The sequence below is a fragment of the Labrus bergylta genome, chromosome 11 (assembly GCF_963930695.1).
Source record: "Labrus bergylta chromosome 11, fLabBer1.1, whole genome shotgun sequence".
In the NCBI taxonomy this organism is placed as follows: Eukaryota; Metazoa; Chordata; class Actinopteri; order Labriformes; family Labridae; genus Labrus; species Labrus bergylta.
In genome coordinates, this window is record NC_089205.1 from 4,199,681 (window position 1) to 4,343,859 (window position 144,179).

The window sequence follows — 144,179 nt, forward strand, 5'->3', positions numbered from 1 at the left end:
TAGAAAGTTGTTGAAATTAAGATGAAACGAGTGACAGCACAATAAACCAAAGCTGTTCGGGATCGGCCCCTCACATTGTAAATACTATGTTTAGGTTTAGACGCTACCACAGGAATGAAGAGCACTGCCAGACTCTGATGTATATATATATATATCGTAGGAAATTGTGGAGTTAAAGTTAGTGTGAGGCCTCTTTACGATTGACATACTACTTGCCAGTACGTTCTTTTACACTCTTTCCTTAAATATTTATTTGGAGTCTTTTTGCCTTTATTGGAAAAGACAGTGGAAACAGTAGGAAATCAGGGAGAGAGAAAGAGTGGGATGAATGATCTGCAGGAAAGTAGCCACAGGTCATGCTTGAACAAGGGACACCCACTTGGATGACTATAGCCCTCATATATGGGGAGCAACATAAATGCTGCCATCTGTGCCCCCAACTCCTTCATTAAACTGTAAATACTTCCAATTACACGTTGCATTGATGCAAAGACAAAAACTGTCAATAAAGCATCGGAAGCTGTTTCACCATCTGCCAGGCGCGTCTCACCCGTGGGTGTTGTGGGTGATGCGACACCCACACTTTCACTGAAACGTAATTTCATCCCCCACACTTTTTACCAGTGGAGTCATCGATGAAAACCTATTGGTCAAGTAAGTGACAATTAAGCCAATCATAGCTGTTTGGTTACAGTTGAAGCACGTTAAAGTTACGTGCATTTAATCCTCCTGTCACTCATCACGGGCTGAGTCAGAGCTAACAAATATATACATCCACAACATGTAGCATCTTTCTGAAAGAGAGTTAGTCACCCAAACAGATGTTTTTAAGATAAATCCACCTCATTAACAACGGAAGTGTAACATTTTCTCCTCTTGGTTGTTCTTTTAGCTGTATTTATTTACTTCCGTAACTTCACGATGTAGCGAAAGTCCCCTTTGCAGTTTTTCAAAATAAAAGCACATTTTGTATGAAGACCGGAAATAAAGAGACTGAGGACTCAGGCAATAAGAAAAGCTAAATAAAAGCGTCACAAAGAGCAGTTTTGAATCTGGTTTTTAGAGCTAACTGGGTTTCTCACAGATGTTCATAAAGTTAGTGTCTAATTATCTTTTGTAACTTTGTCTTGTTGTATGATGTGTCAGCTAACATTAGTTATTGGACATTAAATGAAACAGAATGTGTTGATTTGCTAGAGGGTGGTAATATACAAGCATTAGAACACCCGCACTTTTAAAATCGCTGCTCCACCCCTGCCATCTACCATTCCACATTGACCTTTCTATGTCACATCTTGCCTCCTGAGACCCTCCTCCCAGTCCAAGCGTGTAAGTCAGTCCCTCCAGGGAATTGCAATGTCACCAATTCAACTTTAAATGCAAATTAAATCAAACCTCACGACTTATTTGACTGATCATCTTAGCCCCTTCTCCCTCCCAGCCCCCGCACATCAACATGTACATCAGAGAATTACAGCTTAAGTTCCTGCAGGTCAATTTCCTGTTTTACACAAAAACATTTTTTCACCATGTGCATATCGTAGTGCATCATGAACGACGGTCAGTTCTTACATGCACTTTTCTACTGTAACACACATCTGGCTGATGAGTGAGTGTTTTGTGTGTGAAAGCGAGTATGAGCTGATATAAGAATACAATCATGATATTATTAAGCCTTTTTTTTGTTTAAGGCTCCTTGCAACACTAAAAAACAGTTTTCAACTAATTTTCCAAATTCAATCGCTCCTGCAATGTCTTTAAAAAAAAAGCCTCAAAACCGTGCAACTTTTTCTGCAACTTATTTTTTTAAAGTTGCAACAAAATCAGACATTTTTGGTTGCCACAGTCCAAAGAAACAGACCACGGCAGGCATGTCTGGAAGATTTCAGATACTTTCTGTCCCAACAACTTCTAGATAAAACGTAAGCTTTCAAATACGACATGCTCGGCATATGTTAAAAATGAATAAACCACACACTTTATGTGGAGGAGGTTTAAGCCCCTTGGTTGTGTGAGGGGGTTTCTTGTTGTGAGCAGATAAAGTGTGTGTGCAGGGTGTTGTCAGAATGTGGTTTAATGCATGCATGTTGTGTTTAAACCGTTCTGCCTCCTCTCTCTGTCATAAATCCACTCTCAGCTTTGAGCTTCATGTGTGTTCCTTTCAGCAGACTTGATTAAATTTATGACGTGGGTTTTCATGAGTCTGAACTATCTTGTCATTGTTGTTAAGTTCTCATCTGTGACATCAACTCACTCAGCCACTTATCTCCTCGACTCGTATATACTGCTGCGATGGAGCCGATTCAAAATCTTCTTGTTTCACCATTAGCAGCATCATTTTAGACTATTTACCTTTTTATGATTCGCAAATTTATGTAAAGAGAATATTTTCAGCACGCTGTCTCGCCTGAGAAAGTGAATCCACCCTTCTTCCTACACACATTTTCAGCATTTTTGTGGTTTGCATCTAAAAACAGAATGTGTTATTTGGCTCTGGCTGCATTCATTACGGAAAAACAAAGTGCAAAAGAAACAGAGGAAAACTGTGAGGTGTGAGGTGGAAATTTAAAACATAGCTAAGAGTAACTATATTAATTTTCCTTCTGACAGGAGAGCTCTTCTTAGTCCACAGGTTTACTGTACTCGCATTTTAGCTGCTCTAAACTTTGTTTACCATATCTTCATAAGATTGCATACTGAGATTTGATGACCAGGTTAGATTAACGTCATGCTTAAAACCACAATTAGCAGAACTACAAAGATGCTCTATCAACACTGACAAAACAGAACAAGCTTTGTAATAGTCAAAGTGCTTTACATACATCACAAACATGTAGCTGTGTTTCAAGATGACGGGGCCAACACTTTCCATCGGGCTTATATCGTGTAGTCTGACCTTGGTGTGAAATTGATAACCTTATTAAAAGACAGATACTACATTTAGGCACCCTTTCCTTCCTTCTTAATTCTCTCTTTTTATTGGATAAATATTCTTGTTTTTTTTGTCTGGAATCTCTGTTAGACTTAAAGTCACATTCTCCCATTTTATTACTTGTTTTTCTTGTTCTTGAGAGCAGAGAATTGGAGGTTACCTTTCTCCTATTCTATATCACCACATGTTGGAGAAAGACTTCATGTTTTATCTGCTTTACAACAACTCAGCCATGTATTTCTGCTTTTTTGTGTATGGTTTGGTGTGTAAAGGAAACCCTTATGTCAAGAAGATTAAAGACTGTCAGAGGCCCAGGCAATGGAGGATTTATAAAAAAGGACTAAAGAAGAAGTAAGACGGACAGAGAGAGAGAAATGTGGACCGATGGTTAGTAACAAAAAAAAAAAAGATGTCGCTGCAGACGGAGGATTACCCATCAGGCTTCTTTATCTGACCTCAGGAGACCGAGCAGAGCTGTGAGGAGGCAGCTGGCCCCAAGAGATACAACCAAGACGAAGAGTATCAGCTCCTCTTCCATCAGTTTGTCCTCATATTCCTCCAACATCATCCTCATATCTCGTTCTGCTCTTTCTTTTCTGTCAACCGCCTTCAGCTGTCGTATTTTAAAATGGACAGAAATCTTTTGGGCATCCCTCGGCTTTTGGAGCGTGTCTCAAGTGGACACTTAAGGAACTGCAGCTCTTTGAACTTCTGCATTAGCTTCATCTTTCTCATCTTTCATGATGAATCTGCACGAAAAGTCTTTCTGATATCACATTAGAGCAGGTCTTCAGATCAGAGAGTGAACCGATCACTGAGTGCTGTATTACTGCTCCATACTTTCTATGTACAATCTGTAAATAGAAATAAGTAAGTTGATAAAGAAACATTTCACCACACTTGTTGCTTTATTTTTCTGGGGAATGAACTTCAGGTTAAATACCCCAGCGAACATAAAACTAGGCTTCAGGTTGGATTTTGTTTTGTTTCAGGCTGCAGAGCTCAGTGATTATGAACAGAGTTTCTTACCGGATAGCGATCAGACTGATATTTGATGTTTCAGGTACTTTCAGGTTTTTACTCGCCCTGTTGTGTGCTTTAACATTATTTGCACACAGACTCTTGTCCGGTGGAGCTCCATAAAGCAGCCAGGTGTGTTTGCAAGGAGCTTTATGACACACCTGAAAGCCCTCAATGCATCCTTCCTTTTTTATGCTTCATTATAACTGTATTCTGATTTTTTCTTTTCTGCAGGATTCATAAAGCTTTTTGAACTGTTTATGATCATTTTGCAGCTTTAGCTTGAAAGGTCATGTTGTTTAAAGTATTTGATGGATTTGAGATAAGAAATCAGCACCAATAAGGGACAGCTGCAACCTGCAGACCTCGTTTAAATATCATGTTAAGGATCCTAATATCAAACACTTCCTAAGATATCTATTAAGTGAAACCACAGTGTAAATTATATATAAGATAACCTAGGCCAAGACTGTTGACTCATATAAAGATAGACACCACGTCCTGGCCTCCACTTCCTCCAGCTGTACCGAAGCAAAGAGGTTGTGTTTGACCTTCTCGCTGTCTGTCATTTAAACGGAGAGGGTCCTGCATAGTCCATCATATCGTGTTGTATCCGATCATTTTCATTGTAATTTCTTTAATGATAACAAAGCATGACCTATTTAATGACGTTTAACTTTTAAAACAATTATGCATCTGTTAGAGCACGGAGAGAAATACACCGACCCTACAGCACTTTTCTTGTCATTTTTTCCCGCAGTTACAGAAGCGCACTCTAAAACATTATAATCAAACAAGTAAATATGAACGATGCATTTTTACAGAATCATTCAGGTTGAATATAAATGACATATACTGCAACCAGTCAGCAGGAGGAGCTCCAAATGTTTTGGCCTTTTTTTAACAATTTAAACGTTTTACAAAAGTGGAAGCTATGCATGGCAGTATCAGACAGTCATATCAGACTTCAGCAAAGGGAATGTGGAGGCACCTCTTTGCCCATGAGTTGGACATGACTCATCTGTTGTCTCTGTTTTCACATTCCTGATTCTCTCCACATTCTCTGAGATGTCTCCTGGCCGGTTTAAATGACCAGGTCATTTCTCCCAGAGCAGAAACACACACAGATGTCTAACGCTTTGGTGTAGAGCAACACATGTGTACAGCCTTTGGACTGCATTGACCTGCAGAGTTTCTTATATAAACCTACTGTTTGTCATCAACAAATCTTGAAATGCATGATCATTTATATATATTTTTTGAATATCTCTTATCTTTTTCTTAAACCACCATCCATCAAATTTGTTTCCTACAAACTTTACAAAAACCTGTAAATGGCCAAAAACATTACTTATTGTTAGTTTGTTTTTAAAATATATATTTTAAGTCAATTTTTGCTTTTTTTAGATACTACAGCTGAAGAGAGACAGGACATGTTGAGTGGAGAGAGTGGAGGATAACATGCAGCAAAGGGCAGAGGTCAGGTTCAAACTCCCAGCTGCTGTGATGCCTCTGTGCATAGGGCATGCAATTACCCGCCATAGGCTATGCGGCGCCCCAATTCTAGCCATTTTTTTTTAACTAGAAATGAATACTTGTTTCCCTTTACCTTTTTGAGTTTTAGACATGTCCACTTTAGTCCCACAGCTTCTTGCACTGTCACATTCTTTTTCTCTTCTTAGCTTCATCCTTCATCTTTTTCTTCCATCTCTTAGCCTCAGACATTGTATCAAACAGTACAGAGACGGGCTGACTTTTTAGCTTTTTAGCTGAAGGCTGATGTGTGATCTAGTACCGTTTATCCACACACACTTCTTGCGAGAGAACATCGGGCCGCTGCTGAAGTTACATAGTGGTTAAAAACCTCCCTGTTTATAGTTATTGTACTATTAGATCCACATTTATTTTAAGATGGAAACGTTGCCTATTGTTGCTTTAACATGAACACCTTTGAACAACAAACAACCTGTACTTTCTTACACCTTTCTTCCTCTATTTCTATCTCCTCTTTTTGTTTTATATCCACATTTTTATGCACCATCTAGTTGGCAGGCTGTCCACATTTCTGCATTCCAGCTAAATAGGGTCGCCTCCCTCCCTCCCTCCTTTCATAACCCCATCAAAAAAACAAAAAAAAAACAGATTCCCTCATGTGTGAGGAGCTAGCCATGCCCGCTCTGCAGGAAACAATGCCAGCCTTTCTGCCCTGGCATGAGAGGAAGAGAGGGAGGGGAGGAGGGAGAGAAACGAAGAGATTGAGAGCTCTTTGTGTGTCAAAAAAAACAACTTTCTGGTTCTGAGAGAAAGAACGTTTACTGATGTCCTGAAAGAAGGAGCTTTGATGTTGTGGGAACGAGCCATAGACTGTATAAAACATGAACGTAGTCTCAGTCATGTCACATATTGGTTTCTGAAGAGGTGTCTGAGAAGCCCAACGACGGAGGTTTGCATATTGGAAATGCTGACTCCAAATAACTTGTGATCAATCTAGAAACAGACTAAGAGGTGGAGCTGAGGCGGGCCTTAAACCTCCTGGCAAACAGCTTCAACCATCCACCTGTCAGAATAATCAGTTCTCTTATTAATCAATAAAGAAATTATACAATCTGTCTTCCTGTGTTTATCTGAAGTCGGGTTGTGGTGGCAGCAAGTGCATTAAGTCAACCCAGACTTCCTTCTCCCCAGCAAGGTTTTCCAGCTCCTCCTGGAGGAATCCAAGGCGCTCCCAGGCCAGACGAGATACATAATCCCTCCAGTGGACTCTGAGTCTGCCCTGGGGGTCTTCTTCAAGTACAGCGTGCCCAGAAAAACCTCCAAAGGAAGGCGCTCAGGACACATCCTAATCAGATGCCCGAACCACCTCAACTGACTCCTTTCGATGTGATTCCTCTACTGAGGAAACTCATTTCAGCTGCTTGTATCTGAGATCTTATTATTTCAGTCACTTTCCACAGCTCATGTCCACAGGTGAGGGTCGGGACGTAGATCGACCGGTAAATCGAGAGCTTTGCCTTCAGGCTCAGCTCCCTCTTCACCACAATGGTCCAGCACAACGCCTACTTTACTGCTGACACCGAGCCAATCCGTCTGTCTAGCTCACGCTCCATCCTACCCTCACTCGTGAACAAGACCCCGAGATACTTAAACTCCTTCACTTGGGGCAAGGACTCCATCGATACCGGGAGAGAGCAATCCACTGTTTTCTGGCAGAGAATCATGACCTCAGACTTGGCGGTGCTAACCCTCATCCCAGCCGCTTCGCACTAAATTCCTCTTTCTATCAATGCAATCCTTAAAGGCTTTATATGTGATTTTTTGATCCAGCAGATGTCGCCCTTGAGCAACAGCATGAAACCAAAACAACTCGTGCTGCATTGTTGTGTTAGCATGCTAATGCTAGTGATCTTTATTATGCTCGTATCTTCACACTGCATGTAAATTTACCTGTAATGAGCGTGATCTAGAAACACAGTTAAGTAGTGAGTACAGTATGTTATTCTTCTTTTCTCTAGTCCCTCAATTAAACAACTTTTATACACGAGGGGAGGAGTCAGCTGGCCGTCCTGGCGATGTAAACAAACTGAAGATAGGACTCTGAAAACTCTGAAAACATCACAGACAGTGGGACTCGGGTGTTACACCCATTGTAGACAGTCATGACTCACAGAGTTATTTTCAGAGGAGATACTTGATTTCTATTATATTTAAGTGTGAAAAATCACATATAAAGCCTTTAACTGCTGTAAAGCGTCAATTTTTGAATTAGTTCAGATATTTGTAAGTTTGTCTTACACAATGAAAATGTCGATGTTAATTTAAACCCTGGAGGAACATCAAGTAAAACATTTCAGCCGTGAAGAATTAAGTTTTGGTCTGGGGGTATTTGGGTGAAAAACAATATTTAAAAGGTTATTAAAAAGTGTGATTGCAGAGTTATCATATGTTAATAATTTATTGATTCAACTTGTTGTTCAGTCTATCAAATCGTGCGTTAACAAGCTTCCTCTTCTTCACTTTATTTCTGACCTCTATGTGAACAAACCAGCTCAGTCATCACTTTTTCTTTCTCCCTTCCTCTTTTTTCTCCTTCTCTCTTTTGATCACAGCTTAGACACACACACACACACACATGTCTCTCTGTTATCTGGGACTTTTGGGGCAGCCTGCCAGTCAGGAATGTAGGTCTCAGTTTAGCGAAGCAAGCAGCAACAGGTCCAGATCCTGAGTGCCGGCTTGTAGAGGAAACTGCAGCGGTGAGTGTGTGGACAAAAGGAGCGAGATCAGGACAAAGAGAGACAATCTGTGTTTCATGGAGAGAGGCAGCGTCCAAGAAAGCAGACAATCAGATTCACACTGATAGGAGTGAGTGAGCAGCAGAGAGCATTATTATTATTTTTTTTTACCATGGAGGCTGTGCATTTGCTGGACAACTGGAGAAAGGTAATTGTGATATTTAGAGACACATGAACGCAAACAATTAAAACTACAGGAAAGCCTGTAGTTATCTGTCTTTGAAAGAGCTTCTAAATGGCACAAAATCATTTTCCAACATTTGTTTTTATTTTCAGTTTGAGGGTACCTCAAAGGTCAACTCTGCCTCTCAGCAGAGTTTCATTCTCCTGAAGGCAGGGTGCGCTTTTTTTGATTTTCTGTGATTGCGATAATGATGTGTTTGCTTACTTTCCCCTGGGTTTTACACACAACCACAAGCTTCTCACGTCTCCTTTAATGACTGCTTAAGTGTTTTCTCACCTCCACTACTGAACGCGTGCACTATCATAGACGGGGAATATATTTATAGCTGTTTGTTTCAGTGCTGAGTTGATGGAAATATACCCAAAAATAACTGAGTAAGAAGGGAGGAATTTAGTGTTTTGATAGACTCTGAGAGACAACAGTGCAGCCGAGGTGGCTGACTTCCAGCGAATGCGTCAACTACCAAGAGATTTAATGTGAGCGTGTGTGTGTGTGTGTGTGTGTGTGTGTGTGTGTGTGTGTGTGTGTGTATGTGTGTGTTGCTTAATGCTGTCTACCATCTGTTCTGTGTTGTTTGTGTGCTGACAGCATGAATCACACCTTTGCACATTAGTGCGTAAGATGACTGGAGAGGGGGAATCCCACTATATAGGATGCCGTTTTGTTTGTGATTCTGAGACATTTTTTATTCTCCTGCGCTTTTATATGAGATCATAAAGGGGGGGGGGGGGTGTAAATGTTCCCTTCAGAGAGGTCTAATATGTTTTTATGTCACAAGAAACAACTCCTACATCGCACTCTTCATTGCCACCAGACTTCAGTGATATTTGGTGTTGATATTCTAACGCAGCCTTGATCAGTTTCTTTGTGTGTGATGTTGATCTTTAGAGAGTTAGCAAAGGTCTAGACACTATTTTTAAAACACACAACAACACAACTGAAGTAAGAGCAGACCGGTTATTCTGTATGTAAAATATCCATTTTTGTCAGTGGAGTCTGGTGAAACAGCAAAGTAAAAACTGTTACAGGGATGTTTCTGTGGCTGGTATGTTTTGCACTGACAGCATGAATCTAATCCTAACTCCAAAGCACATGATGACTTATTTCGCAAAGATATTTGCAAAAAAAACTGTCAATTTGAGTATTTTGTAAAGCTCTTACACTTGATCTAAATGTTAGATCAGCACTTTTTTTTTATGAATCCAAAGGTAAACAAACAGCTGTTACATCACTCTCTTTAACCAAACTCCACATTGACAAAAAGTGATTCTACCTACAAGAACACAGGACTTGTTGGTCATCTGCTGCCTTAATTGTTCCGTTTGTTTCCGTTACTGTGTGAATTTGTTGGTTTAGCTGGTTAGTTTAAACCAAACATTATTTTTGCAACACACAATGACAACACCAGACTAACCAATCAGCTCGGCAGAAGACCAGCAAATCCTGCGTTCTTGGAGGAAAAAGCGTGTTTTTTTTCCATGGAGTCTGGTGGATAAGGAGACAGTGATGTAACAGCTCATTTTATTTTAATTAAAAAGTGTTTTTGGAGTGCTGTCCTAATTGTTTTCTTGTTTGAACATTTTTCGAGATTGAGCACCCAGTTGTATTACGTTGAAAGGGAGTTGAGCGTGTTTTCTCTGTCGTTAATTAAAAAGTCTTACCTTAACAATAAAGGTCTATCGCTGTGGCAATCTTATATCCGTAGTGGATATGGTGGATATTTTCATATTAGACCATGATTTGGTTATGTAAAGGTTTGTTCAAGTTAAGAGATACAGATACAGCTGTTATATTGCTCTCTTTAAAGCCACAAAACTCATTGACAACAAAAAGATTTGACCTCAGAGAACACAGGAGTTGCTGGTCTGCCGCTGCCTTCATTTGTTAGTGTGTTTTTATTATTGTGTGACTTTGTTGGTTAAGCTGGTTAGTTGTGAGCCAAACATTATTTTTGCAACACAAAATGACACAAAACAGACTACTCCTGTGTTCTTCCTGGTAAAATGAGTGTTTTCGTCGCTGGAGTCTGGTGGCTTACAGTGATGTAATGGTTTTTATGGGGAACAAAAGTTTGAATTCTATGGCAATCTTTTTTTGTTTGCGATGATGTTATGAATCACCTCTTAACACATTAGAGTGCAGACAGATTGTTGAGGGAGAATCCCGCTGAATATGATGACACTTTATCAGAAACTGTTGTGTAAATGTGTGGTTGTGAGACATTTTTAAAACTTATGTATCCATATTAGAACATGAAAAGACAACACACTGAGATGAAGTCACCAATGACGACTTTTGTTACTCATTTTGTGGCTGATAGCGATGTCCTCACTTCCTCCCTCAGGATCTTCATGTGTCTCAGGCAGCTGTGGACGACTTAGTGGACATGGACCGCCTGAACCGGAACATCATGCCAGAGTTTGGACGGCAAACGCACCAGGTGTTAACGGTGAGTGTGTGTGTCTGTGTGTGTTTAGGTGAGGTTCTGGCGGGGGGAGGGAGAGTAGACGGAGACGGAGAAAAAGAATGAGTCACAAAAGCCAAACCCTCATTGTGGGGGCTTTTCTTTGGAGGGTTTTCCATCGCAGGGACCGGAGTTTAGATGAAGTTCAAGGAGATTATTTTGCAGCCAAGGAACATGTAGGACAGGCACATTGACAACAGCATAAACATTAAATTTAAATGTATATACACACAAGATTACATCAAGTAATAACAAGGCACTAAGACTATGTAAAACCTTCTTTAAGACTATCATATTGGCAATTCCCGCCCCAAAAACGGTGGAAAAAACGTGTGTATGATCAACATTATGAAAAAAAAAGTCACCCTTCTGTGCTTTTCAACTTTTGTCCGACTGCTGGTAAAATATAATGAACTGAAATATCACAATATGCCTTTAAAAATAGTTTTTATTGTGGGATGCAGGTGTGCATGGATAAAATAATTCCTCTTGGACTGTATTTTTAGGTTGTGTTTGATGTCACAGAGAAACATTGTTGGAAAAATTCAATTAGCTTTCTTGCACTTTTGGACTTTTGAAGCAACATAATGGAGGAATTTGGTTTGGTGAGCTTTGGCGCCCAACGAAGGTCTGTAAGTGCAACTGCACACATAATGTGTTGACATAGTCAGCTCAGCGTCAGACTTGCAGCCTACTGTTTCCTGAAGCTAATGTGTAAAAGTCTGTCCAATATTTCCTCTAGTTTGGCTTCTTGCTCGGTCGCTCTCCTTTTCTTTTCTCAACTTCATCCGCCTTCTTCTGTCTCTTAGCCTCAGCCATTACTTTACTATTAGATCGACTTTTTTAAGGTGGAGAAGTTAAATATTGTTGCTTTGAAGGCGAGGTGTCACAGAGGTGTAAATATTGCTTTAAGTAGGAGCTTGCTTGCAATTTTTGGATAGAAAAAACAAGAAATTTGCCGAGGCGCCTAGGACTTCTACTTTTGCTGTCATGGTATGAAAACACAAAGTGACGTTATTAGATTTTTACTAATATCATATTGAACTTTGAAATATCGTTACAACCCTGCGAGAGAGAGAGTCAGTAGCTTCATTGTTCTAGACTTGGCACCCATCACAGAAAAACAGAGTCATCAGCTGTGTGTGTGTCAGTTTGGTTACATGTTTCCAGCGTGAATACTTTCAAAACACAGTGAGCGCTCTCTTCTCCTGATAACTGTATCCATCAACTGATGTTAAATGTCACCATGCACAGCGGATGCTCTGGCACATTTTTGGCTCTGAAATTCTCCCCAGATGATGGATAGGAAGGTTTTGAGGCTGAACCGGTCAGGTCAGGCTACACAGCTGGGACGCCTCCTGACAGCATATGTTAGAATGTTGTGAAGCAGGAATCTTCACCCGAGTCAGTAATTAGACAGAGCCGGAGATTGGATGTCTGTGATTCCCACCTGCTGGCTCTGAAAATCCTCTCAGGCATTAAAGGGGAAGGCTTTGTGTGTGTGTGTGTGTGTGTGTGTGTGTGTGTGTGTGTGTATGTGTGTGTGTGTGTGTGTGTGTGTGTGTGTGTGTGTGTGTGTGTATGTGTGTGTGTGTGTGTGTGTGTGTATGTGTGTGTTTTCTTTTTCCTCGTGCATGTACGGGAAACGGGAAAAGGAGGCCAAACACGATGACATTAAACTTTAATGGTTCCCGTAGGGAAACTGGGATAATGCTGCAGATAAGAAACAGGAGTATGAATAAAGACCAAGTGGAGGTTTTAAATGTAATATGAGCTGATTTTCAAATCATTAATTATCTTGTTTATATCCGAAAGGGTTTGTATAATTATCGATGAAAGTTTCTAGAGATTTTTTATTCCAAAAACAGTCTCTTTGTCCTGCATGCACTCTCACCAATCTAGTAAATTGTGCCTCTAGTCGAAGGTATTTAGATCGCAAAATATTATAACCAAGACCCCCCAAAAAGACATGAATTCAACTTTAAGAGAGAAAGTAAGCTGGAAAATGTTCGACTTTTGTCAATCACAAGGATGCATTAAATTTAATAAATGTTTATTTGATAGGTGATGCAATCTAAGATGATACACATTTTACCTTTATTACATTTTTGTTAATCTATAATTTCATTTCCAATTGTGGAGACGGGTTGTCGATGAAAGACTCTGATTATATTTTGGAAAAAGAGAAAAAATCAGTAAAGATCTGATATGATGCTAAGCAATATGCTTATTGCAGAAAAGGAAAAGCAAGTGCAATACAACTAACAAAACAAAGACTTAGACTCTGTGCAGCACTGTATTTAAAAATAACAACATATAAAGCAGATGAATACCTGTGCATTACATTACATTGCAGACACCACATGAGAGCAGCAGCACACAGCAGAGTGAGCGAGTCAGCCGCATGAATCCTGCAGTGTTTCCTCCCATGGCCCCTCCCCTCTCCTCCCAACACTCCCAGTTAACCTCCCAGCCGGTCTCTGTCTCTGCAATCCTCTTAAGGCCTGACCCCACTCCACTGACGGCACCGCCACAATCACATAATCCTATTAGCACACACACGGATAGCTAACCATTCAAGAGGCTGAGTCCATGAACACGTACGGGTTGTAAATAAGAAATGTTAGCGCCCGTACGTGGGACGGGTGAGATGCGGAGTTGCAGTGGATGTTAAAATGCAAATAAGTGACTCTAAACCAATCTGAGTCATTGTGTGTTTCATCCTGTAACAAGCATCAGCAGGAAATAACTTTGAATTAGTCAAAAATATTCATACTTATTATACTCAGTGTCCAGTGATTCTTCTTGTGTTAAATCAAAGTATGTCAAGTTTCTCAATCTTTGAGTTGTTTCCCCTCATATATAAACAAATATCTTGCATCTATTTAACATCAACACACGGGGTGTCATCTCCCCCCTCTGACCCCCCCTGTGATGCTACATGTTGATATTTAATGTGTCATGCTGGACCACTTAGTTCAGCTATACTGAACAGGAAATGAGAGCTGATTAGGTCCTATTGGTTTAGTCCCGACATAGCCGTGCAAACACAGACAGAGGGTGTGACCTCTTTACAGTCAGACGTGTAGATTACATTAAGTTTGCTGCATCGTCTGCAAAGCTGCGACTGACTAGTGGAGGATTTCAATGCAATCACTGAAAGTATAGTTCACAGTAAGAACTAGGGGTGGAAATCACAGGGTTACTCCAGAGACAATATGATACAATACAATATGATACAGTATGGTACAATACAATAAGATACGATACAATAGGATGTAATTTGATACGGTACACTACCATTATACACTGTTTGATAGACTACGATAGGGTATGATACGATGTGATATGATACTATACGATATGAAACAATATGATACAATACAAACAATAGGATATGATACTGTGCTATACAGCAGTGATGCGAAACGGACTAAACCAAATGATAATATACAGTACAAGACAGTATGATACAGATACGGTACGATACGGTATGACATGGTATGACAGGATACCAAATGGTACAATAAAGTACAATATGATATGAAACGACCCGATACAGTACGACAGTACACAACACGGTATGTCCCATGATGTTGCCCACGGTAATGATAGCATCATGATACTGCAATTTTGCAATAATTGATATATTGCAAGACAATCATACAATGACTCAGCACAATATTTAAATAACAGAAGAACGTCCCTTAAAAGTGAATTATATGTAATGTGTTTATTCCTCCTGTCACACTTCATCTTCTGTAGAAAAAGACCAATTAGAACGCAACTTTTTCCACAGAACTGTGGTTAAACATGCTCATTCATCCAGACCAAAATGTACAATTAAGTGGCATCTTTGACCTCCTTCTTTAGAGCACACCATTGGACCTGATTGAGACCGGAAAGGGGCTGAAGTTCCAGGCAGAGCGCCCTCACTTGGTCAGCCTCGGAAGTGGACGACTGAGTACAGCCATCACCTTGCTGCCACTTCCAGAAGGTGAGACACACACACACGCACACACACACACACACACACACACACACACACACACACACACACACACACACACAGGTAGTTTTTGGTAAACATGTTTTCAGACTTTATTCACACACACACACACACACACACACACACACACACACACACACACACACACACACACACACACACACACACACACACACACACAGGTAGTTTTTGGTAAACATGTTTTCAGACTCTTTTATAGTTTAGTAAAATGGATTTATTACATTTATAACCTTTTACAAGCAGCCACACACATTATATGGCTGTTGACCTGACCCTCTCCTCCATGTTCATGTTTCGTCCTTGTCTGTGTCTCTGTGCGAGCTGCGGGCAGTTCATGTCGTGTTTCTGTCTGGTGACCTTTGTTCTGTCTGTCTGTCTGTCTGTCTGTCTGTCTGTCTGTCTGTCTGCTGCTGCCTTCCTGTCTCTGCCTGCGCCTCTGCACACTGGTATGCAGGGGGATTCCTCTATCAGAGGTTTTGGCAAGTCAAGGGAATTGTGTGTGAGTCAGTGTGTGTAAATGTGTGTTGGTTAGAATTTGTCAAGGCCCTGGTCAGTATAACCCACACTCTTCTTCTCACTTTTGGGTTGGGGGTACATGTTCAGCTTGTTTTTTCCGGTTTATATTCTCTTCTAAAGTTTTCAACTTTTTTTTCATCTAAGAGCTACTTAAGAAATATTTACAGAGGCCTACATTGTCTATTCACAGCTATTCAATTTGGTCAGTATGTATCAAAACAAAATTATCCAGCTGGATTAAGCAACCTCTCATTCACATGTCAAATGTAAACACTCAAACTTCTATGGTCCCTGAGTAACGTCTCCACCACTGCAGTCATCTCTTCCTTCACCATACCGCCGCCTGTGAATGTCTTCTTGCCCTCTTTAGGATGAACGTCATTTTAAATGATGCCTCTGTAACTGTGTTGGCCTTCTTCATTGGTTGGGTGAATAGAGAACGTTGTTTTTTTAAGTGTTCAACTCGTTCACCTTCTCAGTTTGCATCATGCAGGGACGTCCAATGAAAAGTTACCCCGTTGCGTCTTCTGCTGACTGAAACTCTGGTCCTGCAGACGAGGCACACACACATGTTGCAAGAGAAGCGGAAGTCAGAGCCCTGCTATTACCTGCTACATTCATACTTCAGTCTGAAAATGTAACCAGGGGACTGGCAGGAAACAATCCTAGTAAAGTCAGAGTGAAAAATGTGGTTTTATGCATTCACACATGCAGCTCACCCTGAAAACTTCCTGACATTTTCACGTTGAGCTGCATGTGTGGGATTAACACCATAATCATGATCACATCCACACTATGTGCTCCATGTTATCAATCAGAGAACACATTATTTTTACATTATAAAAGGTGAACCACACTTAATGCACCCCTTTTAGATATCATTCTAAATCCTCTTCCCTCCCTTCAGGTCCGACCACACTGGGTCATGGTTCAATGGACATCAGCATCCAGGGCCCTGGGGTCGCTGCCCAGCACTGTTACATAGAGAACAGGTCTGGGATCATCACCCTGCACCCCTGTGGGAACCTCTGCTCAGTCGATGGGCTCCAAGTCACAAAGCCAGTTCGCCTGTCACAAGGTAGGAATGAGCTCAAAAATCATGTCCCATAATGCACTCTGCTGCAATGCAGGGTTTCTGTCCCTGCATTTTTAGTAACAACATTGCTCGTCCTTTGTATGGATCTCAATTGTCTCTGCCATAGAGCAAACCTTACTGGAAACCAATAACAAGACATGAAAGGATGTGTGGTTTCTGTTTTACATTTTACTTGTCGACTCCGGTATATTACCTCAGTTTCTGTAGAATTTGGTCCATATTTGGCTTTCTGGTCAATAAAAAAAAGCAGCACAGAAGCCAGCAGGTATATTCAATAAAATGCAGTCTTTAAATAGCCATCGATTGAGGAACAGCCTGAGGTTTCTGGGTTGATGAGTTAACGAGTTTGGCTGTGCTCAGGCATGCAGGTATTGAAGAAACCGGAGAGGGAGAGAGGAATTGATTTTCAAGCTGATGTTGCCTGGGTGGTTCTTAGATTGAATACCGTGGAGTGGTTTAATTAAATTATCCCCTGGGATTGTTGTTTTGAAGGACTAGAATTACTTTCAGAGAGGGAAAGAGGCAAAGATTAACTAGACCCCCTATCAGTCAACAACACAAAGGAGGAAGTAACAAAATCAAGGATGAATTTGTAAATTATCGTCACCGCATTATATATCTGATTTCTTCTGGTTTCCGGTTGTACTACGAGTAGTTTTTGTCCACTTTCATGAGTTGGTTTTGAATGTATTCAGGAATACAAGTCAAACCCTAAACCATGAGATGTTTCAGTTCAGTCATGGAATTTCAGAGAAATTTACATCAGAGCACCAGAGGGAGCACAGTGACGCCACTCATCATTACTCACAGTGCTCACTTCCCTCCTCACTGCTGCGTAAACACACACTCTGCACTTACACATTCTCAGATGCATGTTCACACACTTTAATGAACTGTACACTCTCTACATGGACTTAAATCTTTCATTTCTAGATCCTCTCTTCAGTCACAATCCGATGTCCTGCTCGACTTTGTGTCAGCATATCCCTCTGTCTTTTTTCGGTATTTCAACCTGGGTAACCTGAGCGGGGGACACAAGGCTATATTTATGCTGCCCCCCTTTGCCCCAGACAGATCTGACTTTAGCCCCAGAGAGGGTCTCAGGTTGAAGAATGAGTGTGAGGGTAAAACCAGAAATCACTGTCAGGGTCCTGAGGAGCTGTTCTAAACAGTGAGAGAAGCTGAAGTGGCTTTCTTCGATGTTAACGGCTGCTGATACAGATCTAAATTTACAGCAGGAAATGGATCAGACACGGTCGATTACACAACATTTACTCACCACTCCCTGCAGTTATGTACATTAAATGAGTAATACACCTCAAGTAAATGTTTCCTACAAGATGACTATTGTAGTGTCCGGAGAATGCATCACACAGCAGTGAAGCTAAGACCAGAGGCTAGAGTGTTTTTACTCTGCAGAGAAATGCAGTAATGGAAAAGCAAGCAGCAACAAGTCAGCATTGTCACAAATTGCAAAAGTGCTCAACAAGCGGTTTTGAAGTGATCCTCCTGGATTTTAAATCAGAACAGTCAGTAGAGGGAAATCCAGACAATCAAAAGGGCATGTAGAAACTAAGCCAGTTTTGTTCAGCTCCTGTTATAGAGGGATAAAGGTTTGTCTGCTTGATTCAGCCAATCAGAGGGAACACAAGGGGAAAAGGGGGCATGGATATTAATCTCTGCGTTAACTGAGGAAGACACTAAGAAGAGTCTGTTTCTGGATAAACTTCTAAAGTACTTTACACTGTGAGTGGAGAAATCACTGATGACAGGATGTGTAGATAGAGTGTAAGGTATATTTTCTACACACAGCATTGATGAGGGTAACTCCACTTGTGTCATTTTGAACAACACAATGTGTTTTCTTAATTTTACCAAGTAGGTGTTGTGCTTCAGGGGCGTGTTCAGACTTTTTTCGACTAGGGTGGCATGAAGTTTGTGTGCACAAGGTGAATAGCATTTCCTTTGCAAAATGTCTTGACTCAGGGGTGATACAGGCCTCCCTTGAAATCTAATGGGCTATCCTAGCTGCCACCCCGAAATCCTTTACACTGATTGGCTTTTTGCATGGTCAGAGACTGGACTTTTTAACATCGGTTAAAATCAACTACTTTGGCTGTGGTGTAACAGGCTGTTAGTTTCTATGCACTTAAATGTAGCATCATTTTATTGGTTATTACTTTAAGAAAAATGCTCTACACGTCTTTTTCACAAGACAGGTGCACATAGAGGAATGCGACCATGACAAAATGCAAGCAAAGTACTGAACAAGTACACACACAAAAATCAGCAAAACAAAAGTTCATTGGCATTATTCTGTACTAAAATTTGTATTTATTTTTTTGACAGCCAATTTTTGAAGTTGCCTACAGTATTCTTCTTTTTAAGCACCTAAAGAATAAAGCCAGGCAGACGTATATGTTGATACTCTACTGTGTCACATATTAAAGTTAAGAAATTATGAGCTAACTATTTGTATGTTTATGCTCACAAACGTTTTATACCACCCCTAGATAAGTCAGAGCCCCGGGGCCACCCCAGGTCTTGACACGCCCCTGATGTTGCTGAAACTGTCTTGACTTGATTCAGATCACAGTTTCACATTGACATAATCAATAACTCCAATGTTATTTATCAGTTAAATTCCTCTACTAGGGTCTTTCTCTCTCCCTCTCTCTCTTGCTCTGACTGAGGATCTCCCAGTCTTGTCCACCCCCTCTTCTTCCTCCTCCTCCTCCTCCTCCTCTCCCACTCCTTGTCAGCCCTCCCTCTCTCTCTCTCTCTCTCTCTCTGACTGTGTGAGCCAGCTGTTTTCCTCCAGCAGTATGAGATAGCGTCTTTCCTGCGTGGATAGCGGGGGTGTTGGTGGTGGCACGGAGAGACAACAATGGACAACAATGACTGTAAACTCCCGCACTGGTTTGAATGAACCGGGATATACCAAGCGACGCGTCGGTCCGGTGGATGAAGCCGTGTTATAGCACTAACAAGTGGACAAGCTTTCCATTGTGAACATTCAAATATCTTGCAGCTTATAGCCTATTATAGTCTCTGGGCTTTTTAAGGATTATCATAACAAAAGCGCGACGGGACAAAAACAGCCATAAACGCTCCTGTTGTTCCTCAATAACTGAGAAAGAGAGAAAACACGTGGTTTTATTTAAAGGAGCAGCAGAGGCGATGAAAACAACGGAGGAGGGGGAGAGGAGTTTCATTCATTGGATTTAAAGTAAGTTATTTTGAGCTTTTCTTTAAATAAAAAAAAAAAAATGAAGTCGCTGGTTGTAGATTGTTAAAAGTGTTGGCCGGTGGTGCTTGTCATAAAAGTTCCTACTGTTTGAAAACGAAACAGTAACACACCCAGGTGCTTCTTCTTCTGTATTATGTGACTAAAGCAACAATGGTTCGGGCAATAGTTGCTAATATGAAAAAACATACACTTGATTTGCGTTTCGTTTAACCTTTTCCAACTCATTTGGGTCAGAAAGCTCACATAAACCAAACCCCATCTGAGAATCGGAAAAATAAAACATCAAACCTTAAAATTTGTAAATTACATGTACTAGAATATTATTCTGGACCTTCCATGAATCAACATGATGTTACAGTTAATTCGGCATACATTTATTAAGCATCTCTTTGACAAGCTTTTAATAAAGTCAACTTTTGTTGCGCAACTTGACGTCCAAATAACCCTGCGCTGGAAGGCGATGCTGCCTGTGTTAAATCACTGAAGTTCTGATTTTCTTTACATGTCAGGCTGGATTTAGTTATTTTGTACGCCGAATTTTTCGCAATGCTTTTATTGATAAGGCTGTTGTTTAAGTAACATTGAGCCCCAGCGTATATTACCTATATTCAAAATGTTTGTAACTGCTTGAGTTTTGAATTGAGTTTGGTGTGTCGCTGCGCAGTTGCAACATTAACACCTGCTCTAACGCTGCTGTCTCCAGTAGCCACTCAGTCCCCTTTGCTCTAAGTCCAAACTTTGCTCTGCGTCCATGTGAGTTCTGTTTATAGACTACAAACATACAAGTCTGCCAGATCTGCAGATACCCCCTCATCCAGGACGACATGACCAGACCCCTGCTGTGTCTGTCTACTGTTACACTGCTATTCCTGGATGCCAATGTGACCTAACCGGGGCTGCTAACTGGAATAGAATAGAGCTCATGCTTATTTACAGGCCTCCATAGCCTGTACAAAAAAATATCCACCATAGCGGGCATTGCAAAACCAAGACCCTCTTCTTTTTATTTCAAAGCAAATTACTTCACAAGTGTGGTCATTTTTTTTTCTTTCCTCCTCCCATCACCTCTATCTGTCATCTTTGACACATTGAGTTGACCTCTTTGTAAAGAGAGGATGTGTGCAGCCCCCCTACAAACAGTCATCAGGGCTGCTGTGGATGTGAGGTGGATTCCCAGAGGGCCCGGAGCAACAGGTCAGACATGTGAGGGGCGACGGGGGGGAAGTGTCAGCTCAGGGACGGAGGAAAGAAGCTGGCAGCAGCTTGTGTGTGTGTGTGTGTGTGTGTGTGTGTGTGTGTGTGTGTGTGTGTGTGTGTGTGTGTGTGTGTGTGTGTGTGTGTGTGTGTGTGTGTGTGTGTGTGTGTGTGTGTGTGTGTGTGTGTGTGTGTGTGTGTGTGTGTGTGTGTGTCTTTTCTCAACGTTGTTGTTGACACAGTCTTTGACCGAACATCCTCTGACTGCACCGAGGTCAAGGCAGGGCGTTCAGATGAGATGGTGGTTAAATAATACAGATCGGGATTGTGTTCACTTCCACAGACTTTGTTCTGTGTCTGATTTCTGTTTGTTTGTTTTTTTTGGTGGTTTTTGGGCTTGATTCCTTCTTTCTGATAATCCTAATCAAAGTCCCAGTTTTTGTAATGGTTCTAAAGCTCATCTGGCCAGTGGGGTTAAGAGTGATAAGATCTTCTCAGAAGGACATCGGGGCCGACCCCAATTTAAAATCTGAAATAATAAACACATTTGATATTTACTCTCTGATCTCATGTTGTAAGACAGCCGAGCGCTCACTCTGTGGATTGTGACGTTAACAAGTAATAACCAGTTGGAAAGAGCGCTAACTGAAGAGGAAAGCACGACAACATATACAGTTTTACTCACCTCCAGCTGACGCTCAAACATGTACAGCCAATGTCAGAGTTTTACTCTTTTCTCTGTGAATTTTCAGTAACAAGTATCTGAAAACTACCAGAAATTCTTCCTGCCGATCGTCTGTTTGTTTACTCTGAAGTTGATATGGACTGTGAGCATTTTTTGCAAAATGTTCAGTTTTTAGAGTCCGGACTGGTTGTTGGTGAGTTAATGGGTGGTGTGCTGTGTTGGTTATATCTTCGCTGTCTATACATTAGAGGAACAAAAATGTTACATCTTCTCATATTTGTCATCGTGTTGGCTCTCTCACATTTTCAAACTCTCTTTTTTTGTAGTGTGGGCGTCACATGCACTCTTCATTGTTTTTTATTTATCACACCTCATATCGTTATCTCAATAACAAATATTTGTCTCATAAGCACGCCTGATTTTGTCGTGTGTTACATGTCTGCTATGACCATTAAATACCACAAGAGGAACAAAATGGACCAGCACCATAATCCCACAATGCAACTCTTCTTATTCTTCTTATTCAAAATAGTTAAATTAGACTGAAATCAGCAGAATTGAATAAAAAATCAACAAGGACCCAAAGGGACTAGAAATAAACAATTCGATGTCACATGTAAAGGGCTAAAAAGAGCAACAGTTCACTTCTAATTTAATCACACAGTTTGGTTTAATATTTATTACTCCGCAGGCCTGCAGCCATCTGCCTCTGGGAGCATGTTCAACAGCAGGAGAGTGGCTTCAGTTGTTCTTACAAAAGGAGGAGGAGGGGGAGAGAGAGAGAGGGAAGGAGGGGAGGGGGGAACATCTGTTCGGACAAGCAGTGACCAGCCTCCGACACGTTGCTGTGGTGAGCGTCCAGCAGCTGACAGTGCAGGACGCTGCTCGGGGTCTGAGGGACGATGATGCTGTTTTTTTTAGGGAAACCTGAGTGTATTAAAGGGACAGTCTGCAGATTTTTTTTACACATTGTGTGTTTTTACCAATATTTGCAGTTTATGGTTTTTACCAAGCGGCAACCTCCGATGTTGAAAAATGAAGCCAGCGTGAAAGTGCAAAATCCTTAAATCCGTTGAGGGTCCGCTAGAGGCTGGATCCAAGAGCCCCGGATGCCCCCTATTTAAAAATCCCTGTTTTTACAGCAGAAAATAACATGTTTACAGCCTGGTACAAAAACTATAGTCTGAGTATAATAATAATAATATATACAGTATATCTGTTTCATTGACAAATAAGCAAACAATCTGAAACACAAGTCTCGTCAGTATAAATCACAGATCATTTTGCTGTCTTACAACATATTCAATTGTCAATTGTTGCCCCCACAAAAGTTTTTAGGATGCATATTTTTATTTTACACATTTTATCATGCTAACAGTTTGTAAAGTTGTTTCAAATGACGCCATCTTTTTTTTTTTTTTACTGGATATGTGAGCCACATTGGAATGAGATGATCTGCACATCATAATCTCTGAAGCATGAGCAAGAGAAACCTCTGTCTCCATCATATCTGCCAACGTGGCATCTCATATGATCGCTGCTTCCAAATCATTTTTTCTGACCTTTAATTTGTTCAGACTGTTTTTCCCACATGATGGGAACGCAGGGCTCGGACCTCCCCTCCTCCCCTCCTCCCCTCCTCCCCCCTAACCCCGTCCTCCTCCTCTGTGTACTCCTTAAGTCTCATATCTTCCTCTGGTATGTGCGTCAGTGTTTGACGGCACGCAGAAAGGCAGTCATTGATTAACTGGAGGGGTTTTTGACTCTCTGGCCTTTGCTGAGGCTGTAAACCATCAGGTTGCCGTAGCAGCCGTCACCCATAGTTTTAGGCATTCCTTTGTCTCCAGCTGTAGTGACGTCTCATGAGAGAGGTTTAGCAGCTATGCCTCTGTTTCTGGGACTAAATGGTTAAAAAATCGTTGATTGTGAAGTCTGTTATTTTCTAAATCGGCTTACAAGAACTTTCAAAGTCGAGGTGAACTGCCTATAGTATCATCCATGTTTGTTGTTTTTTCATATACATACAGAATGTTTTTTCCCTGAATTTTCTATCTCTGTTACTGTTCTATCTCTGTTGCTCCAATCAGCTGTGTTGTTTTGCAACCCGTCAGATGCCATGAAGGGCAACACCAAGCCTGTTGGACTTGGTTCAGGATCCAACATCACTACTTGAGGTGATCTATGCTCTCAGCTTTCTCTTTGGATGGAAATAAGAAATAGCACTCAAACTAAACGGATTCACACGGCTGCCCACAGGGTTAGGGTTATTCTCCAAATCTGCATGAAGGTCTCCTACACAGAACATTGATACAGTTCATGATTATGGTTATGAATACGTTTCAGATAGTTGATGTTGTTGGTTATAAACATGAGACATGATCAGGAGGAGAAAAAGACACCACCAACAGATAATCAAAGAAAAGATTTGAATGTTTAAACACCAGTATTCCTCCTGCTTGTTACCTAGCTACACATTTATTTCTTCTCGGGTCACGATGCCCACAGTCCTGCAAACATGCATGCAGAAGATGAAACGTGTTTTCACAGGCCGGCCGGTACAGAGGGAATAACACGAGACAGCAGCCTCGATGTGCTCCTCTACTCAGGTTATCTCCATGGCAGATTTTTTTTTGGGGCTTTTTTGCCTTTATTCGATAGGACAGATGATAAAGAAGAAATCGGGAAAATAGAAGGTGGGGAGTGACATGCAGGAAAGGGGACTTGAATCGGTGCAGCCTGCTTAGAGGACTCCAGCCTTCGTACATGCAGGCACGACCTTACTGCTAGGCCATCAGTGTCGTGATGGCAGAATTGTTACCTTTCAAAATGATACTCTAAAAAAATATATACATATCCATCGCTGTATCCACCAGATTAACAAAAGTCCTCGGCACCCAGTACTGTCTTATTGTCTATACTGTCTCAATAACAAGAACACATTAACAGCAAAAGGACTTGAGAATCATCAATGTTTGCCGACCTGTGGATTTAAATGGACCACAGCTGCTCTCTCTCTTTCACTTGTGGTTAAAAATATGACTGAAGTTCTGATTTTCTTTTGTTCTTTTTGATATATAAATATATATATATATATATATAATTTAAAACAGCAGAGATTGTATTGTTGTATCAAAGAAATCAGAGATTTATGACCTCAACCTTATCCTCTTCTTTCACCAAAATGAAGTGCAGCAGCATTTTGTCACGTCATGATTACTGTCCCAAAGTGTGTGTGTCACTCTGTAAGTATTTGAAGCTCTCTCGCTCTGACCACCTCTGCTCCGTCTGATCCAATCTTCTTGGAAATGTACTCGAGGCTAAGCCGACACACTGGAAAGATTTCATGTGGTCTGATGGGGGAAAAACACAGAGATGTTATTAGAGAAATGATGGAAGATTTCAGAGAGGTTGAGCAGACTGCTAACCACTTCTCCTCTTAATGCCACAGCACCCCTGAGGGAACGTTTGGCCTTAACGCTGTTTTGGCCTGAGTGCTCCCCGAGGAGCTCACACACCGCTTTACACTGATTATTCTTGTCTCCTTTGGTATTAGAGAGTTTTAATAGATGTCCCCTCATCCAAGCTCCCATATTTATCACATCCATATTGTCTTTGTATTGAAAATGGAACGCTGCAACCATAGGGGTAGAGAAAAATCTCTTGGTGTATTTAAAGGAAATGTTCGTATCTATTGAATGCATTGAATCACATGTAAAATAAAAGTAAAACAAGCTGCTAAATGGAGGCTTAGCTGATGTTTAAATGCTCCAAACTGAACTGGGTGGATAGTTTTAATAAGTAATTAATTCAAGAGGTTTACAAAGATAAACTCATACAGTGTTTATACCCTAGAAATCTCTATATAGTTGTAGTTTTGGATTCATCTTAGTAGTTAAACAAGCAGTCAATAAATCGATTGGTTGATTGACAACTTATTAACAACCAACAAATTGATGTTGTTCAGGAAATTCATCAAGTGGAAGCTTCTCATATGTCCTCAACTATTTACTTTTAAAATATATTTTTGTGCTTTTTACTGTCGAGACAGGACGATGGATAGAGTCAGAGATCAGAGAGAGAGAGTGGGGAATGACATGCTGAAAAAAGGAGCCACAGGTTGGCATTGAACCCGGGCCGCCCGCTTCGAGGACCACAACCTCTGTACATGGAGGGTACAAACTTAACCACTAGGCAACTGGCGCCCCTGACGTCCTAAACTCTTGGTTTCATTTTCATGCAGGGCTGAAACAGTGAAGACCTTGTGACTATCATTTCATATATCAATTGAGGATTTGTCTGAGAGAAGTTGAGGTTGGCCCTGAAGTCACATCCACACACCATGATAAATACCATATTTACAGGAGAAATAAACATTTAGCCCACATTTATACAGCCTGATACAAAAATTGGTTTGGGTCTGAAAAGTTCATGATTTAATCAGCATTCAATGTACGGGGGATTGTTTTTTTATATAACTAATCAGTTTAGATTTTATGAATGATAAGAGTTATCATTTCATAATTTCATTCATAATTAGGGGTGTGACTGATATGACTGCATCAAGTGTGTTGTGGCTGTTCTGCAGGAGGATTAAGCTCCGCCCCTTTTGCATGTTACTAGATTCGACCGAACATAAGATTGAAATAGCATTTTCATTATTTATATACTGTATTTTATTTTGCTGAAAGGCATTAACTATTTTTAGATTTTCACCTTGGCTTAATCTGTGTGTATGTCTTTGTTTGCATTAAAGTGTGCGCTCTTTAATCCACTTACTGCACTTTTATTAGAGGATGGGGTCACGCTGTCCTTGTGCAGAGGTAGTGATGCTCTTTGTGTGTCCTTAGTGTTGAGATGGTGATGTGTTTGAAAGCTGCGTGCAGATAAAAAGATGAAAAGCATGGACATATTGTAAGGCAGACCATGAGGCTGAGAATGAGCTGCTGTTAGAGAATACTTCTGGTTTAAATGTTCTGCTTTTTGGTTAAAGTGGAGCCGCTCTGGAGGCTGAGAGCTGCTGTCCTCGCTGTAATTCTGCGAGTGCACTCTGTGTGATTGGACGGCTCGTTCCTGCTGTGCTCAGGGGAAATCGTTCTCTTTCACAGCGGTCAGGGATCAATCTAACTGATTAACTGTAGGGATTTCACTTCACACACACACACACACACACACACACACACACACACACACACACACCAATGAAGCCAATCTCTCCGAACATTGCCCGTCCTTGCCTGTATGACGTCATTGTAATTATGAAAATGTTTCCTGTTGCAAAGTGAAGCAGAGCCGTTGATTGAACAGATGTCAGTTTTTTTTCAGTTTTTTTACTGTGGCTGATTATCGCTGAGCTCAGCCTCAGAGGAAACTAATCCTGAGATGCTGCTTCTTGGAAGAATCCTGAGGGTTTTTTTTTTCCTGGGTCGGAGGGTTCGGAGGGAAAAAAAAAGAGGAGAAGAAGAAGAAGAGATAGTGGTGTTTATTTAAAATAGCTTAAGCCGACATGGCTCTGCCAGATGTCGAATAGGTATATAAGTGAAACCAATGCAGTGGTCCAGAGCTCCGTTAATGATCTGTTTCTGATCGACTGAATTAGAGTAAGTAGTAGTAGAAGTAAATATCAAATTTCAGCTTGTTCCAGTTGTCAAACATCGATGTGCTGCTCTTCTATTCCCTGAAAGATCATTGAAAAGTAGGGAAGTTTTAAAATGTTGGAACACATTTTTTATTTTGATTTCAAGTCTTTAACTTCTCCATCTAGGACATATGGTTGTCGTGTTAACAGAATTATAAACTTTGTAAAAATCCAGCTGTTTTGATACACTGGCAACTGGAAAGTCATAGTCCTTGTTTTGCCATCAAATGACTGCACTGTGTAAATGGCACAAAGATATTGGCAAAGTTTCTGTAAAAAAAAAACATTCAATAAAGTGAGATTTTATGAGTGATCAGGAGCATTTTAAGATACAGTTGCAGCCATTACAGCTTATTTAACAGCGGCATGCATGAGTGATTACGAAACAACGTGGACCTGTTTCTTATTTAGACCCCGAATTGTTTTAAAAAGTTTAGTAATACTAGAATTTCCCTTTCATGCTATTTTAATTCACAATGAAGAATCTCAGAGCCCGAAAAGTCCTGAATGTGTTGAGCAACACTCAGACATGTCAGAAGGAAACACTCATCCCAAACATCATTCTCTTAAATCCCATCCCTAAATAAAAGTCTTAGTGGTTTGGGGTGTGGTTAATTTCTCTGCATGGTTAAAGGTTCAGCATCTTTCGAGGCCCATTAAACGCCCCCGCTCGGCGGCCTGACAAGGACAGCTTGTCTGCAGTTGATCTGTTTAGTGGTGGAGATAAGGTGGGAAAACCTGCAGCTGTTTTGGGTGGAGACGGGTGTTTGAGATAAAAAAGAACAAAAAACAGACACAGTTTCCATAAACCGACAACTTTGATGAGCTTCTGTCTTGTCTCTTCTCTCTGGAGCATTTTAATCTGTGATCTTGAAGCCGTAGGACAATTAAATCCAAACTGTCTTCTGGATTCCCTGATGAAGGATCAGTCAAAATAATTTCTTTCCAGAACTAACATCCTGAGCCCATATCAGTCCTACTTTTCTACAATTCACTTAGCAGACCCTTTTATCCAAAGGGACGAACATCAGAGAGTAAGAACAAAAAAAGCAAATATCTAGAGAGGAGGAAAGGACGTCAGTTAGTGCAAACAAACAGCTTTAAGTCCCATCACACACACAGGTGCACGGTGGCAGGTCACTTTAAGAAAACACGATATCATCGTCAACAACCAATCGACAGCTGTTCTTGAGAATTCTAATCAGCATCAAAACCATCTTAAATATCATCATATACAGTGCTGTTACTGCCATAACAAAGGCCATAACAATGTTGTGAATGACAACATTTCAGCTAAAGATAAAAGACAGCATTGCTTGTCACTTTTTGTTGATTTATCATCAGCATTTGATACTTCTTCTGCTGAGGCCACATAATATTGATTTTGGTAAAATTGCACATTATTGTTTCTAGAGTATATCTCTTTGAGAGACAAACAATGGAATAGTGGTTACTTAGTTTAACATTTTGTTAAAAGTAACAAAAGGTGTTCCACAAGGTTCAATCCTGGGTCTGTTTGTTTTTTGTTATGAATAAATGATGTTATCTCCTCTCTGTCAAACTGACACGCGTATCTATATGAAATCCACAATAACTTTCAAACTATGTAATTTAGGGTCACTTGCACATGATGGTGAGCATCTTGAAATTTTAGCAATTATTTTCAATCCGTTATCAAAATATTGTCATTTTAATTTCTACTGGCCATCCGGTTTGATTTGTGAGCGGTTGAATATGTAATTAATTCCTCCAACCTTCATTAGATTAGTCCAACTAAATGAGCTATTTGTTGAACCTTTGTTTTTTTTAAAGGTTTAATTTAACTTACATTTTTTAAAGTTTAAAATGTGACTCTCAACTATATCATATTATTATGTAACTATTTCAAGCCAGATTTATCTAGTTTTTAAACTGTGATTCTCCAGCAGACCTCTTGTCATACATCCAGCATACCCTCTTTATTGACTTTACACCAAGTGCGTCCATTAAATTACATTCAGTCCTGTAAATGCAAAATGAAGCACAACCGTTTTTCTTTGTCAACACTGTGTGGGTGCTCTTTAATGAACAAATAAGATTTATGAGCCTTGTCCCCTCCGCCATCACTGAATATGATTCATAGCATGTTTAGAGCATCTCCATATTACACTTGGATAAATTCTCCCCGTCTCCCAGGACCATAAATCTACACTTAGTTTGTGTAGAAGTATTGTCTGGCGCTCCCTGAAGTGTGTCTCCTCGCTGCAGGAGGATCCATCATGATAAGTAGCTGCGTGGGGTTGTACTAGCTGAATTGATGAGCGTTAATTGGCATTGAGGGACTGCCAGTAATGGACTTTAACGACAGCGTCTTGCTGAACGCTTAAACCAGATGGATTGGTTCAGCTTACAGCACGTCTATTGATGATAATGGCATCAGCTTTGCTAAATGATTGAACTGTAAATTAGATTTTTATTGAAAAAAAAAAAACTCTTTAAAAGGTCACTTCCTCTGTATGTACTGCCTGTTTTCATGAAAATGTCAAATGTGAGTTATTGTACAGTTTCAGTGAAAGGTTAAGTATTCATGAATGTAAAGTGTTGCCATAGCTTATAGATTGTATATTTTTTTTTAAAAGAAGGAGGGTAGGCTACACAAGCCAGATCTGCTCAATAATACTCAAGATTTCACTCCTTGTGAATGCATTACTGCTGGCCGGCAAAGAAGCTGCATCGATTTCTGCAGATGTGATCATGTAATGAAGCTAAGTTTCAGAAAAAACCGACAGAAAAATCAATGACAGTGTAAATGTGGGCTATATTTTCCCACCCCTAGATGAAATGAGTATAGGCTATAAATGCTGTAGTGTATGTGACACTGATGAACTTGCTCCATACTCGTCCTTATACAAATAAAGATGAACTAAAATATATAAAGGGTCACATTCTCTTCACTAACCAGTCATCGTGTAGGAGCTAATCAGCTGTCGGGGAAAGTGAACCCCGGGGTGCTGGAGGTTGAGCCCTCTGGGGATCACTTTCCCAGCAGCAGGCAGGGTGGTCTTTTTGGCATTTGGAAAATAATTTTAAAAACGTTCAGCTTTCTGTGAACCGTGGTTTCCATGAGGGACGGCAAGGAATTGCATGCTTTGGCAAAATGAAGGACAAATGTTGAAGATACCGCAGAGTTTCCACCAAGGCTTTTCTGTAGATTAAAATCTGCAGTTTAAGCTATTTCTATTCAACATTTCAAGCTGTTTTTATTCAACATTTAAATGCTGAAATTGACAATTTTGGTCTCTGAGGTAACAAATCTATGCAGATATTTCTTCTTCAGTCAGTTGGAAAGAAAATAAAGACATGGGTCTACGTCTCTTCTGAATGTCTTCACTGAATTAGAGTAGCATTTTTAAAACTTAGGCCCTATTTTAACATATTTTGGGGTCTAAATAAGTAACAGGCCCACTTTATTTTGTAACTGCTGATGAAGAGGCTGTTATAGCGATATGACCGATTAATCGGTCAGCCGATAATATCGGGAGATATTGGCAAATCCTGTGACTATTGATAACGGCCAATTTTAATACAGATATGCGCAGACATGAGGAGATTTATTCACCAGTCACATAGGGTTTCATTTGAGTTACATTGTATTACACTAGCAGTTCTCTGTCACCAGCAGAGGGTTGTTTATGGATTACAACAAGCATCATCAGAGTGTCAAGCGAGGATGCACGTGCATGCGCAGTTACTTGTTTCATATATCAAACAAATAAATCGGCAGATACATCGGTATCAGATTTTTTATCTCTCCAATATGGTCATCAGTATCGGCCCCAAAAATTAGCCGGGCCCTAGTTATAGCCACAACTTTATCTTTGAATGCTCCTGTCATTTTGGTACAGAAACTTTGCCAAAGAATTGTGCAATTAAAAAGTGTGTTTGAGTTCCTGATGGGAAGTTGGATGACTTGGACTTACCTTTTTATCTTCCTGTGGTAGTTTATAATTCTGGTATTGTAAAAAACCCTCGTGGGTACAGTTTGTTTGTTTTCTCTGTTTTGCTAACTCATCATGTGCTGCTCCTGTTGCTGACCACACACACACTTTCACTGCTGGGGTGGAGAGCCTGGCTCCCTTTGGGGGGGGGCACTGGGGACTCGGTCAGATTGAGTGTCAGCTGCCAGCAGCAGTTTGTGCTGAGAGAGCAGTGAGGAGGAGGAGGAGGAAGAGAGATGTCCTTCCTCGTCCATCAGCCTGCAGCAGCCTCTGCACCGCTGAGGCCTGTGTGTCCACACACACACACACACACACACACACACACACACACACACACACACACACACACACACACACACACACACACACACACACACACACACACACACACACACACACACACACACACACACACACACAGAAACACAACACAGAACAATGCTGTCGGTGCTGAGTGTGATTTACTCACATCACTCTCGGTGTGTTTCTCCAGTCTCTACATGAACACACCTTACACAAACAACACTGACTAAGAAGAAGTTCTCGGCCTTTAGGAAACAATTTCTGAGTGTGACAGTGTAAGCACTTCTCTGTGTTGAGAACTGATGCTGAAAGTTGAACTTAAGTAGGCATCATGTTTAGCATATTTGTTAGCATGAGTCAACACATTAGCTAGTGATTTTTTTGATCCTCATAACTGGCCGATATTTTAAACGTCTCACTAAACCACAGCTCTTTCAGTGTTCATCATTGTATTACTAAATCCTCCTGAAAAGAGTCGTTTTTTTGTGTGACAGAACCGCTGAGTCAAAGTGACGTGGTGTGCCACCGAGCCGTCACAAAAGCCCTCCAGATCTCCGGGTGAGAGATGAGTCTGTCGTGACAGAAACACAACGCTTCGAGCTATGTTCTTTTTAAGCAAGCGTTTTTATTGGAAGCGACTGAATTGATCTTCACCGGGGAGATCATGTTAGTGCAAGTCTGACTGTGTGCTGTGAGTCAGGGAGGCGGAGGGAGGAGGAGGAAACAGGAGATAGGTGAGGGAGTCGGATGACTGCTGAAGACGTGGCCGTGCAGACCGCAGTATTAACATCGTAATGAAAGCTTTCAAATATCCTATTCAGCATCTTCTAGGTTTTTTTCCCCCTTTCATGGCCAGACTGATGATTCCAGATATCTACAGGAAGCATTTCAACTGTGGAAAAAACTAACCAAAATGATGTTGAGGATGATGGTGTTGTAAGGAAACGCTGATGGAAAAAAAAAAAAAAACTGGCCCTCTAAATCCCCATGCAGATACTGACCATGAAAAAGGAATGCTAATGAAAATAAGCACAGTGCTGTATTTGGACAGCTTAAGTAGGCATGTGGCATTTATTGTACCATTATTAAGTATCAATTTAACTGGTGTTTAGCACCACCACTGGTCTAGTCAGCAGTTCTCCACAAGCTGGTGAAGTGCGCAGAATCACTACTGTGTGCACTTTGAAATAACTTTTATTCATGATAGTCTATGTGCTTCACAGATTAAATCAGACAAATATAAAACAACATACAGGGAAAAAAAAAGTTCAGGAACACATTTATACAAATCAAAAACAATTGTATAAAATACAAGCCATACAACACGCACATGATACTTTGAATACAGGTCAGACAGGACGTGGAGAATGTAAAATATGTGCATAAAAAAGAATTCAGATGTCAAGCTATGTTTTTTTTTTTTTTTCAAGACTTATTTTTGGTCTTTTTGTGCCTTTATTGGCGAGATAGGACAGTGGATAGAGTCGGAAATCAGGGAAAGAGAGTGCGGAACAACATGCGGGAAAGAGGCCACAGGTGGGATGTGAACCCGGGCTGCCCGCTTAAGACGACAGTCTCCATAAATGGGGCGCGCGCACTAACCACTGCACCACCAGCGCCTCGTCAAGCTATGTTTTTATCTCTGTTTTGTAATGTCACCTTGAGTGCTTTGAAAGGTGCCTTTAAATAAAATGTATTATTAAAAATCATAAAGGAGGCACCAAAGGCCTTTGCTTTTGTTGGATGAACTACTTCAAAGATCAGTTTTCATGATTAAATTAAAGTGAATGGTCGGCCAAACTGAGACTGGTATTCACATGAAGAATGCACTTACATTTAGTATAAGAGGTTCATTTTCCCCCTCAGTTGTCAGCACTGTTAGCTGTATAGTTACCGTCTCTGGTTAATATTTTGTTGTGTCACTCGTGGAATAGATTGACGGTGACTTTTAAATGAGTACCAAGCTATTTTAACAATTTGAACTTGATGTCAAATGGAAATTCCGTAAGTCGTCATTTTGCATGTGCAAAAGTCTTACCCTGATAAAATAAAAAATGAGGAAAATGTCTCAGTGGCCATTGGTTTGATGATGGCGATCACAACTATTGGTAGACCTAACAGGCAAAGAGGTGGAGCTGAGGCGTGCCTTTAGTCTTCTGTCACAGTTACAACACCAACCTGTGAGATCAGCCACGCCCCTTTATTATGAATAATTCTTTGCCTTAATATTATCAAAACGGATTAGTTATATAAAAGAATTCACCCTTCGTACAGTTTGTGCAAATCAAGAAATAAGCTATTCAGACAAAAAAACAATTTTTGAAACAGGCTGTTAACATGTTTATTTCTGCTTTAGAAATTGACATTTTTGAACGGTTGTGACTTCCGGGTCTTTTGCAACCAGTGGACACTCGAGGAACTGCATGTTTTTTTTTTTAACTTCTGCGTTTGGTTTATTTGTCAGCTCTTGAAGTTGCTGCTTGATTATAACATGACGCGTAATGAGGATTAGGATATTAGACCCAACTTCAAGTTGACTATCAAGGAACTGCAGTTTCTTTCACTTACCCAGGATTTTTTTTTTTTAACATTAGAGGTTGAGTCCTGTCCTCCAGAAAAGGGCAAATTCTGATTCTCCATCAACTTCTCCATTGAAAATAAATGTCAACAATGTGCCCTAGATGTATCCCTATACTTTCACCAAATGTCAGCTGGGATAGGCTTGATGATAAAGTGGTGTAGGCAATAGATGCACTTTATAAAGGTTAACACTCGATAATATCGTAGGAGCTTAAAAATAATGTATACAGCTTCATGGGCTTCATGTAACAGTCCTTGTCACACATTTTATTTTCCACGTTTTACCCCTCAGTCGTGTCTTTGCCGGCAGCTCCAGATTACATCAGACGCTTTCCTTCCACGCTGTCAGCATGTGCATCTCTAAAATAAAAGATTGCCTGGCTTCGATGCACTTCATCACAGCTTGTTGTGTAACGGAGAACTTTCCATCTTCACCTTAGTCATAGTGTCCTCGGCTGAAGACAGACAGAGGATCTTATCTCTGCTCAGGCTGGTAGACCTGCCGGTTCGTCATCACCGCAGGACAATGGCTCTATATTGAGAAAGCAATAAACATGAGATTGCTTATCTGTTATCTGGCTCGTGGCACATACAAGGGCTGAATTAGTAATGTGCGTTATGTGCTTTGACATTTCAAACGTGGATAAGTGGATGTGACTGATAGCACCATGGAGACAGAGTGTGTTAGGGTCTGAGTTATATCATGTAAGAGAATACAGGTCAGATCAGAGTGAGGATCACTTCAGGATTATTGCTGTAATAATAATCTGTCTGCTTCTCCACACTAGAGACTAGGGAAGGGTAACAATTACTCGAGTAATCGATTTCTTCTTGTGGACGTCATTGAGTATTTCTTGTCGAAAATAGAATGTGTTTATCATTGAATGAACCTAGCTTTAGCAGCGCTATCATTAGCGGTGATTTTTGATAAAACTGTAGGAAGTTACAGTATTTACAGCCGCTCCTTTGACCATGAGTCACTGCCACAGCTCGCTTCTTTTAATCACTTTGGACTTAAGACAGCAAGGCATCAGTTTAAACACACCTTCAGCAGGTAGACCCGCTGTAATGAAGATGCTAATCAGTGCTGCCCTACTCTTAAGGGACACAGAGCCAAACCATTTTAGCACATAGCCGACCATTGTAGACACTGACACCCGCTCTGACACGAGGAGGGGACAGAGCCCTGTGATCAGTGAGTGTTAAGGACCACCTGGCTCTGCTTATTGAATCAGAGTGGAACAGGAGACCACATTGTTTGTAACACTCTGTTAAGTTACTTGTATTTATTCACCGCCATGGTCGGTAGGTTGAGAAATTCAACTCATGTCATTTTCAAACTTGACACACATGCACACACTGAATCACACACGCACACACGCACACACACACACATACTCACACATACACACACACACACACACACACACACAAACTAACACACATGCACACATGCACAAATACACACACAAACACACACAAAAGCGCGGCTCTTTGTCTTTCATGGCACCAGTGTGCTGATTGAAAATTATTTGTAACAAAGACACATTTTCTTGTAGCACATTCGACATGTCTATATTTACATATAAATATATAGATTTAATATATTATATATTTTAGTTTGCATTGCACCTCAAAAGCAAAGATGAGTTATTGGCTCCGTTTACAGATTTACCCATAGCCAACGAAGACATCAAACAAACTGAAGATTAAGTCTGTTATCACTTTATTTACTGTGCAGATTAAATACTTACCAAAGCAGCGTTTTTAGATAATCTTATCTCCATAATTGGATGTGTTTCCTGTCGAGGCAGGATGTCAGGGCTGTATAAACCTCTGGGATTTCAATTAGCGGGAGAAGACAGGCTTTTTTCATGTTGAGGGCATATAACTGATTAAAATTTAATTTACAATGCAATTAACAATTCAGATGTAGCTTCCTGCTTCACAGGGAGAGAAAAAAAACTTGAGCTTGACATGCAAATGTGTTTTCGTGAAAATCATAAATATCGTACTTTTTGATACTCAGAGGTGCTTAATCTGCACGGCCCTCTTTATAGGCTGCTATTTTCATCTCATCTCAGTCTATAAACCCAAAAGTGTTGTTCTTTGTCACTTTTAAACCATGGGTGTCAGTGTTTTGTTTGTATTTTTTTGGTTTTGCTGACAGATTTGTATGCGTCAGCACAGCCTCTGTGTTTTTCTTTTCTGTTTATGACTTGGCACTACTTCCCCCTCCGATCCTTTCAGACTGTCAGAATGATAGTGACGCCACCTTAATTACCTCTCTGTTTGTTGTGATGATGCTCTTCTGTGTCTCCGAATGCTGTGAAAATGTCATCCCACTATTTTGGATGATTGTTTCATTGGTCATGAGGGGACACTGAACAGGTAGATTTATGACTGTTTTTCTGAGAGCTAAATGATTCAGTACCACTCTTAGGTCTTGACAGGCAAACTAGCTCATTTTACCCCTAACCCCTATCAGCCCCTGCAAAGCTCAAAAGACACTGGAGTATACGGATAGGTGTGGTTTGTGTTGTGGTAATACACCAATCTGCCATACATAGACTGTATAAAACATAGACATAATCTCAGTGACGTCACCCATTGGTTTCTGAAGCGCAGTTTAGAAGACCAATGATGGGGGCAACATGTTTAAAATTATGTCTCAGATTAATTTACGGCCAACCTAGTAAAAGGTAAGGGGTGGAGTTGAGGACCTTAAGCCTCCTGACAAACAGCTCCAACACTCCCGCTTGCAGTCATAACAGTCCCGCCAGAAATTAAGATGATTTAGTTATGAAAATATTCATCCCTTGTACATTGTGTGCAGATAAACACATGAGCAGTTCAGACAAAAATCATTTTTCAAACCAGGCTTCAAACATGTTTAATTTTGCTGTAAAAATTGGCACTTTAACATGGCAGTAATGGGACTTCAGGAGCTTTACAGCCAGCCTCAAGTGGACACTCGAGGAACTACAGTTTGTTTTACACTTAATTTTTCAACACTGAATGCTGCTGTTTGATTGAAGATGTAGTAACCATGGGGTTAAACTCTTTCAGTTTCAAGATAAGCACAAAAGCATTTGGATGAATCTCTCACACTTGCTTCATTCCTTTGAGGTGTTCTACTTTGTAAGTTCTTACGTGTTCTGTGAAGCAGAATTAAAACAGTTTTTTTTCCTGTGTTGTTTTCCAGGCTGTATGCTGTGTTTTGGCCAGTCGGCCTTCTTCCGCTTCAACCACCCAGAAGAAGCTTTCAGGATGAAGAGCATGATGCCCCACGGAGGAAGCGTCTCCACCGGGGACTACAGACTACGTGCAGGTATACTGAGTGATGCATTCACTGTTGTAACTGTATTTTCAGCCTGTTTTCACTTAACATCATGTCAGGACTTCTCTCTGCCACAAACATGTTCCAGTCAGTGTGAATAAAACACACTGACCTTTTGTCCCATGAATAAACCCCCCCCAAAACACTCTTTTCCTCCTGAAGTTACAGTTACAGCTCAGTCTGTGTGGATGAATGGTCTGGATTGTTTTAGCGCTGAACAGACGGGTTGGTGAGGTGGAGCCGCTGGGCAGTGTGTTTTTTACAGGTGGATGTTTGCACAGCAGTAAATCCATGCATTCTTTCTTTTTATAGTCTGGGAAGGGCGGGGGACTTAAGCAGTAGACTTCTGGGACAAGAACAGTATAATAGTGTGGTGATGCACAATACTGAAAAAAAAAGGTCTAATAATTTGATATTCTTGGCATTCTCATTAATCTTGATTTTTCATTGCTTTTTTTTCAGAACTCAGACCTTGTTTTGGTCAATACATTTACGTAATATTGCCGTTTAGTGTTGTAAACCAACCAGAAGAATGCCTTCAGTTAGTTTTAATGACTTTTCTGCTCTGACAAAGGAAACTAATTTTGCTAATTTATTAATTACTCATAGACGGAATATCATCAAAATTATGAATTATGAAAACATTAACCCCTCATCTAGATTTTTAGTTTAGTTTAACCCCAGCTACAGAGACCCAAATAATTAAGTAGCAGGCTGTAAACATCTGAATTTTTGCTTTCAAAATGGACATGTAAATTTGGGACCTAACAGGAATATCTTGGCACTCACAGCCAGCACCAAGTGGACACACAAGGAACTGCAATTTTTGCGCTTAAACATTGGCATACATTTTCAACACTGGAGGTTTCCGCTTGGTTAAAGCATCACAACTAAAAAGTTGTTTTGTACATTATCTTGCCTGTAACCAGGCAAAATAGCCAATCATAGTTCATAATTCAGGTGACACCCTTTCCAGAATGGTTATATTTCACCTTAACTGTGTAAAACCAAAGGCCTACAGTCCAGTTATTCCTGTTTACAGCTCAACAACAGACTTTTGTTGTCAGTAGCAGCCTTTAAAATGCAGCACCAGTTGAACCCTGCAGCCTGAATAGAGCCCAGCTGGGACATGGTGCTGAAGTTCGCACCATGCATGTTTTATGAGCATCTCATTCCTCTGCGTCTCCAGGCAAAGTTTTCAGCTACTTGCGTACGTGTGTGTGAGCCCATGTGTGCTCCGCTCCTGGCAACCACACAACTGTAAGTGTACCTCTCCTTGGCCGGCTCTATGACCATGAATGTGTCATAGCATCTTGTTATTTCCCTCCTCTCACTGTTGACGCTGCCTGCCCGCCTGCTGACGAGGGATAAGTTTAGCACACTGGCACTCTGGCTGCTGTGGACTTCCTGGTCCAGTAATGAATGCTTTCCGTTGTTTAGAAACGTACCATTTTCCTCAATTATGCATTCCTGGGTTGAATGCAAATGAAACCTCATTATACCACTCCCATGATAATTTGTGCATATCTGTCATATCAGCTTGGAAACACTTGAAATTACACTTGTTATCTGCACATTGATTCCTGAACTATCCTGAAGGGCAAACCCAGCAATTACCCTACTTTTTAATAAGGCTGCACATTTTGAACATTTCCGTTTAAAATAAAGCAATGATATTATTTTATTGTGTACACATATACATCATGGCTGATACCTGCTGAAATGTGGTCCATTTTAGCTATAAGGAAGTAAAACCTTAATAGATATTACCATGGCGGCCATGTGGCTTCCTGTCATACTCCAGGTTTAAGTCATGTTAACGAAAAATGAAAAAAATGAAAATCTGAGCGGCTGTTTCATTTGAATGCTTCCTGACTGATGATCTCATACAGTGAGAATGGATACTGAAAATCTGTAGCACATCGGGCCATATTATGAGTTTAAAATCATATTGAAAAACTCATTAGCTACTGCTAAGGTTAGCTTTAAGTCACTTCCTAGTTAACATTTACGTTTGAGATTCACAAATATGACAGAAAAGGGGTTTATTAATTCAAAATATCAATGCTCATCTAGAACACATTAATATAAGCCTGAGGTAAAACTTGTTGGATCTATTTCAAGCTCACACATGAGCCTGCACACTGGACACACTTACAGGACACTATTATGGTACAATTCTGCAAAATGTACTTTTCAGTTTAAATGACTTTGTTTCAGTGTGAAAGCTTATGAAATAAAGATGCAACCAATAACTGCCAGAATAAATGGCAAGTATTCTGATAATGAAGAACATGTTCAATGATTTCTCAAGCTGAAATGATAAACCCTGAGACAAATATTTAACATGTTAAGATCAGCTTTTTTTTGGTCATTTTGTAAATATAAAGTCTTGTGGTCTTGGACCTTTTGATAAAAGAATCAATTTCGATTCATCACTTTGGACCTTGGGAAATTGTTATTTCCAGTTCTCTGATATTTTATAGACTAGAAGTAAATAAAACTAGTAAAGATAATCTGTAGCTCATTCAAGAATAAGAGTAATGAATCACTGTAGAGCTGCTCTGTCTTTGTGATGCAAGTCACATTCACAGTTCTGTTCAGTTCTGGTGTTATTTTCCGGGTCAGTGTCAGTCCAATGACCAGCAGTCTGTCAGCTCTCTCCTCTTCACTGATTGGATGTTTCCTGTTCCTCTCTGTCCAGCCCGGAGACGGCTTTGTGGCTCCGAGCTGCTAACTTAAAGCAACCGCTGGCTGGAGTTACAGTATCTTTTTCAGAGACTATTTTTAAAGCTCCAGTTCCATACTGCTGTCTGCCACCTCTGCCCCCCCCCCTCTGTGGGGTTTCCCCTCATGATCCCATCCTGCACCCACCGACCCACCAACCGTCCTCTGTGTTCAATGAAAGGCCTTTATCTGCCTGTGATTTGTCTGCTCTATCCGTCACTGGCTGCTTGACAGTCTGCAAAAAGCAGTGCTGCACAGGGCTGAATGCTGGGGATGCATTTGTTATTGTGGTTGCAGCGTGGCACCACCACATGCTGCGTCTCTGATATTCAAATGTTTTTTATCATTACGTGATGAAAACAAGATTCTCTTAATAAAAGAGGGCTGGACAATCTTGGACAGAGAGTTCTGTTTGCCACTGGAGACAGTCATCACGTTCTTCTTTTCATTTTCACTCCATTTAAAAAGCCACATTTCCACGTCTGTGGAAAAACTTTCCCCCTAACATTTCAGATCAATGAGGCCTCCAGTCAGCAAGGCTCCAGACTAAATTATTTTACCACCATCCATAAACCATCATAACAAACAATGTTTTCTGAAACCAATCTGTTGTTTCATTAATTTGTAAATGTCAACTTAAGTTGTTTTTGACATAATAATAAAAACCCAATTCAAATGTTGAGGAAATGAAGGATGAGGCTTTAGTTTTACTGCATTCAAAAAACATGTTTTATACATAACAGAAAAGTTAGAACATTTAACACAGAAGTTAGGATAAGTATATATTTTTTGTTATGAAGTGGTGTCTTCTCTTGCAAAATGCTCCTGAAAGCGCTGCTTCAAAACGACTTGTTTTCTGCCAGCCTGCTGGTACATTTTGTGTGTGATGCTGATGTGAGACAGCAGCAGAAATATTCAGGAAAAATGACTGTAAACAAGCAGTGAGCTCGTATCCTGCAAACGGCGCACAACCACAGACATGATGTGTCTGACATGACACATGACATGATGTTTTGTTGATATTGTGAACCTGTTGAACTACACATTGATATAAAGGCAATTATTGTCTTCATATGTTATGCTGCCTCTTTCTTTTTACGTCATGTATTGCCACCTGAGAAAAGCCCCCTCACCCAAGATCCAACCCCCCTGTCTGACATGGATAGTCTCTTGCTGTGAGCTGCAGGTGGGAACAACCAACTCAGGGTTCAGATTTCAGGGGCTGTCTAAAATTTCTAGAAATCTTCAGATTCATGTTACACCCAGGGAGCTTTTTTATGGAACATTTTACATTTCTTTTCTTTATTTTTTACCTGAGGGATATATTATACTTTGCAGTATTGCTACTAATGATCTAAGAACTTCCTCTGCAATTCGTTTTGAAATGTATCATGATGCATGTTTTGCAGAGGTTTCATTAGGCTTCTTGCAGTGGTCAAAGATGGAAGCAGCTTCAGTTGGCTCTTAACTCACTAACTCATAAAATTTGCATCAGAGACAATGACAAACCATAAAATCTACTGCTGTGACTCTAAAACGGAGCTGTAAATCTCGCAGTAGTTCACATCACCCCAACGAGAAATAGCCATGTCAAGTTAGTCACGACGCTGGAAGTTATTTGGGATGACCTTCAAAATAAAATGATTACTTCTTTGTATTTGAAATACATACTAATGGCTGAAATGCTGAGACCCGTATTGTCTGATTATCTATCATTCCTTGAACATTTGCTTCAAACTAATCAGCTAATGTCTGACTTGGGGTAGTTGAATTATGATTAAGCTTGATTATGTTTTAAAAAAGATAAAGCTTGATTGTGTTTTTATTTTGAAAGTCATGACCGGAAACACCTCGTTCCGTTTGAAGTAACTTGACACCAGTGGTACTGTCAGCAGCAGCGGTGCCTAGCACCCCAACCCCCGGATGAAATATCATCTCGGCCGTGAATCTCCTATATCCCCTTCGGTTTATGTGGAGCCAGGCGCGGCAGGGCTCCGTCACACCCGGTCGGTAACCGGTGTTCGGAGGATGTGGGCCCTCCTGTGTGTCACATAGCAGGTGAAACTGACCGGGTCGCAGTTGTATTCCTTCATGTGAGTACTGCTTAACGCCTGAGCGTTGGGCGAGAGGAGTGATGCGAACCGGTCACACGCCAAACTCCATTAAAAATATTTCGCTTTGAAGATTATTTACATTTTTTGTAACGGTGTATTCAGCACACAACATTATTACATAGTTTAAACGATTCGTCAGATTGTAATTTCTAATTCGGCTAAAATTGTTCTAAAAACAAGTCATGATTATGTATTAATAATACATATTTTTGTTTGGGGCTCAGTTACAACTACCTGTACTAGTATGAGCAGGGAATTTCGATAATGACATATGGACCTATCTTATGCTCAGGTAACAAGAGCTTGTTGACGTCTGTATCGATGCCGTATAATAACAGTCTACACATGTAATACAATGTCTGAAGTCACATTATATCAGGCGCGCAAATTTAATGGCAGCTTGTCTAACACTAAAATGCAAGGTTTTTTTAAATGAAGTTTGGTATGTCGTGTCTGAAGCTGGGGGATAGACTGTATCCAATGACATCATTGCATGGGGCTTTCTCTCAGCAAACGGTTGCTTTTAGTTTTGTCACCCCACCCCCCCTCGATTTTGACTCTGCACATCACAATGAAGCCGGTGTGTGTGCTGTGCGAGAGACACGATGTGACATTGACTTTCATTGGGTTCTACACGGATATCATGTGCTGTTGTGACAGCCTGCAGACTTAACGTGCATGGAGATGTTTCAAGATTGAATAGTGGTCAGGCTGTCACGATGGCAGAGTCTCTACAGGGGAGCTGGCAGGAAGCTGCTCCCATCTCTCTCTAATGCATTATTTGTGAAGCCTCTCTATTTTAGTGCATTTTTTTCTGTTGTGACATCTCTCTGTGACATCATCCCACAGTCATCCTTAATGACTCCTGATGTTATTACATCACTATTGTACATGGCAGCTCTTTTCAGTATTTGCAATATTGTCTCCTCTTTGTTTCAATTAAAATAAACGCAAACTCAGTCTAAACAGATGTAACTCAGCATTAAATAACACCTGATCTGTGCTCTGATCCCTGCCTCAAGGCCATGCTGCTGACTCCCACGTGGCCCAGTGTTTCGGTTGTAATAATCTACTATGCTGCTGACATTAGAGAGAGACGGTTAGGATTAGATTACCAGGCCTGTGTCCTCTATCGCTTTCGGGCCACACAGTAATTGGGTTATGTAGGCCCATTTTCTCCTTATCCCTGTCCAAAGCACAGGCCTGTTTGTCTCTCTGTTCATCTCCTCGGTTGTGTCCTTCTTTCTTTCCTTGCCGCTAGTCCCTCCTTTGCTCTCATGCTTACTTTTCTTTCAGGGCCTCGACACTGGGATGCTAAACATGGAGTTGACGATTTTTTAACATCCCCTATAAAGCAGTGACAATGTTATAAATGGATAGTTTTGCGTAGGGAAATTTGTGAAATTCCCTTAAGGCTCAGGGATGGATGGATTTTAAACTTTTGCCAGAAAAGCAAGAGTTAGTCTGTTTGGTCTAACATGTTTAGATGTTTTCTGTGTTGAAACAAAACCTTCACAATCAAGGGAGAAAAGAAAAAACATTTTACAGAATGTACCAGTTTATAATGACATATTATATCAGATGTGTATTAAAAATACTAAAAATAGGGGGGATAACAAGAAGGAAAGGGTTTCATAAGACCTTGTTTATGTGCTGCAAAAACACAATGCTCTCTGTGACTTCTATGCTATTTTGGGAGTCACTAAAATGATTCAATTTCCCACAAGAACAGCCATCAAAAGTCAATTAAAGAAATTTGTAAAAGAAGCCAACGGCAGCGGCACAGTCTGAGGAAGTCAAAACGTTTTTATAATACAAAAACTTTCACTAAACTGATCTTATCCTTTGTTTCATCTCCTTCTTTAATACCTTGGGGAATAACAGGTGATGTAAGGTCATTCAGCAAATGAACATTTGAACTTCTAATAGATTAAAGATAATCAATGAAAATTCAGCATTCAACTCTTGGATTTAAGAGACATCGATGGTACTCGTGTACAAAGATCAGACCACTTAGAGACCACATAAAGACTTTTTTTTCTCCTTAAAAAAAAAAAAAAACAGGAGTGAAATTGTAAAAGCTCCAGAAAATCAAATACACAACAATAACCCTCTAATGCTGGCCTTATACCAAACAACATTTCAAGCAATTTCAAAGTTACAGACAATTCTTAAGATCGTCAAACTGACGTGCATTGATTGAAGTCTTCTTTGCATTCTTTGTATTTCTGCTTTTATTGGTCAAAGCTGCTATGGGATGTATGCGTTAAGTTGACTAAACGATTGAAGTTGTCTCTCTCTCTCTAGTCACCACCAGTATTACTAGTCAGTTAAACACAATACTAATGTTTCTATATATTAGCCCCCGATTCTGGGCAAATATTATTCCCAAATGCAGTTGCCCGCCTCTAGCCGGGGCTGCAGCCATAGGAGACCCTAATTGGTCCTCTATCTACTGGCTTTATCGCCCAGATGTAAACAAGCACAGAGAACAGATAGCCGAGCGCCTGGCCGTATTTTAATCTAGAAAAGGGAAATAAACTTGGATGCTGTGTCAGGTTGAACTGTTGTGTTGACTGGAGCAATGTGTAACCACATTCAGAACAAGTATGTGAATGTCAACCTTCTGGGAGGACTCAAGGCTGGAATTGCAAACACTGCTAGCCAAGTTAGGCAAATCAAATTACATTGTGTTCCTGCAGTGAACTTTAACTAAATAATGCTCAATATGGACTGTTTTCTTAGAATTTCTCTCACCTTCAGACTAGGGTAGTCTGAATTGTCTTTGAAATGAGTTGCCTAGGAACATCCCTAGTCAAAGCCTCTGACAGTTGTTTTTTTCTGTTTCCAGACAAAGAGAGCTTGGTCAATGGGAATCACCAGGCCGGTCCAGCTCCTGGAGAGAGAGTCCAGTCTGAGCACAGTGCGATCGTCAGCTCCATTGAGAAGGACCTCCAGGACATTATGGACTCTCTAGTCATGGACGACCCGCAGCCATCCTCCTCAGAGGGCATAAAGACCCCAGGAGGACAGCCCATCCCCCACTCTCCCCTGTCCCCCATGGTCAACGGAGGGGGCCGCTATCTTCTCTCGCCTCCTACCAGCCCGGGGGCCATGTCTGTGGGGTCCAGCTATGAGAACAACTCCCCTCCTTTCTCGCCCCTTTCCTCCCCGTCAGCGGCCAGCAGTGGGAGCTTCACCAGCCCCTCTCCTGGTGGAGGACCCCAGGACCAGAGTTCCTCTCTGCCGCCAGTGCCTGTTCGCTCGTCTAGCTACAACTTCACCGCCCAGCCTCCGCCCGTTCCACAGCCTCGGACCATACTGCCCAACTTCAGCAGCGGGGGGCTGAAGGTTCAGGAGAGCCCCCGGCTGCAGAGGAAGGTCCTCACGGAGGCTCCTCCCAGCCCCAAGCCGAGCCGCCGAGGACTAAGCCAAGACGGGTCGGAGAGCCCTCGACAGACCCCTCTCCTGTCCTCCAGTGAGTCCCTCAGTAGTAGAAACGTTGTGCCGAGTAGCCCTAGACTCACTCCAAAATTCCCCTCCTGTTCATCCCCGTCCCCCTCCAGTCCCAGGACCAAGACCACCACAGTGCTCCAGGAGAGACCTGCAAGCCCCTTCAGAGAGCAGCCAAGTCTCGCTGACTGCATGTTATCCACCAGCCCCTCTTGGCAGCTTTCCCAACCTCCTACCAGAGCCTTCCAGCCCCCCCTGGACCCGATCGTCCACATCATCCAAGGGTCGCCGCTCCAGCAGCATCCACGTTCGCTACAGCCCCTCGAGAGCCCCCGCATGGCCAGGAGGAATCTGGAGCTGAACGGCAGCAGCGGAGGGGGCAGCAGCATGAGAGAGCTGCCGCCGCTTAGCCCCTCCCTGGCTCGAAGGGGGGTCCCGGTACTACCAGGGGCGCTCCCGGGGACAGTACCCACCATGAGGACCCCCGACAGCCCCTCAGGTCTGAGCAAGTTTGTCCCAGAGAGTCCGAGGCTTCGACGCAAGTCCGGATCTACCCCCGAGGAGCAGATGTGCAGCAGGGGGATCCGAGCCCGCAGCCCCTCGCCCACCTCCATGATGATGGAGGGTGGCGGGGGCCCGGGAGTCCGAAAGGCAAGCTTTGGGAATTCCTTGTCGCCTGCTTACAGCCTGGGCTCCCTGCCTGGCTCGTCCCCCTTGTCAAGCCCCAGGAGCCACAGGAAGATGTCAGCAGGGAGACCCCACCCCGGGATGAGGGAGAGGAAGAACAGCATCTCGGAAATCAGCGACAACGAGGACGAGCTGCTGGAGTACCACCGACGGCAGAGAGAGGAGAGGCTCCGGGAGCAGGAGATGGAGAGACTGGTGAGTCACTAACACATGTGGTATCTTATCAGTGTGCCAGGAACGTGTTTCCTCACACTGCTTAAGGAATAGTTCACTTAATAGATTATGTAGCTGTCTCACCCTATAGTCTATGGACCAGTTTTGATTGAAAAACCTGCACCTCACCTGCTGCTAATGTACATTTCATAATGACCCTCACTCCCTGAAGTCGAGCAGAGTAGTCTGACATGTCACTGTTTATAACACAGAGCGTTTATCCTCCGCTGGACGTGCCGCTTCAAAAAAAACATCTGAGGCATACATTATAGAATATAACCACTTGTTCTGATGTATTCAGTCCATCTCCCCTCTACATTTCATTGGCACAGACTCATTCTCTGAAGACTTAACAGCGATGTTAGGATTTTGAAGAAGTGATTAAATTAGCAGTAACTCAGTGAGGGGTACTGAATATACTGATGAGCTTTGGATTATGATGCATAAGTGGTTTGATCATTTTTTATCTTCTTAAAACGAGCCTCTTGAAATGAGTCTAAAACTGATTTTATTCAGAACCGCAAGCCGTTCAAGGTTTAATATTTAGTTTGACAAAGAGAGGATTTTACTGAGGATCTTAAGACTTGTCAGAAACTCTCAGAAACTTGCCTTAAGCACCACCTAACCCATCTGAGAGTTTTCATTAGAATGATTATCACCACAAGAGCTGAGATGAAAAGTTGCCAAATTTCTCTGAGAAGTTTGGTTTAACTTTAGCTCGTGTGATGTCCTGGGTTAGGGGGAGTGTCATGATTGCAGTATATCTGTGTTTGTTTGTGAAAAGGAGGCGTTATCCAGGCTCTTCTCACTGAGCTGTCTGAAACTTGGCCTCGCTAAACGGCTGCTGTCATGCCGTCTCAGGGTACCCAGATGACGCCATAGCAACCGTATTGTTTGTTGTTTCCTAAAGTGAAGAGAGCGGGGGAGGGAGCTGTGTTAGACATCTTGAACTTGTCTGCCACTCTGAATGAATCCACTGAGACAAAATCCTTTACAAGGCCTTTTTATGTGTTTGTGCCTGTGTGAGAAGGCGTTAGTTCACCCTGCGTGTAATTACAACCCCTTTTTTTTTTGTAGGAGTGTTAGATTGAATGAAGGCGGCTCAGTCTGAGACGAACATGCCCTCTGTCTCCGTCTACCCTGTCGCATTCTGGGACCTCTTATAAAGACATGGCAGTCAGACGGTGTGTCTGCAGCGCCTCATCTGAACACTGAGGCTGTATGACCTCACAGTGAGGTGGGCTAAAGTTGTCAAAACTGTTCGATACTTTGATTCTTTTTGATACCACGTGTTTCAAGACTATAAAAGTCAGAAGTACTGAAGTTGTAATCATCATATTTTTGACCCAAAGCTGCCGTGAGCGAAAGAAAGAAAGCGTTGTCTTAATTATACAAATATGTTGGCAACTCTTCAGTACCGAATGCGTTGCCAAAATATTTGTGCAATTGAGACAGTGTGCAAGTTTGCATTTGTTTTAAAAACAAGAAATTACCCAACATTGGGTGCCTTATTCTGCGGTTATGTTTGTTGTATGTATACATGTTGAATATTCTGGCCTCATGGCAACCATAGTGGGACACGGCCAGACAAAGAGGCCCACTGAAGTCAATGTTATCAAGTTAGGCTGGTCTGAATATCGGTATGTATCATATTTATAGACTGGATTTGTTTTGTCAGACTTTACGGCTTCGCTCCAAGTTTAGTATTAACTGTGAGTTATTTTGTCCCTGATATAAAAATATCTTTATCCTTTCAGTTGGACAGGTTCAGACCTGATTGTATGATGCTATAATTATTGTTTCCCAAAAAATATTACAAGTTCATCCCTCACCACGGTTTCCAAATCCATCGTTTCAGTTTGGCTGCATTTATTGATTATTTCCAATAGATTAAATTAGATTTAGTTTATTGTCAATAAAACGTGTAATTGTTGCAAAAAAATAATTGAAAAATAGTCATTACAAGCTTCTGGAGGCCATGGGTCTTGTACAGGCTTGTTTTGGACCAAGTTTTAGTCAGAGTCTTGATACTTTTTGATACCATGTGTTTTAAAACATTATAATCTCCTTTATTTAATTCATAACTAGCATCGATAATGACCAATGCTTCAAAAAACTTTGCCTTAATACATCAAATTCATTGGCAACATTTTCACGTTATTTATACAGTAAAGTTTGCATGCAACTTTTTAGTCATTGGAAACTAGGAATCACCCAATGTTTTGTGTCTGGGAATTCTAATTTTGTTGCCATGGTAATATCAAGTTGAGATATTAACTCAGAAGACTCACAGTAGGGCTAATAGTATGGCTTCTCAGTGGTATGAGTGTGCTGATTTGTCTAGGATCTTTTGAAATTGAAAGCGGTGAGCACATCTCTTAACATCTTTTGACCACTGTCTGACTTCAACCCGCTGCCTCCTTCCCCACTGTCAACTTCTTCTTGGGCCAATTAACCCCCGCTCAGGTTACCCCACACTCAGGTTACCCCACGCTCATGTTACCCCACGCTCATGTTAACCTCACTCAGGTTACCCCACACTCAGGTTACCCCACGCTCATGTTAACCTCACTCAGGTTACCCCACGCTCAGGTTACCCCACGCTCATGTTAACCTCACTCAGGTTACCCCACGCTCATGTTAACCTCACTCAGGTTACCCCACGCTCAGGTTACCCCACGCTCATGTTAACCTCACTCAGGTTACCCCACGCTCATGTTAACCTCACTCAGGTTACCCCACGCTCATGTTAACCTCACTCAGGTTACCCCACGCTCATGTTAACCTCACTCAGGTTACCCCACGCTCAGGTTACCCCACGCTCATGTTAACCTCACTCAGGTTACCCCACGCTCATGTTAACCTCACTCAGGTTACCCCACGCTCATGTTAACCTCACTCAGGTTACCCCACGCTCATGTTAACCCCGCTCAGGTTAACCTCGCTCAGGTTACCCCACGCTCATGTTAACCCCGCTCAGGTTACCCCCCGCTCAGGTTACCCCCCGCTCAGATTACCCCCCGCTCATGTTAGGAGAGGAGTCATGAAGTAGTGACACTGTGAGTGGAATTGACAGGGAGCTCTGGTTAGAGTGATGTATTTTTGTAATAAAAGTACCTATTCTTTTTTATCTCTTCCTTCTGCAGGCAGTGTATCAATAATTGGATTACACGGTTCAGGTCAGGGTGATGATATATTGCCTTATCGATATTTTGTGCCACCTCTAATAAAGCATATTTATATAAATCTTCAGAGCACTTTTACAAAGCGCTCCACAAAGGCATCAAATAAAAAAGACAGGTCATAAATGTAACAAGCATAAGTACAAATTTAAAATTCTTAAAGTCTTTATATGTGTATATATTTTTCTCACTTAAATATAATAGAAATCAAGTATATCCTCTGAAAATAACTCTGTGAGTCATGACTATCTACAATGGGTGTAACACCCGAGTCCCACTGTCTGTGATGCTTTCAGAGTTTTCAGAGTCCTATCTTCAGTTTGTTTACATCGCCCGGACAGCCGGCTGACTCCTCCACTCATGTATAAAAGTTGTTTAATTGAGGGACTAGAGAAAAGAAGAATAACATACTGTACTCACTGCTTAACTGTGTTTCTAGATCACGCTCATTTAGGGTAAATTTACATGCAGTGTGAAGATACCAGCATAATAAAGATCGCTAGCATTAGCATGCTAATACAACAATGCAGCACGAGTTGTTTTGGTTTAAAGCTGGTGCTCAAGGGCGACATCTGCTGGATCAAAAAATCACATATAAAGCCTTTAAAGATATGAAATTAATTTGAAAGATTTAAAAAAGTTCATTTTGAGTGAAAATGTAAATTAGACCTTTGCTGCTGCTGTTAACCTTCACATACCTCAATTAGTCAAACCCTACATCTTTTTGTCCCCGTTGAGAGCTTATTAGCCACAACAACCTTTGGACTGGAACAACTAGCAGGCACACAAAAAAATATTGACATGAGATATGTGCAAACAGCTCCAGCACAAAAGGTCAAGACCACGTAAATGTTGAGTAAATAAGTCGTTCAGGGACGCGGCTCGACTCGCTTGAAACACGGTGTCTCAAAGCCCTCAGCAGGCCTGGGATGTGATTGTGTTTTGTTTTTTGGAGGCAGAAACTCTGTGAGGAGGAGGAGGCAGGGCGTGGAGCTGCAGGGCCTGTAATTAGTCACAGTTGACTCACTGGCATGACAGATTTTTTTCTTGCCCCACAGCATCTGCATTCAAAGCATTTCACACACAGCCTGCTACTCATTCACACAGCTGATTACCTCAAAACAAAGCTGTGTGAACAGTGATGCTCGGAGAAGTTTGTTCAGGGAAGAGAGTGTTATTGTGAAATCAACAGGAGTACACAGCTCAGAGGCAGCGGGAGGCTGCTGGGAGAAGCTACACGCATACACTGAAATACTGAGATTCTGAATGAGATTTAGCCTGTTGCTGCTGTTAGTGCAGATGACATTCACTGTAACTCATAAGATGCAGATTGGTTATGTGGTGCTTCTATTGAAATAATTAAAGAGGTGGTGTATGTCTTGAGTTGTCTCAGTGGAAAATCTTTCAGTATAACATTTCAGGATAGTTGTAAAGAACTTTTTTGCACACCTTAGGCCAATATCTCAAACCGAATCGGCTGCATGATGATTTCCACTGTGTTCATCAAAGTCCACAACATGCAGTCTCTGTGCATCGGTGTAGCTCTTTGAGTACCATCTGTTTTCACCATGTGGACTTTGTAGTCCTGCTGGCTTCCTGTACCCTAGTCAAGCTCTCAGTCTACAGTAACGTTGGTAGTTGTGAAGTACAGACCCAAAGCCTGCGAGTCTCTCTGCCCAACTCCTCTGGTCACTCATTGTCTTTCATTTAGGAGTCTTTTCAATCAAACCAGCTCTCCACAGACTTTATTTACTGAACAGTATACCACCATTTAAAAGAAAATGCAAGATAATTATTAACTAATAAGGGAGAAAAGAAAAATGGCGGCCTGGTCCATGTCGCTTTGTATCCAAGCACACAGAGCGGTCACTTGCTATACACAATGAATGAGGGTTATTTTGAAGGTGTGGGGTCACTAAACTGGATTGATGGTGGCGGCTGCACCTGCGGTCATGATGGCAGATGTTTCAGTGTTTTATTCTCACATATTGGTCACACGGGTCAATAGGACGCAGCCAACGTGTCAGATTTAAATAAAAGTGTTTAAAGTGCGTCTAATTCACTGGATTTTTACGGTGTACTGAGGCTAAAAGTTATACATAACACAAGTACATTTGCATAATATAACATGACTGATCTTATTGCAAGTGGCAATGTTGTAGCTGTTTCCAGGAGGCTTAAGGACCGCCTCAGCTCCACCTCTTTGCCCTTAAAGAAAGTTAGGTGGAGTTTTCCCTCTAGTTCACTGGTCGAGAATGCAGAAAAAAATAGGCTTAATATAAAGTAAAAAATGGTCAGCAAATAAATTTGGGTGGAGTGCCCAGTTATAGTTAATGTATGGGAAACTCTGTGATATGTTTTAAATTCACTAGGCAGCTAAATTGCAAAAAAAGATTGCAACGAGGCCAATGATATCAGAGTCTACTGGCGGGGAACTCTTAAAAAACGTTTATTTACTTCACGTTTCCACGCAGAGCGTTGAGGTGAGCCCTCTCTAATGACCGGTCTGTTTCCTGTGATCCAAGCTGTCCAGCTTGGCACGACTCCGTCCACATGGCCGTCTGACTGACACGCTGACTTGGCAAACACACTTGGCGTAAGAAACGAGTCTCAGGGTGCTTCGTCTGTGGCACACACAGGCACGCACACACAGACACGCACACATACACACACACACACACACGCACACACACACACACACGCACACACAGGCACGCACACACAGACACGCACACATACACGCACACACACACGCACACACACGCACACACACACTCATACATTTTTTGTCCACTCAACGTCCTCATCTTTCCTGTGATGGTTACAGTGCTGATTATCAACAACAAACCGTACCTTTTCTCTCACTCTGACTACGTATTTAAAAAGATGAGTACATGCCTAAAGCATAAAAATGGTCTCTATCGTTCTCCATCTTTCTGTATCGTCCTCTGTCTCACTTTCCAAGCCAAACACGGTTTGGGCAGATGGCTGTTGGCATCATGAGTCTGCCTCTGCTCAAGGTGTCTGCTGTCTGTTTTAAGGCTGTAACTGCAACTTTGCTAAATGTTGTTTTGTGTTCATGATGGATTCATGTTGGGTCTTTGTAGATAATATAACAAACAGTTATACAGTTAAGGTCTTTTATCTGCTCTTTTGTAAAGTGTCTCGAGATAATATTTGTTATGAATTGGTGCTATTCAAATACAGATTGATTGATTGATTGATTGATAGGACTGGGGAATGAGAATTTATTTTTTGTGAATTCTTTTAAGCGAGTTTAAAAACTGCAGAGTGACCAGATTGATCAATATAGAATAAAATACATCTGAAGTTTTCACTATAATCAGTAGAGGTGTGCAGCTCTCCTTGTCCAAGTCCTTGATCCTCCGATTTGATTCTCTAGACCACAATTTGATTCAGAGACGATTGACTAAATTATAACACGATTCAGGGCGATTGATTTGGTAACATTCAATTTGATCTGATCCGATCCAACACAAGTAGATGTTGTTAACTTCATTGTACTGACCCCAAATTATATCTTTTGTGTCATTTTAAAATAGCATGTCACTTTAACAGGTAGTCAAAGGAAGGAAAAAATGTGTTAATAACACAGAAATCTTTGTTCTCACTTTGTGGGCTTTGTAATGCTCTGCTAACACTTCAAATAAAGTAATGAACTCTCCCTGGAGGCAAAAATGAAAGCCAATTTAACTCTAAAAGGAACTTTATAATTAAAACACTTCAAAACAAATTGTTTTTTCTCCTTACATAATTTCTCTGATTGTCACATGTGAGTTGCACGTGACCTTCAGGCATCAGTTGTTTCACCTTTTTACCAAAAACCAGCATTTAAGAATCATTACAGAACATTTAAAAACCCCCGAGAGGAGAGGAACACCACTTTGTGAATGACAGTTTTTGGAGACTTTCAGTCACCGTACACCGTGATACGTTTGCCTCTGTTTGGTTTTGTCCACTGTAATTAGCTGACCAGACTTGATTGTGTTTTGATTGCTTGGCGGGGGCAGACACGGGCAGAGTCCTGTGGAGGTGCTTATCTGTTGTTTTCCGCTCCTGCTGGATGCTGCTGGAGGTCGGTAAAGGTCACAGATTAGTTAATGCATCTTTAATGAAGACCTGCATGAAGCTTTGTTTCAACAGACACTTGACTCTCTTCTGACTTTTCCTTTTTTTGTGGAATTGAACTTCAAATTTCAGCGATGATGGGGGTTCAGTTCACATTTTTCGCCTCAAGCAGAGGTTTGATTTTGTGACAATTTGGAAGTTTAACTCCGCAATTTATCTCCATCATACAGCAACCTGAACCAGTCTGCCTGACCTCCCCCCCCCCCCCCCCGCTCTGTCAGACAAAAGTCTCTCCTGCATGGTAAGAATCTTCTCTGCGGACCAGAAATACCCTTAGAGAACTCCACACATGTACATCAGCATCTAACAGTGCTCCACCAAATATATCGACCTACTGAGAAACACCCAACCTGCCCACCTAGGCTGCCAAATATAACCACCGCATACACCCACTGAGCCGGTGTGACTTCTGCAGCGCTGCATGAAGTTTTTTTGTTATTTTCTGCAGAGGAAAAAAAAAAAGTTCACCACAAAAATGTTTAGACTGCAGGATCAACCTGCCCATTTGCATGTTTGTCTCAGTGGTTGAAATCATAAGGAGGCAGATTACTATGATTGTTTCTGTTTCTCCAGCTGAAAAAAAATCTAAGGCTTGGACAGATGAGACAGTCGAGTCCTCACTTCTCTGAATCTTTGATCTGGGAAAGGGATCATCAATCTGTCCCTCAGACGGTCTCAGGGAAAGCTGCAGTAATCCTGTCTTGAGACAGTAGCAACAAATATGCCACGTGGGGATTTTCTCGATCACTTGATGGTCGGCTGCTGTAATCGTCTCCTCAGTGTTTTCAGCTGACAGCAGAGGAGTCTCCTGTTTGAAGCTTTAACTGCATGCTGCTTTCTTATTTTTTATTCTTTTCTCTATAGTAATCCTTGGAAGTGCAGCCTGCTGTTGTGTGACCTCTCCACTAGAGGGGGCCATATAACTGCTGAGTATTACAGTGGCAGTTCACCTCCCCCTGTAGTCAGAGGGAAAGTTTATTCAGGAGAGTTAGATGTTTTATTTGGTGTTAAAGCTTTGTAAAAACATGTGTGACTCCAGAAGTATAAAAACAGTTCCTATTAATTCCAATTGATCTTTTTTTTTTTATTCTGGTGAGGTCATCGGAGGTCACATGTACCGTTCAGCAGGACTTGTTGGTTAAAACAAAGATTGATGCATCATTATTTGATAAAATGTATTTATCATAAAGCTATGAAATGTTTTTTTAACTTTGTGATTCCCCTTCTTTCAGATGTGTTTACTTCAATCATAAACATATTATAATGTGACCAGAGTTCCTAAATGTTTCCTTTATTTCATCCAAAAAGGCCATGTATTAAAAAGAACATCCAAAACACATTAGCAAACTACGATCGTAAAAATGTTCAATACTTTTATACTTTTAAATACATATTGTCTACATTATTTTTAGATTCCATCAGATTTTCAGTCACGTTTTGAACAAAAAGCTGCCGAAATAGAGATTGCATCTATGGTCCATTCATTTAACTGGTCAGTGACGTTTCTCAAGTCCTTTTCAGGTCTCATGCAAAAGTTCAATTTAAATCTCTTACAAACAGACGGAGAGCAGGAGGGATGACGGCAGCATCACCTGGGCACTGTGTTTTCATTTAGTCCCGATTGTTGGCTCTGAGCTCACAGACATGTCCCAAACACAGCAACATGATGAGAAATAACCCAGAAAATACAGACAGAGGTCAGGGTGCATAGAGAGGTAGAACCCTGAATTGTAACTGGATTATGAGTGTTTTTTAAGGATAGAATATCTTAAAATGGGTCTATACTGGGAGTCAGTGTAAGTGTTGAGGTGTTAATCGGGATGAGATTGAGGTCCGAAATATCTTTTTCCCCCCCCATTAATTGTGTGCTATTTTGTCCCTTTTTGGGCACCGTAGTTAAGCCCACTGCAGCACGTTTTTTTTGCAGCGTCAAGCATTCAAAAGAAACGATAACGTGTAGAAATGCAGCAAACTTTTCCCAACATACAGTAAGCGCTTCAGCTAGTTTCAAACCTGTTAGTGTAACTTAAAAGTTTTCTGCATGAAGCAGCTGAGAGAGAAGTCATCACACCTTCAACCTGCCAGATTTAAATGTTTCCCTCTATTTCAAGTAGAGCCCAGTCAGTGCTTTCTGTATGAACTTAGCCCCTTTACTTTTCTTAGAAAGCCTCCTCCCCTAAGAGGAAGTCCCATTATGCTCTATAACTCCGCCCCTTTGACCACAGAGCCCTCACCTCGTCTCACAAGACCTGGGTGGGGTGGGGGTGGGGGGGCTGCTCTCCATCCGTCCCAAAGTAGAACAGCCAGTTGTGGAATCAGTTTACAGTACAGGAGGAGCTGTGCAGCAGCAACATCTTTAAGGCCTGTTTAGAGCCATAGATCCCAGCTTTTAGTCTGTAAGTGTGTGTGTGTGTGTGTGTGTGTGTGTGTGTGTGTGTGTGTGTGTGTGTGTGTGTGTGTGTGTGTGTGTGTGTATGCGTGTGTGTCATGGACCGGTATCATGTGCTGGGCGGCGGCAGGACTGTCCCGGCCCTGAGGCAGGGTCAGAGCAGGGAGCAGGCTGTCCTGTACCTGCTCGCTCTGTCTCAGGAGAAGCCGGTGATTCTGAAGAGCGTGGTGACGCTCATGAAGGTAACTGAAGCTGCTGCTAATATTAACAAAGCTGCTCTGCTCTCTGACTGGATTTAAATAGACCGTCCTGGAGGTCCTGTGACAGGCTCTATGGTTTGGACTTGGATAATATGTGCAGTGTTTAGAGAGGTCTGTGTTATTTACATGTGATGCTGTGGTTAAGAATCTCTTCTGGCTCAGTGACTAACAAAGAGAGCTTTCAGGTCTCAGTCCTGTGAGAGTTTAAAGTCGAGCTGGAGAGAAATGATGTCTTTACAGGCAGCCAAAACTTGCTGTGTTGGTACTTTTTTCAATTGACATGATCAGCTGAATCACTAGAGTCCTGGAATGTGTGGCAAATAGCAAAAATTATAATTTTAAAGACGATAAGCTGACGTTTTCCTCAAAGTACAGCTGACAGTTACAGATTTTCAGTCTCCAAAGTGTTCAGTCTTTTGTTTTTTAGCATAATTAGTTTCAACGAATCACATATCAGGAGATACAGATTTTATTTTTGGGCTTTTTTTGCCTTTTAGTTTAGGAAAGTTGATAGACTTGGAAATCATTGAGTGGGGAATGATATGCGGGTAAGGAGCCACACGTTGGAATCGAACCTGTGCCGCCTGCTTGTGGGACTGTAGCCTCTGTACATGGGACATTTGAACTAACCACTACCCTACAGGCGCCCCAAGTCCATTTGGTTTGAAGCTACTTTTTTAACCCCTCTTACAAACAGACAGAGAGCGGAGGAGGGGAAATTGCAAAAATATGTTTGCATAATTTTTGCAACAAGGTTGTTTGTACAATTTAGAAAGTGTGCAGGAGTTTGTTTGCAATTATTGGTAAAGAAAAACACAAAATGACCAGAGACTGTAAATATTAATGAATGAAGCCTGAGTGACATCACCCATCTGTTACTTATGGGGGCTCTGATAGCCTGTGGTTGGTGGTCTCCATGCTAGAAATGTTATCTCAACCTAACTTTCAGTCAACCTGACGACAGGCTGAGAGCTGGAGCTGAGGCGGGTCATAAGCCTCCTGACAAACCGCTACATCCCACCCGCCTGTCTCTCAGGTCAGCTATGTGCCTTATTATGAACAACTCATGTAACTTCATTTTTTTAAACACCAGAGGATGCCACTTGGAAATAACCTGACATTGGGTGCATAAAGCCCAATTCACTCATACTCCGTCAGCACCGCGCACTACGTTGTACTTAGCTGTCACTCTAGTCAATCATTGTGTTCACACAGCGCGCGCGCTGCGGTCTGTCTCCGTTTCAAATACGCACCGAGTCTATTTTCGCTGGAGTACGCTGCAAGTTTGCGTCAAGCTGGACAGAATATGACAGCATATGACAGCCCGGACAGGAAGTCAGACAAGGAAACGCACAGAGCATCCGGTCAATTTCAAAATAAAACACCATATACGGACTTGCGATCGTATTTTTCATCACTTTATCAACATTACGTCCGTGGCGCTGACAGACCGCGGCGCGCACAGAGTATGTGTGAATTGCGGGTAATACTGACAATTTTTGTTGCTGTGGTCTTGAAACAGTACATGGATGTTTAACGTTGATGTGCCGGCCCACTACTTAGTTTGTGGCCGGTATCATTAACAAAAAACAAAACATACGTGTTGTCAGGAGTTTTTGTTATCAAAGATCTATTTTTTAGCTCGTCAAAGTCTCATCTTTGTTATGAAAGAACGGCCATTAACAAACATTATCATCATATTGAAAGCAAATGAGCCTTTTTTCCCCCTGACAAAACATAGCAGAAAGTAGCCTCAAACTTCTTTTACAATGCTAAGAGAAGGAGTCATGAGAGTTTTTTTCTGTGTGTTTAGTGGCCTTATAAACCTACATTATAGTTTTCATGGAGCTCCTTGCATAGTAACCTGTCTGTTGAGCTCCAGGTGTCTGTGTGCGTCCTCTACTTTGACAGATGGCTCACTGTTTGCTTGGTGCTGCTGTTTACTTTGGCTGGCGTGCTCTTTAAATCTCCTCTGGCTAAACAGTCACACAAACAGTCAGAGCAGCAGCGTCCTACTGTACCAACCCGGCTGCTATTGACTTACAGTTTTTTTTGGGCGTATATTTATATTCAATCTCATAATGTCTCATGCATGGCAAATTGTTTAGCTTCACGAGGCTGATGTAACTGAGTGCAGGTCTTGCAGACTCTGTCTTTATCTCCATCTAAAAACAATAATGGAGCCCCTAAGCCTGCTTATTATCAGCAGCAGTGTTTAGTGGGGGTGGGGGTGGGGGGGAAAGTCCCATCCAGCCTCTCATCAGTGTGTCTTAGTCTTTGATGTTGTCATGTCTTCGCTGGGAGTGTTTGTCATGATAACTGGAACCCGGTCCTCACTTTGTGGGATGCCTCAGGGGGGGCTTGGCTTCCAGTTGAAGAGGAAGCCTGAGTGGTTTTAAATGCCAGCTACCCCCACCGGGAGCAACGACTCCTCAGTTTCATGTAGTGATCAGCGCCTGTGACATCGACGCGGAGGACCACCGGCTTGTTATCCACAGAGGTTGGCTCCCTCTCCCCCCGCCTGCCTCTTTGATTCTGATGTGTACCACAGGGGGAGGGGATAACGGCAGCAGCAGGAGAAAAAAACAAAAAAAAAACAGAAAAAATCTCTTGTTAGGATCATCTGTTTGTTCCTCCTCTGAGACCTGGGGAACCCTCCAAGGATCAGGGTGTGATCATGAATGGGGTTTGTTTTGCAGACTGTTACCAAGCGCTCGCAGATATATGTAGAGAATGAGGCTTTGTTGAACTTCTGCCTGCTTTTAGTGTGGAATACTACGTGCTTGAGATTTCTGTTTACGCCTGTGACGTAGGTGAACAAGGCGAGAAAAGAATCCGGCTGCACACTAATAAAGTAACTGCTCGGATCAAAAGGTACACAGGCGGGGAACAGCCCCCAAGGGGCTCCAAAAAGGTTGGGGAGGGGGGAAACATTAAAGGGCACGAGAGAAAACAGGAGACGCCGACTCTCCAGGGAGAGAGGGAGACATGAGGAAGAGAGGCTGACGGCTGCGAGGATGAAAATAAGGAAAGTAAAGAGTAAAAGGAGGTGCTGAATAAAGGAGAAAAACTGACAGAGAGAGATATAGGATGTCACAGATGAAGACAAAGGAGAATATACTAGCGAGGGTTCTTCCTAATTGCTGCACATTTATTGTTGAAAATGTCGCGTTTACAGAAACAACACTGAAGCACTACAAAGAGGAGACAGTGGTGGTATAAATAACACTCCATTATGAGTGTAAAACTGCATGATGTAACTCACTAAAGATGCACAGTTTCTGTCTGACAAATAAAATGTTGAGCAATTAAAAGCACCAGCGCTCTGTTAGGGAGGTTACTATCTGACTAATTCACTCGTACTGTTTAACGTACAATTTAGATTCCGACCTTTCTAAAGGTCACAGGTCAAAATGGAGCAGAATTTATAAAAAATTGCCCGAGGGTTAACAGCCACTTAGTGTGGCTAACGTCAGCAGTGCTAGCACCTCCAGCCTTCTGTCCCCCCCTCCCTGCAGGTTAACGTCCACACGTCTTGGCTGAACGTGGTTACAGTTTCTTCAGTCGATGTTGTAGTTTAAGCTGACACAGCCTACCAACATTTTTACCTCCATTTTCTTGATCAAAACTGCCAAACTGTTGCTGCTTCTACATGATGCTATCTGTCCACTGTGCTGGTTTACATCGTGGTAGTAACCGGAGCTACAACCGGTCTATGGCTACAGCCCCAGCTAGTGGCAGGTGGCTGCGTTACAGTTTGAGCATTACTTTGACCGGCATCAAGGGTCAACATGTAAAAAAAAAATTATAATTCATTTAATCGACTAGTCATTCTGGGGCCGACATGTGAGGGTGACGACCTTTAACCCCTTTAGTCGACAAATCCCATCGCACACATACCAAATATGGACAGGTACGCCAAGAGAGTGAAAATACCTGAAGGTTAGAAAGTGACTGTAAAGAAAGAATAATGAAGAAAGTTGACACAATGTACATAAAAAAGATATAAAGTGCCTTCATCTTTGTGAGATTAATAAGACAATTCCTGGTAAATAATAGTATTTTTTATTAATAATAATTTATGATGGGGGGTGTATGTGTATGTGTGTGTGTGTGTGTGTTCATAAAATACATAACTAAAGTATTTTGTGCCTTTCTTTTGGGGTGCTGGGAGGTCACGTTGGGGTGGTGGGCCACCAACCTAAATGGATATGGGAAACACTGCTGTTAGTTTCAGCATCATTTGCCCTCCTCATCCGTGCAATGTTGTCCTATTTAGGCTTGTATATGGGTTTAATAGTTTAATTGTAATGTTGTACCTAAAGAGCAAAGTTAATTTAGAGGAGTTAAACTCCTCGTATGTGTACTTATACATACATGGCTATTAAAACTGATTGTGAAGAAATAGATATTTAGTTATTTCTGACTCTTTTACCACCTCTACGGTAGTTTGTGAAACATTTTCATCAGCAGCAGCATCAACCTCAATAATGTGTTTATCAGAGCCAGTTGTCATGAGAGCCGCCCACCAGCTGAGACGTGGAGGGAGTTAGGAATGTGTGAGCTGGTGTCAGGGCGGGCGGATGCACGCCGGGGCCAGGAGATCTCTGTGAACCTGGCATTCCTCCACAAACTCTTAGTTGTCTGAAAGTATCACCCCCTCCCTGTGATAGATGCAGAGTCCACAGGACTTGAACCCGCAGTACAGCTCTTCATGAAAACTCACGTGTGTGGGATTTACACCAGCCGTAATGTAACCTACCGTGCTGTAAAGGTTTCTGGACCTTAAAGCTCCTGTGAGGAACCTTCAGGTTGTGTTGATTTAGTTATTGATTTCTGATAACAAACAAATCTCATCCATCTTTATTTAAGTTATTGGAACAGTTAGAATTGAGCTTAATTTATTAAACTTGACTGAACACTTTCCAGAAACATATAGCATGTAGCCCAGAAGCGTAGCCTGTAACGGGCCTAGGTGGCAGTGGCCTGCCCACAGAACCCACTGGCCCACCCGGCCAGAGAGGGAAACAAAACACCAATTTGTAAAAGAAAATGGAACACTTGATTCATTTATCCTCTTATTAAAATGGAAAAGTTACAACAACAAGTTGCAAGACACCTCCGAAACATATTTGGTTGCTATGGTTACGACAGGAAGCAGGGGACTGCCCTGTGTCAGTTAGCTAGCTAGCTTTTAAGCTGACAAGTTGTGCCGCCACAGCATCAGTTTGGCTTTGTGCCAAGTGTTATTTTTGACAATATCAGAATATGATATTATAATGATGATATTATATCATCAATAAACAAAGACTAATATGTACTACATGCACAGATGAATTTAGCAGGTTAACATCCACACACCTGTGTTAAATGTGGTTACAATTTCAACATCCCAGTTTCACCCGACACGGCCTACATACCGCGCTGCTCCTACCAGATGCTCTCTGCTCACCATGCTGGTTTACATCCTGCTAGTAGAGCTGGGAGAGCTGGTCAATTAAACAGAGGAGCTGTAGTCAGTCTATGCCTCCCGCCCTGACTCGTGGTGGGGGGCTGAGTTACAGTTTAAGCTAAGTATTTGACCGGCATTGAGGGCCTGCTTTGAAAAATATCAAGAATTCCTTTTTACTGAAGAGTTTTCTGAACGAGAGTTGGCTAGTCGCTCACATCGCGAGTACCTAAAAACTTAATAGAAATAAGTAAACAGAAAGTAGTTGAGTTTTGATACTTCCCACTGTGGTTTCTCAAATTGTGACTATTTATAGAAGTTTGTACATCTGCCATTTCTGACCTTATTAATCAATATTGAGCTTTAAATTTTTAAGGAGGAGCTTCTTTAAGGAGCAGAGAATTGAACCTCCTGTTTTCCTCTCATTGAGTGGGGGGTTTGTTGTTGTTTTGGTATGTTTCATGGAGGGAGGGGGGGTTTGGGTTGTAAAGGCCGGTATTTGTTCATCTGTCTTTACGTCGAGTTGACTGTGTGCCTCATTTCAAGGTCTGACTCTGAGCCGTTACAGCGTCCATCATGAGAGTGAGTAAACCCAGATTTGTAATCTCTATTCCAGAGTAGAAGTGAATATTTGACCACAGATTTCATGTGAATGTTTGGGAAATCTCTCTTTTTAGTCATTCACTTGAGCAAAATTAGAAAGGTCTTCACTTATGTAGACTCAATGAAACAGATTTAAATGCTGCCGTCCAAAACCTCTTTGTGTTCCACTTGTAAAAAAATCTGGATTAACACACTGACCTACTGTACCACCTTGTTCCTTTACTGCTCTGAGAAACCCTTTTTATATCTTCATAGAGAGAACAAGAGACCTGTACACTGAAGGATCATTTTGTGCCTGTGACAGCAACAACCTAAATATTTTCACACACATTCTTGCAGCTCTTGAAGAACCATGTAAAGCGAGTCACAAAGGTTCCAGCAAATCAGTCATCATGCGTTTGATTAGGAGCGTCATTTGAACACATTTGATGCTGTGTCAAGTAGATTTTATGTTGCAGCCAAACACGTTAAATGCTATGAAACATGTCTGTGATCCTCTCTCGTCGTCTATCTCACAGGTCGTGTCGCCTAAAGGCTGTCTGGCAATTTAAAGGAGACAATCATAGAGCTGGGTTTCAATCTTGAGCAAATGAGACAGGCGTCAGAGTTAAGGGGTCTAATCGGAGTGTGTGTTCAAGCAGATGTTGAGTGGGAGGACTCACGAGTAGTTGCCACTTAATGTTTGAAGTTTGACTCCTTCTCTTGTGAATATCCAGCTCTGTTCAACAGCCCAAAGGGGTCTTTTTTTACTCCCACCCACTCGGTGAAAAGCGAGCTGTTTCCAGATTATAGGTTGAAGCTAATGGTGGGGCTGCAGCTCCTAATCACGCAGATGCATCTCCTCCCTCGCTGCACTCTGAAGGAGGAGATGCACTCGAGTATTTTGCATGTGGGTGAGAACAATTTAACTGCCAAGTGTTCCCACATGACAAGAAATAGATTGTAAGAGTGTAAAGTCACACAGTGTTTTTTGAGTCTCACATATTGTCCTTTCATGAAGACCTGTGTATACAGAGGGGAGTTTCTCATCAGCTATATGACTGATTTTTTTAAATTGAATATATTTAAATTGGGACGGCTTTGGCTCAGTTGGTAGAGTCGGTCGTCTCTCAACCGGAAGGTCAGGGGTTCGATCCCCAGCTCCTGCAGCCACATGTCCGATGTCATAGGTCAAAGGTCAAAGGTATCTTTATTGTCCCCACAGGGAAATTTGTTTGCAGCTGGAGACATACATAACACTAATAAATAATCCAAACATCAAGTGCATAAATTCATAAAACATGAAAGATGAAGCCCAACAGAGATGCTCCAGCATCATGATAAAAATGTCCTCAGGCAAGACACTTAACCCCAAGTTGCTCCCGCTGCGTCGTCTGTAAGAATGGAATAGTTAATATACTGATGGCAACTTTACACAGCAGCCTCTACCATCAGTGTGTGAATGTGTAGGTGTGACCTGCTGCGGTGTATAAAAGCACTTTAAATATTCAAAAGACTAGAAAGGAACTGTACAAGCTCAAGTCCATTTACGATTTAAAGATGCTTCTGATGTTTGTGGTATATTTTGTAAAGGAAGCTTCACAAATGTATTCAACATGACTGGCCTAGAACTTGTATTTTTGTCTTGGCATTCAAAATGGTATTATTTAGTGATAGTGTTTTTCTTTTTTTTTTTCCAAAATACAACATTGACATATTGTTTGATTGTTTGTCATCTTTTCCTGGAATGAACTGAACTAAGCCAGCAAACTTTATCAATATTTAGTAATGTCTTATGAACATAATTATAGTTTAAGAATGTATTGACTAATTTGAAAATCTACAGGAAGTGAAGACATGGTTGTTGATGTGAAATAAAAGGAACAAATACTAACTGTATCTTTATAAATCTATGATCACAACCAACAGAAATCAGATTGAAATGAGGTGTGAGCTCTCCCGTAGTATTTACCTTAGGGTTACATTGTTTTCTTTCTAGTGAGTACAAACGGCAGTGAGTTCTTAATGTCTGATCTTCTTCACCAAACATCTGAATCTTTTCTCCTAAACACCATGTCTGAAAGCTCACAGTGCTGTGGTCGCTCTGCAGACCTTCAGAGACGCTGTGTCTGCAGACAGCAGCTGACATTTAGAGCTCAGAGGCCACCCTGCTGGCACGGTCTGCCCGAGCCCCCCATAGGTGGCCTGACCCCTCACAGTGACAGCTGGACAACCGGCCGCAGGGTCCCATGGAGCACCCGCGGGAGAGGAACATGTGAACTGCTGTGTTGTTTCAAGGGTGACAGACGTCATATCTGCTGCTCTCAATGAAACTGAGGCAAACTAGGGTTGTCACGATACTGCATTGTGAAACTTTGATACATGATACTAGAAAAAATCAAATGATATTAAAACTTGTTTCAGGTTTTAAAGAGTAAGGTAACAAAAACAGAAGTCCAAGGCACCCAATATCAGATAATGTCTTGTTTTTTATTCCCAAAAAATAGCAGGCAATCTCATGAACACTGGCTAAATTGCACAAATATGATGGCAACTTTTCAGTACAGTGTCTGTCTTGTGTATTTGTTGTTGAATTTTTTGTATTTTAAAGGCCCATCTAGGGACATAGCATTGCATGTTAGCTGAAGATATGCATGCTTTAGAGTGTGGCAACGGTTCATGTGATTAATACTTGTCGCTATACAAATAAAAAAATAAAGGAAGGAGTTTATTCTCACCTTTTCTCGGTTTTACAGAAGAGTTTCCTTAAGTGTTGTTCAAACGTTGCTATCTGAGGAACGGTGGCGTGAACGTTGGCGTGAACTTTGGCGTGGTTTGTTCATCACTTATTAACATAAAATGTTTCACCATTTCCTGAAGAATGTTTTATTTCCCAGCTTCACTTCTTGTTATTCTCCTGTTTGGATAGTTTAGCAGCATTTAAGTCCATTCACGTGTGTTGTGTTTGACATGGACTCAGGACTCACTCATTTAAGGTTAGTGTGTATAAGAGTGTGTTGAGGAAAGGAGTTAAGGAAGAAGGATCTAAAACGGTCCTGATCTGATACGGCTCTTTGTCTGTTTGTGTTTTTTCCAACAGGAGAGACAGCGACTGGAGACCATCCTGAACCTCTGTGCTGAGTACAACAAAGGAGAGCCCGGCAGCCTGGACCCTCTCGGCTCGGGGAGGGCGGGTTTCCCGGGGGGGCTGACGGACGGTTTAGCTCGCAGACCGTCCCTGGAAAACATCCTGGGAGGAACGCCGTCCTCGGTCTCGTTCCGCCTGGCGCAGAGACAGAGGGAGAGCGATGAGGAGAACCTGAAGGAGGAGTGTAGTAGCACAGAGAGCACTCATCAGGAGGTGAGGACGTCTCCCGCTCCAAGCACAGCCTCAGCACTGCACAATGGAGACAGACAGGTCAGAGGGAACGCTGTTTCCCGGCAGAGACGCCATCTGCATGCCGCTGTGGAACCAGCATGTGCATATGGTGTGCATGGCTTTGCTTGAATAGGGCTTCTTAAAGGGATAGTTCTGTTTTTTTTAAAGGTGGGGTTGTATGAGGTAGCTGCAGGTGAGATGGTCAGCTTGGCCCCAGTCAGAGTGTCGGTATAGAAGCTAAGGCGATTCACTGCTGGGGCCACGTAATTAAGCTAATTATAAGAAAAACTGACCTAAATAAACAACGTCCATATAAGTTTACGCTATCATGTATTTTTATCCATGCTTTACTTTACCATCAACAAGCCTGTCTATCTCATCACTACTTTGGCGCACCCCATACTGTATGTGTTTATCCGCTGATTGGCTCCTCACGTCCACTCTGCTCACTCTGCGTGTGTGTGTGTGTGTGTGTGTGTGTGTGCGTGTGTGTGTGTGTGTGCGTGTGTGTGTGCGTGTGCGTGTGCGTGTGCGTGTGCGTGTGCGTGTGCGTGTGCGCGTGTGCGTGTGTGCGTGCGTGCGTGCGTGTCACTGTGCACATGGCATGTAACTGCTGCTTGCTGAGTTGAGTGCAGGCAAACTCCTGCACGCTGTATAAACTGCTTAGTCATGCGATTTAGACATTTATCTCCTCCTTTCCTCTCTGTTGGAAAGAAATGTAAATGTTACCTTTGCATCTTTTAAGATTTGTTTTTGGCTTCAGTGCCTTTAATTGTTGAGGGATAGTGGGGGAGGACTACAGCCTCTGTACACTGGGCACGTGCCCTAACCACTTGGCCACCAGCGTTCCACTTTTGCATCTTTAAGAGGTGCACAAAGACTTGAGAATCATTTCAGATCTTTCACTTAAATGATCTTTCGGTTTGAAATTTGACTGTTTGAAGTTTTCTCCAAGCTTTGTGACTTTTTGATACAATTGATCATAAAATAGCAAAATTTTTTGTCATTCTGAGACATGTGGCATCTAAAAATGTTGACGTTTTGATCATTTTGCAGCCTTACCTTGAGGATTATTTTGCCACTCTCTACCTTTCTCTCCTTGCCTCCCTTCCTTTCTTAAGAGCCTGACTGATTCTCCTCTCTCTGCAGCATGAGGACTCCACTTCAGGCAGCACAGGTCGCCTGGAGCTCGGCTACTTGGAGGACGAGCGGGTTCGCGTTCTCGCGCAGATCGATGAGTTCAAAACCCGGCTGACGGAGCTGGAGCAACAGCTGCAGGAGTCCAAACAAGAGGTAGAACACATGGGAGTGATCAAACTATATGATTTCAGAGCAAAAGATGAGATGACTCCACAGAGGTCTGAAGCTCAGTCTGTATTAGCCTCAGCTCACTGTGACTTTTCCTGGTTTTGTTCTTCCAGGCAGAGATGGAGCGCGCCTTGCTGCAGGGCGAGAGGCAGGCGGAGCTGGACCAGATCGAGGCTGAGACAGACGTCATCGCTCGGCTGCAGCACAAGCTGGACGAGCTGGAGAGCGCCATCCAGAGGGAGAAAGACAAGGTACAGAAAAGAAGTTCTCATGTTCAGTTGTCTTTTAGGTCGAGTACAAACTTTGAGAGTCAGAAAAGAGACACTGATACACTCACTGCCTGTTCCTTTAAAGTCTCTTAAACATTCTGCTGTTTTCGTTCCTCATCGGGTCTGTTCCAAGCATCTTCGACTTGGACAATTGAATTTCTTGCACAGATTATCACAGACTTGAGAGCCAGGGCTGGATTTAGCTCCTCGGGTGTTCTCTCCTGCATGTTTTTCATCTTAGTGGTTTTGCCCTCTGCTCAGCTCCCCCTCATCTGTTTCCTTATTAGCAGGTCTCCGCTAAATAACCGACCTCCATTAACCTCCTTAACCCTCTCTCTGCTTCTTCAGCACTCACACTTACTGCAACCCTAAACCCAATGTGCTCGCCTCTGTCTTTACTGTGTGCATGACGGACCAGGTGGAGCCAGAGAAAACCTGCCCTCCAGTGGCTGGTTCTGATCTGTAGTCGTAGGTAGTGGAGGTGCAGTGCATGGGTGGTGGAGGAGACCTTGAATAAGGTGTTTCTATAGTGGGCAGGGGAATCTATCTAGCATGTTCTCTTCAAGGGTTTTAGGGATTCTCTTTTTTTTTCTTTTCACCAACATGTTGCACATTTGAACTGTAGCAATAAAGCACATTTACCAGCTTAGTTTTGGTTGTAGAAATCATCTGTTGATAAAGTTTTTGTCCGTGTTTCTTAATGATGACCAACAATTGTAAAAGGTTTCATTCGTGATTGTATTATTAGAGCATGAGTAGATGAATGAGTGTCCATAGAAAAAACAAGATCTTAGTATTTGAATGTGATGCATAATAATGTCTGAGAACACAGAATATCTCAAAGTGGGGAGGATTTCAATCTTCAGTTGAATATTCAATATCAGCTCAAATGTTGTCGTCTGAATGACTCTCAGTGTCCTGCTGCAGCAGCTCTGTTTGAGTTCGGTCTTGAAGTTCACACTAAACTCTTCAAGTTAACTAGTTAGATTGTAATACAAGATGTGTCATTACTTGGTTACCATGGAGACATAAGGTTAATCATGGACTAGTAGAGCATGTATTTGGTTATATTGAAGCCATTGCAGTGTGTTTAAGAGCTGCTGTGTAAAGCAAACTACTGGAGCAATCCCAAACCTTTCTACACTTAGGCTGCCATTTTTTCTCCCAGACATATTTAATATATGAAGGCAGGTAGGTTAATGTGCCTTTAATGATTCCCTGCGCCCTCTGTGTCGACATGTCTGTGCTAACACCCCACAGCTTTGATATTTGCATGGTGTGGATTTTCAGCAGTGTGTTTCTCTCTCTCTCTCTCTCTCTCTCTCTATTAACCCTCGTCCATCCATCCTGTGTGTGGGTATGTGTTGTGTCTTTCTAGGAGAGGGCTAATGTTGAGGCCGAGCGGCGGGCCCTGCAGAGCCTCCAGGAGGGCTACGCTGAGCTGAAGAACCAGCTTCATAATTGTCCCGAGTCCCTGCGGGAACAGTTACAGGAACAGCTCAAAAGGGTGGGTCTTCAGTCAATCAGAAGCACCTGGAATCCCCCCCCCACCCCCACCCCCACCCCCACCCCCACCCCACCAACATCCTCCAACCATGGACTTTCATTCTGTAGCAGAATTGAAACTACATAAACAATGTCACTACTTCACTCACACACCTTCACTTAAATCTCTGCCATCATGCACCCACAACCATTTAGTGAGTTGTCACAATACCAGAGTTTTTCAACTTAATTAGGATTGTAGTAAAAATCCGAAGTATTTAAACATTTGACAATCTTACCTTTAAGCTTCCATGCACATTGTTGCCATCTTCCAACCTGCTCCAGGCTTTTTAAGATCATCCATCTAGTAATGATCATGTCAGATTTTATTCTCTAATGTGGTTGTGATATAGTATTTATATCTGAGCTGTTATGATGGTTTTATGGAAATCATTTTTTTAGTTCTAATTATGAGCTTAAAGGCTTTATATGCAATATTTTGATCCAGCAGATGTCGCCCTTGAGCACCAGCATAAAACCAAAACAACTTGCGCTGCATTGTTGTGTTAGCATGCTAATGCTAGTGATCTTTATTATGCTCGTATCTTCACACTGCATGTAAATTTACCTGAAATGAGCGTGATCTAGAAACACAGTTAAGCAGTGAGTACAGTATGTTATTCTTCTTTTCTCTAGTCCCTCAATTAAACAACTTTTATACACGAGGGGAGGAGTCAGCCGGCCGTCCCGGCGATGTAAACAAACTGAAGATAGGACTCTGAAAACTCTGAAAACATCACAGACAGTGGGACTCGGGTGTTACACCCATTGTAGACAGTCATGACTCACAGAGTTATTTTCAGAGGATATACTTGATTTCTATTATAATTAAGTGTGAAAAATATAAAGCCTTAAAGACACAAAGTCAGAATGAAAGCATAGGAACCTCAGCTCCGTGTCTCAGTAAGGCTGTTTTTGTGCCAGCACTCATCACATGGCATCACACATAGTGCTACTGGCACCTTTAACCCTTCTCAGGGCTTCTCTACATGCAATCTACACACACACACACACACACACACACACACACACACACACACACACACACACACACACACACACACACACACACATCCTCAGTATGTCTATAAAAAGCCTCTCGGTGCCTCTCATAGACGTACCGTTACCTCCAGCTCCAGATTCTTCTCCCTCCTCCCTCATACACCTCACCTACATGACACTGACCCCCCTTCACACACACACACACACACACACACACACACACAAACAATACTCCTGGTACCTTCAGCTGCTCGTGATGCATTTTGGTCAAACGTGCGTGGTGTGACGTGGTCACGCCGTGCTGCATGTATGAATCTGTCCTGTGATTTGTCCCGGCTCGCTTAATTTGCATAACTGCTCACTAATCAATTAACGTAGGCCCTGACTAGATCCATTCTCTGCTTCCACTCCTAATCGTCCTTTGATTTCTCTCATGTTCATTTATGCTGCATGTTTGGTTTACCACTCAGACAGAAAGAAATGATGAGTCACTTTTAGAAACTTTGATGACGAGGAGACATGTTTTTATTGACGATAATGTTCTGTGATCAAAATCCTGCAGAAGCCTAATCCTGCCAGTATGATGGGGATAAAAGATCCTGGAAGTCACTGCAATGAAAAGCCTTTATTTTTTTAAATGTGCAAGTGGTAATGAGTTCATATTTTCTCATTATACTCTCATTTCACTTTAAAAGAGTTTTCCATTAGTTTAGATACAAAGCTCACTTATTTTTAGGAGATATCGGCTTGTTATACAAAAAAAGTTATGGTTTTGTGTGGGTTTCTCTTTTTCTTGTACAACAGAGTAAAAGGGCCACACTGAAGGAAAAATAACATCTGAGATTTGGTGAACAATTTTGCAATATTAAGAGAATATAGTCTTCATTTTAAAAGGGAAAAAACACAGTTTTTAGGCTATGGTTAGCTTCCAATCTACTTTTAAGAAGAATCAGAAGAACAGTCAGACAGCTGTGCTGAAATGAAGAACATTGAGAAGTTAAACATCACACAATGCTACAAAGAGGTGAAAAAAATAACTGAACTCTTCCTCATTTTATCACAGGCATCTGGCTGTTCTTCTGATATTCCCCTTCATAGTAACGTAAAGGCTAACTGGGGACAGCTGGCGTACATGGGCTAGCATTGATAATACCTCCCTTTCTTATACAATAAAGACGAGAAAATGATTCACACAGCAGATTGTTATACATTTTTTTGGAACCTAGAGTAGCAACGGAATAAGTTACAAGAAAAACACACATTATCCCTAATAGAGCTTTTTTTTTAACAGCCCAACACCTGTAGCATCTTCTTCCTCTCACTTCTGTAGGGTAATTGATTGACAGATGTCATGGCCACGCCCCCTTGATTTGCTGAATCATTTGGTCTGAATTAACTTTTGGGATGTCACGCCCACAAGCACACTTCAGTCTCAGCTGCTTTATGAAGTCCAAACACAGAACAGAAGTGCCTCACAAGTTGTTTGACTTTTAAGTTCTTTGTTTTTTCTACTTGCAAAAATGAATTGCAGTCATTTCAATCTGGGAGCTGACTTTCCTGACTGTCAGGTCCTTTAAGGGGCTACAAAGACTCTCAAGAGGGTTCAGACTGAAACACTCGACGTCCTGAATCGATTAGATTTTTTTTTTTTTACTTGTTAGCATCTCCATAGTCACAGAGCGAAAGCATCAAGGACAGGCTGGTTCTCCACCAGGAAAAGAAAGCAGCATAGAGAAGAATCAAATGATTACAAGTCTAATTTAAAGTACTGGCCATTGTCTCCTGTGTGTTGTAGGTCTCGTTGGTAGCACACGCACACACACACACACATACCTGTAGCTGTGCTGCAGTAGAAGCATGTTCTTCATAGCTGGCTGCTTGACTGAGCACGGTGTGTTTATAGTTGCCCTCCAAAAGAGCCTCCCAAGCTTTCACAAATATTCCTCATTCTTTCAGATGTAAAAGGTGTTTTTTTTTCTTTTTTTTTTCTTTTCTGTCGGCTAGTCTGAGAATAGTGGCTGGCTGCAGAATGAGCAGTGTATATACTAAAGTGAGTTTTCCAGTTTCTTATGATGGTAACCCGCTGACATGTGCGTGCCTCCATCAGGACGGAGAGGCTCTGGAAGCAGGCACCAAAAAGTTTGAGGACCTGGAGTTTCAGCAGCTGGAGAGAGAGAGCAGCCTGGAGGAGGAGCGAGAAACCATCACCCAGCAGCTGCTGCAGGAGAGAGTCGAGTACCACGGCAGTGTGGCCAAGAGGAAGGTGAGGAAATGCTCGACAGGCGGCGGGGAACATCTGGTGGTTTTCATTGCTTTAGAGCGGAAGAAGCCAATGGGAAATATCTCACTGTGTAAGCAGTGTAGAGCTTCAGGAATGTGCTTAGAGGATATGAAGTGTTCATTCACAAACAAATACGGTTCAGTCATAAGCAAAAGAGGCAATATCAGTGTAGGATGTGATGTTTCTTACAGCTGCTCACATGATGCAGACTGTTGGTTTTTTACCACATAGAGGGTTTTAAAGTTGATTTAAGTCATGTGTGTGTGATACTTTGCATGCTTCAGTCACAGTCTGCATCAGAGATTTGATCTTTTCTGTGACGTCCTCTTCAGGAGAAGGTGTCTGCTCTGGAGAACCAGGCTAACCAGCTCGTCCTGCAGGCCACTCAGGAGTGCGAGCGGCTGGCCAAAGACAGAACCCTCACTCTGCAAATGCTCCAGAAGGTACGTACATAGCAACTGCAGCTCGACACTTGAAGCTATATCTTCATTTTAAACATTAACATTTGATAAGTAATAATCTGGCTCTGCATTGAGATTTTTTTCTGGTGAAGCATACATCACACTTCACTTTGTTAACGATTCATGATTTAAATTGTACGGAGGCTGGGAAGTAAAAAATGACAAAGTGTGAAACACTTTTACAGAGCTTGAGACAAATTGACATTTTTAAAAACATTTTATAAAACAAAAATACTAAAACGAAACACTTTACAAGATGTGAAACACTTTCACACGTGTTGAGTGAAACAGGTGGCCGAAGTGACCCGGAAGTGAGCGGCCACTTCATTTGTTATGGTGAAAAGACTGTGCGTTAACTGTCAGAGGTGTTTTTCCACAAAACTGATAAACCATCATTGTGTCACCATAAACTCAGTATAACACATTTTACACATTCTTTCCATCAGAACAAACTAACTGACTGCTCACTTCCAGGTCACTTCTGGTATTTGGTACAATCCCTTTCCGGCAAGAATCTATCGTCTATAAAAAAGTTGAAAAGTGTTTCACATGTTGTAAATTTGTTTTTTGAAAGGTACATTTATTTTGTTCGTGGATAAAGTATTTTATTTTTGTAATTTAGGTTAATAAAATGTAAAATAATTCCAAAATAAACATTTTTCTCAAGCTTTGTTAAAGTGTTTCCTGCTTTGTAATTTAGTTTTGCACTCCCCAGCCACCGTAGAATTGTGGTGAATCTAATTTTTAAGGGCATTTGTTAAGCTTTTCCACTTTGTGCTAAATGTGCAAAAAAAGAACCATGAAACAGATTCTGATATCATATTGAAGTGTAACATCACAAAGCTGTCAGGACATGAGCTTTATTTCCTCATTTGAAATTCTCTAGAGCATCACACTCATGCCTGCTGGTCATCATTCTGCCTGACAGGACAGATAGAGTGAGGTCTGACTAGAAACTTTAAACACTATTAGTGTTATATATTTTGAAATTATACAGAAAGTACAATTACTTAACTTGTTGATTAAATACTGACATCAGAAACAAGCTCCACCCTCTTGCTGTGAGTTTATTATGTACTTTATATTAACCAAACATGACTTTTCAAATGAAAAGAAGAGCTACAGAAAGTTCCCCAGTTTACAGTAATTATATTTTCACTCCCTTAAAAAAACAAACTTGTGTCTTTCTGTTGCAGGAGAAGGAGCGACTGTCAGCCTTAGAGAAGAGATACCACAGCCTGACGGGCGGGAAAAGCTTCCCCAAGTCCTCCACTGCGATGAGAGAGGTAAGAAAAGTGATGAGGAGACACAAACACACATGGATTCTCTGGAGCTGTCATTCCTCACCACATTCACCTTGTTAACTCGCAGCGTTTGTTGGTGTGCAAACTTAGTGATAACCTGGTCTAACAGCTGAACACAGTTTAACCAGACTAATGAGCAGAGTTATTCTGTGGCTCTAATGTTGAGTTCTCCATGCTAAGTGTGTAGCGCTAACTAAGCTAACTTTGTTATCTGACTATGAGGCTACGTCTTCACTACTACATGTCCACTTAATGAGTTGTGGAGATGTTTGGAAGCTACATGTAAACATAATTAAATGCACTTTGAAACAGAAACATGTTAGTGAGGATGTAGCCTAAGTGTACCAACCTAACAGAAGCTGTAACAGAGGGAGGACAATAGACAGTGATATTATAACATATTGGATTCAGTGCTTCATATGTTCTCTGTGGACGTTAAAGGTACTTTATTCCTGAACTGTTAAAACAGGCAGCGCTCCATATCAGCGAGGTCGACCTGTTGTTGGAGGATATCCACTCCTCCCAGCATTCCCTCTGTCGAGCCTCTTCTTCCTACTTACACCCCTCCCCTACCTGTCAGTTGTACCCCAGCAGCCCTACGGAGGTAACCAGACTAATGTTTCCCTGCATGAAGCCCACCGCTTCCCCCTCTACCGTCTGTGCATAACCCTCCCTGAAGGTTCACCATGGTACTGGCAGTGTCACGGTTTCCACCTGGAGTCTGATTGCACCTGTGACTCGCTGTGTTTGGTCCTGTTGCCTCTCGAAGTAAACCATAGTTTTCTGCAACTATGTGAAAGGAGGAGCCAGCACAGACACTTTCAGTTCATCTGTGTGGTGTCTGTTTCAAGCCCAGAGATGTACCAGGTGATATATTAAAAGAACATAATTATATTCAATACATTTTTAGGTCAATAAGACTCATAAGCAAAACATTTTAGTATTGCTTCAGTATATTGCTTCAGCTTGCAGCTGCAAAACAGGCGGTAATGGGGACAACAAAGTCCCTGAGGTCAAATGCACCTGATCTAAAAAGTTCTTGTTTTTACCACTGAAAAGCTTAGAAAGTTATTCCAAGTGTCCGACAACATTTCAGAAAGTATCCCCACAAATACAGAGCAGAGTAAGATGCTTTTTTTAAAATCCAGAAACAGCTGTTACATCAGTTTTTTCAGAGACACCAGACTCCATTGACAAAAACAGTAATTCTACCCTGCAGAACACGAGACGTTCTTCTCTTCTTGTGACTTGTTCTATTCCTTGTTTGTGTATTTGTTTTGTCTGAGGAGAGTCGTGTAATGATCTGAGCTAACTGTTTGAAACACAGAACACAAGGACTGGACACAATTACAAAAAAAAAATTAACAGATCAAAGTAGCAGACATTCAGCTCCAGTGAAATGCAATGAAATGACTGATTTTTAGAATGGAGTTTGGTGAGATTAAAAAACCATGTGACTGCTTTTTTTTTGAGTGGAATAAAAGGTCTATCTCTGAAGGGAGCCTCTCTTTAATGTTTTCAGGCATTTTCATATAAATCTCAGCCTGTTAGTGGTAAAAAAAAAACACTTTTGGTGGATGGTACAGGGAAAGTGTTGCATCCATTACAGCCTGTTCTTTAGGCAAAAAAATATTTTATAAGTTGGGCAGAAATTTGAAAAGTACCAGAAACCCCCTTTGAGGATTTCCAGCGTCTTTTTTTTCCCCACAACATCTCTGGTCATTGTTACAGCCATCAGACGTACCTGTGTGTGACCTCCCTGTGTGTCAGCCAGCTGTGATGCTAAAGTCACACCTTCTGTTGCTCGGTGTGTATCTGTTTGTCTGTCGTCACGCACACTGTGTGTAGCACTTAAAGGTTAATGTGGGTCTCCTCCCTCTTCCCTAATCCCTCTCAGCTCTGTGTGTGTGTTACGCACTGTGCATACGGTGCAGTGATGTCCTCATGGCTGCTCGTCCTGTCTGACAGTTGTTGTTGTTGTTGTTGTTGTCGTTGGCTGGTGCTCAGGAGTACATGAATCTGTCGGATGTCTATAAGATGTACGGCAGCAGCGGCCACAATGACAGCAGCATGCCCTCCTCTCGCGGCCGCTCGTTTGCTGTTGATGCTGCGTTAGCTGGCGAGGTACCATCACTCTCCCTCTCTCTCTTTCCTGATTCATTTCTTTACTTCCTGCTCTTTTCTCTCTCTTGTTTCCTTCTCTCCATCATTTCATTTCCATGTCATGTTGCTCCCTCTGCTGGTGTGCTCTTGAACAGTTGCTTTGCTCTCTGCTACATGAGACTTTAAGTGTGTAAGCAGCCTGTGTTCTCCCCCTTTGTTCCCCCCAAAGCCGCTCTTTAGATCTGTGTCTGCGAAACAGAGACAGAGTGATAAATGCAGGTCAACCAACAGCTGCTGTTATACATCAACTACAGCAGGAAGTACACTGTAACAAATCATTCCAAAATGATTTTCATCATTTGTACACAGGTTATGTTTAAAGTATGAAAAAGCATCTTTGGAGATATAACAACTCTCTCTCCCTGATTAATACACAGAAGCCGTCAGTATGGATACATCCGTACATTTTAATTTAATCTGTTTTACTGTGATCACGGGCACATTTCAGTTGTTTTCTGAAGATCTCAACTTATTTATCTTGTTATCTCGTGTTAACAACAAAGGTTTTCCATCTGATCATGAGTTCATTTGTCTTGATCTCGAGAAAAGGCATGAAATAGAATAGAATAGAATTACTTTATTGATCCCAAACTGGGAAATTGTGGTGTTACAGCAGCAGGTTATCCAACACACAATATTAGCAAAAAACACAATATTAGCAAATCTAAACACAATATAATATTAAATACAAAGTAAATAAGCACTAAAAATATCAAAACTAAGAATGAGAATATATACAACTAGGATTTAACTTAGCATTACTAGTCTTAAATATGAAAGATTAAATGTAAATGTGCAAAAACAGAGTTGTAAGTGGACATTATTGACATAGGGAGATGTGCAATCAGTGATTCATAAGTTAAAGTCGATAAATGAAGTCGTTATCTCAGTCCTTATCCCGAGATAGATGAGATAAATAAGTCGTTATCTTGGGGAAAAAAACCATCAAACCTGACTCATGGCCAACAGAGTGTTGTATGTCCACTTAAGGCTTCTGTAGATGAGAACATACTGCAGTATAAAAAAAACACAGCATTATAAAAAAAATAAAAAAAATAAAAGACGAGAATATGTTCATGTCCTTTGCCTCACACTTTCAATGTTTCTTCTAAAACACAAATTATGATACAGTTTGGCAGATTATAAAAAGCATTTATTGGTTACCACCAATGATACAAATGAGATATGTGTTGGATGTGTAAAGGTACCGTGACACGTTTCGTGTGTGTGTGTGTGTGTGTGTGTGTGTGTGTGTGTGTGTACACTGTTTGACTCTTCCTCCTCTCACACCTTTATCAGACAGGAAGTCACACCTGGATATGTTTCCCTCTTTTCACCATGTTTTCCCTCTCTGTGCTCCTCTCTTCTGTGTTCTCTCCTCCACCATGTGCATGTGTGTGTGTGCGTGCGTGTGTGTGTGTGTTCATAAAGGAGTATGTGACAGTGGGCCAGTTAAGTCAGATGTACGGGATGCCAAAGCTGGAGTCGTCCCCTACGTCGCCGCTTCGCCAGCACCTGCAGTCTGGAGCAGTAGACCCCGCCTTCTCCTGCCTCCCCTCTCCTCACGGCTCCTCCCTCTCTCTCTCTGTGGAGGTGTGTGCTGTCTTCCTACCTTCCTCCCTCCCTCCCTCCCTACCTTCCCTCCTTCTTTCCTTTTTATGTACCCACTGTCACAGATTAAACCCAAACTTTATTTATAAAACACTAACAGGAAAATGAAAATGAGCTTGACTATTTTAAGAGGATTTTACTCTTAAGTGTTCTCACACAGATCATGTTTTCACAGCTGGAGTCAGCATGCTTTGGTCTGTAGGTGAAGAGCCCACTTTAGGAATCAATCAGGGTTTAATAAGGCTACAAAAAAAACAGTTTTCCATCCACATTTTCTAATATATTTATTTAAAAGGTAAAACAATGTGCCGATGCTGAAGCCGTATTCCCTCTAAACTTTGTGCAGAATCTGTTGTGTTTTTCCAAACGTTTATTTTAAGATGCATGCTGCTATCAGTTGTGCAAAACTCTAAAATAATTGCACACGTATAAAAATGTTGCAAACGTTCAGTCTCTTTTCCTTTCAGTGTTCAGGATAATACTGTATTTACTGCTGTGGCTAAAGACTTTAAACTGTGTGATGTCACTGTGAGAGTCTGGAGCTGTTTCTGTCTGTTGTACTGAAGCTTTGCCTCCAGTCACAGTCACCAGTCACTCCTATTGTATCCCAGAGATCCGAAAAGGATGGCTCGCAGTCAAAACACTGACTTTACTCACATAAGACATAATTTCTGACATCACATTTACAGCCTTCTGTATCTTTAATTGAGATGATTGCACCAGAGCTAAGCTTTAAAGAATGACTTCTATCAGCTGTTTTAAAATGTGGTTGTAAGAACTGAGACTGAACAGTGAAGTGCTGCTTCTTACTTCTGTAAAAATGAAATGAAATCTTGTTGTGCAGACACACTGCAGGCTCTATGGACGGCTGAACTGAAGTAAAACATTAAAATTGAGATGAAACTTAAACGTTCTTGCGAGAAACTGGGTCATTGCAGCAGCAGAGAGTTAGAAAAGAGACATGTAAAACAGGGTTATAGCAGCCCGAGGGTGTGAGGAATAATAGAGCTGACAACAGAAATGTGTTCAAGATATTTAAGAAACATTTTCAAGTATAAGAAATCCTTTAATTACAGCTTTTGAGGGTGTGTAAAAACAAACGTTTCTACTGTCTCTCTGCTGTCTTTGAATGCTTTCTAATCTCCTCTTGTTTTCTCCTGTCCCTTCCTCATGTTTCCCTCTCTCCTCTCTACGTGCTTCACCTCTCTCTCTGTGCTCTCCAGTACCAGCCTGAGGGCAGCAGGTCTCACCTGCCTAAGCTAGATTTAGAGCAGTGGTACCAGGAGCTGATGGCTGGCTCCAGCCTGCTCTGTCCTCCCCCTCTGCCAGCCAAGTCTCAGTCGGGCCGCCGGCATGTGCTGCAGGTATACAGGGCCTTTTTTCTCCTCTCTCCTCCCTGTGTTCTTCCCCCCTCATTCTTCTGCTGTTTGTGTGTGCTGTTATTTACTCGACTCAACAAATCTTAAAGAAGCTTTGAAGACATGTCAGGTGTTCACTGAAGCTGCATTTACATCACATGGAGACGAGAGGGTCGCCTCGAGAAGTAGATGTTTTTCCTTTCAGTCTGCATTAACATTTCTTTAATTACAAAACAGATTGGAGTTGTATGCAAGTTACATACAAGTAGACTGAGGGATACAGATATATAAATCCTGAAATCATATACGGATGGAAAAATGTGAAGGCTGAAGCTTATAATAGCTTTTCTTTTTAGAGATCACACTCATAGGAAACCCTTTAACCAGTCAATTTAAATCAAATCAACATGTTATAAACTTTCTAGAGAAATACAAAACAAATCTGAGGGTTACAAAAACATTTTATTCTCATTTTCATTTGAAGATTTATAAATGCACAGCGTGAGCTACATGTTTGTGACTTATTGTCCAAGCTGCTCCACAAGTTTACATTACCACCTTTAAGGCTTCATAATTCTGCTTTGAATCACTTCTTATTCTTCTAAATATTCCCATTCCTCTAAGTTAATACCGCCTCTCTCTGGTTTTAAACATCCTCTGAATACAGTTAAGAAGTGATTTTTGTGCTGAGAACATAAACGATGCAGTTTTCAGTTCAACTAAATCACAAAACTTAAGAGCCTGTGAATGATTTAAAAAAAAGTGTGTTGGTTGGTAAATGGTAGTTGCTTCCTGTTCACCTTTGCATCATTAAGTAAAGACAGAGCGTCTTAATTTCAGTCTGAAAAATTAAAACCAAATCTAGGGCACAGCTGCATGTTGGACCTTTTTTTTTTGCTGAATCCAGATGTCTGGACTCCACCGGTGTTGTGGACCCCCCAGACACAGGCTGGGTCGTACCAGAAAGTCTGCAAAATACTACTGACTGTCTTTACCCATAATTCATCGGCCCACATCGGGGCTCAAGTGGACTGTTAGTAAGTTAGTCCAGCTGCAGATTTCTCCAAGTTATAACCCGCAATTTATTACAATAAAGACAGGAAGCTGAACCCTTAAGAATTACAACTTTAGAATCGAGTAGAAAGTACTTTGACACCCTACAAAAACTCAAATCTTAGCAAGTGTTTGTGCTTGATGTCTTGTCAAAAATATCTCATAAAGCTTAACAAGAGCCGCCTTCACCTGACCAGTCCACATAAACGTCTTATTTAGCGCATACACAGCAAAAGCAAGATCTTCATGAAGCAATAAAGAAATAAAAACAAGGCTGAAGAAAAACAAGTAGATATGTAGATGCTGTTCAGATAAAGTTAAAGATGGAAGACAAAGATGGAAAACCTTTAAAGAGACGACAGATGACGACAGACGAAGAGATGTTAGGATTTAAAACATTCTGAAGCTCAGGGGAAGGAGGGTAAGAGCCTGGACTTCTTTAGATTTAAAACCTGAATTAGACCCAACCACAGGAAATAACACTGAGAACTGACCGGTATAATGTTGAAGTTTCTTGTTATTTAAAAATTGATCAGAAGAGTCTTTAATGAAGAAACCTGATGGCCATACAGTTTATGCCTAAGTGCCCCCTGTTGACAAAGTGCTACATCTTTTTGTTGTTGATTTTCTCCCTTCCATGTACAAGTAATTATTTTAAAAACAAAAAACGTCATCCTGCATCATTTTAACAGTCTAACTCGCCTTGTCTGACACAAACCAACTTCTAGGGATTCCAGACATTAAAAACAGCCACATGATGATAAAAGTGAATCTTGCTCTGATGGTGGTCTGGTCAGCTCATTAGGAGGTGTAAGCATGAATGCTATTTCATAAACATGAGCTTTGACAAACGTTAAGAACAAAATCCATGTGCAGGACAATGACTTTATATTTAGCTGATGTCTTTGTGATATTTAGAAAGTGTGCAGGAATATGCCTGCGTCTTTTTGTTGATTAAAAAACAAGCAAATGACACAAAATGTGCTGCCAGGGACCCTTAACCCTTCTATTTGTGTTTCAGCGGTAGCAAAACAAACAGGTATAGATATTGTTTGATTTTTATCCAAATCAAATAGGGGTTTTAAGAATAAGTCTGGTATCATGATCACAGAGGGCATATGAATGATCTCCTCAAAGGCAAAGACAGAAACTTCAGAGGGGGGGGGGGGGGGGGCTTTGGTGTAAAACATGAAGTCAGTTTGTGTTAAGTGGAGAGTAAGACGATCACTGCTTTAAAAGAGTTCGAATGTGTGGACGCTTTCAAGTCGCTACTTTGAACATCACACACACACACACAGAAACTCCCACGGTACATGAATGCAGCATTAACTTAAGGTGGCCTGATCAAAGAGCTCTTCAATAAGAGGGATGATTAGGCTGTTCCAGGTGTGTGTGTGTGTGTGTGTGCGCGCGTGTGTGTGTGTTAAGCTGCAGCCTGACTCATGTATTTTCTGTTGGCTCTTTGATATTTTTGCCAGTTTAGATTTTTTAGATTTTAAGATTCATGTTCCTCATTGAAGCCTGATTGCAGCATTTTGTTCAAACAGTGTTCTGCAGAACTTACATCATAACGCCTGATCATGCGTTTGACTATTTTTTTATTCCAGCAGGTGCTTAAAACTCCTCCATCGAGTTATTTCAGTTGTTCATCTAACATGATCCTGCAGCCCTGTACAGTATCTGACACCACATGGCTGTTTTTTTATTGTGTTTCATGACCACTTCCTCATCTCTGTGTTCTTCCTCCCTCAGGTGTTCCGCTCTAAATTGGACAGTGACCCGGGTCTGTCTCTCCATCAGCCTAAGTCTGGCTCTGTGTCCCCCCTGCAGCACGGAGCAGCCACACTGGGACGCAACTCAAGCTCCAAGGTAGACCCGCTTGTTAATTTTAAACATGCAACGTTCTTCTAAATTCTCCCCAAATCCAAAATATTTATTTCAACCCCAAATAAAACCTGCTCCCTGTGACCCTGCAGAGCCCCCTGCTGTCAGCCAACAGCACCGGCAGTCTGCCCAGGAACCTGGCTGCAACCCTGCAGGACATCGAGACCAAGAGACAGCTCGCTCTGCAGCAGAAAGGTAGACATTCATGCTAACCTCAACAACACATGATGCATTTATGTTATCATACATGCTCTGTTAGTGTAAGTGTGGTTTGTGGTTGGACAACAAATTTTACCAATAAAAACAGTCTGCCTTTCTACTGTCTGTAAATTTTATTATTGTGCGTACTTTGACTAAAAGTTCAGAGGGAAGCCGTGTTGTGTTTATATTCTTGGCTGGTTACAGCCAGCAGGTGCTGACACATTTGTTGTACTTGAGGTTTTCTTCATTTCTGTGTGTCTCTCTGTGCTGCACCTCAGAGCCCATGACATGTTCACAGACCATCAGAGAGGAAAGATCAGCAGGTACATGGAGCGCTGCTTTGAGGAGCTGAAGATTTCCTTTGGTTTCTTGGTTTTGTTTTCTTCGGGATTCACTCTTGTTTGATGGTCTTCTGTCTCTTCATACGTCATAAGCTGGGTCTGAATTTAACTGTCTGTCTTTATCTGCCAAGGGTCAGAACTAAAACTGCAAAGAAATATTCTTATTCAAGTGTTAACGCTTCAAAGATTGACGCTAACATATGGATTATTTACCATCTAGAAAAGCGGGTAATTATACGGCAGCAGAGAGTCTAACTGGCAGCCAATCAGGAATCAGTGTTGAAGCTTCAACATGAAGACCAAAGACTGTCTGTACCTAAAATATTCAACACCTATCCAAACCTTAAAGCAGTCTGACAGGTTACTGTTGTTTATTCATCCATCAAAGGCAACGTTTACCTTAACTTGGCACTTGTCAGCTGTTAATTTCAGACCCTGTCTTCTTCTAACCCTCCTCTTCTTATCCTTCTCTCTCTCTCTCTCTCTCTCTCTCTCTCTCTCTCTCTCTCTCTCTCTCTCTCTCCCTCTCCCTCTCCCTCTCTCTCTCTCTCTCTCTCTCTCTCTCTCTCTCTCTCTCTCTCTCTCTCTCTCTCTCTCTCTTCCATCTCTGGTGTGCCATTAACTCCACTCGCTCCTCAAAGATTTCTTTTCATCTTTTGTCAAACATCGAGCAGCCTTTTCTTCTCCCATCAATCTTCCATGAATCTTCCTGCTGCTTCTGGAGAATAAATTGTGCATGTTCAGCGTTCAGCAGGCTCCTCCTTTGGTGTTATTGAGCTGGGTGTTACTTTTTATCAGATGTGTATTTTACACTTTATAGTATCAGGTGCACAGAAGCATGGATTTGATCCTTGGAAAAGTTTGTGGCTACAGGACTGTGGGTGTTTTATTATCCAGAGAGAGCACATCCTTAAATGTGTGGTGCATGGTTTGTGGGGTTGGAGATGTTGGACCTGTGCTGGTGATGGTGGTGCCTTTAGTGGTGTTTCAGTTGTGGATGTTCTTGAGCTAACATGTTGGTTTAAATCAGGACTGGGCAATGAAACAATCTTAGTAACAGTGGTGTTCAGATTTGTAAGAACTTTATGTTGATAATGCTTGACTTTTTAAAAAACATATTATGTATAGATCTAAGAGTCAGAAATAAACCTGATAACCCCACCAGACTGCAGTTTTTACTGCTCGCAAAAATGCATTAAAATAATAATATAAATTCTAGTCAAAAAACAAAATATTTACATTTTTAAGACATCTTAAAATGATGAGGGAAATGACTTCATTAAACAGAGTGGTAGCTCTACTTGGCCCCTACCAAAGAGCCTCAAAGAAACACTGATTTAAAATGTAAACAGCTTTGTTCAGTGTTTTACAGTTTTTTTTTATCACCTGGTCAGTTTGCATTGAGAAGAAACAATTCAATTCCTGTTTAACAACCTGTGAAACATGAGCACTGAACTTTACTAAGGTCTAGATAATATGTTGTTCACAAGAGAGTGTTTTTAATGTTTTTGGGAATTCAGTGACTTCACAGTTAACCATTCAAAATGTGTAAAGAAAACATAAGTGCATATTAACAAACGTAATTGTAAAGATTTAGTGGTTAATCCTCAAACTAGAAGCATTATAAAAAGTAAATATGATATGATAAATATATCACTTTAGATAATAAATCTGCCCAGTCCCAGTTTAAATGTGGTGATCAACAGGCTGCTGCAGCACAGAAGGACCTTTTGCTGATTTGTGGATGGAGTTGCTTGCAGGTTGCGGGTTCAGCTCGTTTCAGAATCAGAACCAATCCACTGACCCCGCCCTCCTCTCTCAGGTCATCAGGTGATCGAGGAGCAGCGGCGTCGTCTGGCCGAGCTCAAACAGCGAGCGGCGGCCGAGGCTCAGTGTCAGTGGGATGCGCTCCATGGCTCTCAGTCCCACCTCATGACCTCGTCCTCCTCGTCTCCCTCCTACTCGCCCATCATGTCCTACAGCCCCGCGCTGAGTCACAGCTCGGCTGGACCCCCGCCTCTGGTTCATCACTCCATCCTGCACCACCAGCCCCCGTCAGCCGGAGAGCAGCCGTACGACACGCTGAGCCTGGAGAGCTCCGACAGCATGGACACCAGCGTGTCCACTGGCAACAACTCGGCCTGCTCGCCAGATAACATGTCCAGGTATGATGGAGAACGCACACAGTCATTACTCACATTACTCACTACACTGTACTCCCACTTGTCCTTTACGTTGGGATGGACGTTAAACAAAGCTTCCACTAGAGGGCGCAGTCTGTTGTAGTTGTCTATACCTGTGCCTGGGCGAGCTAACATATATCATATATATCTTTGTAGTTTCTAACCCACTCGCACAGTCTTTGCTCAAAAAGTTCAAACATTTTCAGAAGAAGTATTCTAAATTAGATTTATCTAAAAATCAAGATTATTATCTTCTGAGATTCTTAATAGAGTCATTACTTCTAAAAATCGATTTGTTATTTATTTTTTTGTTGGATAAATCAGTCAATCCCTGCTAAGTGCTAAGGCTAGCTCTTTACCTCAGTAGAATGCAAAATGGAATAACAAGAAATTCAGCCAGTCTCACAGATGACTGGAGTAGATCCTGAAGTATGTTCAAAAATAGACTTTGAATCATGAACCCAGAATCGTTTTGAATCGAAAATAGATTCTGAATCGAATGAATCATGAAACACCCAAAGACACCCAGCCCTATTCTTCATCGTGTTGGTTTGACCTGTTGGCCACACGGCTCAACGTTGCCCCCATGGTTACTGGTGGTATTGCAATGTTTGGTCCGTATTGTTGCAGAAATACGGAACCAGGAACCAGGAGTATGGACTATATCTGCATGCATATCAGCTGTAGAGAATAAAAGACCTTGACTCGTGTTAGTTCTGCTGCTGTTGCTTAGAAAATGCATTAATCAGAACCTCGTAGTGAATATCTGTTTGAACTTGCCCTGGTTTGAACTTAAACCCAGCTGTACAGGCTGCATATCTCATTGTTTCATATCTTTAAGTTGAACCCCCTCTTCAATATCAACACCTTCTGTTTCAAAATCCTCCAACATGTCTCCACCAAGCTGCAGAAACATGTATTTCAATCAATTACTATAAATGTAATCAATTAAAGTGAAAGAGCTCACACACATACCCACAGAGACGAGCGCAGTCTAAAGAGACACACACACACACAGCAGCGCTGCTCCCACCAGTTCTAATTTGTCTGATGGTGTAATTTGTGGACCATCTGTTCATGTGTCGACGCTGTGATCTGTTTTACACCGCAGCAGGTTCTCTGCAGCACCTGTTGCTTTCACACAGAAAGAGCTCTCAGGAGTCACATCCCAAAAACAATCAGTAATGTGTTTTTAACTTTAATGAGATTTATTCTGTTATGAGACCGGAGGGGGGACAGTCATGAGTGGTAGTTTTGACTTAGACATTGACCGATTATATGACGCTTTTATTAAACTCACTCAACATGAGCTGTTGAGGGTTGAGATGATCTAAAGCATCACACAGTCCTTGGTTTTCACAGAATCCATCTGGAGGGGTCTTTTTGAGTCAATCTGTTTATTCCAGAGTTAAACTAACACATCCCTCTGAATAAGAAACAGGGCCTCTCAACATTCTCAACATTCACAAAACTGAAAATATTCAGAGTGCGCTGCATGTGTGATCGCCAACAGTGGAAGTTTTCACTCCAACTTTATCCAAATGTTTCCTGACAGACCAGTGCATATTATGTGAAAACAGCTAAAGTCATTGATTAACCTTATCATTCCTGTCTTGTCCATTTCCTACATCAGAGTCTTGTACGTGCTCTTTCACAAGCAGAACTCCAGATAGCAAACATGTGGCTCATTGGCTTCTTCTGCAAAATGTGCTTTGATGTAACAAAGAAAGAAATTAAAATCACTTTCACACAAATTCCCACCAGATGAGAAAATTGGTGCAAATTTACCTAAAGCATTGTATTTTATGTTTTTTTATGTATACATGAAATGTCATGCTTTTCTTTGTTCTATATTTAATTACACATAAACATTTTTCTTTTTTTGGACTGACAGAAGAAGATATTTAAATTCTTTACTCAGGATTTTAAAGAAGCTTTGCTGGACTAATTTGATGTTTTTCTGACCTCCGAGGGACTGACTGATAAATTGATTGAGAAAAAATAAACTGAAATAGCTGCACTACTCAAATATAAAGCCATTACATTTTTAAATGTTGCTACCAGTAAGGCTGTTGTTGGTATATAAATTTGCATTTTGCTCCGAAGCTGCTTTAAAAAAAAGAAAGAAAAGAGACCGACTTTCCTCCCATCTGTTGGGAGATCACGTCACAAACACAGTCTACAAATTTGCCCTGCAGATATTTTTGAACCGTGCTTTGAAGTAAAGGTTAACTGAGTTGATGTGCTGTAATGCAGCTGTTAAATGCAGGATATGTTTGTGTGTTGGTGGTTGTTTATCTCATGTAGTAACTCTGTGTTTTTTCTCGTCAGTGTCGGAGGAGTCGATTCTCTGAAGATCGAGGAGATGGAGAAGATGCTGAAGGAGGCGCAGCTGGAGAAAGCCAGACTTATTGAATCAAGGGTGAGACACCATTTGAAACGCAAATATCACAGCATGAAATCTGGATTCCTCACGATCCATACCCGCTGATGGATGAGCCTTCCTACACTTCTCCTCTCGATGTCTTTACATTGATCATGAATTTGAAATATGAAGCTTCAGAACAGCAACCTGAGGCCTTAGTTCTTTTTTTTTATTGACCTCCATGTTTCAAACGTCTTCATCGCTTTGTGTGCTGATGATGAAGCTCAGAGTGATCAGTTTCATGCTCTAAAGCTTTTATCAATTCTCTCGTCTTTCACTATATGAACTCCTTTTGTTATTATTCCACTATAAAAGACCTGACCCCATTGAAAACTGCTCTTGAACTGATCTACACCGTTATAGGTCTGGAAGAACATTTAGGTTTGGATAAAACTACATTCAAGCATACCCATCTCAGAGAGTCTCAGATAAAGTCCTCTGAATGAGGAAACTAGTTTACAGTCCCTCATCGCTTGACTCAGAAACCCCTCATGTCTGCCATCTTAGCAAGTTCTTGTTTGTTCTACTTTAAGGATCAAGAAATGATTTCTGATGAGAGATGAGCTGGGCTTAGAAAGACCAACTGTCAATAAATACAGAAATAAATGAATAATAATATGATCACCTTCTGTTTTGTAGAAAAGACTCTTTCAGCATCTGAAGAGTTCAGTCGACAAAACTTGTCTTGGACTGTGTCCTGCAGTCACAAGAGAATTAAAAAGAACATAAACAGAGATCATACAAAACATTTAACACTTCCACATATACATAAAAAAACTTCTTCCTGCAGCAGTGACTTATGGCATGGCCTCTTGGCACATCCTACATTACCTGTTATTCAGAATATGAATCTGCACTAATGAATGTGTAAAGCAGTTCAGCGTGGAGTGAGGGACTCTGCGTCTTCCAGAGATTCAGGGTTCAATCTAACCCCGAGGTGCTGCTTGTCAACAGGCTGGGCAGGCAACTGTTTTGGGGCCCCTGAGGGCTGACAAACTGTAAACCACAGCAGTGTCTCAAAATGTGCAAAGTTTGCAATGACAGTAGGAAACCCCCCTAAGAGGCCCCGCCTGACAGCACTTACTCATATAATGCTAAATGACTGAATAATGCCTGTCTAGCCCTAAATCTGTGGGAGAGACACTTTCATAACATAACTTCCTTCACTGAAGAAATGTGTTGGTGTCAGATTATCTATAACATGATTGGGACGGTTGCTGTTTGGAGGGGCCCCCTGCCTCGGGCCCCAGCAGACTCCAGGATAACCACTGATCTAACCAAAGCGCTGCCTGTGACATGTGAGATAGAAGAAAAGACGTCTAATTTCAGTTCCAAATCTTTTACATCTCTCATCTTGATTTTAAAGGTAGAGACTGTAATATAAGGAACAGATGGACTTAGAGGAATCTACATGTTTCCCCTGAGTTCATCACAATTCAGAAAACCTGTTTTTTCCCCTGATTCAGGTCTGATGTCCCAAACAATGTCAACAGTGTAAGGAAGAGTTAGTTTCAGTGAGCCTTCAGTTCATTTCACTGTCAGGATTCTGACTTTAAACATGCAGAATAATTGTATTTTCCCCCTACTGGTTACCTTCTGTGTCGGAGCTCCAGCTAAGAATAAAAATGTACATAAATGTATGAAGCTCAGGCAGAGTTCTGGCTGTAAAAAAAAAAAAGAGAGAAAAGGGGTTCTGTGCAGCGCCCATCCATGGATCAAAAAAATACTTAATGAAAGCGCTGTCCTCCAGGAGCGAGAGAGCCTGGCTCGCCGTCAGATGCTGGAAGAGGAGAGGAGGAGGAGGGAGGAGGCCGAGAAGAGACTGCAGGATGAAACTTTCCACCGGCAGCAGCTTGTGGAGAGGGAGGTCAAGATGAGGTCCAAGAACTTTTCTCAGGTCAGTGAAATCAGACATAATTGAGTCTGCATGGTGGAAGAGTGGAAAAGGAGTCTCCCCGTCTGAAAAAAACATGGCAGGGTTTAATGGATATGAGTGTAGAAGGATGGATTTTTGACTAATACATTCAACCATTTTCAGACTGAACACACCATATCTGTAGTTTTCCTTCAGGGTTTAAACCTGTATGAGAGAATTTACCACCAGAATACACCGCATGTCTTCATGGACTAGACTAAAGATTTGAGGTAGTCAATGAAGCGAAACTTTGAATTCACACTCGTCCTATAGGGCTTTCACACGTGCAGAAAACTCCTGATATTTTCAGGAGGAGCTCTATGTGTGAACGCAAACAACCACATTTTTCACTCAGACTTCACCTGGAGTTTCTCCTGACAGCCCTCTAGTCTTTATTATTAACCTCGAGCCAATAGGAGCAGTCCACCTGAAATGATCTAGATATTTTCAGGAATACATATTGTGAAAACAGCTTTATAATCTGGGTGTGGGGCATTTTGCACCCTGGCTTGATTTGTGTTCAGTCCAGTGTTTCCCACACATAGACAATACATGGAAGGGCCACCCAACTATTCACAGCAGCCAAAGTCAATTTATCCACTTTTTCTACATTTTTTCTTCTTCTTTTTTTCATCCGTATATGATCTCCATCTGCGAATGAACAAGTAAAACTGGTGAACTTACTAGTGTAGGTGTTTCAAATAGGACCTGACACATGTTCAGGAGGTGATCAGATTTGTTATGTCGCTCCTGTAAATGCATTGATTGAGGTGCCGCGTCTCATGTTGAATATCTCATACCATCAATACAAATAACTGGACTCAATAATTAGTTAAATCTACTAGAAATATTGGTGTTGAATAGAGAGGGTGACTGTTTAGTCGTTTATACAACTAATTGCGCACATCAATAGACAAAAACAAGGAGGCAAAAAGTGAAATGCTTTCTCACATAACTTTAACTGTATGAAATGTGACTTGTGAAGCAGCTCTGGTCTTTGTATCTGTCTCTGACTGAAGTAGTTTATGTTCCTCCCTCGTCTAGGCTCGTCCAATGACTCGCTATCTGCCCATCCGGAAGGAGGAGTTCGACCTGCGCTCCCACGTGGAGTCCTCGGGTCACAGCGTGGACACCTGCTACCACCTCATCATCACAGAGAAGATGTGTAAGGGCTACCTGGTGAAGATGGGGGGAAAGATCAAGTCCTGGAAGAAACGCTGGTTCGTCTTCGACCGCCTAAAGAGGACCTTCTCCTACTATGTCGGTAAGAAGAACACAAGGTGCCTCATGAATGTTACAGTATTTATACAGAAATGTGACCTAAGAGCTGATCAATATATTTGTGCAGCGATGACACTTTCAGTAGTGAATATAAGAAGCATAATGTCAATAAGGGAAATGAAGCCAAACACTTCATGCTGTAAAATGGATGTCTCAAAAGGTTCTTACTCTCTATTGGTTGATAAAATAATCAAGTGAAGCCTTTAATCAATAGGGAAATGATATCTGTGGTATGGTTTGGTTCTTCAGTAAACATTACAGGAGTTGTTTTTGAAAACACGAAAGAAAAGTAACTTGAACCTCCTGATTAAACTTCCAGATTCAGAATTTAAGAAAATATCAATCTCACCCGAGTGTCACAGAGAAGAGTTTTTGGTACTGGATCGTTTTTAAAAACATGCATGCACAAGTTTGTTAGAGAGGTTTTTCATGTTCTTTAGACTCTTGAAATGACAGGAAACTGTTTTGAATTATAGTTTTATTGTATATATTTATAGTATTGTATAGTTTTCACTGTTAGCCTACAGTATATCCCCAAATATAGATGTATGAAAGGCCAGACACAGACAGAGACATAGAGGGTTCAAATATATGACCTCACTTTCAATATTAAAGTTATTATTATTATTATTATATAAATATATCACAATATACTCATTTAATCATTAAGCTACATAAGAAGAAACTTCAAACCCTGCCCTTTGAACACATCATGTTTTATCAGCTCTATTCACTCTTTATTATTCTGAATCTTTACCTTAACTAGATAATGAAGCTGTCAGATAAAGTACAAAAGGAAAAAGAACAAAATGTCCTATTGAAATATTTAAATGAATAAATGTTGGAGTGTAAAGTAAAGATGTCACAGAGTCAGATGTTTTTGGTTAAGATAGTAAGTGTCAAACGATTCTGATACCTGTTTCAATATCAGTAACTCAAATACACGTCCATGGCACCTTTAATGGGTCATTCTTGTTTTTAGTTCCCAAAAAAAGCAGGAAAACACCTTCACACTGTCAAAGTGCACAAAGACACCATCAACATATTTGTGCAATTGAGACGGTGCTTTCTCTTTTCTCTACTTTTCAATTTTATTGATCATTAAAACAACAGAGTGTATCTTTTTAAAACAAGTGGTATCCAAAAGTATGAATGTATCCTTAGTGCACAGTAAAATGAATACTTAAAACAAGGATTCAAATACAATGCTGGTCATCAGTTTTATTCCACCAATAGCAGCATTTCAAAGCAAAGTGTTCCTCTTTATTTTGAAACACAGAGTTAAATTAATCAGAAATTATGTCAACAAACATTAAAAACACTGTCGCAGGTGTCAAAGGTTACAGATTTTCAAACTGCCTGCCATGAGTTTAAACACTCTGCATGTAAAGTGGTTTGGATTTTCCTGCCGTGGATGAGTGACAGACACAACCTGTGTCCTCAGGACCTTGAGCAGCAGCAGCAGCAGCAGCAGCAGCACGGTACATGCAGTATGAGGCGTTCACGGTTGTGTAATTTGCCACGGTGCTGCGAGCTCTGGGACACTTGTTCGCTGTCAGCGCCTTTGAAGTCCTTCACAGGGTTCTGCTTAAAGCTGCTTAAAGCGTTACCTTGTTGAAAGTGAGCCCGGGCGAGGGGGTGTGCTGAGATCTACTCTGGCAGTAGTTAAAATGCGCTCGGCGCTGCGTGCGCTCTCAGAGGAGGCTGATTGAGATGCATCGCCTGTCCTTGTCTCTTGACCTTGAAACAATGAGAGACGGGAGGTGACTGGAGTAAAGTCGTGAGCGCTGCTAATTTGCAACCAGCTTTTTTGTGATTTAGATGCAGGCAAATGAGATGCAAATCCAGGGCTATTTGAATGCTAAAGAGGTCATTAGCAGATAATAGCTGCGTGTTAAAAGGAAAAAGTGTTATTCCTCGAAATGAAGCGCAGCCTTTCTACCTACTACTCTTTAAGTTGGCTTGTGGAGTGTTTGTGCCTGGAGGTAGAGACTGGTGTTGAGTTCCCCAACCGGTTCCTCACTGCAGTTCTGCAGAGGCTGATGAAACAAACTGCAATGATGTACAAGAGTAGCGTAAGAATGCAGCCAAGTGTGAAAATACAATGAGAGCTCCATTGGTTTAAAAAGCAGAGAGAGAAAAAAAAAAGTGCTGTGCTTGTCTTTTTCCATCCATCATCAAAAACTATAAATTGGTCATGATCAAAGTGTGATTTTGTGATTTTTTTTTTTTTTTTTAAATAGGCGTATCGTGCACCCTCCTGTCGGTATTCGAGGTGACACGCACTGATGAGCCTCGTTTTCAAGCCAAAACAAAGTCTGCAGTTGTCAGTTGTATTCTTTGACCAAACCCCACGCTGCTTTTTCTTCCCCGCAGACAAACATGAGACCAAGCTGAAGGGTGTGATCTACTTCCAGGCGATAGAAGAGGTCTATTACGACCACCTCCGCAGTGCCACAAAGGTGTGACTCCAAACTCTCCTTTCCCCTCATTTATTTCACTGTTTTATTTTCACCTTTCATTTCAAACTGTCTGCACATTCTGCCGCTTCTTTTTCTCCTTGTTTGTGCTTTTTTAATTTTTTTTGTTTTTTTTGCTTTGGTCGGCTGCTGTCACAGAAGGGATTTTTCAACTTGAATATCAGTGTATGTATCCACGCTTTCTTTTCACCCTTCTAACCCCTCTGATCCCTGTGTGTACTAAAAGTGAGCATGTGCATTGATGAACTAGTTAAAGGCTGGATGGCTGATGATGCATGTTTTAGACTACTGATGGTTATGTATCTGTTTGTCATTTAAATCCTGTTTGATCGGCCCGTCCAGCCCAGTGTTCCCGTGTAAAACAGTCAAGTGGTTAAAAAAAAAAACTGAAATCTGCTCAATCATTATGTCCCAAGCATAGATTGTATAAAACATGGACGCAGTGTCAGTGACATCACCCACTGGTTTCTGAAGCAGAGTTTTGAAGATGGTGGTCTCTATCTTGGAAATGCTGACTTAAACCAACTGTCAGTCACCATAGAAACAGGAAAAGATGTAAAGATGAGGCAAGCCTTTAGCAGCTCAGCCACACCTTCAGTGATGCATAACTGTTCACCTTGTTAAAACCAAAACAGATGAGTTGGAAAAATAAATCAATAAAATAAAATCCCTGACTGTACAGTGTGTCCTGATAAAAACATGAGCTACTCAAAACAAAACCGTTTTCTTTTTAACCAGACTGGAATCATGTTTATTTTAGGCAGCTTTTAGTGGACACTCAAGGAACTGTTGTTGCACTTCTGCATTGGCTTCATTTATCAACATCAGGGGTTTCTGCTTTAGCTAACTGGGTGAATATAAACCTCTAGTCTTGAAAAATTAAGCCAATGTGGAAGTGCAAAATCCTGCAGTTCATCGAGTGTCCGCTTGAGGCTGGCTGCAGGAAACACCGGAAGTCACAAACACATGACAGGCAAAAAAGCCGTTTTTACAGCATAAATAAACATGTTTACAGCCTGGTACAAAAAAAACAAAATAGGTCTGATTAGTTATTGTCATCACTGGCACACACTGTACAGGCGTTTATTTTTTTGATTCAGCATCCCGTAACTTAAGAAACGACTCGTTATATTTAGGGTAACATTGATAAGTTTAATATATCGTTTATAATGTTAAAATGATTGGTCTTAATGCTAAACCTGTTAGCCTGTTAATGGACATTTTAATGATGAGAAACATCTGTGAGATATTCAAATTTAATTTGAACGATTGTTAGTGACTTTGGAAAAGTAATATTTCTTTAAATGCCCATCTCTAGCATGTAGGCAAGGATCAATGCAATACATGTAAGGTTGTTTAAATTTCAGAAACTATGGAAACTAAATAAATACTTACTCACCTAATGAATTCACACTTCAGTTTGTGAAAGGTTGTCCTGATAAATACTTTGTATCTGGTCAGAATATAGGACAGTGAGGAGGTGTGGAGCGGGTCCTGTCAGTAAACATGGGAGTGTGACTCAGGTTTTCTGTATGTTCTTTTTTTTCTTTTCCCAGAGCCCGAACCCCTCCCTGACCTTCTGTGTGAAGACCCATGACCGGCTCTACTACATGGTGGCTCCGTCAGCGGAGGCCATGAGGATCTGGATGGATGTGATCGTCACAGGCGCGGAGGGATACACACAGTTCATGAACTGAGAGAGCCACGGACAGAACAGGTGACGAGGCAGATCTCTCTCCTCACAGACTCTACAGGGCCACTTCCTGTTTCCAGTCCACAGCGGACACAACGCCTTCTTTGTTACGTTTTTAATCTCACTCTTTGATTTTGTAGATGTTTTCACCTCCACAATTTTCTACCTGATTCTGTTCGGATTGAAAAAGGGAGCCCTCGGAGGACACACACACACTTAGACACACCTGTATATAAACCAAAATGTATACCTGTCAAAGACTGTAAAAAAAAAAGCCTTTCTATATTGCCAAATGGAGATCGTATAGTTACTGTTTATTGAAACTTTTGTATAATTTGTTTTCTTTCAGTTTTTTTACTTTTAGAGAAAATTGCCAAATGACATAATGCCAATGTTTTGTTTGAGTGTTTCATCATGAGTAGACAGAATAGTTTTAAAAGAGTCTTCAATCGAGGGGTGTAATCATTAAGGACATATATTAGAAAGAATCTTATTCAAAATGTTTGAGTCTATGAGAAATAACATGTCAGTAAACAGGGACTGAAGAAGTCCAGAACTTGTCTTTTAACAGTGAAACAGTAAAATATCACAAGTCCTTTCACCACAGTGCTGCTCTTAGATTAAACACTAAACCACAAGTATGGAGATAGTGTTGGTGCAAAACTGTAACTGGATCAACAAATGCCCACACAGACGAAGATATGTAAATGTATTAAAACATTAAAGGCAAGGCTGGATTATCCACGATAAGCCTGTGAGCCCAAACTCAGGGCAATCAAACCCAGACTCACACATTTGTAGATCATGATATCATTGTTCATTTTGGCAGCTATTTTAGTCTTTATATTTAATCACTTTTTAACCGCATTTGAATTGTTTTTACCCTTTATGGTTTTAGTCAAGTAAAATTTATTCAGCTGTCAATTTTCATCAAAATATTTTCCCTCTTGAAACCGGTTAATTTAGCATAATTGTAAAATTTGTGAAACACTTAAAAGGGAAGATATTGCTGCAATTCTAATATGTTAAGTAGCCTACTTAAACGTGACACTGATACACTTTAAATTCAGGAATTAAACTTGTAGCGGAGTTCTTTCACTGTGTGTCAAAAGCTGCTTTTAATATGACTCCTGGTAACATTTTAGCACAGCAGAGCTACACGTTTAACCTATTAAACATGAACTGTGTTTGCAAAAAGAAAATGCATTTGAGGATCTGAGTCCCAGTTCACGATCTGTGAACACATTTGTGGATCTATTGACACATTTAAAAACAGTTTTGCACCAATAGTGTATTCTATTAAGTGTAGCATTTACAGTACCCAGTGCTACATGCTCGACATATCACTTCACACAGGTTAACCAAAGTATTTGGAGGTATTCTGCTAAAGCTTTGATCACTCACAGCTCAGGAGTCCACTCTGCAGTTCTCACTGTGGTTCGACCAGAACAGGCTTTGAACAGCACGTTCTGTTCAAACATATTTTAGCTGTAATGTCCCTGTTGATGGCAGAGCTTTGGCAACAGTTTATCATTTGATTTAAAAAAAAAAAGAAGGTAAATCTATAATATATAAGTAGGTGGACTCACTGAAAAACATCCAACAATCAGAAATAGACCCCAAAAGGGAAGCCTGTTTATCAGTCCAACCATAGCTGTCACGTTCTTATAGTGAGTGTGAATATGTTGAACAAGAACATCTCACTAAACGCCTCCATGATGCCGACTAAAGGTACAAACTCCACACCTAAAAACAAAACAGAACAGCTCACCTTTTTGCCAAGTAGCCATTAGCTTACTTTATGATGCTACAACACAGCTAGAGAGCAGCCATCATCACTGCCAGCCTAAAGCATATCCACCAGAGGGCGCTACAGAGGCCACACCCACACAGGACCCCACAGGAGGGGGAGGGGGAGGGGAGGGGGGTAGACTAATGCAATTCAGAACCGTGCCTTGACTAAGTGTTGTTACTGATGCCGTGTCTGTGAGTCCAGCACAGCCTCATAAAGGCTTCAATCATATGAATGCATCTGTGTTTGTGTTGCTGAGCTGTGATGCAGTTTTCTAACACATTAAAGGGACGACTGCCTTTAGGATCATTACAGGCAGATCTGAGATCAGAAGGCCCTGAGCGCAGTGGGGATCAGCCGGGTAACTTCTATTATTTGAACTCTGAGTCTACAAGGCTCTTTTACACGTCCAGGAGCTCTGGAGGATTTTAATGGTGTCAGAGAAAATAACTTTGAACTATGGTTGTGGAATACGGACTGAAGAAAACTTGCAATTAGTACAGCATCTCTGATATTGATTTTAAACTGCAATAATGTTTACTGCCTCTCCAGATGTTTTTCAGACTTAATCATATAATATAGTTAGTATGAGGGGAGGGGGAACTGAGGAGAAATCCTGTGTTAGGTGGGAATCAGAGAAGCTCTGGGAGTACAGTAGATAATTAATGTAAATAAAACTTACACATTTAAACCCTGTCTTAAACCATTAGGTATAAAATTGATAAAACTGATCAAAATCGACTGTTCCCTAAAGGCGGCAACTTGGGGCATTGATTTCCAAACATGTGGAGGATCAGTAGGTAGTGTTGGCCTCCTCAAAGCTACTATTTGTTGCATTATGGGAAATGTAGTAAGTTTGCCATTAATGGTTCTTCACAATTGACTACTTCTTAAGCTGCAAGTTTTCCCAAAAATCGCTATATTAACATTTCCAAGATTTACCTTTAAATCGGATATACAGAAAAAAAAAGTTAAATATTATGTACATTCACTGATGAAGAGATACATTTCCCAACTTGGTTTGCAGATGCCTGTTTGCAAAAGATGGTACTGTAAAAAAAACTTCTTGAAATGAGTTGTAAAGTAGTTTTTTTTTGGATGAGACGTTATTATTGGTTTAAGTTGGCAGCCTAATGTCTGCACAACCTTTTAATAGAACACCAGACCTCTGATAAAATCACACAGATGTCCCCCTCTGGTTAAGATCCCCACTGTGACCTGAGGCCTGCATGCATGAGAACAGATAAAGAAATCTTCAGCTTTAACAGACTCTATGTGACGGGGGGGCTCACCTGGCCTCTTTAACATATCGATCATCATCACATTGTGACTCTATTGATCAGTTTGTAGGTAACACATGCAGGATGCTTTTTTCTGTGTATCTTTTTATTTGTTGTTGTAGGAGCAGAGGAGAAAGTACGCTGTGATTATTGGAGCATGTGGAACTCTTGTTTGGTTTCATGTGTCGGTACAGTGATGATGATAATTTATGGTTGTGGTGCCTGAGATAGTGGCAAGTTTACTTAAAAAAAAGAAGAAAAAAGGCAACTAGTGATAAAAGACCTTAATATATTCTGTCCCCTTGCCTTTAATTTCTCTGCAAAGTGTGCAAACCAAACTATTCAACACTGGCAGGGCTGTTAAATCATGTCTGTTGATAGTAGGTGGTGTATACGTTACTGTCGTTATCTATGTTAGAAAGAGAGGAAGCTAAATATACTGTAAAGAGGATGCCTGAATGATTAAATATTACTATAGAAATCTAACAGTATTGTATGGAAAGAAGTAAAATTTTTACTTATTTTTGTCATTTTAGAAATTTTATTGTCACCCGGTTACAAATTGTACAGTAGTGATGAATCAATCTACTTTTTTTAATGGTACAGCAGAAAACACACACACACACACACATACACACACACACACACACAGAATAAATCACCCAGCACTCATTAAACTTTGATTTTCTTTTCTTCTAGACAGTAGATCCTGTTTCACACAAACACATTCATAATCAATACTCGGACCATACTGTGTTATTGGTACCCGCGTGTCTCATGTGTTGCTTTCACATATGAATTATATGGATTTTGTTGAATCTATTAAAAATGAACTGTTACAAGATGTCGGCTGCTTTTCTTGAACTCTGCAGGATTTTACTGCGAAGGCTCTGGTGTTGAGAAGAGAGACAGCAGTAACTCCTGAATATCTCAATGATTATTCATTCATTCATTTTTCTGACTTTTTTGCCGGTCGAGAATTATTGAGGCGGCGTCTGCAATTCTAAATGAAAGTTTTGACAGCTTTTTGGGTTCAGCAGGCTCATCTCGCTACACAGCACGGAGAACCATTCACAGAAAGAGCAAGCTCAAATCCATCAGAAGAGCCAAATCCCCAAAGATGATAGGATGGATTATTTGCATGGCAGCATGCGGTAAGGAACATTTATATATCATGTCCTGTACAGACGGGCACCGGAGGAAGAGGTCTTCTTGAATTCTTTCCCAAACTGTGTGGTTGTCCACCAAATTGCTTCTGGTAATGTGGTTCACCCCACACAGCAATTAAACTGAGATACAAACATTTGACACAAAACTAAAATGCCACACAAATACCCAGAGGCCCTAAATGTGCTTTGATCAAGGATTCAGCTCCACATTCAATTTTAGGATTGATTGGTGAACAAAAGAGTGTTTCAGTCTAACCTTCTTAAAACGTGGGACCCTGTATCTCCGGTTTGATGGTAATAGTTCATACTCTGTTCAGAGCGTGGTCAGGATCAGAGGCGATGCAGTTAGCCAGCCTTAACATGCTTTTGTTGTAGACTGGTTCATAGAGTCTTTGCATGGGTTGGCCTACGATGTTAGAAAAAAAAAAAAAAAAAGTATTTGCAGCCATTGCTCTTGTTGTCCAGGCAGCGAATGTTACGCAGAGCCTTGACATCATATCCAGGGATAATGTTTGAGTTACAACACAGACTTCGCTTATCCCGTGTGACTGCACCGCACAATACACAGACGTGGTGGGGTAATTTCTAAATCCCCAGGTAATACTAGTCCCGTGCAAGTAGGGCTTTACACCTGCGTTTTGTCAGTGCAGCTGTGTTTGTTTGAGCCTATAGTAACCTATGTGACTAACTTCATTTTATTTTTATTTTTTTAATATAGTTTGCTCAGGTTATATGAAGATAGGGCTGTGTGGTGGTGCAGGGGTTAGTGAATGCGTGGGTTCCCTCCGGGTATTCTGGCTTCCTCCCACAGTCTAAAGTCCACAGACAGGCTTGTTAGGTTAATTAGTGACTCTAAATTGCCCGCACTAGTGAATGTGAGTGTGGCTCGTTATCTGTCTCCAGGGCTGCTTCCCATGTCTCTTATTTTTAATTTCCTCACTCCTCTCGTATCAAGTCTCTTACTTCGGCACCAGGAGCAAGGTTTGAGGAATCGAGGAAACAACTTGGAGGAGCTCTGATCAATGAACCATAAAAGCATCTTTCCGGGAAGTCTTTGACAGACACGCCCCCCTCTCGAATATCACTCATTGATTGGGCGCTGCAGCGGATCGTACTACAATGAAACTTATCAACATCAGCGCAGTTCAATAATGAAGAAAAGACAGACAGAAAATGGATGGATAGATATGGATGGATATATGAAAATAACTCCGCCCCTTTCATGTGAAAGTACTGAAAGAAACTCTGGGTGATCTCGTATGTCAGGTTTAGTGAAGCCAGATAACCGACAGATCCCCGCTCCGTAGTAAAGGCCCCAAGACGGACTTAAACAAGATGAAACCTCCTCCCGAAAGAAAATGCATCTCTCTATTCGTGTAATGTTAGAAACAGCCAGATACCAAGTTTGAAACGTATTGAGAGAAAAATAATTATCTAGAAGTTTCTTTCTGCTGCACAGAGATTCTTCCAACAGAAAAAAAAAATCCTGTCAGGCTTCTCTGCAGGACTTCCATGTGTGTTTTTTTATGCATCATTGTTGCTGTCACCTGCAGAGTAGGTTACCTGTAACCCACCAACATGCATTTAAAATAACATATGATAGTGAAACTTGAAATGTCTCAGTTTAGGTTGTTGAAAAATATAATTAATTTGTTCAATTAAATTTGACATTCATTCAAAAACCTAGAGGAGTAAAAATGTCTGGGACCTAATTGAATACTTTATGTTATACAATGTCTTTGGGGTGTTTCTGACATAAGAAATGATGAAAAAAAGCTTGTTCATGCTTGTATCTGCATTCAATACAAAAGAGAAACAGAATGTAAATGTAACTTACCCTGTGTAGTAGGAGGTGTAGTCAGTGAACGCCTCATCACCTGAAAACAAAAGAACACCTTACGTTTAGATACGCCTCAGTATGACAGAGAAGATAAAGATCTGTCTCCTAAGTACAATGAGTATTTCTCCTAGTGACAAAATTCTAAGAAAATTCTTAGAATGAAAGTTATTCACAAAGCGTCTTGGCCCTTAAGAGAGCTCCTAAGGTGTGAAACTGTTAGGAGGAGTGAGGAGGACTTCTAACAGGAAGAAGAGTTTCTCTAGCTGAGGAGGAAATAGAGAAATGTTCTTTAAACATTACTTATTGAATATTTGTGACTCTGGGCAGAAAAGACAAAAATGATTTGTGCAAGACATTTCAATCCGTCTATGTCTTTTTTCAGTACAAAGTGAGACATGCATGTTGACTTCCTCTGCATGTGGTTACCTCCACACCTCCATCACTAATTAAGACTCTGTACATGCTTTTATAACAATCAGCATGTGAAGAAGCTGCTGCACAAGTCAGCCCAATCTGATTCAAACTGATAATTAAATCCAACATTTTTTTTTTTACTTTAAGGAACTGATTCAATTATTTTGGGGCTTTTTATGCCTTTATTTAAGAGTCAGATAGAGTCAGATATCAGGGAGAGAGAGAGTGGGAAAGGAACCACAGATCAGACTTGAACCCGGGCCTCCTGTTTGGAGGACTATAGCCTCCATACATGCATGCACTAACCTCTAGGCTACCAGCTGGAACAGAGTATATCTACATAATTTACATCAAGGAACATTATGCATATTATGCGGTGACTTTGGACATTGTTGTCTTCTTCTTGTAAGCTAACTTGTGCTAACTGACGAGCCCACTAAGCTAACGTTATTCGCGTGAGCGGTAAAAGGTTAAACTCAAAGTCTTGCGAGAGTATTCAGGATAGAAAGTAAACCTCAGTAAAACCAGTTCATAACTTTGAAACTGACCAGTTCGTGGTACATGTTTAATAACCTCAGAAAGCTGCTAATGAAGTAACCTCAATCAGGAGATCTTAACATTATTTTAGCGGAGGGGGCTGGACGTCGAGGCCGCAGCTCTGACAGACATACCATACTGAAAATAACTATAGCTCCAAATGACATCGCCAGTGTTAAGACGGCAGCCTTTTTTTTGGCTTCACTTTTCTAAAACATGAAGAGATGAAGGTGCACCGTCCATCTTTATTTACAGACATATACACGAGTTGTCACCTTTCAGCTGGACACTCAAACATTCAAGTATAATATGAGGCTGTTATAAAACATCGTGATCTGGGGTGAGGGACGGTACATTTTGATTAAAACTTACAATAAAAAATAATCTACAAGTGTCAGAACAGAAGCTGCTAAAAGAAAATGAGTTTTCTTTCTAAATTATGAAGCAGTCAGGTTGCTATGTTGCGCACCCAAAAGCTTCAGTGTTTAGCCAGCTCTTCATCAGTCTTGAAATATTTCTGTGTTCTAACCTCTCTCCATTCTCCAATATTTAACCTGGTTTACCCAATTTCTGGTCGTAGAGCCTATTAGAAAAATTAGGCTTTTAGGTCTGGTAGAATCGGTTATATCTTTACTAGTTGATTTGCTTGATTTTCATCTCTGCAAACACGTTGGTTTGCCGTTTGCCTGGCAAACTGAAGGGCACTTTCAGAGGTAGTGAGACGGTCTCCCTGTGGTTCCTCTAGTTGTCTGTTTGTGTAAATATAAACACCATAAAAGATCTTTGTGTGTATTAGATTTCCTTTGCCTGTCTCCCAGAGTATAAACTTGGGGTGCTAGATAGTTTTTTTGCACCTCCAGCTGTTTGTGTTGAAGGTCTCTCTGGCAGCCTTTGCTTTTTGTTTTGTGTTTTCTTGGTCTCCTGGTCAGTTCTGGTTTGAAGTCAGCTGCTTGGTGGTATAGTTAATCATTTTCGGGGCTTTATTTAGTTTAGGAAGCTTGCTGTGGATAGTTTCCAGTCATTTTCAATCCTCTGTACCTTCCTGTGGACACTCTAAAGTTGTCCATATAAATATAATATAACACTTTAAATGTTCTCTATTTTCATCATCATTTAGCCTTGTATTTATTATTCATTTTGCTTATATTATGTTTACATTAAATGTTGTTCTTTTTGTACATTGAGAGCTCAGTTACTGAAGACAAATTCCTTGTGCATGTAAGCAAACATGCCCAATAAAGCTGATTCTGATTTTGATTTTAATCATGTTCAATGTTTTGCACCAAAACATCAAAAGAATGTCCTTTAAAATACAAGCTTAGTTGGGAATAAACTCTATTCTGATTTTGTTCTTTCACCCCTGGCCTTCCTTTGTCTCTCTTTTATTGTTACAGTTCTGTCACACATTTTGCTGTTGTTGTCTTTTTTTGGCTCGTCCTGTTGTTGATTTACCTGAACCAGCACGCAGCCTTTTCCACCGGCCTTAACTTATGTACTCTCCAGGCACCTTGCTCAGCTGCTTCTCCTGGTACAACCGCCTGTTATTCTGATCCACAGTGAAATGTATTTTCTGATTCTTAGACTCTTTCATCATCACTTTAACGGTGCCCTCCTCGCTGTAGGTGGCAGTGGCGTATTTAACTAGAGCCTGGAGGGCCACCACAGTGTCCTGACGAGCAGAGATCCGTCATTAGCAAACACTTGGAGGAACTTTTACATTTTACATTCCAAATAATCATAGAACTTACTGATCTATTTCCCTCTTGTTCGCTTGCGTGTATTAAAATCTTTTCAGTCTGTTTCATAACTCATAATTAAGGACACTCTCATTCGTTGACATTGAATCATTCTTGTCATTTTCTTTGGAGTCATGGTTTGGTCACACAACTTTATAGGAAAGGATTTTTTTTTTAAACCAGATGGTGAAATGGTTTTAGTCGGCTGATTGGTTAGTCATCGCTCTACCAAGTCTCTCAGAATACTAGACAGTCACTGTGGATAGCTACCTCGATATGAAACAATGATTTTCATCTTCCCTCTGGAGGTTTTTGAATCCCAAGGTGCAGAACGAGGTGGTTTTAAAATAGCTTTGCTCTGGCTGTTATTACTGAGCTCAACAAGCTGTAGTGATATTTGCACATATTTATGTATTATTTATTTTAGTCCTAAACTCGCTTTTAATCTGGATTTAATTACACATTGATAATTCTCTCTCTTAAAAGCCATGATTGCTGACATTTTGAGCACTTTTTGACCATGTTTTACGATGTTTTAAATCGTTTTCTTGTTCTATTATATGTTGTGTCGTGTTACATCTAATAGAACACTTGAGAGTCCTAGTTCCTCCCCGACACAAACACACACACACACCCACACACAGACTCACCACCTGCCAAACTGCCCAGCACCCTTTTTCAAACAGAAAATCCCCCGAGGCTCTGTCCTTTAAGCCCATTAAATGCAAATATTAATATTTTCTGGCAGGTTTCTTCACAAAGTCAATTATTAGGACGCTCGCTGGTGCCAAACACCTCCCACTGTGTCTGTGTTTCATTTTTTTATTCTCAAATCAAATCCAGTGTGAGATTTGAGCTGAAAGTATTTTGAGTTGAACAACAAAGAGCTTTAGATGAAATGTTCCCTTACCACTGACGCAACCAAAACATATATTATTAATGGTATTTTGGTCCTATTATACAAAACTTTTAACCTTAAGTTTAAGTGACAGGGGTGATATTAAGTTAAATAGTTTCTTCCTCTTCAGTTTGTTGCTCAACATTGTTTGAGGTTTGTTGGCTGTTTAAGAAGGGAGAAATGAAATACACCTTTTCTTACTCTAAATATAGAGACTGAAGGTGCTCAAACACTCCCAGAACTTTGCAATATTTGGCGATACATTATATATCTTATGCAACTTCAAATTTTAAAGCAGACCACAGAGGGCCATCTGCCATCCTTTGACCAATCAAAGCCTATTTTGATGCCGCAAATGCTCAAATAAAGCCTTCTTGCTTTTGAACCACGAGACGCGTAGACAACCTCCTATTTCGATCCTCCTACTTTCTTATCCATTTGATCTGCAGAGTCCCTCTGCACCTTTAAGAAAAAGCTAAAGACCCAGCTCTTTCATGAATACCAGTTACCAATACCAAGATATCAGTGAGTGATACTTGTCTCTAAGTGTGTATCCTTATTTAATCCGGCTGTTAACGTGTGTTACATTTTGAGGTGCTGCTTGTCAACAGGCAAAAGTGACATCATTCATTCAAAATGGTTGAGGGGGAGAAGCATCAAGTACCTTTGGAAAAAAGTAACGACTGTCAAGTTAATAGACTGGTTCTCATTCTCATTCTGTCATTAAACATATATGATCATGCTTTACAACTATCTGTTTTACTACCTCCACCAGCAGGTCGCGGATCACTGTGTCCACTTGGCCCTTTTCTGGTATAGTGGTTGGTTTTTCTCCACACAGTTTGCCGGTCTTCAGAGCTTCTGCGCTGACCTTCATATTCACCTGACCTGTGTGCACAACATACATGCTGTTATTCTGAAAGCAGAGCGATGTATTGATTACCTCTTCCTATGACACTTTGTGTACAGAGGCATCAGCCTCCTGTCTGCTTTCACACTCATTATCCTCCCTGTTCCCGTTCCTCCCCCTTGTTTCCTAACTCACTCTTCCTTATTAATCCCCATTTGTTGCCTTATTATCCCTCATCCTGCTCCATCTTCCAAGCCCTCCTCTCCCTCCCTTCACAGCCCACAATCCTTCACTCAGAGGACAAGTACAGATCGCCCCCCGAGGGAGCGCTTTCTGAGTGTTTCGTCAGAGATGCTACCTGACTTGTTAGTACAAGTGATTGTCAGCATTCCTCTAAGGGGGAGTTAGATGAGTGCAATTTGACATTCATCAGAGCGGTGTCTCAATCCGTGCTGATGGAGGCTGATAGAAATCCTCTGCTTTCAGGGCCAGGCAGCAGAACAAACACAGCCCGCTGTCTTTGCTTCCAGCAGTGAAAACGTAACAGCTGTCAATGCCCTTAATACAGATTCATTAGCTGCTTTTGTCTCATTTTTGTCACTGAGAGTGTTTGTTTGTTATTGGGCAGAACAGACAACTACAGGATTTAATTATGATGATGTGAAGATTGCATGAGGTCGTTAGTGACAGAAATAGCAGGAGGAGCAGAGCTGTGACTGGTTAGCATCATTTCAGACAGTGTCATAAGATTTTTTTGTATGACACTGAAAGATATCTGCTGGATAGAAAATGCAAAAGACCTATAGAGATATTATTGTTTCAAATCATATAAATAGATCCACACACGTGTAGACAGATGTGTACAAAGATCCACATATGCATACCTGAAGGCACGCACTTTTATAAAATTGCAGACCCGCTTTACCCAAACTAACGTATGAGTAAATTCAACCCCATTCATAGTGTATTGCAAACAGCTGAAATAATGTGCTAGCGATGAGAAGCAGACGAGAAGCACACATTTTTAAAAGCTTTTCTCCCTCATTCCATCACAATCATGCAGCTAAATTAAATGTTGGTAAACTATGAAGTAAATAAACCTTGTGGAGTTCAGGTTTGATTAAAATGACTCCTAAATTGTGACAAGTGCTGGACACAAGAACGCCTTGGTAAGCCTGTGAGCCTGAGCTCAGGACAAAAAAAAACCTGGTCACACACGTGTCACTTTGCGTATTTGTGGATTTATGTAGCCTAAGCATTTGCGGTAGCTAACATGGCAGATGTGTCTTATCGTTTTTCTTGTAACTACCAATTACGTTGCTACTCTTGGTTTCTTTTTATGTATTTTTTTGGCTGTTTGGCCTTTGATTAAATAAAACAGCTAAAGAGCAACAGGAAATGTTGAGAGAAGGGGGACGACATGCAGAAAAGGGCAGAGGTCGGATTTGAACCCTGGGCCGCCACAAGGAGGACTACTGCTTCTGCACATGGGGCCACAACATATCCGCTAGTCCGTCCAATGTCCCGCTGCTCTTAGTATCAACAAAGTAAAAAAAACTATTTAAGTGATTTGAATAACAACGTCATCATTTTGATTGTGTAAAAAGGGGGCGGGCTTAGCCTGCTAGCCCATTTATACTGACCCTGTACTTAACATATTTTGTTTTTACAATTGAGCTGTGACAACAAAAGTGATTCAGATTCAGACAACTTTATTTATCCCAGAAGGGCAATTCAGTTTCACAGCCTACCGAGTCATTGAAAAATGCAAAGACAACATAAAGGAAACAAACACGTCACCAACAGACGAACAGGTCGTCAAGTGAGAAAGCCAGCGCTATCAATCTACAATTTCATAATGACAGGAATGTGTCTAATGAATAGACACATAGATGAATGGACCTCACAGGTGATCTCGCTATACAGTAGCAGTCTATACAGTAAGTCAATATAATGGTAGGGGAAACACTGGACATGTTTGGGTTGATTTATGATCCCTTTGGCTTTCTGGACCACATGCTCTTTCCACAGGGAGCTCAAGTCTTTCAGCTGGACTCCAATAATCTTAAAGCAGACTTTTACGATGTGGTTCAAACTGTTCTTGCCCTTCACAGACAACCTATTGAACCAACAGGTCAAAGAAAACGTTAAAAGACTTTCGATAAAAGAATGATAAAAGCTACATAAAATGCTTTGTGAAACACTTAAAAGAGTTCAGCCTCCGCATCAAATTAAGTGATTTGATTTACTGGTGATAATTTGCACACTGGAAGTTATTACTGAAGTTGTTTTTTTTTAATTGTAAAGCACTTTGCATTTGTTCAACCAAAGGTGCAAACTTAGCCTTAATTTAGGATTCAGCCAGCATTATTATTTGGTGAGTTTTGTATCGATACCTAAGGCGGTTGGAGTAACGATCCATGAGAAGGTCAGGCTCTCTTCAGCACACAGACACACACTGTACTGGCAGCCAGCACAGTTCTGGTACGTGTACTGGTCTGAGCCAGCCAGTGTGATCTTCATCTGCACACAGAAACACACAAACACAGATTACATCATTATACTCTTTAATCCATTTAAATCAAACTCATCTGTGAATAGTTACCATAATGCAGTGTTCAATGCAAGAAGACAGGCAGCATGGAGTTTAAATCTTAACATTTTATGAGCCAAAATGTGAATATGATGAGAAAATGTAACGACCAGCTGCATTTATATATGAGGAGAATCACCTACCTCACACCTATGGACAACAAAGTGTCATCAATTAACCATAACGAGCATGTCTTTGGACTGTGGAGGAAAGGTTCATGTCTGACCGGGGATATGATCCAGGAAGCGTCTTGCTGTGAGGTGACCTAACCACCATGAACCCCTCTATCTAAACTAATGAATTTAACATTCTAGACGAGACAATGTCAAATCGTTTGTGAATTGTTTTTTGTTTATTTATAAATTGCAGCTTACCTTTTTCGTATGAGACAATTGGAAACAGTGTTAGAGTATTCCTCTTCATATGATAGATTGCACGCAGCCATGTTTTTATCCTCTCAGTGTAAAAAGAAAAAGGCGTTTTTGTTTGCATTGGTTCAGATGTTTGGGTCAAACGCCAAATGAACTCTGACAGCATGTTTATCACACGACTACACACAGCACTTCACACCCACGCTGTCTTTACATGTAAAAAAAAACAGCCCTACTTTCACCTCCCACTCTCCGAACTAAAATAGACCTTCTTCCGATTCACTGACTGCTCACGAGAAATTACTACAGACTACACATTCACTGTACCAGAACACATCATGAAATATCAGAGGATTTTTAGAAAAGAAAACATATTTAACCTACCACTACAGGGATGAGATCTGTATCCAATGAGACGATTCGAAACATGACTTTAAGTAAAAGAAAAAGGAAAAAAAAACATGTCAATTCATTTAACTATAGCACACAGCCATACATAATGAGGATGACATCATTCCAGAAATGCTGCAACCAAACTGAATCAAATCTATCCGTACGCTTCCCATTGAATGTCAGCACGCAGGGAAGGTGTCCAGACTTCTTTTGACTGGGGTTGCCAGTCAATTAATGATTTACATTTAAAAAATGACAACCAGTGCAGTTTACTTTTTACTGTGATTTGGTAATATTCTTTTCATATCATTGCTCACTAATACTACCAACAATGTTAGAGGAGCCAGCATTTTCCTGTGTGCTGAATGAAGTCGAGTCTGTGCTCAGCAGTATGCAGATATTATAATTTAGTCCTAAATAGTGCTAGTGCAGCAGAATTGGTAAGCAGGCTGAGCTGAAGAGTATGTCTGCATCATTTCTGCCACACAGCAGGAGACATTTTTAACACTGTGGATGTCCTCCTAATGAACGACTACAAGTAAAACTTGGCTGCCCAGGTCTGTAGATGTGGATGTAATCTGGAGGCTCAATGACGACTTTAGTTTTCTTATGGATTCTGTCTGACGGGTCTCTGTCACCCTTGCTTATATTCCCCACCGTTCTGGAGCTCAGTTCAGGAACCTGCAATACCAGAAAACACACATCTGTTGGAGGAGACACAGCACTTCACAAGGACGGTCATATTACATGTAAAAAAGGTTTAACTAGAGAAGCAAGAGTATTCTGATTTTACTAGAATTAATGACAGGAATCAAAAGCCTTTACAGGGATGTTAGGGCATGAAGTGCCTGACTGAGTGAGGTCTTGAAAAGACATTAAGCTATTAGCATTTGGTAGAATTAACCAGTACAACAGGAAAATGTACCTGTATACCCTTGCTAACATAAAAGCTAGGAATTGACATGAAAAAATAACACTAGCCAATGTCTTAAAGTGATCTTAAACAGGTTAATATATTATCAGAAAGATTTCCCTCCAAACTTTCACCACCCAGATGTTAATAAGGAGACAATAAAAAATTATGTCTTGTGTGAATGGCAGGTTTTCTTTTGAACCAAAACACACAGTTGAACTACTTCACAAGGTTAAAGGCTGGTTATTCAGAGATGGAAGTTTAGTTTGAGAATTAGAAGTCAGGCATGGGGTTAGTGTCTGAGTGGATGAACTAGTGTCTGACTGGTGCCAGAGGAGAGAGATGGATTAGCAGCAGGCAGCATGTGTAGAAACAATATAAGCATGAGAATAATCATATGAAACACCTGTGTAGGGGTCCTTTAAAACCACCTTCATCTGGTCAAAACAAATACAAACCATTACGAACCAGAATCTAATCTTAGAAAGAGGACACACTGGCTGCTACTCTGTTGTCAGAGAAACCAGCACTTCAAGCACTTGTTTCCCTAATATCTGATGATAAAGTAAGGTCATTTTATGATTTAATTCAGTTGATATTTTACATATTTCTCCTTTAACGTTGTATTGGGTTGGATGATCTGGCATGAAATAACTGAAGAACCAGGTTATATTTGCACTTTAGAGGAACAGGTGAGCAGGATGAACCAATCAGGAGTGATTCACAATGTCTACATCCAGATCTGATTCTTTTTATACTGAATCCCAGGTATTCTTTTTACTTTATAAAACAGAGAAAACAATGAAAAACTAGTGTATAATTTCAAAATAATATGTCCCTCTATTTATAATTGTAAAAGTGTATAAGACCATTATACCGCTGTGACCAATAAGCCAGTGTAAAAACTGTGATCTGTAATTTATGGTGCTATAGATCTCAACAGTGTAGTTCTGGAAGTAAACATCCCATTCACTTTCTCCATAGTGGGTTGAGTATTGACCATATTGTAGACTACAAAGACCTGAGTGTGAAACAGTTGTTTATGTGTGAATGGAGGAAGGTCAATGGAGAATTTGGATGGGTTTATCTACTCCTGGAACCAGAGCAGCCGACAAACTGGGCAGTCACTGTTGAGCTCTATGGTTCCTGCAGGTGGATGCTGGTTGTTAAAAGCAAGAGTGCAGTATGGTGCAGGGAAGAGGTGGCAATGATTTAAATAAAAGGCCAATTTTGGAGAATGTGTGGAATGCATGTCAGTGTGCCATTAGTTCAGCTCACGATGCCTGAACGAGCTCACAGGTGTTGCCTCATTTCTTTTACTTTGCCATCAGCATGGTCTCTCTGACTGAATACGAGGGCTTTGTTGACACCAGCCAAGTTACAGTAAATATGGTTTCTACACCTACATAAGGCTGGCTCAAAGAAAATGACAAAAAACCTTACTCTGTAGAGTACAATTCTCTCATCTTAAGGAGCAATATAACCTCCTTATAGAGTCCAGCAGTTAAATAAAATAGCACAGACTATTTTGGAACATAATGGAGCAGAGAGAAGTGTGTTTTAGGTCTCTTTAGTGGTATTTAAAGTAACGAGGCTAACCATTAGCGACTATGTGAGAATTGCCTTCTTAGAGGCTTCATTGCAGGCCATATACCTTTTTTTATTTTGTAATGAGCATTTGTTTAGATAAGGCTGTTAAAAATGTTTCCCTTTCTTTCTTTTAAAAACCCAAACCAAAACTCAATAGCCAAGCTTTCATCACACAGAGACATTAAAGTCCTTTTTTACTTTGCGCTTGAAAACATTTTACTTCCACATGTTGACCCTTCAGTGGTAAAACACAGAATGCAGCATTTTACTACAGTTTTTGGTATCATCATAATCATCACCATCTTAGTTTATAGCTCCATATTATAACTTAAACTGATTTTAAAAAAAGGTAATATTTTGGTTAATGACAGATGTCTGTTCCATTAAGCTGAATGTTGATGTTGAGTCTGTATCCGTGCACAAGTGCCCTACATGCTGCCTTTTATCTTTGGCTTGCTGCATGTGACTTTAAATTCTCATCTTTCAACATTATGACCTCTGTAATCAGTTTCATGTTTTTAGGATCAAAATCTCTATTTTTTGAAGTGCCATTAAATACAGCATGATGTTCCTTTTGTAGATGATTTTTCATTCAGAGGAAAATAGACGATAAAGCGAAATATTCTTAATAGGGTGGGAATTGGTGATAGACATTTCATTAGCATGGCAGCCTGTCAACTAGGATTGCTACCAGATATGGTTCCAAAGAAATGGTTGGCATTGCCATGGGTATGTTTACTTTTATACAGTTTTTGGTTTGTATTGATTAGTTCTGAAAAGGTAGTTACAATTTTGTCTGAATTTTCTGTTACAAAGTCAGTTTCACATTGAAAATGTTGTGTTGGAACATTAGACATGCAAATGACCAGCTTGATAGAATGAGACAAATTAATTAGGATCTTTGTTGCCCTGGCTATTTGTTTGACAAGTGATTCATGCCTGAGCAAACAGAACTGTTCTCAGTGTTTGACGTCATTGAGTACATAATTGCATGGGTGCAGGTGGCCTAATGGTTTGTTGGCATACGTGTACAGAAGCTGTACTCCTGGAAGCTGGCAGATGGGGTTGAAATCTGAACTGTGGCTCCTGACCCACATGTCATTCCCCATTCTCTCTCTCCTGGGTTTATCACTCTATCCACTCTCCTGTCTCTCCAATAGAGGAATAAAAAATACATCTTAAAAAACAACAACATAATTGCAGATAAACAGAAGGCACTTTGGCACTGCAGCACTTTTCCATGCTTCATACTGTATGGCAGCTCTATGGGAGGTGTGTGGACGTGATGTGTGTGTGTTCAGGCAGGAGAGGGCAGCAGACGTTCGGGCTGAGAGCAGGCTGTTTGTTTCATGTCTCTCATCTCCAAATCCAGGGAGGGGCTCATTAAGTCTGGCTCCCCGTCTCTGCCTGATGAATTCTTTATCAAAACAGTATGTTCACCCTGTGCCCCTACAAAGATATCATATTAAAGTTCAATTAACTGGGGCTTGATGATCTCAATGAGATGATCTTTTATAGCTAAAAGCTCCCTCCCTGCATGGTCCGAGAGGCCTTCCACAGAGATGGTGCGCATGGAAACACAGAGGAAGGAACATCCACCAGTGATAGTCAGAGAGTCAGGAGCAGCTTTCGCCTCTGGGCCATGCGGGGCCCTCTTGAGTCGGGGAATAAAATCTGTTGTTTAACCAGCCTTTATTGGAATCCACATTCTACCAAAATGTTCAAGATCAGGGACAAACAGAAAGCTGCAGCGCTGGTACATGAGCCAGTAATGAGCTGACAGTGAGGCTATGAGAGTGTGTGATTCTCATGTTGTGTGTGTGTGTGTGTGTGTGTGTGTGTGTGTGTGTGTGTGTGTGTGTGTGATAGAGAGAGCTCCTCTCCTCTCTTTAATACACACAGTGACGTGTCCCGCCCCCCATCTTTTCCTGTATGTGCCTGTTCCTTTGACAATCTTCATCTGCAGTATGTTACATAAAGTTTTCCAAAAGGCACAACTCCCATTTTAGAAAGTTTCTTGCAGGATTCTGTTGCACCATATTCAGAGCAAGGAGGGACTTTAGCGGGCGTCTTTTCTCTCTTGGCTTACTTCCACCTGCAGAGCACGTGTGCAGGGTAGAGAACAGCAGCTGCAGTTCATCGATCATATACAGATAAAATGCTTCATTGTCTTTAAGTTGGCTTCAAAATCACCTCAGATGTAGGTTAACTTTACCTAATGTCGAGCCTCTTCTTTGTAGATGATCACCCTGTCTCCCCCTGGCAATGAAGTTATGAGCAGTGTTGGGAATGATGGGATTGACACTACTATTTGCAGTTACTAGTTTTGTATTTAGTTACTTTTTAAATTCAATAAATCTGTTACAATAACAGCAATTTTAAAAGCACTTGTTTCTCTTTACTTTATACGTGAACTAGCCGACAACAACATGAGATTAAGGTTTATTGACATCCAGTCAGCAGGTGAGGTCAAGCTAACATCAGCAGAGTAAACACACACACAGGCTGATGATCATTCATGCATGAGCTTCTTGTTTTAGAAATAGCATCATTATTTGTCCATGCTTGAGTTTAACAACAAGAATATAGTGATGTTATAATCTATGGGTGGAAAGAAAACTTTTTTTCCACCGCCGAGAGTATAGCTTCTACTAAAGTCGCTGTCAGAGAGCTCGGTGCTGCCAATAGGGGAGAAGCCCCTCCATCCAAAAGAGACCAGTCTTCATTTTCAATAACCGCTTGAACAGACTGAAAGACAGATGTGTTGTTGACGACATGCTTCATATCAACTGTTGAGTCTGTCGCCTTCAGAGAACTAATCAGTAAAATATCTACATATTGAAAATGGCTACAATGTGATATTTGACACTCACACTGCCACAGCTAAACTGACATGAATATCAAACCACAAAGAAGTAACACTAAGGTTACTTTCTCCTTCTTTATTTGAAAATTGTAATCCAGCTTCTATTGAGAACAATTGACTAAAATATTGTTTGTTCTTATGTTTAAATGACTGCGCTGTTGGAGCCAATTAATTATCCTTCCCTTCTGAGTCAAAGCCAAGATGGCGACTATTGAGGGTGAAAAGTACCCGGCGTTCTGCACTCAACATCTTCACCTTTATTGTTAACCATCTATAATATTCTGCACTATAGGATAACGCAACTAAACAAAATAATAACTGTCCACTGTCGCTGGTTGATTGGACAAACTGACGTAGCAGTTTTAGTTTCATATCATGTTGCTACTTTAGAAATCGAACAGAATGGAAAGAAGCTCAAGTACACACTTTTGTCATTTTAGAAATGTTATTGTCAGCCAGTTACAAATTGTGCAGTAGTGATGAATCAATGTGGCTTTTACGCACGTACACACACACACTAGACAGTAGATCCTGTTTCACACAAACACATTCATAATCAATACTCGGACCATACTGTGTTATTGGTACCCTGTCTATAACTTGTGTTTCTTTCACATGTGAATCATATGGATTTTGTTGAATATATTGAAAATGAACTGTCCGCTGCTTTTCTTGAACTCTGCTGGATTTATTGTAAAGGTTGCAGAGATGAGAAGAGAGACAGCAGTATCTCCTGAATGTTGACTTATTGTTGATGCCTAACATTCACATTTGGAAGGACTAAAGCAAGGACAGTCAACAGCTGTAACCCCCCCACCCCCCTAAAGAAACAAGTTCCTAAATGTACACCAATAGAGAAATGCAGTTGAAAGAAAACAAAGCCAGACACCAAGTTTGAACTGAGAAGAAAATGATCGAAGAAAACTAATCATTGCACAGTTTCTTCAAACTAAATATAGTCCCGTTGGGTTTTGCAGATGTGGTTTTTACAAGTCCTTATTGCAATCACCTGGAGAGGAAACACATGCAATGAGTTACCTGCATGTAATCCAACAACATGCTTTAACATACTTAGGACTCTGTCACTATTAGAGCTTTTTCAGGAAAAACAACATTTTATTTTTATCACCAAAGAAACTCTATTCTACATGTTTCTATGTGCATTCAATACAAAAGAGACAAACAGTCAACACAGAGTATTGAAATGTAGCTTACTCTTTGCAGGGCGTGGTGTATTCAGTGACCGCCTCATCACCTGAAAAATAAAATAACACATCAGACACACCATAATATGAAACATCAGCTGTTTGCGCATTTTCAAGAATCTACTGGATTTCAAATGTATCACATCATAGTTACATTTAGATATTGTACAGAAGAAAATATTTAGTATTTGGATCAAACCAGAGACTTCTTATAAAAAGATAGACAACCTGACGGCTCCCCATAATGACAGGCTGCAGTACATAGTCATAAAGCCAGCCTCCTCCATGTTAACAGATGAGTCAAGCATAAACCCATAATAAATGGTAAACCTGACTTCAAACTAGTTTTCCTTTTTAATATTCCTGGCTCGGAGCACAGTTATGTTTGCTGCCATGTCTGTGAGCCCTGAAAGCATGCAACATCCGCTTGCTGACGCTTCCCAGTCTGCTCGCTCTCAACTGGCTACTGCGATTTTCCGTTGAAGGCAACCCAAACTAGGATTTGAGATGGAGGCGGCGCCGACTTAAACGGGAGCAGTAAAATAATTGTATATACAGCACACACTTAGGCAGTTGTGACAACCCAAAATCAGACTCCACATGATGTCACCAGTGGCTTCAGGAGGTGGAGATGTATCGTCAAACCAAACACATTTGATCATACCCCCGGGTCATTAGCAGTATATTTACCTATAGCAAAATAAAGGAAACTTAACATAAGACACAAAGAAGAACAGGTTATAAGAGGCTCTTACTTGTCTGGTAATAGTCAAAGACTTTGACCACAGCAGGCTTCAGGTCCTTGACAGGCTGATCTTGCTGCATGAGAACAATGTACAGCCTTTCTTCCCCCTGCATCATCTGCAACATGAAACACACATTGTGTCATTCTATGTTCTTTCTTCATTTGAAGGCTCACAGGATTGGAAACTTGGAGAGGAGTATGTGACACAATGGCAGATTGCTTTTATCATTCCTACCACAACATTACATTTTGGATGATTTTGGCACCTCTCATCTCTTGGCTGATCTTGTCATGAAATGTAGGTAGTGTTATCAGTAAAAAAAAAACATCCAGTTTTCTTTTAACAGTCATATGTCTCACTTATTGTGACTATTTAAAGACAATGCCCACCTCACTTGATGCCCAACCTTATTCTGTACATTGAAGTTGTCAATTCCATTTATGTTCTTTTTCATAACCATTGAAAACCCGGTAACAGGTTCTTAAATAAAGTCAATCCAGTGACATTTCTTATCCTAAACTGAAATGCAACTGAAAGGTATTTTTGGGGCTTTTTGGCTTTTTTTTAAAATAATTTTTTTTAGATAGGACAGCTGAAGAGAGACAGGAAATGTTGGGAGGAGAGAGCGGGGGACGACATGCAGCAAAGGGAAGAGGTCAGATGCTGATTTATGCAGAAATCCTTCAAACTTAAAAGATTCAAGTAGATGACTTCTGTAATGCTCACTTCCTGTTCATCGTTCACTGGTGATGTAGACTTAGCAAACTGTTGTTCACCAATTAGTCTGGTTTTGTTTGAGCCTCTTAACACTGTTGGTAAGGGCTTGCTCATGGTGGGTTAATGATAGCTCTCTCCAAATAATATACCAAGAAGAAGAGTCTAGACCTGATCTTTCTGTAGTGTACTGAGATTACTTTTGTTTGGGGCTTGGAGTTTTAGAAATGAAGATTGATTGATTAAGATGTACGTTTAAAGATCACAGCTTGATCCAAAGCTTGCATTAAGAAAGAGTTGCAAGTGTTCTCGCTCAACATGTTTATTTAGAGTGAACTATGAAGAGTTTCAATGACCAAACTAAATGCAAACTGTATGAAGAGTTTTTAAAAATCAGCTTCATTGTTGGACAATTTCCGCACGTCGTTTAAAAGAGCTGGAACGCCCGTTGAGCACTATTTCACTATCGTCAAACACACTGTCAGTGCTTCCTACCCCGTCCACGTAGATGATGAGGTGTCCGGCCTCCACCTCCACACGCTTCACCAAGGGATTGTCCTTTAGCTGCAAAAGCACAGTCTTCAATTAGTGAACTCAAACATTCAAGTAAATGATGAGAGCTGAGCTTCATCAGTCTACTGTTATAGTGACAGAAGTGTTTTTATATTGTGCAGCTGTAGAAGAACTGACCAGCTGCACAGAGCTCTCCTCCACAATGTATCCTGACAGCAGTTTGATGTTGATGATCACCATATTTGTTTCCTCTCTTGGGCCCTGGTACCTTCACACACAAACACACAAACCAAGTCAGACACCTTGAAATGATTTACCGTCACATGTGACTTTATTTGCCTCCATGTTTGTATAGGTGTCATATTACAATCTTTCAAGCCAGTGAGAGTCTCCATTGAAGTTTAGTCGTCATCAACCAATACTATGAACAATAACCTAATTTTTGATTTCACTCATCAAAAATAGTCAGACACACGCCCATAATCACACAAAAAGAGTACCTGACGAGTACGAAGAGGAGCTGAGGCTGCTGCATGTCACACATGCCCAGCAGGGTGGCGGTGATGTTGAACGAGGAGGTGTCGGGGGGAGGGGGGATGTTATAAAACATTGAGATCTGAGGAGAGTCACAAAAAAAATGACAATGAAAATAATTTGGTTAAGGAATGTCAGAGCAGCAATAGCTATTTATTTTTTCATCTGCATCAGTCCCTATTTGTCTTTTTGCACATTTGTCAACAAACTGATACCAATACATTTATAACACTGGTTGATAATATCCAGCTGATGTTTGTTTTCGTGCTTGAAATTATTTTTAGCATTACTTTAAAATCAGCATTTACTTGTGTAAATCAGTGTACTTCTTGTGATGAACGATACAACAGAAAACTCAAAGTACTTGGTCTTTTTTTCGATTCTCCAAAACAAAAAAACGCCAAACAGAATTTACATTTTTAGACACTTCAAATCCATTATTACCCCTTTAACACAACATTCAAAGACATATTTCTTTACACTTTAATATCTTTATAAATATTGGCCCAATCCATTTTCATCCTGCACCTTCCTCACCATTGTCACAGCTTTGCTCCTCTTCTCACCTGCTGCCTTCACACAGTCACTCTTTACTTTTCCACTCTGCCTGCCAGCCACGCCCAGTTCATCTGCCAACTCAACTCACCTGTCACACAGCTGCCTCTCATCTGCAATCAAGTCAGTATAAAAGCCTCTGGTGTTCATGCAGACTCTGCCAGATTGTTCTTTTGCTTCAGGCAAGACTTTCCAGCACGGTGCCTGGGCTTCAGTACCTGCTACTGACTCTGCCTGCCTCCACCTGTCCCCCACCTGTCCCCCACCTGTCCCCCACCTGTCCCCCACCTGTCCCCCACCTGTCCCCTGTTAGATTGTTTGTTACTACAGAATGCTTTCCTGCTGTCTCATAGACCATGTCCTCAGTCTGCTCCCCGTTACTGTTGCGCTCTGTTGAACTTTTCTGTGAGAGTTTCTCTGTTTCCTCTGGGTCTCATGCTCATCTGTATGTGGATCAGATCACAGCAGCCAGAGCTCCTGGACATTTACAGAGACTACAACAGTTTTGAGCCTTTAGATTGAAATGAACTGTACTAACATATACATGTGTGACTCTTTATCAGTCATTCATTTAAGCAAAGAGCATTGTCCAGTGCAAGTCAGGTGTTTTTGGATGCTGCATTTTGGGTGCCAACACCACCTGTTACAAGCATTCTGTAAAGCTGTTTCACATCACTTGTAGTATATATTTTATGATATTTTTTGTTTATCAATAGTAGTATTTCTTAGTCTGAACATAATTGGCCATAGATACAGATCTGAATGTGTTCTCTTTCACCCCTGAGCTGCCTCAGTCGTTCCTTCACTGTTACAGTTCTGTCACACATTCTGCTTTTCTTTTCTGATCGTTTTTTTGGGCTCGTCCCGTTGCTGATTTACCTGAACCAGCGCGCAGCCTTCTCCCTTGGCCCTCACCGCATACTTTCCGGGCACGTCGCTCAGCTCTTCCTCCTGGTACAGCAGCCTGTTGCTCTCGTCCACTGTGAACTTTTTCAGCTGGCCTTTCGGGGAGCTCACTGTCACTGCGACGGTGCCCTCCTTGCTGTAGGTGGCAGCAGCATACTTAGCCAGAGCCTGGAGGGCCACCACGGTGTCCTGACGAGCAGAGAGGAGAGAGGCATCGTCAGAAAAATCTTTTGGGTGGGGGGGAGGGATAAAAAGGCTTCTCATAAACTCTCTTCACAACATTTTTAAGGAGGTGCTCATGTGTGAGCATGAAAAGCCGAAGTTTTTTATAGCAGTACGTTCTCTTCAGATATATAGTTGATACTGTGCATGTGTAAAACTACATGGAGCACTGATTTTTTGGTGTCTTCTTACATCACTTCCTGCCTCCTGAGACCACGCTCCCCGTCCCCTCCAACACATCTCCCGCTGTCATGTGCATGTGTAAAAAAGCAACCCAGGAAGAGCCTGCCTGACATTTATTAGGAGAGTAGCACTAACTATAGAGTAGGAGCGCCTCTGTGTGTCTGCTCTACCTGTGTGGAGGAGAAGCCGCCCTGCGGGTTCTGCTGTTTAATAATCCAGCGGACGATGCTGGATGCGTAACCCAGATTGAAGTCCAGCAGGGTGGGACCAGAGAGCAGAGCCAGGAGAAAGTAGGAGGTCATCTCCACCTCCAGAGAGTCCAGATGCATTGTTGGAGCCCCAACTCTGACCAGGTGACGCGTGCCTCCTGCCAGATAGAACAAACCAGGCTCATGAGGTTAGCAGCGGCTAACGCTGTGTGGTCCACTTTAATATATACAGACATGCAGCTAAAGAAAAGACCACATGAAATTAGAAATACATTTTCCTGCTTTTAATCCAGAGTTCCTGTGTTAAATGTTAATTCATTCATCAAACATATTTACAAAAAAAAGTATCGGAGTATTTTTAATTGACAAAAAACTGTATTTTCTCTTCCTTTAAAAGATTTAAAGGTCCCATATTATGCTTTTTCTGGTTTTATATGCTCTTCAGTGTGTTTTCCAAGTGTCCTGTGCATGTTTAGGCACATCTATGTGCAAAAATTCAAAGTCAGCGGAAACGCGGCTTCTCCTACGTCCTCCTGTTAGCTGTAGCATTAGCTGCATGTAACACTCGGTTATTTGTCAGTGTGACGTCATTGTCAGTGTGAGATCACTGATCTAAGCCCATTGGCTCGTTGTGGCAAGCCCAGCAGCTCATGTTGCACGCCCGTTAACTTCTGTAGCACGCCCACGATATGCCGTAGCCTGCGGTAGCATAGTAGTGATAAGGTGCTAATGTTTTTGCTCCCCGGCCCTCGGAGCCAGAGTGGCTGAGCGACTGACCAATTACAGCAGAGCCGACTGGCCGACCAATCAGATCAGACTTGGCACACGTGGGGACTCTGAACGTGGACACTTCAGAGCCTTAGAGAGAGTCAGAAGCGAGCCGGTGCATGGAGCGGCAGTTCATGAAAACAGACACTTTATTTTAACTTTAGCTATTTACTTGTACTATGTACTTTGGTACGTACATAGATTAAATAAACAATCCCCAAAAAGGGCATAATATGACCTCTTTAAAATGTCTGATGACTCATCCTGCACTCAGGGGTGTCTACATATTTTTCAGCCAATTAAAAAGCTTTGTGAAAGCTAACTAATCCAATAAAATTCCTCCCAACGTTAGGTCCCGCCTTGTGTCTTGTGATTGGTTCTATCCTATCTAACGTGTTTCATTTGGAGTTACGTCATGACGTTTTAATTTACATAAAACCAATCACAAATGAAACATGGGATGAAAAGTCTTAAACTAACTCTGACCTTTCTCAGCATAGGTATTACTGCTAAAGCTCCAATTAAAGCCTTTTTATTTTTGTATGTTTTCTGCATGCTTTCTACTGTATGTTCCTGAAACACTTCAACAGAAAGAAAGACTGTTGTTTTTCTTCTTTTTTAATAAGACTTTTCCTGTTTATTTCTTTTATTTTTTGGGTTCATGATGCTCACTGACAGCAGCATGTGTTGTCTGGGACATGCAGGTGATGTTGATGGTTTCACTGTCTCACCTGCTGCTTCTGACTTCAGGTGGAGCTCTGTGAGGAGTTTCATCCTCATGGCTTCGTCATTAGCCAGAGTGAAGGTGTAGGACAGCAGGGCGGTGGTGTACAGGTTGTTCACCGTGCCGTTCAGCGCACTCTTCAGACAGAGCAGACCGTTCAGCACAGCGGGGTCCTGAAACACCAAAGGAAATGGGACAATGTACAGGGCAATATGCAGACATCTATGTTTGCACAATTATTTAATCAGATTTTTCAGGGATTTCCAACGAGTTTGACAAAACAGGTGATTAGAGTCTCTGATGAAAATGGCGGTCTGAGGGGACATGATGTCAGACTCACTGTGACATCATCGTCCAGCTCCAACATGGCAGCAACGATGTAAGCCGTCAGAGTCACATCGTCACTCACTCCGCCCTGATGGAAAATGACATTGGATACACTCAGTGATGACTTAAAGTGTTCAGTTAAGTTCTAAAATATATATGAATTATTTTGAGAGGGTCGAATTGGGCTGACTGTACATTCTAGTTTCTGTTTTTTAAGTTTATTCAGCATTTTATTAAATCCAACAGTTTTCTCTAACACTTAACGTATTGTGTGTTTCTACATGTTCTTACATGAACAAACCCTTGTCACATACATTTGTACATCTTGCAAGGTAGAAGTGTGGCAAAAGTCACACAGAAACAGACAGCCAATTGAGAGGCTCGCCTCAGTTGTAACTGATGACCTAAGCGTTTTCAGCTCTAAAGCGAAAACACCCAGGGCCTGATCCACAAAAGGATTACACATCAGATAACCAGACAACGTGTCATTCTCCAGGCACAAACCGTTGCTGTTTGTGCGTATTTAAACCAGCCATTATTCAGTCATTTAGAGCCCCTCTTTATGCAAGGGAAACATTTCATTTTCAGACAATGATGTATAACAGCCAGGAGCAGATAAAGTGACAAAATGACCGACTGCTGAGAGATGGTTGTAAATGCACCACAGTACTTATAAGGGATGTCACAAAAACAAACTTTCCAGTGATCAGGACATCAATTCCACCTCCGTATGATCTAAAAACTAATTGTCTGTAAATATTACGTTTACATTACTTTTATTAAAGGCAGGGTTGGTAGCATTCCCTCAGTTCTCCTTCTACACCCACCCCCTTCCCTCTGTGCTTCCTTAAAAGCCACGCCCCCTCACTTACATGCACAAGGGCCGTTGCTCCAGAAGCGGAGCGTCATCGGTGACGCGCAAGGGGTAGACAACAAGCAGGGAGACAGGGAGGCGTGTGATTGGTTCATCAGATTGGTACCTCGTGGCAGACATTGGTCAAAGTTTTTACAGGCTTACAAACTGATACACATGACAGATTTTCTTTGTTCCTTTTTCAGAGAACATGAGTTATTAATTTCTGTCAGGACCTAAAGACAATGTCAACCAAAATTTTAAAAAGTGTATCTGAAGAAAATGACCAACCCTGCCTTTAAATATAATCTGGGGTTATAGCAGTCCAGGGCTCTCAGTGACTCAACCCGAGCACGTAAGCACACCACTTGTTGAGGCGGTCTGGGTGGGTGTGCGCATCACAGAGATGACAGTGTTTTTTTAATCTGGAACAGCTGCTCTTGCTGACTCAATCCAGGGAGGAGACTTTGTTATAACGTTGTATCACATCTGTAAAGACTTGACTTCATAGTAAACTGGTAAAGAAGTGTCCCCTCCCCTTCCAGCTCATCATCCATCTGTGGACAGAATAAGCGCTGTCAGGATGAGTGCAGCTCCCTGCAGCAGAGAGAGGAGAGGCTGACTCCACAATCAAGACTCCAAATAGATGCAAACTGCACGGAGAAGGTTATCTTTATGGTGGTGTTTGAATATCTTTAGTGCTATATGCTTTGTGAACTGAACCTTGTGATAGAGGAGACAGCATGTGCATATCATCATCAACTGCAATCTATTCTTAGTGAAATCCTGCCATCAATAAATATGCACTTATTTACAAATGGTCTACAAACTTTCAGATATGCGGACACATTTGTGAATACTTTTACACATTTTTGGATCAATCAATACATTTACTGATCAGTATTATTCATTTATGGATGTGTTTAAGACTTTGTGAATATAATTATGAGTTTACATATAGTTTCTAACAAGGTCTTAAGCAGGGTCATTGTAAAAAAAAAAAAAATGTTTTGGTTACAGAAATCTGCAAAAATAAGAAGTTCCAACTCATTTGTGAATTTAAAAACAACTTGATGATGCACACAGTATATAATATTCATTAAAGAGTGGTGTGCCAAACTGTTTTTTAAAGTATCTTCTTCAAAGTATTTTCCTTTTCCGTGTTTCTTTGCAGAGCTCGAACTGACCTCAGCTGACGATGTGAAACCAGATCCAGTCCATCTTAAATGTCCTCACTCAAACTGGAATCGTTACCTTCATGCCGTTGTGGAAAAGTTTCCCGACAGAATTGAAGCAACCGTCAGTACGCTGCAGTCCAGAGAGCCACTTCTTGGCGTGGTCGATGTGCCCGCTGTCCACAAAGATGTACGAGCTCGCCCCGCCGAAGGACTTCATGACAAAAGTGGTCAGCCTAGACAGGTACACACACACACACACACACACACACACACACACACACACACACACACACACACACACACACACACACACACACACACACACACACACACACACACACACACACACACACACACACACACACATTAAGGCATTTTATTATAAGACACGTCTAACCTTGTGTTTGTGTTGGTGACAATGAAACAAATCCAGCTTTTCAGGCGTTTAAATTTAAGTTGTCTTTGTAGATTTTCTTCAGTATGCTTTTCTTTACTTCTCTTTTTTACATGTTCTAAATGAAACACTTCAATCAATCAATCAATCCTAAACATGCATCATGTACTCTAATAGTACTGACAGAGTTACAGGCTTGTTAATAACACCAATGCAGACCCTTACCATTTCTAACAAATTGAATCCACCATATATATAGACCCATACATCCTTTAATGCTTTTGTTCCAGACACTGAGGTTTATTAATCGATTGAGACAATCCAATCCCATTCCCTGTCTGAATTTTAATTCAATAGAACACTTGAGAGTCCTCGTTCCTCCCCGACACAAACACACACCCACACACACACTCACCACCTGCCAAACTGCCCAGCACCCTTTTTCCAAACAGAGAATCCCCAGAGGCTCTGTCCTTTAAGCCCATTAAATGCAAATATTAATATTTTCTGGCATGTTTCTTCACAAAGTAAATAATTAGGACGCTCGCTGGTGCCAAACACCTCCCACTGTGTCTGTGTTTCATACTGAGCGGATCAGATTCAAGCTGAAAATATTTTGAGTTGAACAATAAAAAGAGCTTTAGAAAAAATGCTCTGAAATGTTTTCTGAACACTGATGCAACACAATCACACCATGAATTATACAAGTGGGAACATCAACTGTATATTATCAATGTTATTTTGGTCCCATTATACAAAACTGTTCACGTCAAGTGTTAACGACAGGTGTGTAAATAAAGTTTACAGACAGTGGGTGGTTGTTACTTCCTCATCCGTCTGAATTATTTTATACGTCAATATTTTAAAGTTTGTTGGCTTGTTCAATCCACAGCAATTTTATATGCCAAATATAATGAAATAAGTCCTAATCAAACCTAGATAATGTGCAAGAAATACCCATATGTCCAACAGTATTTGATATTTTTGATCATTTTTTTCAGGTGTTCAAACTCCCAGAACTTTGGTAAATGGACTTGAGCTTGTAAACACTTTTTTAGTCTTCTGACAACTCAAGGGCAGCCACTCAGCTCTTGTGTGTTTGAAGATAATGTTGTTATCTAAGAAACAAAGCCAGAAAGCAAAACTTTGGTGAATGTCGAAATTTCTGAAAATGGGTGTAAGTGGGAATGTCTTTCAAAGAATTCTTGGTGAATGAGGCTCACTGATTTGTGCTACATGAATTAAAATAAATAAATAAAAAAGAGCGGAGGATATTCTGAAGATGAATCATTGAACCGTTTTCTACATGTTCATAGAAAACAGCTGTGCATCATTATCTAATGTTTGTATTCACTTATCCCACTCACTATGTCTCTAATTAAAGAGTACTGACCAAGTATTTCCAGACTTATCTCCCGTTCCAAAGGCACTGTAGGAACCGTCAGGATGTTTGTATTGAAGCTGCCTCATATATCCTGCAACAAGATCAAGAACAAAACTAAGCACAGACTAACAGGTAACAGCTCTGCCTTTGAACAATTCAAGGGGTCCTGTTGATTCAGGTATCAATTAACTTATTTTGAAAAACAAGGCTAGAAGACAGGTTTAAAAACAAAAACAAAGATTAGAGTTGACATTAAACTGGTCATGAGCTATGGGTAGTGACCAAAAGAATGAGATTGTGGATACAAGCAGCTGGAATGAGTTTCTCCGGAGGGTGTTTGTGCTCATGTTAAGAGAGAGTGTGAGGAGCTCAGATATCAGGAGGGAGCTCGGACTAGAGCTGCTGCTCCTTCACATCCAAAGGAGTCAGTAGAGGTGGTTCAGGCTTTTAGTTAGGATGCCTCGTGGTCGGCTCTCTTTGGAAGTTGTCGAGCACATCTCCCCGGGAGGAGACCCAGAGCTCGCTGGAAGGATTGTGTATGGGGAACACCCTGAAGTCTCCCCCGAGGAGATAGAAAACATTGCTGGAGAAGGGGTGTCTGAGTCTACTTGCTTAGCCTGCTTCCATCACATCCCAACCCTGGATAAGATGAAAATGATGGATGGATGGATGGATGGATGGAGGAATGGATGGATGGATGGGTGGGTAGATGGATGGATGGGTGAACTGATGGATTGAAGAATGAATGGATGGACGGATGAATGGATGCATGGATGCATGGATGGATGGAGGGTGGATGGATGTGTCGATGGATTGTTATTAAAAACAAAGGGAATTTGCAGACAGGAATGATCCCTAAAATACTCCAGATCAGCTGAGTCTTTGGTGCTGAAGAAGCTTTATTTATGAAACCTAAACATTAATCTTCTCTCAAAGGGGGGATGGAAAATCTCACCTGACTTCATGTAATCATCTGTTTTATCCAGGATGTCCTTGGTCAGCTGATTTGTGCTCATCAGGTAGTCGAGGATAAAAACGTTGGGAGCAAACTTCAACATGTTCTGCTCCCCACAGCCATACGGCATCCTCAGGAGGTCCTGCACGTTCTTCAAGGCCATGCCCATCAGGTCACCTGCAGGAGAAACAACAGACAGATTACGACAATACTCACTGCAAACATGTTTATTCTGAGCAGGTTAATTTTATTTTACCTTTGATTAACAAGGCAAAAACTTAGATTAGAATTAGATTAGAAATCTCTTTATCAAGAGTGTTCTGGCAAAGACCGGCAGCAGCACAATTAACAGAGTTTGGCAAACCTTTGGTTACTGTGAGAATGAACTTGAAATGAAGTTACCACTATCTGCCTGCACACACTATTTGTAAGGTAGTTTACCGTTTGTGCGGACAGTCCCACTTTGATCAGTCTGTGTTTGAGTATTATATGGTCCATATATCAAATGCCTTGGACAGGTCTATAAAGAGGGCTGCTTATTATCTTTACATTCTATAAAGTCATTAAAAACTATAAGAGCTGCTGATGTTGTGCTGTATTTTTTTTCTTCCTAAAAACCAGATTGAAAGTCGGATAAAACGTTATAAATCCATATTAGCTGATCCATTTACCCAGAACAGAGACCGAAGCCCTGACTGACCCCTCGACATAGTCCTTTGGCAACTCAAGAGACATGTTCTCCTCCACAGTCTCCTCTGGAAACATGAACAGCAGAGAGAAAGAAACATTAATGACACACAAAGAAAGAAACTAAGAGAAACATGAGATGCTAAGGTTGTATGTGAATGCTTACTTGCAGGACAGAGGAGGGCGCTATGACTGACCATCTGTGGGGTTCCTTCAGCCTGGTGAACAGACAGAGAGATTTAAAGAGATGAAAAAATAACCTAACAACTTATGGAAAAAATACATCTTTTATGAGGGGTCAGTCAGGTATAGGACAACCCAAAACTCCTGTAGTTTATAAGATGGATACAAATCTTCACCCTCTAGTTGAACTACAGCGTCAGACAAAACACCTCAGTGGGTGCTGACACATTGATATGGGGACAGCATTTGGAGCTAGAGTTGCCCAGTAGACTCTGGCGTGTTTTTGCAGAGTCAATTATAGACCTTTTTATACCATCAAATACCTAATTAAAGGGACAATATGTAAATTTGGAAGACAATGTTTATATTGAAATATATAAATTAATTAAAATTGACTAAACCCATGTTATATATATTTTATAGTTGACGAGACATGTCCTGTCGAGGCGGCCGCCATGATGAGCCGCCATGACAGTCAGAATGTTTATCACTGCCTTGGAAAAACCAGATGTAACGTCAAAGACGTCTGCATAAGGAAGGGTAAACTGCAACTGTGATAAAAAGGTCATGTAAATTATACTTGGATACATCGTCAGTAGAAACTCCCAATATTACCTGCTAGCCTCGACGTCAGTCCCCTGGTGGCTGAAGCTACATATTGTATCTTTAAAACTAAACCTCTTTACCATCTTTACCAAATTACCGTTGAAAATATATTGGACATGTATTTTGATTTCATAGTTTGACCTTTTTTGTCCTGTCTGTTAACATGGTGGAGGAGGCGGAGCTTATGACCTGTCAGTAAGAGGGGGGGGGGGGGCTTCAAATGTGTGGGCTTCAATTTTGAGGAGCTGTCCTGTAGTTCATCTTTTATACAGTATGTATGGTGTAATTTTTCATAGTTCAATTAAATATGATCTTGTATGATTGTTTTGAGAATTTACTTCATTATTTTCAAATGGGGTACAGGAAAAGGCACCTAGTCGTTTTGGAATAATGGTTAAAAATGTAGAAATTGAAATACCTTTTTCTACCTTTCTAGAAAAATAACATATTCTTGTCATTTTGACTTTCAGTTGAAATTAAGCATCTCTAAAACCTGTTGAGGGAATTTGTCAACAAAATCCTAACCAATTTCCCCGTCCCAAAAAAAAAGACAATGTATGAGTAATACATGTGTAAGCGGTTTTATAACAGTGTTTAGTCATTTGTTTTAATATAGTGGCTGATGGTCACTGACCTCCACCAGCAGGTCGCGGATCACTGTGTCCACTTGGCCCTTTTCTGGTATAGTGGTTGGTTTTTCTCCACACAGTTTGCCGGTCTTCAGAGCTTCTGCGCTGACCTTCATATTCACCTGACCTGTGTGCACAACATACATGCTGTTATTCTGAAAGCAGAGCGGTGTATTGATTACCTCTTCCTATGACACTTTGTGTACAGAGGCATCAGCCTCCTGTCTGCTTTCACACTCATTATCCTCCCTGTTCCCGTTCCTCCCCCTTGTTTCCTAACTCACTCTTCCTTATTAATCCCCATTTGTTGCCTTATTATCCCTCATCCTGCTCCATCTTCCAAGCCCTCCTCTCCCTCCCTTCACAGCCCACAATCCTTCACTCAGAGGACAAGTACAGATCGCCCCCCGAGGGAGCGCTTTCTGAGTGTTTCGTCAGAGATGCTACCTGACTTGTTAGTACAAGTGATTGTCAGCATTCCTCTAAGGGGGAGTTAGATGAGTGCAATTTGACATTCATCAGAGCGGTGTCTCAATCCGTGCTGATGGAGGCTGATAGAAATCCTCTGCTTTCAGGGCCAGGCAGCAGAACAAACACAGCCCGCTGTCTTTGCTTCCAGCAGTGAAAACGTAACAGCTGTCAATGCCCTTAATACAGATTCATTAGCTGCTTTTGTCTCATTTTTGTCACTGAGAGTGTTTGTTTGTTATTGGGCAGAACAGACAACTACAGGATTTAATTATGATGATGTGAAGATTGCATGAGGTCGTTAGTGACAGAAATAGCAGGAGGAGCAGAGCTGTGGTTAGCATCGTTTCAAATAAATCTGCTGGAGAGAAACTGATCAAGACTTTGTGTTTTTGTAAACTTTTGCACTCTTCATGCACAAAAACCTGCACAAACTGTACACCTCATTATTTACACTTTAAAAAATATATAAAATATATATTTTAAACAATATTGTTCATTATATTACTATTTATATCATTGTATGTTAATAGTGAAAGTGCAGTTATTCTTGTTGAAGAATTGTAGTTATAATTGTAGTTTTCCTTGTGGTTCTCTTGCTGTCTGTGTGTTCATAAACACAAACAAACTTTCTGTGTATTTGTGTCTATTGCCAGTCTCTCAGTAAATAACTTGGGGAAGCTGGGTAGTTTTGTTGATATACCCCTGCCTTTTGTGTTGAGTGTTAAAGCCTCCCTGGCAGCTTTCACTTTTATTTATTATTTTCTAGGTCTCCTGGACAATTTAATTTTGAGTCAGCTGTTTGGCAGCAGTGGTTTAGTTAATCATTTTCAGTGCTTTATGTAGTTTAAAAGGTGTTTTCACACGCTTGCCTCTTGCAATTCAGTCATCCAATTAAAAACCACACACTGGGACACTAATATCACGCTATTGCAGATGCAATGTGTAAGTACAAAGTCAAAAAGATGGCTGACCTTCATAACAGCGCAGTAACAGAATCTGATCAATTAGCAGCTTAATACTCATGTTTACCTGTTCGGTTAAGAAACTAAAATCCTTCCACTCTTCTACCAAAGAGTGTACAAATTATATCTCACAGTGCAACTGAAACCCTGTCACATCCGAAGTGATTCACAATAACTGGCTTATATGATTTGCAATAAAATGCAGGGAACATGACTTTTAAATGGGCTGTCATTTTTCATTTTCTGTTAGGCATTATTTCCATCTTTTTTAATGTTATACACAGCTTTTTTCTTTTGTTTTTTCTCGTAGCAATTGCAACAGTTGTCCTTTTTCCATTCTGCTGTTGTAAAGCGCTTTGAAGTTTCTTGCCTCGAAGATGCAAATAAAGGTAGTATCATATGAAATGGCATTGATTCAACATTATTATTTGGTGAGTTTTGTATTGACACCTAAGGCGGTTGGAGTAACAATCCATGAGAAGGTCAGGCTCTCTTCAGCACACAGACACACACTGTACTGGCAGCCAGCACATTTCTGGTACGTGTACTGGTCTGAGCCAGCCAGTGTGATTTTCATCTGCACACAGAAACACACAAACACAGATTACATCATTATACTCTTTAATCCATTTAAATCAAACTCATCTGTGAATAGTTACCATAATGCAATCAGAGAGATAGTTGAAGACGGTGGCTTTGAGCGTAAATGACTCCCCCCGGATGACGGAGTAAGGCAGCGTGAGACTGACAAAAATCGGCTTGAAGGCGGTCAGTCCAACGTTGGGCGACACGCCGAAGCCCTCAGAGGACGAGACACAGAACGCTCCGGCGACCCATTTAGTGATGGTGTCAGGAACGGTCTCCTTCAATTTGACTGAACCATTGTCTCTGTGGAAACGCACAATCAAAAAAATCTTTCAGCATGGACTTTTAACTCTATTCTACATAAGAATGTAGAATCTGGCACAGCACAGCAGTTGTAGCTTCATAATAAATGTACACATAATGGGACCATGAAAAAATGTAACGGAGAAGATTTAAAACTAGAGATTGATGTGTATCTATCTCTGCTGCAGTCGGAGTGACACGGGAAGCAGCAATGACAACGCTGAGTTGTCATTGCATTGAAGATTGTGCATCCCTTAGCATTATTACTTAGTTCAAACTTCTCTAAAATGATGAATTAAACTCACCACGAACCACACATTATCTGTTTGAAATACATCAAATAAACAAAATGCATGAAGTATATTTCAGTGATCCTTAATATTGGATGTTTGATTATTACCCCACTATCACCAGGTCCCAGATCCAGGTGTGAGGGAAGAAACTCCTGGTGGCCTCCTCAACCTTTTCCTCTGCTGGTGGGGCAGGGTTCCCCTGAGCCTCACTGGGTTGGACATTCTGTAGTGTGTCAGGGACCACAAAAGGCATCATAATTTCTGGGATTGAAAAAGAAAAAAATGTTGTTAACGAAGTGTTTGTTTTTTCCAGATAAATCATGACTCATAGCCTATTTTGGTAGAAAATATCAACTTATTAACACATTTAATGCAAGTCTGAAAATAACTTTTCTTTTTAACCAATCACTCGTGTGCAGGAATAAATCACTCCAAGCTATTGATAGAAGCGGCATATCCACGTGTTCAGAAAATTGGTTGAGTGCAATTGGTTCGGTATAGATACCGATACAGCAGACGTCCTCTTTCAACTCAGGCTCTCATTGGCTATCATAGGCTGGTAACAGTGAATGGAAGGTCGTAATATGCAAAATGAGGTGTGAATCAAAAGGTGAGAGTGCAGCCGCCATTTTGATGTATCACAGTCCAAATAATTCATTATTCTCCATTATTTTGACAGTATTATGGCCAATTTCTGTTTTTAGCACACAGGACTCAAAAGAGTATACAGAAACCATAAAACTTACTAGAATCCAGAGTAAAATAAGAAAAAAAGGCAGGCACCGGACTGCAGTCACAAGGTTTTTTTGAAAGCATATTGGTCAACAGTTTAGTTCCAGTTTCCTAGAAGAGGGAGGGAGAGAAATTGTGCGTTGTTAGAGTTGTGTTGGTCCAGTTTTACAAGTCTCTTCTCAATACGGTTTTTGGATGTATTGTGAGTATTTCTTCATGAAATGTTATGAATACATATATTGTGTTGAATGTCAAGGTTAGACACCATCCATTAGAGCATTGGTTCCCAACTAGAGCCAAAGAAGATAGTTTTATCATAACTAAAATCCTGATAAAACACTTAGTTTATACAAAGGTCTGCTGATGTGATAAGGAAGAGTGTGTGAAGGCCTGTTCTGTTGTGATTATCAATGAGAACAATCAAGATTGAGGTGAACGTTTGATATCATTGCATAACTTTTATAGTGTGGGTCCTGGGGGGGTTCAGTTTCACAAAGTAACTTGCAATAAAAAATGTATGTTTTTAATGGTATAGTGAATCTTGATGGCATTTGGATTAACCCACTGATAGCCCTAACTGCCATTTAAAAAAAAAAAAATAACTTCAGGAAAGATAAATACTGATGATTTATTTTTTAATTCATTTTGTAAAGTTAACAACTTGCCAGGCTTTTGATCCGTCTCTTTTTTGCATGTAAACCTAAAGCCAATAAAACACATTGTTGTGCAGGTTGACTCGTGATTCCATCTATTGATATTTAGATGCCAACCATGGAAGACGACAGGATTGGGTAGGGGTAAAAAAAGTGTTTGATGGGTTGGGACAGGAGTTTGAACATAGAGATATGTGAAGACATAGAGATGGAGCACTGATACAGAATATAATTAGATAGAGATTAATAATGAATTCTTTGGAAATACAGACCAAGATTGCATTTTTTATACCTTAAATCTGCTGAAAGCGTCATTCTGCTCATAGAGCACATAGGGCGTCCAGATTTTAATATCGGGAACAATAGGCTGAAAGGGCAGGGTTACAGGCCCAGGCGAAGGTCCAGGCGAAAGTTCAGGATCACCGCCCTCGCATGGATATGGCTCATTGTCGTCAACCCTATAATCATATCCTGATAGCATCTGCAGAGGCAGCTGGTTATACATCTGCACAAAGAACAAACACATAAAAATTACAACTTTATGTAAGTCATAAGTGTAGGCACAGCTACAGGTCAGTCTATCACAAATCTTTTTTTTATAGACTGGTACCATTTCATCCCTGCAATCATGACAAACTTTTGAAACAAGAACACCACTGTCACGTGTTGATCAAGTTGGGTTGTCAATGGATTTACTGTCACATATTTTAGAGTCTAAAACATTCAGAACATTTATCTATCGTTCTGATAGATGATTCGTCAGCAGACATACATTTGGCTGTAATGGCTGCCGGCCTAATCTCTTGAGGTCAATGAGAAGTACGTCCAACTAAATGTTCTTGTTTTTGCCACTGACAGGCACAATGCTGTCTGAATGCATTAGAGACAGGTAATACGAGTTAAACCCTTTAATTGAAACCAGAAAAGTCAGTTTATTGAGAGCAAACAATATTTACAAAGACAATCTTTTAACATTAGAGAACACAGGAGTTGCTGGTCTACAGCTGCCTTAGTTGATTGTTAACCCTAACCTAGGGGCAGCATATAAAGACAATAGGATGGGGCCTGAAATGGAACCTTGAGGTACACCATAAGTAAGTGGGGGTGGTCTTAGAGTTGTCTTTGCCATCATGCAAATTAAAATCACACACTGGGACACAAATATTACTCAGTTGCAAGTACAAAGGAGTAGTGATTGCAAAGTTTTGTGACAGCAATCAAAAAAGGGTCTATTTAAGAATAGGGGCATAGTTAAGTACTGGAATTTTCTTTTTTAACACAGCTCAAAGTAGAACTGAGGACAGTAAGAGTCTTACATAGTCAACAGTGAGTTCCTGCTCTGGCTGCTGCAGGAGGATGCTCAGGTCGATGGCTCTAACAGAGCACATGGAGCCTGGCTCAGCGTTGAGTTGGAGCTTGGTCTCCTCTGCTGGAAGCTGCTGGACGGAGGAGAACTTCAGGGACACCTGCACAGAAGACATCCAGGTCATTACGGAGCTGAGGAGAACATCTCAGACAAACAATACTCGAATAATTTTTACCTAAAATGCAAATATCTTCCAATCTTACAGTAAAGTAAACTTAAGATTTGGATTCATGTATCTCTATGTTATATACATCCTAATGGGTCATTACGGTGGTACCTTGTTATTGAAGCAGAGCTCAACAGGAAAGTTCATGCTATCAGCCACAACCTCTCCACTGGGCAACACGGTGTAAATGATCACCTGAGCATACGGTGCCAGTTTTGTGACCTGACCAAGTGTTATAGACAACTCTCCTTTGTTGACTGAGACACGAAAAACAAGAGAAACCAATTAGAACACTATGAATATACATTTCACACCAAACACACAGTTTCTCGTTTTTTCATTTTCTAATATAAAATCATGTATTTGTATTTTGTACAGCATACCTCTTTACATATTCTAATAATAACCTGTTTGGTTTATCTGAAGCTAATTGAGCTGTAGAGTATATTTTTTCCCAAAAATAACTACTTACATTTTTTTTTTTTTTTTTTTTGCATTTCTATTTTTTATTTGACTGCATTTATTCATACCTTAATGACAACAGTGGAAATTGTTTTATTTAAAGCCAATAAGACTCATAAAGGAGGATTTCATGTATTTTTGGGGGATTCATTTGAAATATTGGATTTGTGAGGTTTTCTTTGTTTTTAAGATATATTTTTAGGCTTTTATACCTTTTTTATTTGTTAGGAAAGTTGAGTAGAAAACCAGGAGGGGAGTATGGAGTAACGAGGAAAGGAATAGTGCATGTTGGATTAACAGTTTAATCATTAAAACAGCTATTTATTAATTTAAAAACTACTGAAATGATTATTGAAGTGCATGTGAGCCATTGTCTGTTTTTTGTGTGGAAACATTGCTTACCAATTACATGTTCAACAGACACATGGACGCGGCCGTATTGCTTCATTACCCCTTTAGACATCACCTTAACATAGACAGACCACAAGAAGAGATACGTTAAGTTGTTTTTGTCACAGAAAAAATACAGTTATCTGAATGCCTATTAACATAACAACTATAAAACTGATACGATCAGTTCCCTCTCCTAGCGGCAAAAACACAGTTCTATTAGTCAAGATTCAAATGATAAAATAATGTCTAGTGTAATCTGATTGATTTAGAAACATAATGATGTCTCTGTGATGTACCTTTTATGTATAGTAAATTAAAACACTACAACAATGAATGCAAACTTTGAACCACATAGCAACCCTTAGAGTGGTAGATGATCTGATATTTCTATATCCAGCAGCTTAAAGAGGCCCATTGTCTAAAATGATTACAATGACTCTTACCAGGTAGAAAAAGGTCAGGGTGTCTGTCTCATATCTTAGCGCCTTCCCCTGGATGATGTACTGAGCATGCACAGTTGCATCTCTGTCACAGGAGATCTTCCCATCGGCCAGCATGATCTTCAGAAAGCTGTGGCTCATGGAATAAAATCTCAAAGCGCTGTGGTAGGCTGAACTGTAGTATGCGTTGTATTTTGGATATGTAGGAATCTTTATCTTCTCAGGCGTAGCCTGTAGATACCACAAGTCACATTTTGACTCATCAACATTAATTTAAGAGCTAACTTGTAACCATGAACCAATAGTCAATTGTAGAAATGGATGACATAAAATCTGTGTTGCTCAACGATCACAAGGATAGAAATTTCCTTTAAATAGTGACTGAATTGTTACCAAAAAAGAACTGGTCATTTGTATCAAAGCACAAGAAAAGAAGTTTCTGACAAACTAAAAGGCTTAACAAACCGTTAGAGAAACAGTGTCCTTCCAGAGGCTTGTGTCCAAGGAAAATGACGCCATGCCGCTTGTGTCCGTAGTAAGTTTTACTCTTTGTGAGGAAGAGGTAGACAGGGTCACATAGGCATTGGAGACAGGTTGGTTGTCTGGACCGATTACTTTAATCTGCAAACAAAAAAAACAACCATAAGCTTACACACGGTGGTATGAGTCAATCAATCTCAATCTGAATTGGGGCTATTTGTTTAGCCCCAATTCAAAACAATTTACATGTTACACAAGAACAGGTCAAGACTGTACTCTTTGTTAAATTATTAATAAATCATGAGAACAGCATTAAGTAACAGTGGTAAACTGCTTTTAACAGGCAGACTCATGTTGAACACTGTCTCCTGAAACTGTGTTGGGCTTGCAGACAGGAGTCTGAACTTGCTCTCTGAACTTAGCATCTCAGGATCTGCCCTCTGCTGGTTTGTGTCCTACCTCTCTGGGCGATCCTTTAGAGTGTCGTGGAAGGGAGAAGTGTCTAAAGCGAACAGTTTATCCACAGGGGTACCTCAAGGGTCAGTGCTTGGTCCCCTTCTCTTCTCCATATACACAAGCTCACTAGGTTCAATAATCCGCTCTCATACCACTGCTATGCTGATGATACCCAGCTCTTCCTGTCATTCCCGCCAGATGATGTTACAGTCTCTGCAAGAATCTCGTCATGCCTTGCTGATGTCTCTAAATGGATGAATGAACGGCACCTTCAACTCAATCTTTCAAAGACTGAGCTCCTTGTCATCCCAGCCAGTCCCTCTATGCAACCACAGATCAATATCCAGCTTGGTACAACCAAACTCATGCCCACAAAGTCTGCCCGGAACCTGGGTGTCATGATTGATGACCAGCTAACTTTTAAGGTTCAAGTAGCCTCGATTTCCCGGTCATGTCGATTTGCCCTGTACAACATCAGGAAGATCAGACCTTACCTGTCAGAACATGCTACACATCTCCTGGTACAGGCTCTTGTGATATCACACATCGACTATTGCAACTCTCTACTGGCAGGTCTTCCTACATGCACTATCAAACCCCTGCAGATGATACAAAATGCAGCAGCACGACTGGTCTTCAACCTTCCTAAAAGAGCACATGTCACTCCGCTGTTCATCTCCTTACACTGGCTCCCAGTTACTGCTCGCATCAAATTTAAAACTCTGCTGCTCGCTTACAAAACAGCAACAAAAACAGCTCCTCCTTACTTTAATGCTCTCATCCAGGTCTACACTCCCTCCCGCACACTACGCTCTGCCAATGAAAGGCGTCTGATCCAACATTCACAACAGGGCAGGAACTCACTGTTGACTATGTAAGACACAACAAGTCTCTGACTAGACTCTTCTCCTCTGTCGCCCCCCGGTGGTGGAATGAACTTCCAAACTCCATTCGATCTGCAGAGTCCCTCTGCACCTTTAAAAAAAAAGCTAAAGACCCAGCTCTTTCATGAATACCTACTAACTTAATTATGATGGTCTCGATATTATTGATGATGATGGTTGTGACGATGGTTTTTGTTTGATAACGATGACTTATAAGATGGTTTCTATACTGATTAGAGCTCTCAAGAACTGCCGTCAATGTTGTGCTTTGCCTCTGTGCAATGCCTGTCAGCACCTGTGTGTCCAATCGGACTCAAAGCTGATCGTTTGCTCTTACTGACATTGGTCCCTTTTTTCTAGGAGTCTCTGTCCAAACCAATTTGCTGTGAAGTATAATCTGACTTGAGTGCTGACTGCTTCATAACTTGGTTTCATATTCATTATTTTGAGCCTCAAACTGCTCTCTTTGATACTATATTAAAATCCAATGATGTAACATTACCAAAATATATTGTGTATACAAACAGCTGCACTTCTTCTAATGTTTCGCCATTGAAAAGATTCATTAATAAACATGAAATAATACAGAAAAGAAACAGTGAGATGCTGGGAACAGCAACGGCAAAAAATGTTTCCCTGTTTGTCCTTGGTGGTCTGGCAGAAGCGTATACATTGTGGTTGCTGTGTTAGTTGGATCTTGAAATGGTTAACATGATCAGAATCACACGAATCACAAGTATCTTTCTAAAGATGTATGACATGAGTACTGTTCATAAACAGCAGTTATAATTGTGATAATAAGAAAGCATTCCCTGACCTGCGACTGTAGGATTTTTCACAGCCTCAAATATATGAATTGACTTTCAAAGGTTACATTTGCTTTGCAGGTTCCTCCTACGACAACTCTGATACCTGAGATTTTAGATCAAAACTTCCTTCATCATGAACATGATCAAAAAAATAGGTTAATGTCACTGATTATTACCTTTCCTTCGAACGTGAGGCCAGGCTTGTATGCTACAGGCGTCTCCATGAAGGAGGCCGATCTGACATACCTGTTGATAGTCATCCGTGCGTCTCCTTTCAGAGTGACCCCTAGGCGGTAGGAAGTAAACAGATCACAGATCAGGATGTCTCTTTGCTAAATGTTGCTTAGTGCTGGGCTCATGATGGTCTTGAAATATAGCAGAATAAGGTCATTTACCTGCTTTCTGTAAAGTGTCTCAAGATGACATTTTTTTATAAACTGGCACTACACAAATAAAGATTGATTGATCAGGAAGTATTGAACTACTGAACATTATCCAGCAATTAGTCAGCCTACCTGTGCCAAACTCCTCCAGTTCAGCAGTCACCTCGAAGCTGTTGATGTACATGAAGTTGGTGAGGAAAAACTCGGCCATGTTCACTTTTTGTGTAGCACAACCGCTTTTATCCGTCTAGTAGAAAATCAAAAGAGTCAACACAATTCTTACTTAAAAAGTTCAAAGGAGGGGTAAAAAGGAAATGTGCATACAGAAAGCCAAGTGTTTTGTTACGTAGATTACTCACTGTCATATTATAAGTCTTGCAAGGGTTTATGTCTTTGGTCCTATAATACCAGTAAACGGAGCCTATTCGGCAGAACACCGCCTTGATTGAACCTTGAACTGGTTTCCCATAGGTGTACCTGGAGGACGCACAAGAATAAAAGATGCTTTTAAAGAAAGTCAGAGCTGGATTGATGATTGATATAGAAGAGATTTGTATTGAAAGTTAATGTCATCTCATTGCCTAAAAAGTGCAGGTATCAAGAAACAGCAGAACATCCTCCAAATCAAATAAGTCAAAATGAAATGATACCTCATTTTTCTACACTGCCAAAATGAGAACAAAATTGTATTGACTTCTTTGCAGTCTTCTGGTTTAGTCTAGGCACAAAAACTACATTGATTAGTTTCAGAAAAGAAGTCAAAGGGTGGACCAAGCTTCAGGGGGAAAGTCTGACATTTTATGGGCTCATCTATTGCCCCTTATTGCCGCTCAGAGCAGCATTTATCAGTTATCCAACTTTGTCACCAGCAAAATGTATTACTTAAAGGGTTAAAGGGTTTACTTTGGTATGAGTGAAACGCCTGCTCTTGAATAGACCAAGCATTTATATACCGTGACTTGGGAATCAGTTCTATTCATATTTTTTACATGAATAGAACTAGAAGATGTTTGACTCACTTTCCACAAATCTTTAGCGGCGCCTCTTCATCCATTACGCTGACCATGCTGGGCAGTTGAACTGTAACTTCATATTTTGGCGGGACTGAGGGAAAGAATTTTTTATTTTTATTTTTTTAAATGATACTGCTGAAAATGTACATGAATCAAGCACTTCATTACTTTGGAAGATTTCCATTTTTACCAAATTCCTTGACAACAAAGGTGTGAGTTATTTTTTCTCCTTTGTCTGTGATGGCGCTGATCGTGTAGGTTCCTTGCTCGGCATCAGAATTCATTGGGTGTGAAAAGTCAAGGATGCCAACATCAATAGACTTATCCAGCCACTGGGCGATGCGATTTGAATTTGGATCCTATAGAGAGACAGAAAACCAGAAAAGTGAAGGGCTGTGAATTCTTTCAATATAGCATTCAACACAACATTGTTTTTAGCTCAGTTTTTCATTGAAGTTAGTGGAATTACGCGGAGCAAAAGTGACTGTCAATTACAATGTATAGCCTAGCTACCGTCCCTACACTCCTGCTGTTTTCTCAGTTGAAGGGCTGAGCTGACCAACATCTCTGGTGGCTAATATGTATACTCCACGCACTTACAGTCTATAGACAAACTCAACCATAGACTAGCAAAGATATAATCTGGGTTGGAGTTGTCAGTTTGACAAGAACATTAATTATGTTAAGAAACAGCCCAGTATCATAAGAATGAAACAAATGAACACATTAGTTGTTCATTTGTGTTATTAACTTTTTCACTGTGACTTTAAGCAGTTAGAAGAAGAAGCACCAGAGGTAGCTTCTCTTACGATTGCTGTTCATGAATCTTACCTGGAGCACCACTGAATCGTACTGAAAAAGAGAAGAACATGAGAAGATTTTTGTGAAAATGGGTAAAGTATAAAAAGAATTTGCACAAAGCACAAGTTATTGTTGTACACAACAGAATTCCAGTACCAGAAAAAATATTTGAAGTTCTGTATAGTTTGACCCATGTCCCATCTGTTTACATGGAGAAGGCAGGGTTTATGACCTATAGTATGCAGGGGGAGCACTAGATATTCTGGCTTCACTCCTAGGCGGCTGTTGCTCTGTCCATCTTAATAAACAGCCTTTTCGGTTCTGACACAAATTAACAACAACAATAATAAACAAACGTTAATTAAAGCTTGCCTGAGTACAAAACAAACTAGAACAATGCATCAGTGGCCGTTTGTTATGGACAAATAGTCCCAAATAAACAAAAGATTTTAGCATCCTTTTTTTCACGAGACGAGTAGAAACCAAATCCTTTCAGCACAGTTTCCTCTTCATATAATAGATTTGAATGAAATTAATGTCTGTTGCACAAAGCCATATTTTTAGCCTCTCAGTGTAAAAAGAAAAAGGCCTTGAGTTTACATTGGTTCAGATGTTTGGGTCAAACGCCAAATGAACTCTGACAGCATGTTTATCACAAGACTACACACAGCACTTCACACCCACGCTGTCTTTACATGTAAAAAAAAAAAAAACAGCCCTACTTTCACCTCCCACTCTCCGAACTAAAATAGACCTCCTTCTTCAGATTCACTGACTGCTCAGGAGAAATTACTCCAGACTACAAGTACACTCTACCAGAACATGTCATGTAGTATAACAGGATAAAAGGAAACATGTTTAACTTACCACTCGTGCTTTAGGGACGAAATCTGTATCCAATGAGACCATTCGAAACCTGACTTTAAGTGAAAGAAGAAGAAAACACATCAGTTCATTTATTCATTTAACAAACTGACATCCATACATAATGAGGACAACATCTAGGAAAAAATGCTGCTGCAAAAAAAGAAATGAATAAAATCCTTCAGTACATTTTCCATTGAGTTCCAGCAGATACTTAAAATGAGGGATACATAATATTCCTGACACTGGGGCCACAACCAGCAGGGAAAAAGCCATTTGCGGAGTCAGATTTAAATAAATCTCTCACACACTTTAGACTGCTTCTTAAGAGTGTTCATTAATCCACATAATTAGGATTAAAGACACATTGACAACAAGTGCAGCTGGCCTGTATTTGTGGTTTTTATATGCTATATTTTATTCATTGTTACCAAGAATGTTTGAGGAACAGGCATTTTCTGTTAGTTAGGTTTGTTTCTATTTTAGTCTCACCTTAAAAAAGATTAGTGTTTAAAACTTAGGTCAGCACCCACAGGTCCTGTCCTCTACTGTTTATCTCAGCATAATGTAATTGTAGCGCGATTTTACATTTCTACCAACCCCACCTGATTTTTATGTTGCTCCCCTTTCCCTTCACCAGCTGGAGTCCTAACAGCTGAATAAAGGCATAATTTCTACAGTTGTCAAGTCTTGTCTCAGCAGGATGCAGATATTATAATTCAGTCCAAAATAGTGCTGCTGCAGCAGATTTGGTAAGCAGGCTGAGCCGTATGAACAGTAAATATTCTGCAGTATTCCTGCCACTCAGAAACAGAAGTTTTTTAACACCTTTAGTGTCCTCCTAATGAAAAAGAGTGAGGTTAAAAAATATATAATAATAAGAATTCAAAACTCACCAGGCTGTCCAGGCGTGTAGATTGGTTTATCAGTTTGGACAATGTGGATGCAAGTAGGCGGCTCAATGAGGACTTTGGTCTTCTTGGTTATTGTGTCTTTCCTACCCTCAAGAACAATAATAACGTTCGCCACCGTTATCATGCTCACTTCAGGAACCTGCAACACAAAACACAAGTCCATCAGGCAGGAAACACCACAGTCCCACTAAGGATTCAAAGCCAGGCTTTATGGTCTATCAAAGCAAGTGTTATCTGATGTAACTGGAACTGGGCATTTACTCCAGGATTGTTGAGCATCTGGGCCTCAAATGACCGGATTACACAACAGGTTTGAAAAAAGATAAATGGGAGGACGCTTTGTTTATCTGAATGCATGACTAAAATGTGTTGCCAGTAGTGATGCACTTTTCTGAAACTGTTCCATCTATGCGGTATGTGTGCAGTAAAACATTTGCTTCATCATGATCTTTGGCATTGACAGCCTCAGTCATGATGCTTTCAGTATCTTCAGATTGTTTTAAATACTTCAGGAATATTTGAAACCTGAGAGTTATACCATTCCAATAATCTGAGGACAGATTTGAACAATACTGTTCAGACTGTTTAGCTGAGAGGCCTTGAAACCAGCGGGTAAAAGACTCTTAGTAAAGGACTGATAAAATCGACAAGGATTAAAGGACTGACTGAGAAAGAAAGAATGTAGTTTACAAAAAGGTAAATTCTCTGTTTGCCCCCTCTTAACAATAACCTCAGTGTTCACGTCATTATTGAGTTGATTATCTAGCTTACATGCTTTTTTTTTTCTTAAAGTATTTTAAACATATGCAAACAATTGTGTCGAAGTCATCCTGCCGCTGTGGGTTTTGACTATATTCTGAACAAGAGGTATGTAACGTTATGACAAAACAAATACACAACATGATCAAGATTAAGTGATGGAAGCCGTTGGTCTTCTGTGTCTTTCAAAAATCAAAGACTAATATTGTTTATTTTGAATCAACTTAAAGGGTAAACAGAAGTCTCGGTTGAGGTGAGACAAAGTAAAGTATGAATCCAATAGACATTAAAAAAACAAAGTTCAGCTCCAACTCGCTGCCAGTGAAATGCAGAACCAAGTATCAAAAAGCAGTGTTTTATACATAATATGTATCTTAACTGACGTGCTTAATAACGACAAGTTGCCTAAATATGTGTACAAATAATGTGACAGACCTTAAAGTCAAAGCAGCGATAAAAGTCTCGTGTGATCGATGTCTCCACGATGACGTTTTTTTTTCTACCCGTCTCCATTTGTAGGATAACAGTCAGACAGATGGGCTCTATGGGGTCGTGGATCTGTGCACACAGGCTCTCTTGATACCCTCCTCTGAGCCGGGAGCTCAGTGTCACCGCATAAAGGCTGCATGAAAAAAGAGTGTCAGATTAGCAAAATAATGAGGTCATAAATTACAGATATGGACAAAATGTGAGCAGAAAACCCTGCAGGTTCAATCGTAGTATAGTCCAACTGATTATTTTCATTGAGCCAGGACTTTGGATTCTGTTTTAGCCATGTAACGATACCTCCTCATATAATTAAAAATCCATACAAATAAGGGCCAATTCAAATCACTGATGCGAAAATATTTATTGCAATACTCTATTTCAACCAGCAGAGGGCACTGTCTATTTCTTTTGGCTTCTCTTGTTCGACATCAGTAGCTGAAGAAGTGAGGCGTACATACCAGGCAGAAACAAGTGAAGATTTTAAAGGGGGGCAATGCGTCTTGTTGGCTGAAGAAGGGAGGTGAGCAGTCAAGACAAAAACAGTGTTCTTATATTGAAAGAGATTAAATGAACAAATATCAAAACCGACATGATGCCAGATGTAAAACGGCGCCAATTTGAGAAGCTCCTCACACCAAAAACCTATTATAAACTTGCCGCTAGGGAGTAGATTGAGACATGTTTCGAAGACACTGGATTACAGGATGTGTTTTTCTGCTCACAGAAGACTGTCTGGAGCCCTGCTTGTGTAGAAGAAGCTGCATGTTACGGAGCCTTTCTTTTCTTTTTTTTTTTTTTTTTGACTCGTACAGAGAAACAGGCAGAATTGTTGTCTAAGTCCTTTCTTTAGACAGCAAAGCATCATAATGCAATACAGATAACGATTCAGTGACGGATTTGCATCCAGTAACATTTGAGAGAGAGAGAGGGAGAGAGACATACTG

At 40.9% G+C, this 144,179-nt stretch overlaps 2 protein-coding genes across 9 annotated transcripts in view; one reads left to right on the forward strand and one right to left on the reverse strand.

The window, feature by feature from the left end:
* The first annotated feature begins 8,128 nt into the window (after window positions 1–8,128).
* phldb1b (pleckstrin homology-like domain, family B, member 1b) lies at window positions 8,129–98,756 on the forward strand. Of its 8 annotated transcripts, none has more exons than XM_065959968.1 (26): window positions 8,129–8,392; window positions 10,773–10,877; window positions 14,766–14,889; window positions 16,346–16,516; window positions 37,364–37,489; window positions 45,191–46,674; window positions 65,804–66,121; window positions 67,232–67,375; window positions 67,504–67,641; window positions 69,038–69,166; window positions 72,314–72,469; window positions 72,820–72,930; window positions 74,145–74,234; window positions 76,260–76,376; window positions 77,847–78,008; window positions 79,250–79,390; window positions 82,190–82,306; window positions 82,414–82,516; window positions 82,801–82,845; window positions 84,686–85,028; window positions 87,378–87,468; window positions 89,222–89,368; window positions 90,431–90,650; window positions 93,044–93,129; window positions 93,286–93,312; window positions 94,704–98,756. In XM_065959968.1, the coding sequence occupies exons 1-26, from the start codon at window positions 8,357–8,359 to the stop codon at window positions 94,842–94,844; spliced, it is 4,872 nt and encodes a 1,623-aa protein (XP_065816040.1). In that variant the 5' UTR covers window positions 8,129–8,356; the 3' UTR covers window positions 94,845–98,756. The 8 variants fall into 8 exon arrangements, with proteins under 8 accessions (XP_065816040.1, XP_065816041.1, XP_065816039.1 ...); XM_065959969.1 differs by lacking the exon at window positions 76,260–76,376 and adding an exon at window positions 74,722–74,856 and having other exon boundaries at window positions 65,804–66,064; XM_065959967.1 differs by lacking the exon at window positions 76,260–76,376 and adding an exon at window positions 74,722–74,856 and having other exon boundaries at window positions 8,130–8,392.
* A 14,873-nt stretch (window positions 98,757–113,629) lies between these two features.
* The window catches only part of LOC110001219 (alpha-2-macroglobulin-like protein 1), a 30,890-nt gene continuing 340 nt past the window's right edge, over window positions 113,630–144,179 (reverse strand). Inside the window, exons 2-36 of the mRNA XM_020656662.3 lie at window positions 143,182–143,368; window positions 141,970–142,126; window positions 141,077–141,129; window positions 140,240–140,260; window positions 139,599–139,767; window positions 139,415–139,499; window positions 138,755–138,872; window positions 138,528–138,642; window positions 138,189–138,298; window positions 135,849–136,004; window positions 135,387–135,614; window positions 134,953–135,016; window positions 134,200–134,345; window positions 133,873–134,022; window positions 132,849–133,061; window positions 131,918–132,014; window positions 131,279–131,432; window positions 130,650–130,878; window positions 130,441–130,567; window positions 128,563–128,684; window positions 127,306–127,357; window positions 127,124–127,207; window positions 126,453–126,629; window positions 125,507–125,588; window positions 123,796–123,952; window positions 121,702–121,776; window positions 121,369–121,534; window positions 119,831–120,027; window positions 119,229–119,444; window positions 117,761–117,876; window positions 117,438–117,528; window positions 117,243–117,311; window positions 116,043–116,148; window positions 115,298–115,337; window positions 113,630–115,091 (exon numbers count right to left, since the gene is read on the reverse strand). Coding sequence (XP_020512318.2) covers window positions 115,088–115,091; window positions 115,298–115,337; window positions 116,043–116,148; window positions 117,243–117,311; window positions 117,438–117,528; window positions 117,761–117,876; window positions 119,229–119,444; window positions 119,831–120,027; window positions 121,369–121,534; window positions 121,702–121,776; window positions 123,796–123,952; window positions 125,507–125,588; window positions 126,453–126,629; window positions 127,124–127,207; window positions 127,306–127,357; window positions 128,563–128,684; window positions 130,441–130,567; window positions 130,650–130,878; window positions 131,279–131,432; window positions 131,918–132,014; window positions 132,849–133,061; window positions 133,873–134,022; window positions 134,200–134,345; window positions 134,953–135,016; window positions 135,387–135,614; window positions 135,849–136,004; window positions 138,189–138,298; window positions 138,528–138,642; window positions 138,755–138,872; window positions 139,415–139,499; window positions 139,599–139,767; window positions 140,240–140,260; window positions 141,077–141,129; window positions 141,970–142,126; window positions 143,182–143,368 — 4,333 coding nt within the window. The 3' untranslated portion in view covers window positions 113,630–115,087. The remainder of the gene's footprint in view (window positions 115,092–115,297; window positions 115,338–116,042; window positions 116,149–117,242; window positions 117,312–117,437; window positions 117,529–117,760; window positions 117,877–119,228; window positions 119,445–119,830; window positions 120,028–121,368; window positions 121,535–121,701; window positions 121,777–123,795; window positions 123,953–125,506; window positions 125,589–126,452; window positions 126,630–127,123; window positions 127,208–127,305; window positions 127,358–128,562; window positions 128,685–130,440; window positions 130,568–130,649; window positions 130,879–131,278; window positions 131,433–131,917; window positions 132,015–132,848; window positions 133,062–133,872; window positions 134,023–134,199; window positions 134,346–134,952; window positions 135,017–135,386; window positions 135,615–135,848; window positions 136,005–138,188; window positions 138,299–138,527; window positions 138,643–138,754; window positions 138,873–139,414; window positions 139,500–139,598; window positions 139,768–140,239; window positions 140,261–141,076; window positions 141,130–141,969; window positions 142,127–143,181; window positions 143,369–144,179) is intronic.

Bases quoted from the DNA above. Each gene is read 5' to 3' on its own strand.
- phldb1b (XM_065959967.1), top strand. From the start codon at position 8,357: ATGGAGGCTGTGCATTTGCTGGACAACTGGAGAAAG. The intron at 14,890-16,345 runs GTGAGACACACA...CCCTCCCTTCAG, and splicing joins CTTGCTGCCACTTCCAGAAG to GTCCGACCACACTGGGTCAT. The intron at 89,369-90,430 runs GTCAGTGAAATC...TCCCTCGTCTAG, and splicing joins GGTCCAAGAACTTTTCTCAG to GCTCGTCCAATGACTCGCTA.